The sequence below is a fragment of the Silene latifolia genome, chromosome 3, assembly GCF_048544455.1.
Source record: "Silene latifolia isolate original U9 population chromosome 3, ASM4854445v1, whole genome shotgun sequence".
In the NCBI taxonomy this organism is placed as follows: Eukaryota; Viridiplantae; Streptophyta; class Magnoliopsida; order Caryophyllales; family Caryophyllaceae; genus Silene; species Silene latifolia.
Genome location: NC_133528.1, coordinates 150368832 through 150513010, shown reverse-complemented (window position 1 = coordinate 150513010; position 144179 = coordinate 150368832). Strand labels below are relative to the sequence as shown.

Genomic DNA, 144179 nt, shown 5'->3' with positions numbered 1-144179 from the left:
AGCAGCCACGCAAAGTTTGGACACCAACGGAAGACATTTGGGGGTGCCGGTGTGCCACAAACCAGCGTTCGCCGAAACTCGGATTATCGTGAAAAATATGTTAAAGCTCGTTATTTGAGGCTGAAATCTCTGAGGTTAATTCCTAAAATGAGCTCGGACGCGTGATCAAAAACAGGAGAAAAAGAAACAGGGTCCGATACGACCTTCCGAACGCTGAAATTGAAGTGTATAATACACGGTTTTTCGGGATTCCGGGGTCCTGGATCAAAATTCTCCGGAAATCACATAGAAAGTTCCTCGGGTCAGATAAAGCGGCCACGCAAAGTTTGAGCACCAACGGAAGACATTTGGGGGTGCCGGTGTGCCTGAAACCAAATTCGCGAAACTCGGATTATCGTGAAAAATGTGTTAAAGCTCGTTATTTGAGGCTGAAATCGAACAGGTTAATTCCTGAAATGAGCTCGGACGCGTGATTGAAAAACAGGGACAAAAAGAAACGGGTCCGGTACGACCTTCCGAACGTCTGAAATTGAAGTGTATAATACACGGTTTTTCGGGATTCCGGTCCCTAACAAAATTCTCCGGAAATCACATAGAAAGTTCCTCGGGTCAGATAAAGCGGCCACGCAAAATTTGAGCACCAACGGAAGATATTTGGGGGCGCCGGTATGCCACAAACCAGCATCCGCCGAAACTCGGATTATCGTGAAATATGTGTTAAAGCTCGTTATTTGAGGTTTGAAATTGAAAACGTTAATTTACAAATGAGTTCGGACGCGTGATTGAAAAACAGGAGAAAAAGAAACAGGGTCCTAGTCGACCTTCCGAACGGCCGAAATTGAAGTGTATAATACACGGTTTTTCGGGATTCCGGTCCCGAACAAAGTTCTCCTAAATCACATAGAATGTTCCTCGGGTCAAATAAAGCGGCCACGCAAAGTTTGAGCACCAACGGAAGACATTTGGGGTTGCCGGTGTGCCACAAACCAGCATTCGCCGAAACTCGGATTATCGTGAAAAATATGTTAAAGCTCGTTATTTGAGGCTGAAATCTCTGAGGTTAATTCCTAAAATGAGCTCGGACGCGTGATTGAAAAACAGGGAGAAAAAGAAACAGGGTCCGATACGACCCTCCGAACGCTGAAATTGAAGTGTATAATACACGGTCTTTCGGGATTCCGGGGTCCCAGATCAAAATTCTCCGGAAATCACATAGAAAGTTCCTCGGGTCAGATAAAGCGGCCACGCAAAGTTTGAGCACCAACGGAAGACATTTGGGGGTGCCGGTGTGCCAAACCAAAGATTCGCGAAACTCGGATTATCGTGAAAAATGTGTTAAAGCTCGTTATTTGAGGCTGAAATCGAACAGGTTAATTCCTGAAATGAGCTCGGACGCGTGATTGAAAAACAGGGATAAAAAGAAACGGGTCCGGTACGGCCTTCCGAACGTCTGAAATTGAAGTGTATAATACACGGTTTTTCGGGATTCCGGGGTCCCAGATCAAAATTCTCCGGAAATCACATAGAAAGTTCCTCGGGTCAGATAAAGCGGTCACGCAAAATTTGAGCACCAACTAGAGACATTTGGGGGCGCCGGTATGCCACAAACCAGCATCCGCCGAAACTCGGATTATCGTGAAAAATGTGTTAAAGCTCGTTATTTGAGGCTGAAATCTCTGAGGTTAATTCCTAAAATGAGCTCGGACGCGTGATTCAAAAACAGGGAGAAAAAGAAACATGGTCCGGTACGACCCTCCGAACGCTGAAATTGAAGTGTATAATACACGGTTTTTCGGGATTCCGGAGTCCCAGAACAAAATTCTCCGGAAATCACATAGAAAGTTCCTCGGGTAAGATAAAGCGGCCACGCAAGTTTGAGCACCAACGGAACACATTTGGGGGTGCCGGTGTGCCACAAACCAGCATTCGCCGAAACTCGGATTATCGTGAAATATGTGTTAAAGGTCGTTATTTGAGGCTGAAATTGAACAGATTAATTCCTTAAATGAGCTCGGACGCGTGATTGAAAAACAGGGAGAAAAAGAAACAGGGTCCGTTACGACCTTCCGAACGGCTGAAATTGAAGTGTATAATACACGGTTTTTCGGGATTCCGGGGTCCCGGAACAAAATTCTCCGGAAATCACATAGAATGTTACTCGGGTCAAATAAAGAGGCCACGCAATGTTTGAACACCAACGGAAGACATTTGGGGGAGCCGGTGTGCCACAAACCAGCATTCGCCGAAACTCGGATTATCGTGAAAAATGTGTTAAAGCACGTTATTTGAGGCTGAAATCTCTGAGGTTAATTCCTTAAATGAGCTCGGACGCGTGATTGAAAAACAGTGAGAAAAAGAAACAGGGTCCGGTACGACCCTCCGAACGCTGAAATTGAAGTGTATAATACACGGTTTTTCGGGATTCCGGAGTCCCGGAACAAAATTCTCCGGAAATCACATAGAAAGTTCCTCGGGTCCAGATAAAGCGGCCACGCAAAGTTTGAACACTGCGGAAGACATTTGGGGGTGCTTGGTGTGCCACAAACCAAGATTCGCCGAAACTCGGATTATCGTGAAAAATGTGTTAAAGCTCGTTATTTGAGGTCAAAATCGAAATCGAACAGTTAATTCTGAAATGAGCTCGGACGCGTGATTGAAAAACAGGGACAAAAAGAAACAGGTCCGATCGACCTTCCGAACGTCCCGAAATTGAAGTGTATAATACACGGTTTTTCGGGATTCCGGTCCCGAACAAAATTCTCCTAAATCACATAGAAAGTTCCTCGGGTCAGATAAAGCGGCCACGCAAAATTTGATCACCAACGGAAGACATTTGGGGGCGCCGGTATGCCACAAACCAGCATCCGCCGAAACTCGGATTATCGTGAAATATGTTTTAAAGCTCGTTATTTGAGGCTGAAATTGAAAACGTTAATTTCTGAAATGAGTTCGGACGCGTGATTGAAAAACAGGGAGAAAAAGAAACAGGGTCCGGTACGACCTTCCGAACGGCTGAAATTGAAGTGTATAATACACGGTTTTTCGGGATTCCGGGGTCCCGGAACAAAGTTCTCCGGAAATCACATAGAATGTTCCTCGGGTCAAATAAAGTGGCCACGCAAAGTTTGAACACCAACGGAAGACATTTGGGGGTGCCGGTGTGCCACAAACCAGCATTCGCCGAAACTCGGATTATCGTGAAAAATGTGTTAAAGCTCGTTATTTGAGGCTGAAATCTCTGAGGTTATTTCCTAAAATGAGCTCCGACGCGTGATTGAAAAACAGGGAGAAAAAGAAACAGGGTCCGGTACGACCCTCCGAACGCTGAAATTGAAGTGTATAATACACGGTTTTTCGGGATTCCGGTGTCCCGGAACAAAATTCTCCGGAAATCACATAGAAAGTTCCTCGGGTCAGATAAAGCGGCCACGCAAAGTTTGAGCACCAACGGAAGACATTTGGGGGTGCCGGTGTGCCACAAACCAGCATTCGCCGAAACTCGGATTATCGTGAAATATGTGTTAAAGCTCGTTATTTGAGGCTGAAATTGAACAGCTTAATTCCTGAAATGAGCTTGGACGCGTGATTGAAAAACAGGGAGAAAAAGAAACAGGGTCCGTTACGACCTTCCGAACGGCTGAAATTGAAGTGTATAATACACGGTTTTTCGGGATTCCGGGGTTCCGGAACAAAATTCTCCGGAAATCACATAGAATGTTACTCGGGTCAAATAAAGCGGCCACGCAAAGTTTGAACACAAACGGAAGACATTTGGGGGCGCCGGTGTGCCACAAACCAGCATTCTCCGAAACTCGGATTATCGTGAAAAATGTGTTAAAGCTCGTTATTTGAGGCTGAAATCTCTGAGATTAATTCCTAAAATGAGCTCGGACGCGTGATTAAAAAACAGGGAGAAAAAGAAACAAGGTCCGGTACAATCCTCCGAACGCTGAAATTGAAGTGTATAATACACGGTTTTTCGGGATTCCGGGGTCCCGGAACAAAATTCTCCGGAAATCACATAGAAAGTTCCTCGGGTCAGATAAAGCGGCCACGCAAAGTTTGAGCACCAGGCGAAGACATTTGGGGGTGCCGGTGTGCCAAAACCAAAGATTCGCCGAAACTCGGATTATCGTGAAAAATGTGTTAAAGCTCGTTATTTGAGGGTGAAATCGAACAGGTTAATTCCTGAAATGAGCTCGGACGCGTGATTGAAAAACAGGGACAAAAAGAAACAGGTCCGAGTTACCTTCCGAACGTCCCGAAATTGAAGTGTATAATACACGGTTTTTCGGGATTCCGGAGTCCCGGATCAAAATTCTCCGGAAATCACATAGAATGTTCCTCGGGTCAGATAAAGCGGCCACGCAAAGTTTGAGCACCAACGGAAGACATTTGGGGGTGTCGGTGTGCCACAAACCAGCATTCGCCGAAACTCGGATTATCGTGAAATATGTGTTAAAGCTCGTTATTTGAGGCTGAAATTGAACAAATTAATTCCTGAAATGAGCTCGGACGCGTGATTGAAAAACAGGGAGAAAAAGAAACAGGGTCCGGTACGACCTTCCGAACGGCTGAAATTGAAGTGTATAATACACGGTTTTTCGGGATTCCGGAACAAAATTCTCCGGAAATCACATAGAATGTTACTCGGGTCAAATTAAGCGGCCACGCAAAGTTTGAACACCAACGGAAGACATTTGGGGGAGCCGGTGTGCCACAAACCAGCATTCTCCGAAACTCGGATTATCGTGAAAAATGTGTTAAAGCTCGTTATTTGAGGCTGAAATCTCTGAGGTTAATTCCTAAAATGAGCTCGGACGCGTGATTGAAAAACAGGGAGAAAAAGAAACAGGGTCCGGTACAACCCTCCGAACGCTGAAATTGAAGTGTATAATACACGGTTTTTCGGGATTCCGAGATCCCGGAACAAAATTCTCCGGAAATCACATAGAAAGTTCCTCGGGTCAGATAAAGCGGCCACGCAAAGTTTGAGCACCAGCGGAAGACATTTGGGGTGCCGGTGTGCCCTAAAACCAAAGATTCGCCGAAACTCGGATTATCGTGAAAAATGTGTTAAAGCTCGTTATTTGAGGCTGAAATCGAACAGGTTAATTCCTGAAATGAGCTCGGACGCGTGATTGAAAAACAGGGAGATAAAGAAACAGGGTCCGTTACGACCTTCCGAACGGCTGAAATTGAAGTGTATAATACACGGTTTTTCGGGATTCCGGAGTCCCGGATCAAAATTCTCCGGAAATCACATAGAAAGTTCCTCGGGTCAGATAAAGCGGCCACGCAAAGTTTGAGCACCAACGGAAGACATTTGGGGGTGCCTGTGTGCCACAAACCAGCATTCGCCGATATTCGGATTATCGTGAAATATGTGTTAAAGCTCGTTATTTGAGGCTGAAATTGAACAGGATAATTCCTGAAATGAGCTCGGACGCGTGATTGAAAAACAGGGAGAAAAAGAAACAGGGTCCGTTACGACCTTCCGAACGGCTGAAATTGAAGTTTATAATACACGGTTTTTCGGGATTCCGGGGTCCCGGAACAAAGTTCTCCGGAAATCACATAGAATGTTCCTCGGGTCAAATAAAGTGGCCACGCAAAGTTTGAACACCAACGGAAGACATTTGGGGGTGCCGGTGTGCCACAAACCAGCATTCGCCGAAACTCGGATTATCGTGAAAAATGTGTTAAAGCTCGTTATTTGAGGCTGAAATCTCTGAGGTTAATTCCTAAAATGAGCTCGGACGCGTGATTGAAAAACAGGAGAAAAAGAAACAGGTCCGTGCGACCCTCCGAACGCTGAAATTGAAGTGTATAATACACGGTTTTTCGGGATTCCGGGGTCCCGGAACAAAATTCTCCGGAAATCACATAGAAAGTTCCTCGGGTCAGATAAAGCGGCCACGCAAAGTTTGAGCACCAACGGAAGACATTTGGGGGTACCGGTGTGCCACAAACCAGCATTCGCCGAAACTCGGATTATCGTGAAATATGTGTTAAAGCTCGTTATTTGAGGTTGAAATTGAACAGGTTAATTCCTGAAATGAGCTCGGACGCGTGATTGAAAAACATGGAGAAAAAGAAACAGGGTCCGTTACGACCTTCCGAACGGCTGAAATTGAAGTGTATAATACACGGTTTTTCGGGATTCCGGTCCCTAACAAAATTCTCCTAAATCACATAGAATGTAACTCGGGTCAAATAAAGCGGCCACGCAAAGGTTGAACACCAACGGAAGACATTTGGGGGCGCCGGTGTGCCACAAACCAGCATTCGCCGAAACTCGGATTATCGTGAAAAATGTGTTAAAGCTCGTTATTTGAGGCTGAAATCTCTGAGGTTAATTCCTAAAATGAGCTCGGACGCGTGATTGAAAAACAGGAGAAAAAGAAACAGGTCCGACGACCCTCCGAACGCCGAAATTGAAGTGTATAATACACGGTTTTTCGGGATTCGGGTCCCGGATCAAAATTCTCCGAAATCACATAGAAAGTTCCTCGGGTCAGATAAAGCGGCCACGCAAAGTTTGAGCACCAACGGAAGACATTTGGGGGTGCGGTGTGCCACAAACCAGCATTCGCCGAAACTCGGATTATCGTGAAAAATGTGTTAAAGCTCGTTATTTGAGGCTGAAATCGAACAGGTTAATTCCTGAAATAAGCTCGGACGCGTGATTGAAAAACAGGGAAAAAAAGAAACAGGGTCCGGTACGACCTTCCGAACGTCTGAAATTGAAGTGTATAATACACGGTTTTTTGGGATTCCGGGGTCCCGGATCAAAATTCTCCGGAAATCACATAGAAAGTTTCTCGGGTCAGATAAAGCGGCCACGCAAAGTTTGAGTACCAACGGAAGACATTTGGGGGTGCTGTGTGTACAAAACCAAAGATTCGCCGAAACTCGCATTATCGTGAAAAATGTGTTAAAACTCGTTATTTGAGGCTGAAATCGAACAGGTTAATTCCTGAAATGAGCTCGGACGCGTGATTGAAAAACAGAGACAAAAAGAAACAGGGTCCGGTACAACCTTCCGAACGTGTGAAATTGAAGTGTATAATACACGGTTTTTCGGGATTCTGGGGTCCCGGAACAAAATTCTCCGGAAATCACATAGAAAGTTCCTCGGGTCAAATAAAGCGGCCACGCAAAGTTTGAGCACCAACGGAAGAAATTTGGGGGTGCCGGTATGCCACAAACCAGCATCCGCCGAAACTCGGATTATCGTGAAAAATTTGTTAAAGCTCGTTATTTGAGGCTGAAATCTCTGAGGTTAATTCCTAAAATGAGCTCGGACGCGTGATTGAAAAACAGGGAAAAAAAGAAACAGGGTCTGGTTCGACCCTCCGAACGCTGAAATTGAAGTGTATAATACACGGTTTTTCGGGATTCCGGGGTCCTGGAACAAAATTCTCCGGAAATCACATAGAAAGTTCCTCGGGTAAGATAAAGCTGCCACGCAAAGTTTGAGCACCAACGGAAGACATTTAGGGGTGCCGGTGTGCCACAAACCAGCATTCGCCGAAACTCGGATTATCGTGAAATATGTGTTAAAGCTCGTTATTTGAGGCTGAAATCTCTGAGGTTAATTCCTAAAATGAGCTCGGACGCGTGGTTGAAAAACAGGGAGAAAAAGAAAATGGGTCCGGTACGACCCTCCGAACGGCTGAAATTGAAATGTATAATACACGGTTTTTCGGGATTGCGGGGTCCCGGAACAAAATTCTCCGGAAATCACATAGAATGTTACTCGGGTCAAATAAAGAGGCCACGCAAAGTTTGAACACCAACGGAAGACATTTGGGGGCGCCGGTGTGCCACAAACCAGCATTCGCCGTAACTCGGATTATCGTGAAAAATGTGTTAAAGCTCGTTATTTGAGGCGAAATCTCTGAGGTTAATTCCTAAAATGAGCTCGGACGCGTGATTGAAAAACAGGGAGAAAAAGAAACAGAGTCCGGTACGACCCTCCGAACGCTGAAATTGAAGTGTATAATACACGGTTTTTCGGGATTCCGGGGTCCCGGAACAAAATTCTCCGGAAATCACATAGAAAGTTCCTCGGGTCAGATAAAGCGGCCACGCAAAGTTTGAGCACCAACGGAAGATATTTGGGGGTGCCGGTGTGCAACAAACCAGCATTCGCCGATACTCGGAATATCGTGAAATATGTGTTAAAGCTCGTTATTTGAGGCTGAAATTGAACAGGTTAATTCCTGAAATTAGCTCGGGCGTGTGATTGAAAAACAGGGAGAAAAAGAAACAGGGTCCGTTACGACCTTCCGAACGGTTGAAATTGAAGTTTATAATACACGGTTTTTCGGGATTCCGGGGTCCCGAAACAAAATTCTCTGGAAATCACATAGAATGTTACTCGGGTCAAATAAAGCGGCCACGCAAAGTTTGAATACCAACGGAAGACATTTGGAGGTGCCGGTGTGCCACAAACCAGCATTTGCCGAAACACGGATTATCGTGAAAAATGTGTTAAAGCTCGTTATTTGAGGCTGAAATCTCTGAGGTTAATTCCTAAAATGAGCTCGGACGCGTGATTGAAAAATAGGGAGAAAAAGAAACAGGTCCTAAGACGACCCTTGAACGCCGAAATTGAAGTGTATAATACACGGTTTTCGGGATTAGGTCCCTAACAAAATTCTCTGGAAATCACATAGAAAGTTCCTCAGGTCAGATAAAGCGGCCACGCAAAGTTTGAGCACCAACGGAAGACATTTGGGAGTGCCGGTGTGCCACAAACCAACATTCGCCGAAACTCGGAATATCGAGAAAAATGTGTTAAAGCTCGTTATTTGAGGCTGAAATCGAACAGGTTAATTCCTGAAATGAGCTCGGACGCGTGATTGAAAAACAGGGACAAAAAGAAAGGGTCCTGTTTACCTTCCGAACGTCTCAAATTGAAGTGTATAATACACGGTTTTTCGGGATTCCGGTCCCGGAACAAAATTCTCCGGAAATCACATAGAAAGTTCCTCAGGTGAGATAAAGCGGCCACGCAAAGTTTGAGCACCAACGGAGGACATTTGGGGGTGCCGGTGTGCCAAAACCAAAGATTCGCCGAAACTCGGATTATCGTGAAAAATGTGTTAAAGCTCGTTATTTGAGGCTGAAATCGAACAAGTTAATTCTTGAAATGAGCTCGGACGCGTGATTGAAAAACAGGAGAGAAAAAGAAACAGGTCCTGTCGACCTTCCGAATGGCTCAAATTGAAGTGTATAATACACGGTTTTTCGGGGTTCCGGGGTCCCTAACAAAATTCATTCGAAATCACATAGAAAGTTCCTCGGGTCAGATAAAGCGACCACGCAAAGTTTGAGCACCAACGGAAGATATTTGGGGTGCTTGGGGTGTGCCACAAACCAAAGATTCGCCGAAACTCGGATTATCGTGAAATATGTGTTAAAGCTCGTTATTTGAGGCTGAAATTGAACAGGTTAATTCCTGAAATGAGCTCGGACGCGTGATTGAAAAACAGGAGAAAAAGAAACAGGTCCGTTACGACCCTCCGAACGGTGAAAATTGAAGTTTATAATACACGGTTTTTCGGGATTCCGGTCCCGAACAAAGTTCTCCGGAAATCACATAGAATGTTCCTCGGGTCAAATAAAGCGGCCTCGCAAAGTTTGAACACCAACGGAAGACATTTGGGGGTGCCGGTGTGCCAAACCAAAGATTCGCCGAAACTCGGATTATCTTGAAAAATGTGTTAAAGCTCGTTATTTGAGGCTGAAATCTCTGAGGTTAATTCCTAAAATGAGCTCGGACGCGTGATTGAAAAACAGGAGAAAAAGAAACAGGTCCTCAGATGACCCTCCGAACGCCGAAATTGAAGTGTATAATACACGGTTTTTCGGGATTCCGGGGTCCCGAACAAAATTCTCCGGAAATCACATAGAAAGTTCCTCGGGTCGATAAAGCGGCCACGCAAAGTTTGAGCACCAACGGAGGACATTTGGGGTGCCGGTGTGCCACAAACCAAAGATTCGCCAAACTCGGATTATCGTGAAAAATGTGTTAAAGCTCGTTATTTGAGGCTGAAATCGAACAGGTTAATTCCTGAAATGAGCTCGGACGCGTGATTGAAAAACAGGGACAAAAAGAAACAGGTCCTCGACGACCTTCCGAACGTCTCAAATTGAAGTGTATAATACACGGTTTTTCGGGATTCCGGTCCCGGATGAAAATTCGAAATCACATAGAAAGTTCCTCGGGTCGAGATAAAGCGGCCACGCAAAGTTTGAGCACCAACGGAAGACATTTGGGGGTGCCGGTGTGCCTGACAAACCAAAGATTCGCCGAAACTGGATTATCGTGAAAAATGTGTTAAAGCTCGTTATTTGAGCCTGAAATCGAACAGGTTAATTCCTGAAATGAACTCCGACGCGTGATTGAAAAACAGGGAGAAAAAGAAACAGGGTCCGGTACGACCTTCCTAACGTCTGAAATTGAAGTGTATAATACACGGTTTTTCGGGATTCTGGGGTCCCGGAACAAAATTCTCCGGAAATCACATAGAAAGTTCCTCGGGTCAGATAAAGCGGCCACGCAAAGTTTGAGCACCAACGGAAGACATTTGGGGGTGCCGGTATGCCACAAACCAGCATCCGCCGAAACTCGGATTATCGTGAAAAATGTGTTAAAGCTCGTTATTTGAGGCTGAAATCTCTGAGATTAATTCCTAAAATGAGCTCGGACGCGTGATTGAAAAACAGGGAAAAAAAGAAACAGGGTCTGGTACGACCCTCCGAACGCTGAAATTGAAGTGTATAATACACGGTTTTTCGGGATTCCGGGGTCCCGGAACAAAAATCTCCGGAAATCACATAGAAAGTTCCTCGGGTAAGATAAAGCTGCCACGCAAAGTTTGAGCACCAACGGAAGACATTTAGGGTGCCGGTGTGCCACAAACCAGCATTCGCCGAAACTCGGATTATCGTGAAATATGTGTTAAAGCTCGTTATTTGAGGCTGAAATCTCTGAGGTTAATTCCTAAAATGAGCTTGGACGCGTGGTTGAAAAACAGGGAGAAAAAGAAACTGGGTCCGGTACGACCCTCTGAACGGCTGAAATTGAAGTGTATAATACACGGTTTTTCGGGATTGCGGGGTCCCGGAACAAAATTCTCCGGAAATCACATAGAATGTTACTCGGGTCAAATAAAGAGGCCACGCAAAGTTTGAACACCAACGGAAGACATTTGGGGGCGCCGGTGTGCCACAAACCAACATTCGCCGAAACTCGGATTATCGTGAAAAATGTGTTAAAGCTCGTTATTTGAGGCGAAATCTCTGAGGTTAATTCCTAAAATGAGCTCGGACGCGTGATTGAAAAACAGGAGAAAAGGAAACAGTCCCAGTCGACCCTCCGAACGCCGAAATTGAAGTGTATAATACACGGTTTTTCGGGATTCCGGGGTCCCGGATCAAAATTCTCCGGAAATCACATAGAATGTTCCTCGGGTCAGATAAAGCGGCCACGCAAAGTTTGAGCACCAACGGAAGATATTTGGGGGTGCCGGTGTGCCAAAAACCAAAGATTCGCCAAGATTCGGAATATCGTGAAAAATGTGTTAAAGCTCGTTATTTGAGGCTGAAATCGAACTAGTTAATTCCTGAAATGAGCTCGGACGCGTGATTGAAAAACAGGGGACAAAAAGAAACAGGTCCGTACGACCTTCGAACGTCCGAAATTGAAGTGTATAATACACGGTTTTTGGGATTCCGGTCCCTAACAAAATTCTCCGGAAATCACATAGAAAGTTCCTCGGGTCTGATAAAGCGGCCACGCAAAGTTTGAGCACCAACGGAAGACATTTGGGGTGCCGGTGTGCCTGAGCCAAGATTCGCCGAAACTCGGATTATCGTGAAAAATGTGTTAAAGCTCGTTATTTGAGGTCAAAATCGAACAGGTTAATTCACGAAATGAGTTCGGACGCGTGATTGAAAAACAGGAGAAAAAGAAAAAGGGCCCGATGACGACCTTCCGAACGGCTGAAATTGAAGTGTATAATACACGGTTTTTCGGGATTCTGGGGTCCCGGAACAAAATTCTCCGGAAATCACATAGAAATTTCCTCGGGTCAGATAAAGCGACCACGCAAAGTTTGAGCACCAACGGAAGACATTTGGGGGTGCCGGTGTGCCTGAAAACCAAAGATTCGCCGAAACTCGAATTATCGTGAAAAATGTGTTAAAGCTCGTTATTTGAGGTCAAATCGAACAGTTAATTCACTGAAATGAGTTCGGACGCGTGATTGAAAAACAGGAGAAAAAGAAACAGGGTCCTATCGACCTTCCGAACGGTAAATTGAAGTGTATAATACACGGTTTTTGGGGATTTCCGGGTCCCTGAACAAAATTCTCCGGAAATCACATAGAAAGTTCCTTGCGTCAGATAAAGCAGCCACGCAAAGTTTGAGCATCAACGGAAGACATTTGGGGGTGCCGGTGTGCCACAAACCAGCATTCGCCGAAACTCGGTTATCGTAAAAAATGTGTTAAACCTCGTTATTTGAGGTTGAAATCTCTGAGGCCAAATCCTATAATGAGCTCGGACGCCTGATTGAAAAACAGGGAGAAAAAGAAACAGGGTCCGGTACGACCCTCCGAACACTGAAATTGAAGTGTATAATACACGGTTTTTCGGGATTCCGGGGTCCCGGAACAAAATTCTCCGCAAATCACATAGAAAGTTCATCGAGTCAGATAAAGCGGCCACGCAAAGTTTGAGCACCAACGGAAGACATGTGGGGGTGCCGGTGTGCCTCAAACCAGCATTCTGCGAAACTCGGATTATCATGAAAACTGTGTTAAAGCTCGTTATTTGAGGTTGAAATCGAACAGGTTAATTTCTGAAATGAGTTCGGACGCGTGATTGAAAAACAGGGAGAAAAAGAAACAGGGTCCAATACGACCTTCCGAACGGCTGAAATTGAAGTGTATAATACACGGTTTTTCGGGATTCAAAGTCCCGAACAAAATTCTCCGAAATTCGTAGAAAGTTCATCGGGTAAGATAAAGCGGCCACGCAAAGTTTGAGCACCAACGGAAGACATTTGGGGGTGCCGGTGTGCCTGAAACCAAAGATTCGCCAAAACTCGGATTATCGTGAAAAATGTGTTAAAGCTCGTTCTTTGAGGCTGAAATCTCTGAGGTTAATTCCTAAAAAGAGCTCGGACGCGTGATTGAAAAACAGGGAAAAAAAGAAACAGGGTCCGGTACGACCTTCCGAACGGCTGAAATTGAAGTGTATAATACACGGTTTTTCGGGATTCCGGGGTCCCGGAACAAAATTCCTCGGAAATCACATAGAAAGTTCCTCGGGTCGGATAAAGCGGCCACGCAAAGTTTGAGCACCAACGGAAGACATTTGGGGGTGCCGTGTGCCTGAAAACCAAAGATTCGCCGAAACTCGGATTATCGTGAAAAATGTGTTAAAGCTCGTTATTTGAGGCTGAAATTGAATAGGTTAACTTGAAATGAGCTCGGCCGCGTGATTGAAAAACAGGGAGAAAAAGAAACAGGGTCTGGTACGACCTTCCGAACGGCTGAAATTGAAATGTATAATACACGGTTTTTCGGGATTCCGGGGTCCAGGAACAAAATTCTCCGGAAATCAGATAGAAAGTTCCTCGGGTCAGATAAAGCGGCCACGCAAAATTTGAACACCAATGGAAGACATTTGGGGGTGCCGGTGTGCCACAAACCAGCATTCGCCGAAACTCGAGTTATCGTGAAAAATGTGTTAAAGCTCGTTATTTGAGGATGAAATCTCTGAGGTTAATTCCTAAAATGAGCTCGGACGCGTGATTGAAAAACAGGGAGAAAAAGAAACAGGGTCCGGTCCGACCCTCCGAACGCTGAAATTGAAGTGTATAATACACGGTTTTTCGGGATTCCGGGGACCCAGAACAAAATTCTCCGGAAATCACATAGAAAGTTCCTCGGGTCAGATAAAGCGGCCACGCAAAGTTTGAGCACCAACGAAAGACATTTGGGGGTGGCGGTGTGCCACAAACCAGCATTCGCCGAATCTCGGATTATCGTGAAAAATGTGTTAAAGCTCGTTATTTGAGACTGAAATCGAACAGGTTAATTCCTGAAATGAGCTCGGACGCGTGATTGAAAAACAGGACAAAAGAAACAGGTCCGTCATTTACATTCCGAACGTCTGAAATTGAAGTGTATAATACACGGTTTTTCGGGATTCCGTGGTCCCGGAACAAATTTCTCCGGAAATCACATAGAAAGTTCCTCGGGTCAGATAAAGCGGCCATGCAAAGTTTGAGCACCAACGGAAGACATTTGGGGGTGCCGGTGTGCCCTAAACCAGCATTCGCCGAAACTCGAATTATCGTGAAAAATGTGTTAAAGCTCGTTATTTGAGGCTGAAATCTCTGAGGTAAAATTTTTAAATGAGCTCGGACGCGTGATTGAAAAACAGGGAGAAAAAGAAACAGGGTCCGGTACGACCTTCCGAACGGCTGAAATTAAAGTGTATAATACACGGTTTTTCGGGATTCCGGGGTCCCGGAACAAAATTCTCCGGAAATCACATAGAAAGTTCCTCGGGTCAGATAAAGCGGCCACGCAAAGTTTGAGCACCAACGGAAGACATTTGGGGTTGTCGTTGTGCCACAAACCAGCATTCGCCGAAACTCGGATTATCGTGAAAAATGTGTTAAAGCGCGTTATTTGAGGCTGAAATCGAACAGGTTAATTCCTGAAATGAACTCGGATGCGTGATTGAAAAACAGGGAGAAAAAGAAACAGGGTTCGGTACGACCTTCCGAACGGCTGAAATTGAAGTGTATAACACACGGTTTTTCGGGATTGTGGGGTCCCGGAACAAAATTCTCAGGAAATCACATAGAAAGTTCCTCGGGTCAGATAAAGCGGCCACACAAAGTTTGAGCACAAACGGAAGACATTTGGGGGTGTCGGTGTGCCACAAACCAGCATTCGCCGAAACTTGGATTATCGTGAAAAATGTGTCAAAGCTCGTTATTTATGGCTGAAATCTCAGAGGTTAATTCCTGAAATGAGCTCGGACGCGTGATTGAAAAACAGGGATAAAAAGAAACAGGGTCCGGTACGACCTTCAGAACGGCTGAAATTGAAGTGTATAATACACGGTTTTTCGGGATTCCGAGGTCCCGGAATAAAATTCTCCGGAAATTACATAGAAAGTTCCTCGGGTCAGATAAAGCAGCCACGCAAAGTTTGAGCACCAACGGAAGACATTTGGGGGTGCCGATGTGCCACAAACTAGCATTCGCCGAAACTCGGATTATAGTGAAAAATGTGTTAAAGCTCGTTATTTGAGGCTGAAATCGAACAAGTTAATTCCTGAAATGAGCTCGGACGCGTGATTGAAAAATAGGGAGAAAAAGAAACAGGGTCCGGTACGACCTTCCGAACGGCTGGAATTGAAGTTGTATAATACACGGTTTTTCGGGATTCCGGGGTCCGGAACAAAATTCTCCGAAAATCACATAGAAAGTTCCTCGGGTCAGATAAAGCGGCCACGCAAAGTTTGAGCACCAACGGAAGACATTTGGGGATGCCGGTGTGCCAATAACGAGCATTCGCCGAAACTCGGATTATCGTGAAATTGTGTTAAAGCTCGTTATTTGAGGCTGAAATCGAACAGGTTAATTCCTGAAATGAGCTCGCACGCGTGATTGAAAGACCGGGAGAAAAAGAAACAGGGTCCGGTACGACCTTCCGAACGGCTGAAATTGAAGTGTATAATAATACACGGTTTTTCAGGATTCCGGGGTCCCGGAACAAAATTATCCAGAAATCACATAGAAAGTTCCTCGGGTCAGATAAAGCGGCCACGCAAAGTTTGAGCACTAATGGAAGACATTTGGGGATGCCGGTGTGCCACAAACCAGCATTCGCCGAAACTCGGGTTATCGTGAAAAGTGTTTTAAACCTCGTTATTTGAGGCTGAAATTGAACAGGTTAATTCCTGAAATGAGCGAGGACGCGTGATTGAAAAACAGGGAGAAAAAGAAACAGGGTCCGGTACGACCTTCCGTACGGCGGGAATTGAAGTGTATAATACACGGTTTTTCGGGACTCCGGGGTCCCGGAACAAAATTCTCCGGAAATCACATAGAAAGTTCCTCGGGTCAGATAAAGCGGCCACGCAAAGTTTGAGCATCAACGGAAGACATTTGGGGGTGCCGATGTGCCACAAACCAGCATTCACCGAAACTCGGATTATCTTGAAAAATGTGTTAAAACTCGTTATTTGAGGCTGAAATCGAACAGGTAAATTCCTGAAATGAGCTCGGACGCGCGATTGAAAAACAGGGATAAAAGGAAACAGGTGTAATACCCGCCCTTTTAGAGACCCTTTGACCAGCGTTGACTGACCTTGGGAACGGGAATAGTCTTAGAAGTGAGTGCCAAAGCCATCTTGGGTTGCGTGTTAAGAGTGGTACTCGATAGAGTAGAGGCTACTCGATCGAGTAGCTAGGTTACTCGATCGAGTAGGGGGCCACTCGATCGAGTATGATGGATACTCGATCGAGTACCGAGTTTTCAGCGAGGGTTTTATATCGCGTTTTGTTAAATCCGCAAATAACTTCCGCCACTTTCCTCCTATCCTTCAGTCGCCTCTTTCCCTTCCCTTCACCTCAAAACCTCCATGGAAGCCTTTTGAAGTTCTTTGTGCCTTAGGAGTGCGTCACTTGAGTCGGGTAGCGGTCTTTTGCCGAGTTTCTCCTCATAGGTATGTCATAATCATCATCCGTGTCCTTGTTCTTTATAGTTAGGGTTTGCTTGTTAGTAATAGATAATTGTATTGTGATTATAGGCTTTGCTTGGTCGCTGGATATGTTGTTTGTCGGCATGAATTGGGTGCGGTTGCTTAAAGGTAGGTTCGCCTACTCAGTTTCTGTAGATGGTCTAGTGTGTCGGTCGTTGTGGTTGTATTGTGATTATTTAATATAGTAATTGTATTGTGACGGCTGTGATTGTGATTGTGATTGTGGTTGATTGTTCTCTGGTTCTCGAGATACGTTTTGGTGAGTGCGATCACTTGGGGAGTGGCTTCACGCCCTAGTTTCGCCCTTCGTGGAACCCGCCACGAAAGGGGATGTGCACATTAATGGACGGGGTTATCGCTCGATATGATGAGCGGGGCTTAGGTGGGAACGGCTGCGGTCCCCCATCGCGTAGTCCGGTCCAAAGGACGATCGATGACGAGGTTGGTTGAATTATTGTGATTGTACATGAGATTGGTAGCGTATATTGTGTTGATAATTATAGTTGCGATTGTTGTATCTTATCTCGATCATCGACCTTGTGTGGTTGTTTGTTTGTTATGTGTCTCGCCGTGATCCCTTATGGTGAGCAAATCGGTCTTAGTAGGTGTTGATGTTGTTGATAGTGGAGTTTGGGCGGGGATGAGTCTTCACGGGATATGATGGTCATAGCGAGTAGTCTTTGAGTTGTATCTTTTATATCGTTTGTTGGTTTAAATCACTTGTAATATAACGTAATAGTTCTCTTATCGACGTTTGATAATTACTATCCTCGGGCAACCGAGATGGTAACGCCCTTATATGCTAAGGAAGGCCTAGTTAAGGCTCCTCTGAATATGGGGGTGTTACAAAGTGGTATCAGAGCGACGATTTTGGAACCTGTAACAAATGAAAATAATGAACGTAGTGAGTCTAATAAAATGAACCTGGTGTATGTGTAATGGGAGCCCCAGCTGATGCTAGGTTTTGGTTGAGTAGGCGCCCTCATTTCAAAATCTTGGCCCCATGATACTTAAGCCAGTCACATGGTACGGGAATGTGGAGTCCGTGTGTATATGTGTGACGTGTATGCTAATTGTGTCGGAGTTACTTGTAGTTGAGCCTTGGTTAGAGTTAATAAGGATATGATAGTTGTAATTGGGCCGTGCTTAGTGAAGTTTTGGGCATGCTTAGTGAGCTTGTATGATGATTGTGAGATATGTGACAAAAGTCTATTCGATAGAAATGCGTGGGAATGCGAACGGGTGTGCTATAATGGAAGGATGAACATGTTGGTGTTTGCTGTAAGTTGATGGTGACGGTAGTCATGTACGAGTTTATAAACCCTACCTTGAGTACAATGATGATAGTTATAGAATTGTTGAGTTATAATTTGAAACATAGCATATAGTAATGCGTTCATACCTTGTTTATAGGTTGAAATTTTTCCGCTGCGTAATAATTGATTTGCGTAAGATGATTTGCTTATGATTGAGTGTAGAACATGATAGATTAATTTGTTATGAGAATATGCAAATATATGTTATATGAAAGAAGAATTGATGTTAATTACATGCTTCAAATTGAAGTGAATACGAGTTGGTAGTAATATGTAAGGTAAGTTCGAGTGTAATATGATGACGTAATTATGTTTATGAATGATTCGGTAGCAGGTAAACCGAGTTGGGTAATTTGTGTAGCGTAATGTGACATACACCTTGTTAGTTGAGGCGATACGTTATGCGTGATTAATGATAGTAATACGTGATCGAGTGTGATAATTAGTGCCGAATTCCGAGCTTAGTTTGGAATCGACACGCGGTGTTGTTTTGCAGGTATCTTCAATTTACTTCGTATTTCTGACCGAGTACTTAACTATACTTGACCGAGTGCGAGTGCTTACTAGACCGAGTAGACTTCACTCGATCTAGTTAGGAAGCTATGACGTCGGGATGTGGAAAGATTTCCTGCAGATACTCGACGAAATGGCTCCTACTCGATCGAGTAGGGTGGTACTCGATCGAGTACCCTAGGCACTCAATCGAGTAGGTTACTGTACAGTGAGACTTACGGGTTTCTTAAAACCCCTATTCTTTCTATTCTTCCCATTCATCTCCTATATTTCGAAAACCTAAGTCTACATTCCTCTCAAAACCTCTCATACTCTTGGGTTAGTGGTGATTCTTGGGGTTGATTTCTTTGTTTAATTTCGTTTCTTTACTTTGCTATTCAATCAAGGTATGCTTTTCTTCCTAATTTACATGATTTATTGATTTGAATGTGTTAGAATAAGGATAAAATCTGAAATTTTCGATTCATATGGATATATTGTTGCTTTTAATAGTTGCAATATGATTCACATGCCTTCATTCCATGTTTGTTGGTGACTAATTGCTGTAAATTAGACTAGAAATTGCAAAATTTAACACCGAAATTTCTAGGGTTTACAAAATTGAAATTGATTTTTGATTGTTTTACTTGGATTAGATGATGGAGTTGAGTATTCTACATTGTTTATATCATGTTGAAGGATGGATTTTGATGATTTTCACCTTAGAAAGTTGCCTTAAAACTCCGTCTTAAAAGTGCCTCAAGTGGAAATTCGTGACCTATAATTGGAATTTGGTGTGGTATATGACTGTTTAGGTGAAGGTTGAACTTTAATATGATAGTAGTGATGAAAATTGATGAAAAATATGCCAAAATTGTTACAGCTGTAGAGAACATCTGAAAAGTTTAATTGAGTTATTTGTTTCTAATATAGAAGATGATGATGATATGTTCTAAGTTATTTTTCCATGAGCTAGTAAGAATGCCTCACATGTGATTAGGAATGTGTTTGGAACAACCTGAGAATCATGCTAGGATATTCGAATTTGTTGAGCATGTGTATTCATCATGATAAATCGTTCACAACTGTGGCTCATGAGTAGCTGTAAACTGAGTTTATATATATCAAATTTGGGAGACTGCTGGTGAATGTGTGTACCTAGCTGAGTATTTAAAGTTAATGGCATGAATTATGTGCTTCACATGTCGAATTTGTTGGTGAATTTGAGTGCCTAACTGAGTATGTAAAGTCCAAATTATATGAAGTATATGCTTTACGTGTTTGTGCAAGTTGTTTAAGTCATATGCTGAAACAGATGCCGAGACTGAACATAGGAACTCGTCAAAGTAAACGGGGGAGGGGTAATCCGCCTGAGATTGGGGAAGGGAGTGGACCTGTGGTACTCGCAGTTCCGGAGTACCCTTCTGTTGTTTTTGTTGATTTCAAACAACGAGAGCGTTTTGTAGTTTTACAAAAACGCAAGATGAGACCAACGAGGTGTATAGATACTACACTGTTGGAGGAATTGGAGATAGAGACGGATGTCCGTCACATATTTGAGACCTTGGGCTTTATGGGTTTGTATAGGCTGAGGAAACACTCTTATCCTTTTCTTACCTTGGAGTTTATGAGCTCCTTTATCTATGACCCCGCTGCCCAGACCGTTGAGTTTCGGTTGATGAACACTAGTTTCTTGCTTTCTATGGACCAATTTGCTTCTCACCTTGGGTTGGCCAAGCCTCCCAAGGACTCCATCACTGATATCCCTGCTGAGTGCGGTGTCTGCCGCCTAATGCCTTGTCTGACCGGGAAACCAGCTCCCACCTCAAGTAACATGCTGATTAATGATGTTCAGCATGTCACATTGAGGATCTTTCTTCGTTCTCTCTCGAACCTCCTTTATGATCGACCGGATATCAGTAAGCTGAACAATCATGAGGTGTTGCTTTTGATGTCGTACCTCAACCCGGAGCGGACTAGGAAAGTGGTCTTTAATGCTCCTTCCATGGTTTGTGCTGCCCTTGCCCTGATGGCCACTGCCTCTTCCCGGTACTTGAGTTGTGGCGCTATCGCCACTCGGTTAGCTGAAAAACTAACCTCTTTTGAGGCTTCTTCGAGTACGTGCCTCTAGCTACCCCAAAGGCCCACTATGGACCGTGACTACTATCTCGACCTGAAATGGTTGAGGACTTTGGTTGACGGTAGCCTAGCTTGGAGGGTGTGGGGCGTGAGTTGGATGAAGATTCCAGCTCCCGAGCACCTCCCACCGACGGAGCCCTTAGAGCCGCGGTAGTGATCTGTGGACTCGATGATGAGGAGGAGGAGGAGGATGTTGATAGACCCCGCCAGCTGCAGACCTACCTCATCGACGACATAATTCTCGAGGTGATGCCAGAGCCGAAGAAGGGCGAGAATGCGTCGGTCGTGGCGGTGAAGAGACCTAGGTTGGGGAGAGGACCTCGTCGTGTGAGGGAGAGGACCTCGGAGACTAGGCCACGGCCGGTAGCACCACAGCAGCAGCAGCATCCTTTTCCATGCTACCCTTACCTCGACACCCCGGAGACGCGATCCAGCTACTTGGCGGAGAGAGTGTCATCTACTTTGACACTCAGGAACATGCACGAGATGGCATACACTCAGGGGATAAGGACTGAGGGACCGCATCCGGTTTGGTGGAGTGGAGTTGGGGACTACACAGGGGTTTTCCATTCCTACGGGGTGGATCAGTCGACGTGGGGGACACCTCAGTCCTTTGCCTACGGTGGCTTGACCCCATGGTACGTGAGCCCAAGAGCCGGAGCAGGAGTGGATGCGAGGATTGGGTCATCAGGAGCGGGTACTTCCGGAGGTGGTGGTGATGATGAGGTGATGGTTGAGCAGCAGCAGCAGGAGGAGTGATACTCCTTGTTTTTATCGTTGTTTATGGTAGTTGGCATTAGATGTTGGTAGTATTGTTAGACGTTAGTAGTTGTTTTCGTTGAGACTTGGTTTATGAACTTGTATTGTTGGCCATAAGGCCGGATTTGATATTTGACTTATTGCAGGATGTTAGAAGTCGGGGAGTCGTCCCAACTCGATTTATATGATGACTATGTGCATGTATGTTGGCTTATGACAAGTTGTATAGGGCAACTTGGCCTGTAGGTACTCGACAGAGTACCCCGTACTCTATCGAGTAGCTGCAGGAAAGGGGGATAAAAAGTATTCTGATCTTTGGGCTACTCGATCGAGTACCCAAGACACTCGATCGAGTAGCATGGCACTCGATCGAGTACCGCTACATACTCGATCGAGTAGCACTGTTACAGGAGGTTTTCGAAAATTAAAAGTGTTCAATTGTTTTATAATTGCAAGTTTGATATTTAATGTGGTTATTAGTGCATAGTAACACCTTTGAACCGTTAATCTCATTTGTTGGAAGTCAAGTTTCGGTTTTATATGCATGTTTGTAACAATTAGTGAAGTGGCGACGGTTTCTTGTTGTTTTAATATTACATATGCCATATTACGATTAATCCATTAAAGTTACATCTCTTCATACGTTTGTGCGTACAATATTAACATGCTTTATCGACGACGGCTAGTTATTCTGGGGGTTTGTGTATGATTTATAATTTAACGAGTTTATGCTTAGCGAGTAATGTCCACAATCAATAATATGTTTCTAATTTACGTTATAAATCAAGTAATAAGTAATAAGTGTTGTAATTTTGGTGGTGAACTTCGGGGACGAAGTTCCTTTTAGAGGGGAAGAGTAATGTCGCAAAATAAAAAGGCTGATTTTGAAGTTATGCTGTTATTCGTTTACAAGGTTTTGTTGTTTAATTACTAAATTCTTCTAGTACGTTGGTCACATTGCTTATATGAGGTGTAAGTAGTTACTTTAGTTCATTGAAATGAATGTGATAGTATGTTTTAAAGGACCGTCATAAAGAGCTAGTTGTGGTGCGATGGGTCGTAATAGAATGAATTAGTGAGTAACACAGTGGTGTTAGTTGTGCAGTATGAAGTTGATGTGAGATATGTCTCGGGTTGATAATGGTTAACGTGTGATGGGTGATCGCTGTTGATGTTGATTCGTACTGCGAGATTAATGTTTTGTATACAATAGTTTGTAAGAGTAGAGGTATACATATAGAGTGACAATTGATGATGATAATGTTTGTGTGATAGTTGCAAGAGTTGATATATATATATATATATATATATATATATATATATATATATATATATATATATATATATATATATATATATATGTATGAATAGAGCGTTAGACGGTTATGATGATGACATGGGGGGTGGTATTTCCGGGGAGTAATGATTTGAGCAGGAAGATTGGTGAGGTCGTGTTGTTTCCGTGTCTTGTGCGGGAGATAGGTGAGTTGAACTTCGGGGACGAAGTTCTTTTAAGGGGGGAAGACTGTAATACCCGCCCTTTTAGAGACCCTTTGACCAGCGTTGACTGCCTTGGGAATGGGAATAGTCTTAGAAGTGAGTGCCAAAGCCATCTTGGGTTGCGTGTTAAGAGTGGTACTCGATAGAGTAGAGGCTACTCGATCGAGTAGCTAGGTTACTTGATCGAGTAGGGGGCCACTCGATCGAGTATGATGGGTACTCGATCGAGTATCGAGTTTTCAGCGAGGGTTTTATATCGCGTTTTGTTAAATCCGCAAATCACTTCCGCCACTTTCCTCCTATCCTTCAGTCGCCTCTTTCCCTTCCCTTCACCTCAAAACCTCCATGGAAGCCTTTTGAAGTTCCTTGTGCCTTAGGAGTGCGTCACTTGAGTCGGGTAGCGGTCTTTTGCCGAGTTTCTCCTCATAGGTATGTCATAATCATCATCCGTGTCCTTGTTCTTTATAGTTAGGGTTTGCTTGTTAGTAATAGATAATTGTATTGTGGTTATAGGCTTTGCTTGGTCGCTGGATATGTTGTTTGTCGGCATGAATTGGGTGCGGTTGCTTAAAGGTAGGTTCGCCTACTCAGTTTCTGTAGATGGTCTAGTGTGTCGGTCGTTGTGGTTGTATTGTGATTATTTAATATAGTAATTGTATTGTGACGGCTGTGATTGTGATTGTGATTGTGGTTGATTGTTTGCTGGTTCTCGAGATGCGTTCTCGGCTGAGTGGAGTCACTTGCGGGAGTGGCTTCACGCCCTAGTTTCGCCCTTCGTGGAACCCGCCACGAGAGGGGGTGTGCACATTAATGGACAGGGTTATCGCTCGATATGATGAGCGGGGCTTAGGTGGGAACGGCTGCGGTCCCCCACTGGCAGGGCTGGTCCAGTGGACAGTCAGTGACGGAGGTTGGTTGAATTATTGTGATTGTACATGAGATTGGTAGCGTATATTGTGTTGATAATTATAGTTGCGATTGTTGTATCTTATCTCAGTACTGACCTTGTGTGGTTGTTTGTTTGTTATGTGTCTGCCGTGATCCCTTATGGTGAGCAGTCGGTCTTAGCAGGTGTTGATGTTGTTGATAGCTGGAGTTTGGGCAGGGATGAGTCTTCACGGGATATGATGGTCATAGCGAGTAGTCTTTGAGTTGTATCTTTTATATCGTTTGTTGGTTTAAATCACTTGTAATATAACGTAATAGTTCTCTTATCGACGTTTGATAATTACTATCCTCGGGCAACCGAGATGGTAACGCCCTTATATGCTAAGGAAGGCCTAGTTAAGGCTCCTCTGAATATGGGGGTGTTACAACAGGGCCCGGTACGACCTTCCGAACGGCTGAAATTGAAGTGTATATAATACACGGTTTTTCCGGATTCCGGGGTCCCGGAACAAAATTCTCCGGAAATCACATAGAAAGTTCCTCGGGTCAGATAAAGCGGCCACGCAAATTTTGAGCATCAACGGAAGACATTTGGGGGTGCCGATGTGCCACAAACCAGCATTCACCGAAACTCGGATTATCTTGAAAAATGTGTTAAAACTCGTTATATGAGGCTGAAATCGAACAGGTTAATTCCTGAAATGAGCTCGGACGTGCGATTGAAAAACAGGGATGAAAGGAAACAGGGCCCGGTACGACCTTCCAAACGGCTGAAATTGAAGTGTATAATAATACACGGTTTTTCAGAATTCCGGGGTCCCAGAACAAAATTATCCGGAAATCACATAGAAAGTTCCTCGGGTCAGATAAAGCGGCCACGCAAAGTTTGAGCACTAATGGAAGACATTTGGGGGTGCTGGTGTGCCACAAACCAGCATTCGCCGAAACTCGGATTATCGTGAAAAATGTGTTAAAGCTCGTTATTTGAGGCTGAAATCGAACAGGTTAATTCCTGAAATGAGCTCGGACGCGTGATTGAAAAACAGGGACAAAAAGAAACAGGGTCCGGTACGACCTTCCGAACGTCTGGAATTGAAGTGTATAATACACGGTTTTTCGGGATTCCGGGGTCCCGGATCAAAATTCTCCGGAAATCACATAGAAAGTTCCTCGGGTCAGATAAAGCGGCCACGCAAAGTTTGAGCATCAACGGAAGACATTTGGGGGTGCCGGTGTGCCACAAACCAGCATTCACCGAAACTCGGATTATCTTGAAAAATGTGTTAAAACTCGTTATTTGAGGCTGAAATCGAACAGGTTAATTCCTGAAATGAGCTCGGACGCGCGATTGAAAAACATGGATAAAAGGAAACAGGGCCCGGTACGACCTTCCGAACGGCTGAAATTGAAGTGTTATATAATACACGGTTTTTCGAGATTCCGGGGTCCCGGAACAAAATTCTCTGGAAATCACATAGAAAGTTCCTCGGGTCAGATAAAGCGGCCACGCAAAGTTTGAGCACCAACGGAAGACATTTGGGGGTGTCTGTGTGCCACAAACCAGCATTCGCCGAAACTCGGATTATCGTGAAAAATGTGTTAAAGCTCGTTATTTGAGGCTGAAATCGAACAGGTTAATTTCTGAAATGAGCTCGGACGCGTGGTTGAAAAACAGGGAGAAAAAGATACAGGGTCCGGTACGACTTTCCGAACGGGTGAAATTGAAGTGTGTAATACACGGTTTTTCGGGATTTCGAGGTCCCGGAACAAAATTCTCCGGAAATCACATAGAAAGTTCCTCGGGTCAGATAAAGCGGCCACGCAAAGTTTGAGCACCAACGGAAGACATTTGGGGGTGCCGGTGTGCCACAAACCAGCATTCGCCGAAACTCGGATTATCGTGAAAAATGTGTTAAAGCTCGTTATTTGAGGCTGAAATCGAACAGGTTAATTCTGAAATGAGCTCGGACGCGTGATTGAAAAATAGGGAGAAAAAGAAACAGGGTCCTGATACGACCTTCCGAACGGTACGAAATTGAAATTGAAGTGTATATAATACACAGTTTTTCGGGATTCCGGGGTCTCGGAACAAAATTCTCCGGAAATCACATAGAAAATTCCTCGGGTCAGATAAAGCGGCCACGCAAAGTTTGAGCACCAACGGAAGACATTTGGGGGTGCCGGTGTGCCACAAACCAGCATTCGCCGAAACTCGGATTATCGTGAAAAATGTGTTAAAGCTCGTTATTTGAGGCTGAAATCGAACAGGTTAATTCCTGAAATGAGCTCGGACGCGTGATTGAGAAACAGGGAGAAAAAGAAAGAGGGTCCGGTACGACCTTCCGAACGGCTGAAATTGAAGTGTATGATTAACTAAGGACATAGTACTAACATATTTTTGATAAAATATTTTTTTTTTTGGTAAAAATTCTTGATAAAATATTTAATTTCTCTCCGGCTGAGTGTTTCATATGTATAGCAAGTAATTTTCACATTACGGGATAACGGCTTTTCTCCATAAACGAAAATTGCCAAGTGAAATTATTGTCATAATAGTAACACTATCTTAATGTCACAAGATAATGAGAACAGACTGTAAAAAAAAAAAAAAAAAAAAAAAAAATTGAGAACGACTGAATGGATATAAACAAGTTTACAGACCTACTACCAACAAGGCTATATTTTAACTCAATGGGAATTGAATGAACCCCTGACTTCATGATCATAAGGTGGACTCTTTACTACTTGGGTCAGCCCTTGTTGGTTGTGCTAAACCCGCCACAAGGCTACTCCTAAATGACCCGTAATGAAATTACGAATATTTATTCAAACGATTGTCACTCAATAACATAAGAAACTTGAGCAAAAACACACTCATGTGTGCAAAGGTATTGCGACAAGCCGACAATAAATCACTGGTTTGAATCTCCTTCCCACTTAAATTTGCACTAAATTGTAGTAGCCTTGCGCTCATTTGAACCAAAAAAAAAACGCGTACAGACGGAGTAACAAAGTCAGAACTAAGAAACCTTGCACTTTTTTCATTACAATCAGAGATCTCAATTTCAGGGAAACAACTACAATGTGGAAAGAACAAGCAATGTGTCATCAAAACAAAACCATTTATGTGGTTATAAGTTAAAAAAACTATATATAGATATCTAAAAGTCGAAAATTTTCAAATTAGGGAAGTCCTTAAATTAATCCACCCATACGATCTCCTCCTCGTGGTTGGCGGTGAGAAGCTAAGCCCGAACATCCCTTTGATCGCTCGCCCCTGGTCAGAGAACTTGACTAACTTGGCCACAATTCCGGCACTCTCTTCAATATGGTCCATGTTATCGGTCTCTGTCCACAATTTCGAGATGAGTTGAAGTCGCCTACGCTTTGAGTCCAATTTGATACCCCATTTCTGGTATAGTCTCTTCCTTTCTCCGTCTGAGAACCTTTTGCTGACCAGCTTGCTCAATGTCTCTCGCTCTCTTCGGATTGCTTTATTGCTGTTTCATCGAGATTTTTATATTACACATTTTAAAAGACGATACTTTTATCACACTTGCAGAACAATCACTAGCATCTGAAAAGAGGGAAGTAGAAGAAAAACGAGAGAAATGTAAGAAAAAGGAGAGAACCTGGAGGTCAATGTTTTAGCACGAACACTGTCTACTGAATCGCTACCATGAGAAAATGCATCTTTGAGGAAAGTTAGCCTCCTCAACTCTACCTCTAGGTAAATGGAATCAGAACGGTCGCCGTTAAAGAGAAGGAAGAAATAGGTCCTGTGAACCAAAGGAACATTGCAGGTTTGCCAGAGCTCGATTATATCTTTTTGAAGCTTGTCAAATTGCAAAATCCAATCTAAGGCACTGTCGGCCATAGGATCCAACCCCACGTCTCTCGAGGTCTTTCTCAAATCATCAGGCACCTGGCAATCATTCAAAAAAGGTCAGTATCGACTTATCAAGCTAACAATTCATCAAGAATTTCATTCATGCGAATAAAAGGGCCCTCGGGCCTATTATTACTAGTTATGTTACTTCGACTATTCATACGTCCAACAATAGACACTCCGACTTGGGTATTGACACTAGAGCACTTCACTTTAAACCAAAAAATATGGGACCTCTTCATAGGAAGTTGTGCCCATTATAACTAGTTATGTTACTTCGACTATTCATGCGTCCAGCACTCGACACTCCGACTTGGGTATTGACACTTGAATACTTTAATTTAAACCGATAAACATGAGACCTTTTCATAGAAAGGTGTGCCTGAGACTTGGACATACACCCATGTCAAAAATTTCAAACCGGGTGTGACGACGACAACTACAACCACAGCCACAACATTCATGCTGTTAATGGAATACGGTGTTATGAAACATTGAAATCAATTAACAGGTAAATGCTCATGCCCGATGTTCAGCATGACTTGTTTTAAGAATTATCTGCTCACCTGGCCATCTCCCAAATGTTTTTCATACTGAAGCTTAGCATTATTGAGACCAGCAACAAATGCCTGCACACTAGGGATCTCCACATCTGTGCTATTGTTGCCGCTCTGTGATGGTGAGTCATCAACAAGATCCGTCCCAATAGATGAATGAGAACCATCGCGTGATAACTTTGCAACATTAACACCATAATCCGAGGAAGTAGACTTTCTCAACCCTTTGGGTCTGCTTGTTTTGTATGTCTCTATTCCACTAGGCGGAGTTCTCGTAGAATGGCTGTTTCCAGAGGAGCCGTTCATATATTCTGATATATACCTTCGAGTGAAATTGGCGCTCCTGCTGGAACTTGATGTATCATCCCATGAGGATGGGTTGTCGGGGTTGCTGACAAGGGAATCAATGGACCTCTGCACATCAGAGATTCTTTGCCCAACAGCACCATATATGGAACCATTTTGACGAGTGTTTCTTCCTGAGCTACCACGATCAGGTAAATGCCCATTTCCAAACACAGTTGGCGATGAATGGAATTGGAATCTCTGGTCAGTCCCAAATCCTTCATTCTCAATACATCGAACTTCTTTACAATGATCATCGAGATGGCCCACATCAAACTCAAACTCAAACTCATCATCGTGCTCTACTGCCCGTAAAGAATGATCCTCATCAGAAATTTCCCCATTTCCATCTCGAACACCATTTGGAGAGTGACGACTGTTTACACTTGACCCAGATACCGAGCTTTCATCTTCCCATTTTCCCAGGGTTTTCCACTGGAGACGGTTTTTGCGTCTTTCCTGAAATACCCCAATAAGCCATTCAGAGAAAGCTACTGGTAATTAGTAATTGGTGGAGTGGAAAATATTCCTTTCTTGATACCTGTTTCTTAGGTGTTTGATCACTTCCAATTATTTGCAGCAAATCTTCAACCCGAGATTGAGCATGATCTCGTTGTTTAGCGAGTTCTCTGATCTCCTTCTCCATCTGTACATGAGGAATACATTTATAGCAGTTTCATAATGTACTTCGGTATGACAATGGCATAAAAAAGTTGAAAGTATATCAGATTGTCAAGAATATTGCTTAGATTACTACTAATCAACCTATTATCCAATACCGACAAAATTATATCAATCTCAAGCCAAATAGCAAACTGCACGGTAGGCTGGTACCACCATGAGTACAAGCGGCCTCCGACAAACTTTAATCAATACCTTCTCAATCTGCAGATCTTTCTTCTTAATTGTCACAGAACAGTTGCAAGATGACGATGTGGGAGCTGGACTTCTTAACTCGCTCTCCAGTCTGGCCAATTCTTTTTGCAAGTGTTTTACCAAGGCTTTGTCAGACATGACAACATTCACTCGTGCATTTGTAGTCACCTCTTTTGCACAGCTAGCAAATAACAGTGTGTTCCTTGACTGCTCCACATGACTACGTGCAGGGCTCAACGTACAGATGATGGTAGTTCTAGCATTACCTCCCAAGCACGGTTGCAGGATGCGAGTTAGCTTAGAATCCCTATAATTTATGTGTCCTTGTTTGCCTTTGCTGCAACAAGCCAAGTAAACATTTACATTAGCGCTAGCATTTCATCTACACATAACTGTAATCCAACATTTTTTTACTGTACACGCTAAAACATACTCCCCCTTTCTAAGAATAAGGTTCACACTTTCCTTTATGGGTCGTCATAGAATTTAGTAGTAAGGTTCACACTATCTTCTCTTTACTTTTAAAGTATATTTCTTCTCGTGGCCAGAGAAGTGTGAGCACATTATTCTGACACAGGGATTATAGTAAATTCACCCACAAACATACGACAGCGGAAAAGATTCAGTCACAGACAGCAAGATGAAGGAAGAACCTTAGTTTACGGATGACATTTCCAAGAGTCAGCAGACTTCGATTTATATGACAACCTTCCTTTAACCGTGTCCCAGCTGAGTTTGCTTGAGATGCACGCTCACTTCCGGCTAGATCAATAAAAAACTGTAGGCCAAAAATGAATGTGCCATCACTTCAGTCAGGAGATTATAAATAAGACTGCCAAAATCAAAGTGTTTACATACTGATAATTTGATATGGCCGTATAGAGAGCGGAAAAAAATAAAATTGAAATACATACCACGCTAGCTGAAAGAGTACTTGAGTTACCCTTGCCTATGAACTCACGGGCTGAACTTTCAATTGTCTGTGGATCGTCAAAAAATCATCAAGTTCAATGTTCAATGTTCAACGTTCAAACTTCCATGTTTAAGAAAAGGAGAGAAAAGGTTCCTATAAAATGTTAACAATAAGTTTGACTCGATATGCATACCAGTTTAAGGATCTGATGAGATCTTGAACTTTGTTCATTCAGGGACGTCTCCCCTATTTTCCTTTGAGCTGCAATGTTATGATAGTAAATGCACAATAGATCAGCATATGATTATATAAAAGGCTACAATATAAACAGCAGAATGTATTTTAAGTGAAAACCTTTTTTATCTTTTACCTTCGCAAATCGATATAAGCTTTCTTAAGTGGTTCCGGTCATTTAGTTTCTCCTCAGTCAATTTTTCCACAATAGTGCCTCTCTGGTGAAGTATAGCACATTAGGAACTATGTAAATCCCATGCTAACCTTCTAAATAGTTCACTTTTTCTTCATCTAATCAGGTTAAAGTTAGATTTACCTCAGGATCGTCCATTAGCCGGAGAGGGGTGCTGTCATTGCTGAGAAGGTCCCTCACGTTTTCGTTGTAGATCTCCATGGCAGAGAATTTTAGAGCAAACGCTCTCTCTTCATGCTACAAAAATCAACATGAGCTTACTTAGAAACTGCATTTTTCACTTAGCAACCCAACATACAAGGTATTAAAAATTCAAATTTCATTACCCTTTGTATATAGTCGTATACATCCCCAACAGTATACTCAGTTATTGCGTTCATGGTGTATGTTTTTCCACTGCTTGTTTGCCCGTAAGCAAAAATGCTAGCTGAGAACAAAATTTGTTGAGTGAGCAACCATACTCGGAGGTCTCAAGTTTGAGAAAAGATGTAAATACTATAAATTCTACTACCTACACCCCAAATTTATCGTCCCATTAATTTTACCAAATATCCGTAGAGATACAATGTAAAATTTGTTTATGTTTAATTCATCAAAATAAATATATTTGTTTTTATCATTTTTATATTGTGAGAAGATATCAGTCAAAGTCAACACTGCTTGAATAACAAAGTCAAATGGCGACAATATAATTAGGATGTAGCGATAAGAGGCAAAAAAGAATGGACATTGTACTTACAATTGATGCCACTTAGAGCAGAAAGAGCGATTTCTTTAGTACCCTCATCATACACTTGTTTGGAGGAACAGTCACCCGAAAAGACTCTGTCTAACACCACAAAGATCAGAAGGAAGCAAAAGATAAGTCTTTGCAATTCATCTGAATCTTCCGTATATAATTGTTCATGAACTAATGCAGTCATTCAAAACCATTTAGAAATAAGTAGTCCATAGTATCTGTAGCCTTCTGAAGCCGGAACAGACCTGATAAAGGGACGCTTGTCGCTTGGGATGATCGCCCCCATAGTTTTCGGGAAAAATTGGCGATTCCACTTTTAAACTATAAAAATAATACTCCCTCTGGCCCAAACATTTGTTTACCTTTGATTAAAATACTCATCACAAAGAATAAAAAAGGTAAACAAATGAATGGGACGGAAGGAGTAATTGGTATACATTTTTGTTCATCATAGTACGTTCCTTAGGCCCGTCATTTCTCCAATCATATATCATTCTCTTGCTCTATAGAAAATTATTTATAAAAAAAAAAATAAACATATCCAACATTCTTCAAGGGCAAGACGCTGTAAAACTCGACTTTCAGAAATACTCGGAGAACAAATCATGTAAATATAGAATTGAAATGACATAATGCTTGAATTTCACTTACCATACGAGTAGGCCGTGGGGAGTCCAGACCGTTCCTGAAGACTATTTCGGTACAAGATGGTGCTCTCATTAATACATTCCCAATCGGCGACTTCACTCTTAGAAATCTCCTTCTCATTCAAAGGCCTCAACCTCACCAAAACCAAGATCTTCTCCTCTCGTCCAGCCATCGAAGCTTGACTCTTCAATTCTCCCTCAGCAATTGCCCCCATTCAACAGTTAAACCTCTATATATTCCCCAATAACACACACATACACTGCAACATACCAATGCAACAACCTTACAAACCCAAAAAATGTGCTAAATTACAACAATTAATCACTGTGATTTCCCTAATACCCGAATCATATTTGTCACTTAATGATTCAGCAAATACATTCCATCTAACACTAAAAAAAGAACAATATCCCCCATTAAGGCAAACAACTCACAAAAGCAAATATCTAATATATTTCCCTGTAAACATCAAAAAATAGTCTAAATATAGCTCATTAGTCCCTTTTCCTTAATAAATGTCATTAACAAAACAAATCCCACCAATCACGCGATTACACGACACACAACTACACAAGGGTTTATTAGTTTATAATCATTTTTTTTTTAATTAGTGATCAAATATATTTTTTGTTGCTAGATTTTCGCTTTCGAGCTTCCGTGTAAGAATACAATTAAGTACCAATGATAAAGCCTTTCCCTTTTGTCTACCAGCCTATGCTTTCATGTCAAGTAAATTAGAGTAAAGCAACCCCCTTCTCCACAAAGCTGCATCAATCAATATCACCCTCCTTTTTCTTTTTCTTTTCTTTATTATTTTAAATATTCTACGAGATTTGGTAAGCGAACCCATGAGCTCTATGGTTTCGCTACCATCTTCCACATCTCGTGTTGGAGCGAGGGGCTAACCGGGATAATCGCCCCCAAACATCCTTAATAAGGGTCACTAACAAAATTGAATTCTTTTGCAAATGTCAACCAGCTTAGCTGGTAAAGTCGTGGTAATAATCACAAATCATGACCTGGAATCAAATTCCGTCAATATAATTTAAAATTTGACCTTATGACTCCCTTTACCTAAAAAAAAACACAAAGGGTCACTAACAAAATTGAATTCTTTAGCAAATGTCAATCAGCTTAGCTGGTAAACTCGTGATAATAATCACAAATCATGACCTGGAATCAAATTCCGTCAATATAAATTTGACCTTATCGCTCCCTTTACCTAAAAAAAAACACAAAAATTGAATTTTCGGCTAAAATTTTTTATTTGCAAATTGTTACTATTAGCTCCGAAATTCAAATCCTGACTCCGTCACTATCGGCAACAACAATATAAATTCAAGTTGTAGAATACGACTTGAAATTCAAAATGACTTTACCAGCTAAGCTAACTAACGCGCGGAAAATGCAACACTCCTGAATATACGAATTACATTACATGTACTACAGTATTAAATTTCAAAAGGCCAATAAAACAGGAACAAAATCATCAAATAATCAACAAAAAAACAAAATTCAGAGCAAACAGTAAATTAAATAGTAACATAACAACAAAAAAATGCAGTTAATTTTCAAGAAATGGAAAGTGTAATTATTTACCTCGTCAAATAACTCCAAAAATAGCATAAACTTCTTCCAAAAATTGCAACAAAAATCAGATCGTACAAAATATAATAATTAGCTTTCCTTAATTAAATCCCACATTTTTTTCGAATAATTTGAAAATTAAATCAACATTTTTCAGATTTTTGGATTTTTTAAGATTTTCTCTCTCATCACTCGCCAAACTCCAAACCCCCGTATGTTTGAAAATTCCGAGTTTTTTTTGTATTGGTTTTGTGTGTTTTATGAAATTGAATTTGTACCTTTTGTTGGTCCAAAAGTAGATTATAATATTAGACAAAAATTGGTAAAAACGGTCTCTCACTTCGTTATTAAAATTGGGATTTTTTTGTCAAAAACTACCTTATATGTAGGGTCATTTGTAAAAATATTACCTTATATTTTTTGTTTTTTTTCAACTACCTTTATTTTCTTTATTTTTGGTCAATAACTACCTACGGTAAGAGTCTAGACATATTTGGTCTATTTTACGGCTTTAACCTATCTCACATGACTCTTTTATGTTGTAATCTTACTTAGGCCCGATTTTGGGAAGTCATGATGTACTTACACTTAACTTTAATAGATGTTTGTGGTTATTATTGAAATGTGAAATCCATAAATTTTGCTTATCTGAAGTTAAATTGTGGTTTGGACGCAGTTGATCATTGTTGTTTGATGTTAACAAAGTTATGTAAGATAGGTTAATGTCACTAAAACAACCAAATCGCACCATACTTTCTGCATAGGTAGTTTTTGACCAAAAAATGAGAAAACAAAGGTAGTCTAAAACAAAAATAATAATATAAGGTATTATTTTTACAAATACCCCTAAATATAAGGTAGTTTTCGACAAAAAAACCCTTAGAATTGGGTAGAACTGATAAATAAATTAAGAGTTCGAGTCAATTTAGGTCACTTTGGTCTGGGTTTGGGAATTATCACATTATTTAGGATTAACGACCAATTTGTAATAATAAATATTTGGATCAGGAATATATTGCTTCATTTAATTCGGGTTCTCAGTTTAGGTGTTGGGATCGAGTACAAGTCAGGTTATTCATGTTGAGTCAGTTTTGTGAGATCTATTATTGAGAAATTATTCTTTCTATACGCTTTTATGAGCTTTCCATCGTACTAAGTTTAGAAATGTAATTGAATTGCCAATAAATTTATTTAAAAAACCGTCTCTTAGAGCATCTCCAATGGTTAAGCGAAAGACTTTGCTTTGCAATAAAAGTTTTATTTTTACTTGCTTAACCATCGAGATCTTTTATACGTATCTTAAACTTAAATTGAAATTTAGTAGCTCCAAATGGAATAGTAGCTCAAATGGGCCCACAAGAAAAAATCTACCAATTAAAATAACATTTAAATATTTTTAATTTTTATTTTTTAGGTAAAATAAGTAAATGTATTCATTAAAAGAGTGTTGTGGAAGGTAGTTGACATATGGTGCATTTAAGCCACAACGCTAAGCTAGTAGCTTACCATTGTAGTAGTTTGTAGCTTAAAAATATTATAAAGAAAATCTTATGTGCGAAAGGTAAAGGTAAGAAAGAACTAAATTTTACTGGTGTGGATCTTTCTTAATAAGCAAGCTAGTCAGTCAACTACTCATAATAATATTAGTATATATTAATATAATTTCGGTTATTTTAACACGTACTAGGGGTATTTTGGGAAAGATGCACCGAAAACCAACCACCATGAAGTGCATGTCCCACTGATTCATGAGTGTTTAGAGTTCGCTTTCTTGTTGTTGATGGGCCACGTTCAATTTCAAATTCCTGTTTTGCCACTTGTCTTTTTTTGGGTGCTACCCTCTATTTCACGTCAATATGTCAATTAACTTAAAACAAACGAAGAATCAGAATGGTATAAATACGGCCACAGTTTCAAATAATTAATACTCCCTCCATTCAACTCCACAAGGCCATTATGCTTTATCACGTTTGCCAACGCGGTTTTTATTCGGCAAATATCTTTAGTTACGTATTTGCAAAAATTATAAAAGTTAGATATTTTTAATGTACTCTTAAAGACGAATCAAATAAGATCTCACATGAATATATTTTCACTTATGTATCGAGAGAAAATTGAAGTTGAATGTCGGCTTGTGAATAGTGTGCAAAAGAGATAATGACCTTGTGGAGTTGAATGGAGGGAGTACAAATTTTACCCCACAATGTTTTTTCGAAGATCGGACCGAAAAATACGGATTCGGTTTGGTCCAAGACCGAATTTTAGGTATGTTCTTCGGTTCAGTTAGATTTTTTTTTTTCGAAAATGCACGCATGTCCTTGAGGTTTGACATTCTGCTCAAAATATCTAATTTTTTTATCTGGAAAACTTTAAGATATCATAACTCGTGTTTGCAAGCTCAGAAACCGACGGTTTTTTTTTTTTTCAAATTGATCATATTTCCGAGAATTACAATTTGAAAAAGAAAATTGTCGAGTTTGAAATTCGTGACCAAGAGATATGACTACTCAAAGTTAGTTCAGTCCAAAAAAAATTTTGACATACAAAAACTCCTAGCCACGGGATCCAAATACGAAATTTTCTTTTTGAAATCATAATTCTCGGAAAGACAATGATCGATTTGAAAAAAAAAAAAAAAAGTACCACTTTCTGAACTCTTAAACACGAGTTATGACTTCTTAAAGTTTTCTGGATCAAAAAATAGGATATTTCGGACAAAATATCACATCTCCAGAACACCGCGTGCATTTTCATATTATTTTCGGTTACAATCTGGTCCAACTCGGTCCGATTTTAGACTGATGTTCACCCTAACTACTAACTAGAGATATCTCTAGTTTAATTTGGTGGTTGTAGTTGTTTTATTGCTGAAGAGTGGGTTGCATCCACTCTAACCTACTAAAGAAAATGAAGCGAAAAGTGCATGAGCTTATGTTGGAACGACATGCAGATTATCTGATTCGATTGGTGTGAGGAGTATATATTTTAATTTTATTTTAGAAATATTTTAATCAAATGTAAATAAAGATGGAGTAGTTTAATAACCTCGTTATATGTTTTTTTGTTCCTTATTTATTAAAAACGTAATGGTTATAGATCTTGTATCATAAAATCGTTTAAAATGAATCTAGTTCAACTGGAAAACACATTATTTAATGATAATATTAGCTTAAATTTTTTACATTATGAAAAAATATTTTGATTTATGCAAAAAAAAAAATGATATTAAGCTAATTAATACGAGTATACTAATATACTATATACAATAAACACATTGCTACAACAATATATGTTTGTATGATACGGAATATATAACAATGCTTTAGCTAGGCATATTAATGATTTCGGTTTTGAACAAACATGCAAAAATTAAACTTTTAACAAAGTGAAAATTGAAAAGCAGACAATTTACCAGTGAATAATTATTGTTAGATAAAATTTATTAGGGTAACAGAATAAAGAGTGTAACTTTGTGGAGATAAAGAACGCTTCTTTTAAGTAAATGTTTACAGATATAGTATGGACGTAATAATTATGAAGAGCGTTATTGCAATTTACAAATGTTTCACTTGCTTAAAGCGTATAAATAAACACCAATAACTTAACCTGACACTATGATAAATTAATTATTTGGTAACACAAGTACACAACTTAATTAATTTTAGCTGCAGTTTAACCACTTTAATGCTTAATGCATTTAGTTTGTTCGAGTTGATGTACGTAACACTTTGATAATTTGATTTACGGATAAAGTCGTACGATATCTACAGAATATGTTAAATTTAACCGGATAAAAATATATATAAATCATAGAAGTATAAAATAAATTCTCAATGAAATAAAAATTTCTAAACTTAATTTGCTCCGCTTCTGCGCATTCTTTGCAATATAATTGTTTCATGATACAGTCTTTCAAAAGAGGGTCTTCGAATCTTGCAAAGTTTTGATGAGAATCAATTTTATTTAACCTGATAGAATATACCGGATAACCTAACAACATTAGTAGTACTATATAACAAATCATTATGGTACAGATCTTCTACATTTTTGACAATGATAACATGAAAATTAACATTGTTTATTGAAAGGAACAAACCCATTATCCATTAATTGATAGAGGCCAATATTCTGTTAAAGAGAGGACATAATAATAAAACAGGTTATATGCATACGACATTTTCAGTTGACCTAGTAAATTGGAGAAAGAATTTAAAAAAATGAAAAGAAACGCTACTAATGAGATTTGAACCCATGTTCCTCGCAAATTAATCCTCCTCTATACAAGCAAGTACGGATTATTACTAAAACTTGAACTTCCATTTAAGAAATATTAAATACTTTTCCATTCCCATTATTTTTAAACAATTGTTGAATATATATATCAGTTACTCCATTCAATTCACACCAAACTATCCATTTGACTTTTACGGTCTACGAGACAACATTCTGACCACATTTTTCTTCATTTATATATTATTATACTATTATTTTTCCGTGTCGAAATTATATTTTCTCAAAACCTCTTTTTATAACAAAAGTAGATATGTCAAATTTATATATAAATTTTTGAAATTTGATTAAATATAATTAAGGTTAATATTTCGCAAGTTTAACTTTAAAAAAGGTGAATGGATAGTCTGATGCGGATTTGTAGATAGTATATTTTACCTTCAAAAACCACTTTGGGTTTAACTGCATAGGCTTATATAGGTCCATGGACTAAATCAGGTGTCAAGTCCATTCGTTTTTAAGCAATTAAATCAGGCAGGTGTAAAAATGTGAAATGTAGCTTGAATTTTGAACTAAATTTTAATTTGGATTTGGATGAGAACCTTTAAGTCAAAAGTTTACTTTAGTAATTCCACTACAAAAGTCATTAGTTAAATTTTTTACAACCAATGAACAAATTAACAACACGGTGGATGATAAGAGATTTTAAATATATTAGGAGTAAAAAAAACATCTTAAATGTTTTTGAGGCTTCGTGCCAAGGAGTTTAAATGAGCCCTAAAATCTAAATTGTTGCGAATTACGTAGTATTTTCTATTTCTCTCATACTTGATGGGCTTCGTTCCATCCTTAGGGAAGACTTGTTGGGAGCAGTGAGGATCCTCTGTCCCACTTTTGTATCCTATTCCGTGACTCACTCCATATATATTTTGACACATCAACATATTACCACATTTATTGTGTATTTTTTATTTACAATCAGTGATGTGTCAAGATGTGTATCAGTGTATGGAGTGGGACACGGAATGGGACACAAAAATGGGACAGGTGATCCTCACTGTGTTGGGAGTTGCTTTCCCTCGTTTAGTCGCTATTTAATTTTGTGTTTTTACTCTGGGCTTAGCCCCTCTTGCGCAAAAAAAAAAAAAGTATTTCTCTCATAAATTAGTTATCATATGTCGCTATTTTCCTCACACATAATAATACGAAAATGAGGTAAATGAGTAATGAGGGTAGTGGATTATTCTCAACACTGAACAATCAAAATTTTACCCGTTTACAGAACACTTACCCCTTATAAGATGTGATCATGGTAAACTCTTAATCTCTTACTTTGTTTAGTAAATAGGATTTTACTAATCGTAATACCTTAATTAGTTTTACAACACGATGATGCGATTATGGCAAACTCTTCCCAAGTTTAATATATAGGATTTCACTAATCGTAATAACTCGTTCTTAAGTTTTACACTGCGATCTAATAACTACGTCACCATACCATTGACAAGTCACAAGTGCATTTGGAATATTTACAAGTCTCTAATACAAAATTTCCAAGATTAAAAGTGGAATAATGCTTGATAGGCCCCTAAAATGCATAATCACAATATACCATCATTGTTTTTTGAGTGATAGAGTTAGTTTCTACTAAATCTTTCAAAATTGACCCGATCTATATCTGAATTTGACCTAAGTTTTGACTTCACCAGAATCTCAATCTGACTATTTATTATCGCGAACTAACTTTTATCCTCAAATAACTTGAGAACAACCCACCTGAAATAACCCAACCCAAATTCTTGCAAACCCAAATTGACCCGACCCGATTGATCCTGGGTCTTATTTCTATAAGGTAGAGAAATAGTAAGTTTTCCTTAAAAAATACATGACTTGTCTTAAGTTTAAAACGGATAATAGTGTCTTAGATGAGAGCTTGTGGCAGAGAAAATAAGAAAGGAACTAGTGTTTGTGGTGTAGACGGAGGTTCGTGGGTCAGTCTAGTAATACTCCAATAGTTAGTGGCTATAATTGCACAAAAGAGCTTTCACTCACGGCCCAACATTGAACATTCTTTGCTTTCTTAGCTTAGTTCGTGGCCACTATTTATGTGACAAGCACACGGATCCTTTATTAGTCCATTTATATAAAATCCATGATTTATAAGTCGAGTTGTTATGTAAATGTCAGCTAATTTAGTTAGAAGTTGAAATAATACGGAGTATTTATAATTAGAGTTAAATTTCGTCAATAATCTATTTATCTTTGTGCCTTTTTTAATTATTATGAATTACCTAGTCTTAATTATTAATCTAAAATATTTTCGATAAATACAAATAGTAGTATTTCGGAGAAAAAGAATTGTACATCAGATGTACTAAATCATATTTAATGACTTTTTGAGTTTTTGTGTATTTTTTCGAGTACTATAGAGTTTATAAATTACATTTTTGTTTTATGATGTCAAAAATCAAAATTTTTGAGCTTATATATAATTTTTTTGAGTTATAATGTAACTCTTTGATATTAAAGTAGTAAACTCAAAAACTTTATAATAAAACTCAAAAATTTTAGATTAAAACTCAAAAACTTTATCTTAATGCTCAAAAACTATACCATCTAATGTACATTGACCGGGACGACCCGGGAAAAGTGGTCAATAGCCAAATACTGCTCCTACCTTCCGGAAAAGAAAGTAGAAACCCAAGGAGAGCACACAAGAGGCAGACAGTAACCAGAAAAATATGATCATGTACCAACTTTACTATTTTTATTGTACACACTATTTAATCATATAATAATAACTTCATCCAAACTCAAAAACCCAGTAATCTTATGCAAAAATCCATTACAAAATTACAACCATGAATTGGTAACAAAACGACGTAGTTTTTGTCAAATGAAGTAGAAACATTAAGGAAAAAAAGGAAGAAATGAGGACCCTTTGTGATGTTTGTGAGAGCGCTGCTGCCATTTTCTTTTGTGCTGCTGATGAGGCTGCTTTGTGCCGTGCTTGTGATCAAAAGGTACCATCTTTCTTACTATTTTATTGGATTGATTAATGTTGTATATTTAGTAGCGGAACTGGGAATTGTAGCTAGAAGAAAAAAGTTACTGGCAATGCAAAAGGTACCATCTTTCTTAGTACTGTGGATTGATTAATGATTTATTCAGTAGCGGAACCGGGATTTGTAGTTAGTGGGGCGGACTAGTAATGCAATAATGTAAATTAGAAAAAAGTTACCAGCAATGCAAAAGTTACCATCTTTCTTATTCTGTTGTAATTGATTAATGATTTTTCTGTAGCGGAACCAGGATTTATAGTTAGTGGGCCAAACTAGTAATGCAATAAATAAATTAGAAAAAAGTTACTAGCAATGCAAAAGTTGCCATCTTTCTTATTTTGTTGGGATTGATTAATGATTTTTCTGTAGCGGCGCCAGGATTTGAAATTAGTGGGGCGAACTAGTAATGCAATAATGTAAATTAGAAAAAAACTTAGGAAATTTTTACTGGCAATTCAAAAGGCACCCTCTTTCTTAGTACTTTTTTTTTGGATTGATTAATGTTGTATTTTAGTAGGGGAATCAGGATTTGTAGTTAGCGGGGTTGAACTAGTAATGCAATAACATAATTAATTTTTTTTTGCAAATTTTGAGTAAAAGTTTACAAAAATTTCATGTTTAGGAAGGGCGACCCCTCCTGCTAGCCTCCCTTAGGCACCCCTCCTGGAACGAATTTGCTTAACGAGTGGCGAAGCTAGGATTTAACAGTGAATACAAAGATGAAAAGTTACATGGAGCGAAGTAAAGATGAAATTTTTTTAACTACAATTCCAAATTTTTATTTCGAGGGATAGTCTCTGCTAGTCCCCTCAGTCAGCTAGTGCAGTTGTACCAATTTCTTATGGACAATAGTCAATAAGGTAGCAAGCTGAAGAACTAACTGCATAAGATGTTCAAGTAGATGCCTGATTGCTGCTAATTTGTACTGTAATTTATTTTGTTCAAAGTTATTTCGATATTGACTTCTATTTCAAAATTCGTTTTTTTTTTGGAGTGTGGAGGGTAAATTTTGATAAACATGCATGAATTGACTACTAGAGGGAGTGAAGCAATGTTCTTATGAATTTAGGTTGTGCCATATTGGTGTTGCTTTGTGGATGTGACATGCTGTTGGTTAAGTAAGCTTTGATACAAAGTTGGTTAGGTATCCGTACCTAAATTTAGTTAGATGCAAGTTACTCGTCCCCCAAAATTGCACGAGGTAATTTTTATGGCTATGATGCCAATGACTGGTCCATTTTCTCGTGGTAGTTTTAGGTAGGAAATGGCACGAGGTCATGGTGCAGAATTGCAGATAGGATGGTTTGGCTCCAATGGTTCTTGCTATGTTTACCTTCTCGTTGGAAATCTGTGTGGGGTTTTTGCCATGATGATCACCCGTCTCCTGCTGGTTTTGCCTAATATTTCTATGAAAGCTACATCCTGTATTTCTATGAGATATAACCGATGAGGTCTTGTCACAGTGGTAAAATTAAGAGTTTGTTTGGATGGTGTAATTTGGAGGGAAAAGGAGGGGAGGTAGATGGAGTTCCTTGTTTGGTGAGCAAATAGAGATGGAATGAAATGGAGGGAAAGGATTCGTTGCTGCTCATTAAACCGAATGTTTCTTAGGTTAAGGAGTTGCAACTTTCTGCTTGTTAATGATCAGACCGTGTAATCCGTCAAATAATCATGGATCCTATATTCCCATTCACAGAGACATTTTCCGACTTTTTTTTTTTTACTTGCTGGCTTGTTTTTCAAGTTTGTTTGATGGTTGTGGCAGGTGCATGAGTGTAACAGGCTTGCTAGTAGACATATCCGCGTTGGACTAGATGCCCCTAACGCTGTACCAAAATGCGACATTTGTGAAAATGCTCCAGGTTGGCGGGTTTCGACATTCAAAGAAGGCTATCTGTCTGTTTTTTTCCTGTTCGCAGTTGATGTATATATGAAACTTTAATGCAGCCTTCTTCTACTGTGAAATTGATGGGAGTTCTCTTTGCCTACAATGTGATATGGCGGTACATGTTGGTGGCAAACGAACACACAAACGATATCTTTTGCTAAGGCAGAGAGCGGAGGTTTGAGACTTAAATGCTCTAAACGGTTCTTGTTGGTTGATTAATCTTATTTTTCTGTAGAATGTGTAGCTCCGGTCATTGATGGTTGTTTGTCTGTAGTTTCCAGCGGATATATCTGGACAAATTGGAGATGGGAGCTCTCAACAGGCTGATCGAACTGAAGTTAGGAGGGAACCAAATCAAACATCAGGTCCTACAATGAGCGAGAGAGAGCAAAACCACATTGTTCCAATTATAAATGGTAATGTTGACACTGAATCCCAAATGGACGCCACAATGATCGATCTTAATGCCAGACCTCAAAGAACTGGTAGACGATCCCCAACCAACCAGGTACTGTTCTAAATATGTCATCTTCTTCCGATCACACAAGTCTTTTGTAAAACCACATGTTGTTTAGCCAAATACCTTTTAAACGGATTTTTTTAGTAATTATTGAAAACATATCCTGACTGACAGGGAAACAGTATACGTACATGAGCCCTTGATTTCACAATTTGCCTCCTTTCTTTGTTGACATGAAAACGGGGCCTGATTGCTGGTACACTGCTATGTCACATGAATCAGGGAATGGATACTGAACCCGGGACTAATGATGATTCAGCAAATTAAAGAGCGAGTGAGCGACCCTGGAAAATAAGCCAGGTATTAGATTTATTACTCGCGTGTGTTATCTAGCTACTATCGTGCCTAGTTTCTATTAATTTTATCATGAAATGGTTAAGGTGGTATTAGTTTAGAAAAACACAGAAACATTCATAACTGAGATTCTGAGAACGACATTGGTTAAACATTCAGGTCCGTTTTTCTTTGCTAAAGCACGACCATCTTGCCTCTTGTCTCAACATGTAGAATAGTGCAACACTGCAACTTTCATGCCTCAAAATAATGTCATGTAGCTTATATGCCTCAAAAGTTTGTGAAAATAATCTGATAGGTAATATTCCCCTGTGATTGCAGCATTCGAGTTTGAGGCAAAATGTACCTGTTTGCCCTGCTGATTCTATCCCGATATATTTCACAGCTTTCGGATTTGAAGCTTCTCTCCAATGACACACCGAGTTACTTGTTTCAAAGTGTATAATAATAATAATAGAAATTTAGATTATAGGATGGGAGATTGTAAATACAGTCATTTCCGGCCATAAAAAAGACCGAAGCAAACCAAAAATCAACAATTGTACATGGAAAAGGAAAATGAAGTATCCCTTTGAGATTGATCATGTTCCAATTATTATTGTTCAAAATTTATATGTTAATCTTGGTAATTTTCAGTTTCCCACATCTTCGAAAAATTGTTCAGCTTTCATGTGTAATGTTTGATCTAGTTATTTGAGATGATGGCCATGCATTTTGCAAGACTAGATGAGTCTGGTGATAGAAATTATATTACAAAGTACTCCATCTAATGTTATCTTTCTAACATGTTTACAAATAAATAATTATTTTTTCGGAAGGAAAGGGAGCCACAAGCGTAATTTTGATACTGACTGTTTTCAATCCTATAATATTAGTTGTAGAAAAATTGTTGAAGACAATAAAGCTTTGTTTGAATTGGAATTCTTATTTATTTGTATCTGCTGGAATTTTCATTGAAGGGTTAAAGTTAAGGTCCTCTTTATCTAAAGTTTATTTTTGTTTGCGATTGCTGTATTTTATGAACGAGAGTTCTTTGGGAAAGAATGGAGTTATTTTTCGATCACAATTCCGATATGTTTCTTTGTGTCAAGGTTTTTGCCGGAGTATTGTGGCTTTGGTCTTGTGTGACTTTGGTTCTCAGTGACTATGCTGTTCATTGAATTTCACAAATTTTATGTGAAACCCGAGCTACTGCAAGGGTTAGCGTTTAGGAAGGCAATCAAACTCGACGAATCCACTCCTGTTCTGCTGTCATTGTCAAGGTTTACTTTATTTCCTTCCTTATCAATTACTTCGTTTTGTCTTTAATTCAACCATTCATGAAAAGTCATCAGGTGTTTGAAAAGGTCAAATTTCTGATGAGTGTGATGACTGTCCTGTCTGGTCAAGTTATCGAATGCTTTGTGAACTATGTGAATTTCTCGATGAATTTGCAGGAAACAAAGAGAGATTTCTCAGGCAGAACATTGCATTCGCAACCAAAGGATCGAACTGATGTTATGTCTCAGCTCAGCCTTAAACAACTCATCGCCTCATCGGTGAGCCATCTACTGTCAAAGCATTTCAGTAAGGTAAACTTGGTAATGTTGGTGTGAAAATGATAAGAATTTACTGAAACGACCTAGAAATTAAAATTTTTAGTGTTCAGAAATGACAGAAGTTGGTATTGTATATGATGTAGGTTCCAACCAAATCCCGATGGCCAAGCATCAGCCAAATAATCAAGAGAAATGGCCGATGCCAATCGACATTTCCTCTACTAGGGGCGAGTCTTCTCGAGACATATCCAAGGATTCAAGCTTTAACACAACATCAGCAACTCATGATGATATGAAGAGCCTTCGTGTTGTGGTCACTTTTTAAACTTAAAGCAGCACAGGGGTTGATGCAGCCTGTAACTCCAAGTTTGATGGGGAAAAAGGATTTTCACCTTATACAGGTCGATCCTCGCTCAATTCTTTTGCAGCAATTGGATATCTCAGGGACAAGTGCCAAGGTAAAACCGTGTTTCTGAGATGGAGCTTAACCTGAGTCTCGGTTAAGTGGAATGTGATTCCCATTCGGAACGCTGAAGTATCCTGAGACAAGTTGGAAAGAGTTGGTGTTTTAACAGCTCAAAAAGATTACTTTCAATGCAAGTCACCTGTCCTGAAATGTAAAAACTCACCCCTCGCGATGAATATAAAATGTAAAAATACTCTATTTACTGATTAATAGAGGTAAAGACAGTAAGAAATTAAGATGACCCTGAAGCGCGTAGTTCTTTCTTTTCTTTTTTTATTGAGTCAAGAGAATTAACATATTTTAAGCTAATACTGAACCCGGGTCGTCGAAAAAATAATAAAAGAACAAGATTGTTGGAGTGTTAGGTGAAATAATGTAACACAAAGTCCTTAAGACGCACAAGAAATGTAATGTGATGTAATATTGTAATGTAATGCACATTTTCTGAACTTCCTGTGTATTACTCTGTATACAAAATTGGCAAAACTCAGATATACATTATTCTTCCATATAAATTGATGGGTGTCACTGAATTTGCTGTTGTTGCTGTTTTCACGCTCGTTGGCAAGCGTGCCAAACCGAAGGATCAATGTGAGCTAAGGCGGTCTGGTTGGTGCCTTAAACAACATGCCTGTGAAGTGTGAACCACCTGATGGCACAGAGCATTCAGCAAGGAAGCTTAATATATATACAACCTTGGCAGATATAAATGAGCTGAGTCCGCCTCTCGACGAGCCCTCATACATGCCTGTCAACCACCAGATGGCACAACCGCACAAAGCATTTCAGCAAGGAAGTTTAATGTAGCCGTAAATTTGGTGCAAACTCGGTCAAATGAATCTCGCATTTGAGCCCTGTTAAGTTTCATTATCAGGTCTAGTCCGCACCCGTACGGGAGAAGAGAGAATCCGGTTTATAAGTTCAGGAAGGTTTCATCTCAAAACCAATTAGAAATGGGAGAGAAGTTGCTCGTTGGTTTATATATTCTTTATTTATTTATTTTTAAATAAAATTTGAAAGGTGGGAAAAATGAAAATTTGAACCTTTCGCCCGAGTTCCAACTTTTGTAGCACGGGGCGTTCGAACAATAGACCAATTTCAGAGCGGAACTCCGCCCATCTATACTCGAGCTCAAGATCACCTCGGTTACACCTCTACAATATACAAATCAGGTTTCGAACCCAAGTAATGGGAGTATTTTTATGGGCTCGTCTACTTAGCTGGGCTATTATTATGTCCATATTATGTGGACTTCATTTCATGGGCTTTTATACTTCAATCATTTTATTTTTTAAAAAAAATATCTCAGCCCAAATGATCATTTGTTTGGGTAGGGTCACGTGAGTTGGCCCATGACTCTAGGGTTTTAGGGCATGAAATTACATTTTTGCCCTCCTTATGTTTCAAACCTTGGGTGTTAGGATGCCCATGATCATTTTGCATAGTTTCACCACTTGTCACAAACTCAAGTCTCTTGCTCTTCTCAAATATTATTATCTTCCAAATAGATAAATTATTTCAAGAAGTATGAGCTTCATTCATCATATATTTATAATTATCCAACAAATTTCAAGAATTATGAGCTTCATTCGTAATTGTGATATTATGGCCACTTTTTTTGGGAATTCTTCTCCTCATGAAGTGATCAACATTGAGGTTAGCATCCATCACAATTTTTGTATTATTTTTTTTTTCCAAATTTCGAGCTTATATCTTGTTCCTTCCTATTCACGGTTTTCTTCCCGGTTTACATTTTTGGTTTAATTATCTTTTCTTCTCTCTTTCTTTTTTAGAAACTTTGTGTGGTGCAAATTTAATTATAAGCGGAGTGTACTGTGTTTTGTTTATCTTATTTCTTGTGCCAAAAAGTAAGTGGAAAATACCTTAAATAATCAAGTAGGGTTTTGCTACAATTGAGTTGTATTTTTCTTATTTTCATAGATTCATCATTCATGAACTAAGGCGATAAATATGTTACTCCCTCCATTTATTTTATTTTCATAGCTAGGTTTCCTGAATAATTTAACCACATAATGATGATGGACTGGGACGGAGGGAGTAGTTTCACGGTATTGACTGAGACAGAGGGAGTAGTCGAGTACTATATATCAATATATGGAGAGTGATGATGGACTTTGGTAATGGTGCTAGGGTGGTTCAAGATGGTCGTGAGTGGTGACTTGGTGTCTGTAACTTCGGTTAGAAGGAAGTTAATATTATAATATTACAAAATACGAAGTAAATAAATAAATAAAGTCGGATATTTTTATATACATATAATTATAATGTCTTAATATTAGGTTTATCAAGTGCGTGCCGTTGCCTCGGCATTTTGTTATCAAGGTCCTTGTATAGAGGAAGTTTCAACAAGGGAAAGTGATTAAGGAAGTTTCAACAAGGAAAAGTGGTATATATGAATATGATTATTATATGAAGGTAATGAGAGTCCAATAAATAACTTCTTACTCCCTCCGTCCCGGTCATTTGTTGTCCTTTGGTTTTGGCACAAAGACCAAGGAAAGAGGAGAGGGTCAGTAGCTAAATGACAAGTGGAACAAATTGAGTTTGAATGATCAAATTACTCATCAAGTTCATTCTTAAAATAGAAAGGACAACAAATGACTGAGACACTCAAAAATGGAAAAGGAGAACAAATGACCGGGACAGAGCGAGTATTACTTATTAGTATGCAAGTAATGATAGAAGAAAAAGAGTTTGTTACTCCTTCGATCCCGCTGATTTGTTTACCTATCTATTTTAGGATTTTTCATTTATTTGTTAACCTTTTTATATTGAAAAAGGTCTTTTTATAATTGGTGACATATTAACCACTTGTCATCCATTAACTATATCCACAAAAACGCTATAGTACACAAATGACCTAGACAGAGTGAGTATAAATGTAGATGAATATGTATGTTCATGATAATAAGCTAAGAAGCAAAGAGCTGAAAGGTGAAGATAGACCCGTGGATACCATGTGTGAAGATCACATTATTCGAGAAGAGGTCACCAAATGCGGTTATGCCCTATGATGATCTATTAATCGTTCGCTCTCTCTGAAATTTGAAAAATCAGAAGTTTTTAGTTAAATATTTCAAAAAAATTCAAATCTACCTTATGAAATTAATCGTTTGCTCCCTTTAAAATTTTTCGCCATCCCTAATAAGGAATCTTAGCTCCGCCACTGGTTGATGTTAATATGAAGTATATAGTTAGGTGCATCAAACTTCCTTTCTATATATATACACGCTTTCATATACACTATTGACATAGAGGATGTAGTAAAAGTTAACGTTCATTCATCCATGAAAAACGAATAGTATATATGTTGATGATCTTCTTGTCAAAGATACAAGAATGAATGTGCTTAGTGAACATGATTGTATTATTTAGAGTATTCCGATCCTCCCTGCTAGTTTTTGTCAAGGGCGTCTTAAAGTAATACTCGTATAAATGGAGGCCCGGTGCACCGCAAAAAAAATGAGGCCCTATATATAAATGTACAAGTGTACTATAGGTCGCGGTTTGTATAGAATCTCGTCAATAAAGCTTGGAAATTCGGTAGCTAATCAGAAGCCCGGTTTCACTGCCCATGGTTGCCCGTGGCCTTAGACGCCCCTGGTTTTTGTACTGATAGTTATGTACGTCATTTGAGAACCTAGTTCCGTAATCTTGAAAAAAAAAAACACATAATTATGGAATGAATTTCTCATCAAATGAGTTATTATTACAGGAAGTTGATCATGATGAAGATTTCCCACAGCAGAGGGAAAATACTAATAACATGCTGCCTACTAGGGCTGCGTTTCATCAACTAGGTAAATTTTAACGTAATAAGTAAATATTGGAGTATTAAAATGAATCGTATATAAGCAAAAATGCAATGTTTCGTATGAACTATGTAATTTGTAGTTATAATATGAATTATTGCAGCTTCAAGTACTCCTTTAGAAACATTATTACATAGTCTATCCATTGAAAGAGGAGTTACATATGAGGTGAATCTAAAAATAAAATTTTGGGCGGGGTATTAGCGGAGTTTCCTCATGTTATTTTATACTCATGTTAAGGTGCATATTTAAAACTTTAGGATAGCAAAAATCGACAATCTTAACCATTTTCTGCATATTTAAAAACTTTAGGATAGCGCCCTAAAAAAAACGTTAAGATAGCAAAAATCGATAAACTTAATCATTTTTTGAAAATTTGGAGATAACGAGCATTACCCTTTACTAATATCTAAGTTCTCTCTAGGTGCATTTCATGAGTAGAGAATTATATGGAGTAATTAGTTAGTGGATGGACTTTTATTACTTGCTTTTCACGCAACTTATGGTTTTTTCTTTTGAATGGTTATGGTATCATTTAAATAATGCTGTTTATTAGTGCTTACTAGGGAGTGTACACGTTTTTAGGGTTTCCTTAATAGTTTTGCAAATTTGTTGTTTTGAGGTGTGATCATTAGATTTTCTTTGATGCATTGCAAATTTATTTGTTTATCTATGATTTGATTTAAGGGTAGTTGATAGTTGATATGGATATATACTGGATAATTTATACTTTTAATTAAATACCTGTTAGCTTATTAAGTTTTTGTTTTTAGGATTTTTCTTAATAATTTTGTTGAAATTTTGTTTCAAGGTGTAATAATTAAATTTTCCGTGATACTTGGTTATATATTTTGCTTTCTTTGTTTTTTTCTTTGCTGTAAGGGAGCTTGATATGGATATATTTAATTTAGACCTAAGGCTGTGTTTTGAAGGTTTTTCTTAATAATTTTGTAAAATTTGTTGTTGTTTTCCTCTTTTGATTTATTTAAGGGTGCTTCATATGAAAAAATTAGACCTAACTTATTAAAGTTGCAATTTTTGGGTTTTTCTTTATAATTTTGTTAAATTTGTTGTTTTGAGGTGTAATCAATGATTAAATTTATTTATTTTTTCGAATAGAACATATTATAAATAAAGAAACACAAGAGTCAAATACAAAAGAAGAGGTAGAGACGACTACATTATTTCACCTTTTAATAATCCCCACTTTGTGTCTTCATTTTTCCTTTCATTGTTTGACATGGACATAACTCATACTCCATCTGTTCCCGCTCAATTGTTATCCTTTGATTTTGGTACAAAGATTAATAAAAAAAGAGGGGTTCAATTATTAAATGAAAAGTTGAACAAATTGAATGTCAATGATCAAATTGGTCATTAAACTTATTATCCTTAAAATAGAAAAATCACCAATTAACTGAGACATCCAAAATAGAAAAGGAAAATAAACAACTGGAAATTTTTTTTTAGAGTTCAATAACATTTCATTTCTTATGCTTTATAACAAAAAGTAGGGCATTGACAAAAATACCCCTCCTCACTTATCTCCTTCCTCACCAGACTACCCTCTATTCCTCTAAGCAGTGGGTGGAGCGAGGGAGGGGTAGCATGGGCGCTCGTCTCCGCTGACGTTTGAAAATTTCGAAATCTTTAGTTAAAATTTTCGATCTCGAATTTTTTCGAGGTCCCCTTATAATATTACCCTTACGTCACTGCTAAAAATTTTCGCCCGACTTAAAATCCTGCCTCCGGCACTGCCTCTAAGCTTCCTCACCACCCAACAAGGCAACAACTGGCCCTCAACCACCACCTACCATCTTCGTCGTCCCACCACCGAAACCACCCGACTACGTCACCGCCACTATGCCACCCATGAAATTAAAGTATGAAACCACCACCACAACATTATTATTCCATACGTAAGTCCATGCATGCATGCCTTTGAATTGTACTCCGTAATTTTTTTACTCCAATAAAGTTGTTGCACACTTGCACTATCACACTAAATTGAACACGTACACTTTATTGTTTAATTATCATAATAATACATATGTTGACTTCCTGGATTAGTATCTACACTCCCACCCTTGAGTTTTATCAAGCAACACCTCTATTCTAGTGAATAGTTTAAATTTGTTTTATTTTATGAAAAAAAATAAAGTAAATGTAAATGTTCCGGGTATAATTCCAGAGCAAGTATCGTTACCACCCGTGGCTTGTAGAATAATGTCTTGGATTAGACCCTTCGTGCTTCTATCGTCTCCCTCGGCCTCCCCTGCAACAATGAACGAACTGAGGGCTTGGCTTTGTGCCAAGCGTACCCACTCCGACGCCCAAGTCAGTGAACTTAGAGGTATAAGTTGTATGCTAAATGGCTAGGAATGTATTGTAGAGAGATAAGAGAGATGTTACCAGATGAATAGTGTATTTAGGTTTAGTTGTGAGATCCTTTCCTCAAAGAAGGTTGAGGAGTATTTATAGGCTTTCACCTTTTGTCACGTAGTGGCCAAGTGGCCAAGTGGCTTATCAGGTGGAAAGACCGTTCTACCCTCGGCCGATGAACCTATGGCGGGCGGCGGAGGGTCTTGGATATGAGTACGCGGGTATGTGTCCCTACCGGCAAAGTTGTCGGAGACGACGTCTAGCTAGGGGGCCGATGGGATGCATCGGCTAGACGATCTAAGTCGTTGACTTGCTTTGTGGATATCTTTGACCTTGCTCGGTGTGTTGACTTTGGTCGGCGGTGCGAGAATATGCCCCATCAATTTGCCCCCGGCGTAGTCTATGCCGTGGTATGGGCTCCGATGTATCTTTGAGCATATATTCTGCACAAACTTCCGCAAATTTCCTGTATCGGTGTCTTCTTGTGTACCGGCGTGGCTCTTGTTAGGCCGCACCATATACCATATCCCCCCTCCACATGGATGCGTAAAGGGTATCCGATGTGGAAAAGGAACATGACGCCGGCCGAGACCAGGGTGAGAGTGCTTAGGTTGACTTTGATTGCCCCGTACGTGCTCCATTACTTGGTTGATCGGTGGCCGTGGAGAGAGTAGATACCCAGGAATTTGCTTGAAATGAACAGTCGCAGAGATGTGAATAGGCTTGTTGAAGACGCTTGGTCATCATTGCATTGATTGACATTCAACTGTTGCGACGATTGACATTCCGCGGTTGCATGCTTGACACGTGTGTGTTCGATTGGTTGACACTTCATGGGTCGTGCCCTGATTGGTCCCTCTTCATGGGCTTTTCTCTATAAATAGGGAAGTTATTCCGTGATTTTGGCCTCCATTTTATTTTCGAAAATTTTTCTCTAAAATCTTCATCTCTCCAAACTTTCAAGGGTTTTCTTCTTCTTAATCTTCGAGTATCCGATCCGTGAGTGTTTTTCTTTAAGGTAAACAAGCAAACTTTTATTTTTTTCTTGCTGGTAATTTGTTGTGAATCATGTCTTCCGACGGGATTGGTACTTACGCGCCGGGGTTCCCCGTCGCGTCTTGATGAGGAGGAGGTCTTTGGAGGCCATCCCGCTAAGGTTTGGGGGCCCTAAGTCTCCTTCCCCGTAGGCCGATCCGCCCCTCCCGGAGGAGTTGGAAGATGAGGATGATGATGAGGGGCTCCGGTGATGGCGGGAGGATTATCACTCCGGATCGTGGTGAGGGGCTTCCGTTGGTGGTGGGAGGAGGGCTATTCCGGACCATGGTGAGGCCTCGCACGACCGCCTCGACCGTTCTGGACAAATAAATTCGCAAGCAGCTCCGGGGAAACTCTTTTCGGAGATCACTTCTTCCTTGGTGAGGGGTATAAAATTGTTTTCCCTCGGGAGGGTCAGCGGTCTCGTTGTCCTCCCCGGTCATATCGGCGTGTACATCAGGCAATTGGAGTACGGGCTCCGGTTTCCTTTGAACGAACACCTCGTGCCCATCATCGAGCTATGAATCTTGCCGTGGCCCAACCGCATCCGTTGGTCGTGAGGACGATAATCGGCTTTGTGTGGCTCTGCCTCTTTAAAGGGGAGATCCCTACGGTCGACTTATTCCGCCGACTTCATAGTCTTCGGCCGTCATTTGCCAAAAGGGTGGGGTGGTACAGCGTGCGAGATGGAGCCGGATATGTCTCCGTAAACAAGCTTACTTCCGCAAAGACGGCAAGAGCGATGGGTGTATGTCAAAGTGCTTGGAGGACTATCCGTTGCCTCGGTCTTTTCAGGGCCCTGTTCACTTACGGTGTGAGACCCGGGCAGAGTATGAGAAATACGTCTCCCGGGGTAGCAAGGTTAAGATGGACGCTTCTTTTGTCCCTCTTTCGGAGGATGAGAAACGGGCAATGCAAATTATTTGACGCCGAGGAGGGATGGCTGCCCCGACTCGGATTATTCTTCGGACGAGTCGTTATGCCGCGTCGGCCTCATACCGCCCTCAATCGGGGTGAGTGGGGTCGGTGTGAGGCCCACCTTTGCTCGTTATGTTCCTTTTTCCGAGCTTTGTTTTTACTTCTTTTATGTAACTCTTGTTCGGTTTCTTGCGATCGATTTGGCCGGGATCTGCCTCGAGAGGGACTGAAAGAGGCCGGGGCTTGATAAGGACGGGAAGGTTCTCACCCGTCATCCTACGGGCCGAAACGAAAGATCGCCGGCTATCCCCTAACGAGCTCATGGAAAAGCAATCGAGGGCGTTGGATCGGAGACGGCTCGAGCACGGGTTCTTGACGGCGTGCCGAAGAGACCGAAGAAGGCGACGTCCAAGTCGGCGGTCAGATTATCACTGCGACTCCCTCTTCGACCCCCGCGGCCGAAAAGGCTCATGTGGAGGTGATCAACATTTCGAGGAGGAGGCAATCTGCCGCTAAGGTCCCTTCTCCGAGGAAGAGGAAAGACCCACCGCCCGCTTCCACCGTTGGGGAGGAGCTCCTGCCCACCACCCTCCAAATAAGAGGGTTCAGACTGGTACGGACTTAACATGTGGTTCGGATTTGGCCGGCTCGTTGGACATTCCCGGTGACAGCTTTCGACGTGCCAACACAAGGTGACATGGATGCTCGTGTCATTTTTTTGTAGATCAACCGTCGGCGGCCGCCGTTCTCACCGAACGGCGAGAAGGGGAAGCACCTGAGAAGGCAAACGAGAAGGCGGCCGAGAAGGCCGGGTGGCCAAAACGTCGTCGTGGACTCCTTTCCCCGAGAAGGTTACCCCGCCGAGCTCGTGGCGGAGGGCGAGAAGATATATAAGAGGTCGGGAGATGGAGTCGCCTGGCCGTGTCTCTTATCCAGGAGCAAGAAAGGGCCACGGCCCGGTCCCGGGACCGGTGATTGCACAGCTCAAGCTTGATCTCTCCGCTGCAAGGGAGGAAGCCGGGAAGGCTCAGTTGGATCTTCGTGTTTCTGTGGGGCGCGCGGAGGAGGCTGAGAGGCTGCTGAGGGCCGAGAGGGCCAAAGTTGAGAATGCTGATGGCGCCACGGCCAAGATGATGGAGGAGCGGGATAGGTACAAAGGTGCCTATGACGCTGTGGTTGCCAAGAGGGACGAGTGGGAGGAGCGATTCCACAAGCAGGCGGAGGTGCTTAGTGACGTGCGTGCTATCCTTGCTCAAAAAGAGAAGGATATTGAAATGCTCCAATGTGATCTCCTCCCTAAAATGTGCGCCCAATTCCGGGACCAGGCCGAGGAGGCGGCCAGGGAGGCGATCAGAAGGTCTGTCCCCGACGGCTCCTTCCCGTGGGAGAAATATGATCGCTCCCGGATGAGATAGCGAGGCATGCGAGACAAGCGGCTGCGAGAAGGCGGAGGCGGCGAAGGCGGCTCGGACAATGAGGCCAAGGAGTTGCCCGGGATGGTCAACCTTCCTCCAAGCCGCCACCGAGGATGTCTTTGTTGCTGCGATGGAGGGCAACAAAGCAGGCATAGGGAGACGGGCGGTCGTCACCGACTCACCCGGCGTCTCGGATAGCTTCAAATTGTTCGGGGCCAATTATTGAGCCTTCTCTCCCTGCCATTCTTTTGGCGCTTCAAATCCTAAGTCTGTAATCTTTTGCTTTCCTTTCGTTTCTTTGCTTTTGTAATGCTTTGGTAGGTAGAGTTTAGGCTACCCCTACGGGGACTACGGCGTCGTTTGTACTCTCCTTGTGATCCTTCTTAATAAAGTTATTTTGCCGGCCTTTGGCTTGGCCGGGGCTTTGATTACGGTTCTCTCGTTCGTTCTTCCACTTTACTAGTTGAGTGCGTTTGTTTTCACACATGACATGGCCGAGGCAGTTTGAATGCACGTCTCAACTGTGTCCAACGTCTTTAGCGTCCGTAACCGTGTAGGCATATTGACCGCTAGATTGGCGTCTCAATTGCGCTGAGTATACGTTTTTCTTTTAGCGTATCGGCCGTCGTGTTCCCCGTCGCTCTCGGCTTTGACCGAGGTAATCGGGGTTGCGGCTTCGATAGTGTTCGTAACTGTGTAGGCATATTGACCGCTAGATTGGCGTCTCAATTGCGCTGAGTATACGTTTTTCTTTTAGCGTATCGGCCGTCGTGTTCCCCGTCGCTCTCGGCTTTGACCGAGGTAATCGGGGTTGCGGCTTCGATAGCGTCCGTAACTGTGTAGGCATATTGACCGCTAGATTGGCGTCTCAATGCGCGAGTATATTTTTCTTTTAGCGTATCGGCCGTCGTGTTCCCCGTCGCTCTCGGCTTTGACCGAGGTAATCGGGGTTGCGGCTTCGATAGTGTTCGTAACTGTGTAGGCATATTGACCGCTAGATTGGCGTCTCAATTGCGCTGAGTATACGTTTTTCTTTTGGCGTATCGGCCGTCGTGTTCCCCGTCGCTCTCGGCTTTGACCGAGGTAATCGGGGTTGCGGCTTCGATAAGCGTCCGTAAATCGCTTGTGTAGGCATATTGACCGCTAGATTGGCGTCTCAATTGCGGCGAGTATACGTTTTTCTTTTAGCGTATCGGCCGTCGTGTTCCCCGTCGCTCTCGGCTTTGACCGAGGTAATCGGGGTTGCGGCTTCGATAAGCGTCCGAATCGTGTAGGCATATTGACCGCTAGATTGGCGTCTCAATTGCGCTGAGTATACGTTTTTCTTTTGGCGTATCGGCCGTCGTGTTCCCCGTCGCTCTCGGCTTTGACCGAGGTAATCGGGGTTGCGGCTTCGATAAGCGTCGTAATCGTGTAGGCATATTGACCGCTAGATTGGCGTCTCAATTGCGCTGAGTATACGTTTTTCTTTTAGCGTATCGGCCGTCGTGTTCCCCGTCGCTCTCGGTTTTGACCGAGGTAATCGGGGTTGCGGCTTCGACAGCGTTTCTTTCCTCGTCTGGTGGCAAATCTTGGAGGGGAAAGACACTTTGATGGAGAACCTGGGCGTTTCATTCATATGTTATGATTGTGCGTTGGGGTGTCCACAATGGGTTTGGATACCTCCGCCGCTATACAAAGTATTTTCTCAAGTTGTCGGTGTTCCAATGGCTCATCAAAGGCACGCCTCCCATGTCATTCACCGGTGCGTGCACCGGCCTCATCTCTTCGACCACCCCAGTAGGGACCTTCCCGATTGGCCGTCGGTTTGCCATGAATATTTCCTTTGTTGGTGGCAACCGACTTCCTTAGGACTAGGTCTCCTATTTTTAAGTCCCTTTTGTGGACTCTTCGGTTGTAGGCTCTCTTCATTCGGTTCGATATACGGCCGAGGTTCGCGTGCCGTGTCTCGGCTTTCTTCGACCAGTCTAGGGAAACCCTTAGGCCCTCCTCGTTTTCAACCGGGTCAAAAGTGGTTGTTCGAATGTTGGCACCGTCGCTTCGATCGGCAGGATCGCCGGAGCCGTAGACTAGATGGAAGGGGTGTATCCCGTTGCTTCTTTCTCCGTGGTTCGAAGGGACCACAGACGCGGTAGTTCGTCGGCCCACCTTCCTTTAAGGTCTTCAACCGTCTTCTTCAAGCCGTTGAGGATGGTTTTGTTGGCGCCTCCGCTTTGACCGTTACTCGCGGGTGGCGGACGGAGGAATACGCGAACTTGATGCCAAGCTCCTCTAGCCGCTTCATTATCGTCGCTCCAAAATTCTCGGCCGTGGTCAAATACCATAACTTGGGGCAATCCGAAGCGGGTTATGACGTTTTCCCAGATCACCTTTCTGACGGCTGCTGTGGTCTTTGCTGGTACTGCTACGGCTTCAACCCATTTGGTGAAGTAGTCAACGGCGACGATTAAGAACTTCCTTCCTCCGGAGGCCGTTGGGAATGGCCCTAGCATGTCCATCCCCCATTGCGCGAAGGGAAGGGGACTAAGCACCGGTTGTAGGTCTCGGAGGGAGCATGAATCACCGGGCGTGCATCCGACGCCCGTGCACTTCTTGGTCTTCGTTCTAGAGTCTTGAAGCATGGTGGGCCAGAAGTAGCCAGCTCGGAGAGCTTTGTGGGCTAGTGTTCTTGCCCCCATGTGGTGCCCACAGATGCCTTCGTGAATTTCTCACAAGATCGATTCTCCTTCGTCGGCGGGACCGACACACTTCAAGAGCGGTCTTATTACGGATCTTCCGTACGCTTCCCCTTCGAACACCAAGTACCTGCGGCGATCCTTTTTATTTTGGCGGAGGGTTGCGGCCCTCCCATTCACCCGTAAGTTTATATCTCATTATCGGAGTCATCCACGTTGTCTCGGTCTCTATGTTACCTATCATGCCGACGGTCTCGGCGATGCTTTTCGCATTCCTCGATATCTACCAAAGACGGTCCTCCGACATTCTTGATGGTTGAGCTGGCCAGTTTAGAGAGAGCGTCGGCTCGGTTGTTCTCGGATCTGGGAACGCACTGGATTTGGAAGGATTTCAATTTTGCTACATCGGCTTTTACCCTTTCCAGGTACCTTACCATTCCGTCGTCCCGAGCCTCATACTCCCCTCTGATTTGGTTGGTAACCAACAGCGAGTCAGTTTTCAGCACAATGTGTTCTGCTCCGGCAGCCCTAGCTAACTCGACTCCGGTTATCACCGCCTCGTATTCGGACTCATTGTTCGAGGCCGAGAAGGTGAATTTCAGGGCGTACTCAAACTCGTCCCCGTTTGGGCTGATGATAAGGATGCCGGCTCCTGAGCTATTCGTCGTGGAGGAGCCGTCGGTGTAGACCTCCCATATTCCCGGGTTTGGCTCTTCCTGATATGTGCATTCGGCCAGGAAATCTGCAAGCGCTTGCCCCTTTATCGAAGGCCTTGGCTTGTATTGAATGCCGAAACCAGAAAGTTCCACTGCCCATTTGATGAGCCTGCCGGATTGCTCGAATTTTTCCAAGGCTTTCTCCAACGGCTGATCGGTCAGGACCGTCACGGGGTGTGCATCGAAGTAGGGTTTTAACTTCCTTGTGGCAATGACAACGGCGAAGGCTGCTTTTTCAATTAGTGGGTAATTTCTCTCGGCAGGCAACAGTGTATGGCTGACGAAGTAGATTGGGTGTTGCTGTTTGTCTTCTTCCCTGATGATCACGGCGCTGACCGTGGCCGAGGTAACTGCTATGTATAGGTATAGCGTCTCCCCCAATATCGGCCTGGACAGAGTCGGGAGGGTCTGAAGGTGAGCTTTTAGTTGTTTGAAAGCCGTGCTCTGTTCCTCCCCCCAGCTGAAGTCTTTATTTCCTTTCAACACTTTGAAGAATGGGGTGCTCTTGTCGGCTGACCGGGAGATGAAACGGGCGAGAGCCGCCATCCTCCCGGTCAGTATCATAACCTCTTTTCGATTCCTTGGTTCCGGCAGGTCTAGGATTGCTCGGACTTTGTCTGGATTGGCATCTATGCCTCTGGCGCTGACAAGTACACCAAGGAATTTACCTGCCCGGACACCGAAATTGCATTTCATTGGGTTGAGCTTCATCTTGTATTTCCTTAGTGAACAAAATGTCTCGTGTAAATCGGCCGATGCTCATTTGTCGGACTTGCTTTTTACAATAGCATCGTCGACGTAAGCCTCAATGTTTCGTCCTTTTTGGTTCTGGAACACTTTGTCCACCAGCCTTGTGTACGTTGCTCCGGCGTTCTTCAAACCAAACGGCATCATTTTGTACATGTACGTGCCGTTGGCGGTGATAAATGCACATTTAGGCATGTCTTCTTCGGCCATAAACACTTGGTGATATCCCGAGAAGGCGTCCGATGAGGCTCAAGATGGTGTAGCCCGCCGTGGCGTCGATCAAACTATCTATTCGAGGCAAGGGATAACAATCTTTGGGGCATGCTTTATTAAGGTTGGTAAAGTCTACACACATTCTCCATGCCCCCGATGACTTCTTCACCATTACAACATTGGCTAACCACTCAGGGTAGGTACAAGGCATGATAAAACCCGCCGCTAGTAGTTTATCTACTTCGGCTTTGATGGCGTCGTCCTTCTCGGCGGAGGAGTTCCTCATTCTCTGCTTGACTGGGCGAGCGGCGGGGAGTACGTTCAGCTTGTGAACAATCACCTCCCGGCTCACGCCCGCATCTCGGCCGCCGAGTATGCGAAAACATCTTTATTTCTCCTCAGCAGATCCAGGAGGTCGGCTCTGAATTTTGGTTCCAGGTTGACACCGACGGTTACGGTGCGGCCAGGGTCAATCTCTACCTCCTCGGTCTCTGCTCCTTCGACCATGCCAATGGTCCGGTCGCTCCCGATCCGGGGTGTCTTGTCCGGAAGGTTTTTAGTTCTCAAGCGATGGCTCTAACCCTCACCGATACACGATTGTCCCGTAGTCTTGGGCTTCGCACTCGCCTTTGATCTGGTTGGCCGCTAATAGTGAGTCCGTTGTCACCATGATACGCTCTGCTCCGGCGGCTTTAGCTAGCTCAACTCCGGTTATTACCGCCTCATATTTGGATTCATTGTTTGAGGCCAATGAGGTAAGCTTCAAGGCGTGCTCGAACACGTCTCCGTTTGGGCTGATAATAACGATGTCGGCCTTCGAGCTATTAGCGTAAACCTCCCATAAATCGGGGTCTTCGTCTTTCGAGGTGAGCTTCGCGCCTCCCCGGTCCGAGACATATATCGTTGTCGTCGGTCCTGATGGATACCACGGCGTCGATCTCGCTCAAAGTGACCCGGCCTACGAGAACGTTGTGGGCGGACACGCCGTCGATGACTATGAATTCGACATAACGCTTTTGTCAGTATTCCCCTCGCCGAACTTCACCGGCAATCTAACCGACCCTGGGGTACCAGGCCGTCCCAAAAAAGTCTGTACAACAATGGGTCGGTGCGGGGGTTCGATCTTCGATCTTCATCCGAGGCCGAGAAAGCATTCTCTGTACATAACGTTTGTGTAGGCGCCCGTGTCAATCGTGCATCGCTTCACCAAGTGGTTGGCTATGTCCGGGCGGATCGTAAGTGGGTCTGCTATGAAAAGCGACGACTCCATCGTAGTCTTCTTGTCCAATGGTCATGTCTGGGATGCTGGGAGCGGGGGTTGCTGTGTTGGGCACAAAGTTGATGGCCGGATGAGGCTCATCCTGGGGCCGTTTGTGCCCATGAGCGGACCCACTGCTTCTGTTGTCCCTGATGACGACATTGACTACTCCTAAACGCTCAGCGGCGGACTTGCTGTTCGGTCCGCCGGTATCTGGTTTTCGGCCCTTGGCAACATATTTGCCGAGGCTCCCCTTTCGGATTAGTTCCTCAATGGCATCCTTCAGGTGTCGGCAATCGTTGGTAAGGTGTCCGGTGTGGCCGTGGTACTTGCAGTACTGGCTCGTGTCACCGTCACTCCTCGGCCTAGGGGGTCTTTCCCATTTCTGGCCCTCGTTCTTGCTTAAAGCGAAAACTTCGGCTGATATAACCGGGGGTGTGATTTTCGTCTTTTTTTTTGTAGTACGTTCCCGAGCTCCCCCGGGTATCCGCCGGGCTTTGTTTCCAGGCAGGCTTGTCTGACCGCGACCTATCATTCTTACGGCGTCTTTCGTCGGACCGTGACCTGTTGTCGCCACGGCGTCCTTCCCCTGGGTGCTCGGCTTCGCTGGGGCCTACCCAGGCCTTGTGATAGTCTTCTACCTTGATGGCTTGGTCGGCCAACCGCACGCGGCGTCCATGCTCGAGCCTCCGCACTTGATGAGCTCATTTTTCAAATCTCCCTTCGGGAGGCCCCTCATCAGCGCGAAGGCCGCCAGCTCGGGATTAATTTCTCGAATCTGCTGGACCTTTTCATCAAACCTCTTCACGTAGCTCCGGAGAGACTCGCCCCCCACCTGTCTGACGGTCAGGAGGTCAGATGTCTCTACGGCCCTTCTCTTATTGCAGGAGTATTGGGCTAGGAAAGCGCCCTTTAGGTCGGCGTAATAATACACCGAGCCGTCAGGAAGTCCTTTGTACCAGCTCTGAGCCATCCCATGCAAAGTTGTTGGGAAAATTCGGCACCAGACCTCATCGGGCTGCTCCCATACCGACATGTAAGACTCGAAAGCCTCAGCGTGGTCGACTGGATCACCATCTCCCTTGTACGACAGAGGTGGTAGCTTGAGCTTGTTCGGCACCGGGACTTCTAAGACGTAGGCGTTGAGGGGCTGCCTAACCATGTGTCGAACGACACGCGGCGATCGGCTTCTTGCGTCCCTAACCTGGCTCCTTCCTCCGTGACGGGAGGGGCTCCTTCTTCGACTCGGGCTTCTTCTCCAACTCTGCTGAGTCGGACTCCTCTGGCTTCTTCGGGGTGAGCCTCGTTCGTGTGGCGGGGACGCTGTCCTCCCCCGAGTGCGGGAAGGACTTAGGTCTACCACGCCCACTTTGGGCTCCCCTGGCGTCTTGATTGGGCCGGCTTCTCCTAGTGCTCCGTTCAAATTTCTCGGAGTCATATTTTGGGCCCTGGTCTCCCGGACGCTTTCCGCCGCTCTTGTCGACGTGACAGTGTGAGCGGGCGTATTACTAATTAGGTCTAGGAGCATCTTCGACCTTGCCACGTCAACCACATGTCCCATGATGGTGACCTGGTTATCGGCAGCGGCGTGTCGGGTATTGATGGCATCCCGAACTCCGGTTGGATTACACCGCCGGTGGAGGGTCACATGCGACTCGAGAATTGTGGAAAGTATCATCTTGGTAAAATGCGGTTTCGTCGATTCTGACCGCATCTTGTTGTTTCGACATTTTCTTAGCTTTTTGGGTGGGTTTTTGTTTTGTGTTTTTGTTTGGGAATGAATGTGACTAGCTTCTAGTGTCTTTTCCCACGAGACGGCGCCAATTGTTCCTGGTATAATTCCGAGCAAGTATCGTTACCACCCGTGGCTTGTAGAATAATGTCTTGGATTAGACCCTTCGTGCTTCTATCGTCTCCCTCGGCCTCCCCTGCAACAATGAACGAAGGCGAGGGCTTGGCTTTGTGCCAAGCGTACCCACTCCGACGCCCAAGTCAGTGAACTTAGAGGTATAAGTTGTATGCTAAATGGCTAGGAATGTATTGTAGAGAGATAAGAGAGATGTTACCAGATGAATAGTGTATTTAGGTTTAGTTGTGAGATCCTTTCCTCAAAGAAGGTTGAGGAGTATTTATAGGCTTTCACCTTTTGTCACGTAGTGGCCAAGTGGCCAAGTGGCTTATCAGGTGGAAAGACCGTTCTACCCTCGGCCGATGAACCTATGGCGGCCTACAGAGGGTCTTGGATATGAGTACGCGGTATGTGTCCCTACCGGCGGTTGTCGCCGAGACGTCAGCTAGGCGGCCGATGGGATGCATCGGCTAGACAGTCTAAGTCGTTGACTTGCTGTGGATATCTTTGACCTTGCTCAGTGTGTTGACTTTGGTCAGCGGTGCAGAATATGCCCCATCAGTAAACTATTCACTTGAACAAAGAAATTAAATAATGACAGTGGATTAAATAAAAAGTAAAAGATGTCATGCATGCAATTCATCGAGGGACCAAATTAGGGAATATATAAATTGAAGAAGTCCATAAGATATACTTTTTGATAAGATATACTTTTTATGCATGTCTTATTTACCTTTTTTTTTTTATTCTTTATAAGAAATTTTTAATCAGAAGTAATAAATAAATGATTAGGACAAGTTAATAAAAAAAAATGGTTGGGACGAACTGAGGGCATTAGCAATAGATGAACCTCTAAGAGGTTTGTTCTCATGCCACATAAGCTAATTTACAAACTCATTTATCTACAAACCTCATACCAACAACAAATAAACATTTTCAAGGTTCATATCATGGCCCACTATACTTTTTCTCCTCTCACATTCTCTCTCCACAAACCTGGTTACTAATTCGTAACCCCTCTCATCCATGAACCTCAACACTCATCACCAACAATAGAAGGTTTGTTGACAAACCTCTAAAATGATGGACATGTCATCATACAAACCTCTTGATGAACCTCTATTGCTAATGCCCTGAGTAACTATAATGATAAAATTAAAGTAATAAAGTAAATACTACAAACATGATTCATCTTGAAACTAATATTTTGACCTTGGGCTCATAAGAAATAATGTATGCATGCATGATTCATATCAAATTAGCAACCATGCATCATAAGGTTCACTGTTTTGGTGGGGGCAGTTACCAAATGATATCTAGGAATGTTATTGTAAGTACACTTTTGCAAACAGTACATAGTTCATCCACTACACAAATTCTTGTTTGTGACGGCACAGGTTACATTTCATGATTTCATGGGGCTTCAGGACTTGTAATCTTAGGACATTTTGTCAAACGACGAATTTTACTTGCTTTGCACTTTCTTGGTTGGTTATGGAATTACTCTCTTCATTTAATAATTGAGTATTTTGTGTTGGTAATTTGAGTATAATTACCTGTTTATTTTAGCGTATTTAGGTTTATTTATAAATGTGTAAGTTTGTTAATTATAATATAATGTAAGTTCGGAAAGTACGAAATGTACGCTTACATAATTAATTAGTTATTTAAAAGTTTACGGTATAGTTTCGTTTGAATGACTATGACGGTCAGCGAGTCTGGGTCCGGGGGAAGCACCCAAATTTAGGGGTTCAGAGACGCAACGTGGTCTCCGACGAGGTTCGGGGACAAGTGGACAACGCTCAGAAATAAATAGGGGTTTGCTAACGAATATAAATAAATTATTATTTTTTTTGTTTATTTTTTACAGAAAAATAACATCTTCATATTGAACAATATACCGTAAAAAATAACATATAAAACTTCAAAAGTTATATATGTGTCTTTGTACCAAAAACAGAACACGCCGTTTTATGTCAATAGAAAATTCAAAAGAACTCAAACACTAAAAATCAAAATAAGGGTTAAATTGTTCTATTAGAAAAACGAAGTTAATTTGATGTGATAATATTATCGTCAATTCTATTCGTGTATATTTATTTTTCCTAACAATCCATATATATATTTATATCTTACTCGTATAAAACATCAATTGATTATAAAATACTATAATGTCCTCACCTAAACATTGAGTAAATTTCCTGTGTTACGGCAACACCACCTCATACCTGTGATGTGGTGTTACCAACAAATGAAAAATGGACACGTCATTCATTAGACTTAAAAGGCAAATCATTAAAACTGTATTCTTTTTTATGGAGCAACTTAAGTTTAATGCACCCTACCTTCGTTCCTTCCTCAAGGCCTCAATTGAAGACCAAGCGACCAATACGGTTATAGCACCCAAACTACCGCAGACTGGCCGGGAACAATGGCTAAATTCAGTGCCCTTGCCCACTCCCAATAACCCAGCAACAAGGCTATATTCATCATTCAACCACCATTATTCACTACCTTTAGGTCCGAGTCGTCCGACGCCGATAATCTTATGTGTTCCCGAAATAGATTATGTGATTCAAATTTCTGGCGTTTGATTTACGAATACCATTACTGTGTCAGAACTTGTTCTCTCGACACGACCTTGTCCAAAAAATTCAGCCCTTTTTATGAGATTAAAAATTAAAAATTAGGGGAAACGAATTAAATTGGATGAAATTTAGGAAATGTAAAAGTAGATATTCCATATATTGCATCTCCATTTTTGGATTGACTAACCCGATGGAAAGAGCCCAAAAGAAAACAATTTACTGAAGAACGGAATAAATTGATTGGAAGTAACGAATTGTTATGAGAAAAATATTAATTTAATTGAAAGAAATAAATTGTTAGGGATAAATCGTTTTGACGATGGACATTAACGGTGGTGCCATTGTTGTTTGTCGGCTTGTATAGTGAGGAAGGCAGTATGGAGCACTTGTCGTTGAAGATGCGTAAAATTATTTTTGATTATTTGTGTAGACAGGTGTGTTGTTGTGAATGGAAGGGTAACACCACGTCACTATGTGAGGTGGTGTTGCGGTAACACATGAAATTTTCTCCTATCTAGATTGGTAGTTGATGAATCATGAATGGGCGACAACCTTTTTGTGAACGAGCCTACCAAACTCAAAAGTAAATGTTGAAACTTGAAAACTATGCCAACTCTAATTTTTTATTTCAATATATTACATCGCGTAATTTAATTTCATGCCTTGACTTGGCAGTTGTACATACATGATAGATTTTGAACACGTACTACGGTACTATACTTTGTCTTACACATATAGACTTCCTATATTAGCCCACTCACACCTAGAGCTGCTGTTAAATGGTGCGGGCCAAACCTCTACCTGGGCCGGGCCGGGCCGGGCCAGGGCGAAAGATTTCCCACCCAACCCAGTAAAAATGAAAAAAATACTGAATAACTACATGAACCAGGTCCGACCCAGATAATATGGAACCAAGCCCACCCATTTTTTAGTGTCGGATCTGGGCCACAAACCGACAGCCCAGCCTGCACCAGCCCAACCTAGCGTTCAGCCCTACTCCCACCCTTGAGCTTTACGTTATGTGTAGAGTTGCCAATCGGTCAAGTCAAGTCGGGTTCGGGTAAGGTACAGACATATCGGGTCATGACTACATACAAGTTGGGTTTGGGCCGCTTATGCATGCGTTGGGTCAGCCGAGTCAATTCTTAGCTGAGGTTCGACTCGGGTCGGGTATGAGAACTACATCAATGAAGTGCCTTAATTATGTCGAGAGGGAGCGCCGCTAATTTTTCATATTATAGTGTTAAATTTAATTTAATATCCTGGAGTCAATTGATTAAACCTTAATCTCATTATTCTTTACTCAAATCCGCGCTAGTGGTTACATGTTCTGAAATATTTCTCTTGATACTTCTCGTTATATATACTCCACAGTAATTGAGTGAGACGATTATATCGTGAGAGTGTGAGACGTACTAGCGGTCCCTTTGGGTAAAATAGACAACTTCTTTATTAACATTTGATGAATAGTTTTCTTCTAAAAATAAACCGTTTTACCGTATAATTTATGTTGACATTATCTTCTCATTGTTGAGCAGATGGACCTAGGGTGCAGGGGCGGAGCCAGGATTTGAATTTACATAGGGCTAAATTTTACTAAAAACCGACAAGCTTTTTTTTTTTTTTTTTTAGTTCCTACGCGGAGCAATTTTTTACATAAATATAAGGTATTTTCAGCTTATGAGCATGTTTTGTATCGTACATACGATCACTTATACGGAGTATATGCTACTTACAAAATATAAAATACCAAGAAAAACTAACTTCCCAACTTAACGATATATATTTCGGTTACTGTGAAATAGAGTTTTACTTTAACATGTTTAAGATTCACTAAAATATGATTCAAAATTTATTATAAAGCGTGAAAATAAAATATTAGCAGCCCAATGTCACCATACTTGCATTGTTACGCATTTAGGTCCAAATAACACCTTTACTACAATACAAAATATGGAGTATAAAAAAATTACAAAAATGTTGTAAGGGAGGTTTGAACCCACGCCCTCCAGAATTAACATACTCATTAAAACTTCCATCTGACCACCTGTGACACTCTAGAAAACTGATGTTTCAACAAAGTAAATTCTACTTAACCAAAATTTATGTAGGGCTGAAGCCCATATAGCCCATTGCCTAGATCCGCCCCTGCTAGGGTGGCTATGGAAGTGGATGCTAATATTGTTCAGGGCTTGGAAGTGGATGCTGATATTGGTCAGAACACTAACACATCTGGTCAACAAACTATCGGACCTGTCGCATATGGAAATGACAATGTTGGCCTTCAAATCAATATTACCAATAATACCCTTCAAGTCAACATTGACTACACGTATATTGGAGCAATGTTATTGATCCTATGGGCCTTCAAATCTAGTTCTTGATAAATACACAGCCTGCTCCATCCATTTATGGCAATTCTCATTTTTGAATTATGACGGTCGTAAAGTACGACGAGATAAATATGATTATTTATAATAAAAAGTGATAAATTGGTGATCACTTTTATCATAAATTGAGCATTTTTTTTCTCGTCGTAGCTTAGCTTACGAGCGTCGCAAAGAAGACCAACTGTTTTTTTATTGAGTTGTGTCGGATTTTTAAAACTAGATGATGATGATAAGCGTCATCAAATTGATATCGAGTCTCAAGTCCATCATATTGCGGACTACCATACAACATATACATGGGAATTTTGTATTACACTTTTGTTTTATATACTCCGTATATATACACACAACCACACGTCTATTTTGAGTGTTGTAAACTTGTAATAAAGGATAAATTCAGTCCACAATAATACAATATCATTAATAATACATTTGTCGTTGTATTATCTCTTTTTTTTTTCCATTTTTTTTCATAGTTTGCATTTCTAGAATGTTTATTGTAACAAGCGGACTATTATCTCTAAAGGGCTTGAAATAACATATTTGACAATTGACTTGAATCTGAAATGACCTTCCGACCCGTATTCTTGCAAACTCAAACTAACCTGTCCCGATTGAGTCGTTTGCCAGGTCTAGTTGCATTATACATGTATTGCGTTACTTTTAAGTAGGGGTGGGCAAAACGTGAAATCGTATCAGATATCCGGTTTTCAAAATCTCAATTTGTAGTATCCTTATCGTCCAATACGGAATTTCTGTATATACAGTTTCCGTATATCCAAAAACCGTATATACGGTATACGGTTTAGAGCTCAATTTATGTAATTTATGCCTTATTTTAATTTTTATTGAAAATTTTATGATTTTTCTTAATAAATTAAAAGAGTATTAAATTAAATAGTATAAAAGTGTTGAATGATAGGATGGGTAAATCATTTGTTACTATTCTCATTAATCATAAGAGTATTTATACAATATGTGACGGGACAAAGCCCAATCCGAGACAAGGCCTAAACCGGCCCTAATACCCCCCCTCAAACTGGAGCATGGAGATCAAGAATGCCCAGTTTGCGGAGGAGAAAATCAAACTGTGACGAAGCTAAGGCTTTAGTGAAAATGTCAGCAAGCTGCAAATGACTAGCAACATGGAACGGCTGAATCAGACCCTCTGTGATCGCGTCGCGAATAAAATGACAATCCACTTCGATGTGCTTGGTCCGCTCATGAAAAACCGGATTCTGAGCAAGACCGAGCGCAGACTTACTATCGGAGTGAACAGTCAACGGCCGAGGTATAGAGATGCCGAGTCCAGAAAACAAGCCAACCAGCCACTTAAGCTCACATAAGACAGCTGTCATAGATCGGTATTCAGCTTCAGCAGAGGAAAGTGACACAGTAGGTTGTTTTTTGGTCTTCCAAGAAAGGGGCGAGTCGCCAAGAAAGACAATCCACCCAGATACAGAGCGACGGGTCAACGGACAACTGGCATAATCAGAGTCGCACCATCCAGAAATTTTAAGAGCACTATCTGATCGTAACAAAATGCCCTGACCCGGGCGTCCCTTAAGGTACCGTACCACGCGGAGTGCTGCATCCATATGTTCCTTACGTGGTTGATGAAGAAACTGGGACAAAACATGAACAGTATAGGAAAGGTCGGGGCGAGTGACCGAAAGATAGACCAGACGACCCACAAGACGCCGATAAGGCTCGAAATCATCAAGTAAAGCACCCGTAGCTAATCCAAGCTGATGATTTTGCTCAAGAGGAGTAGCTACGGGTTTAGCACCCAAAAGCCCAGTTTCAGAGACGATATCGAGAGCATACTTGCGCTGACATAAATAAATACCCTGAGAGCTACGGGCAACCTCGATTCCCAAAAAGTATTTCAAAGAACCAAGGTCTTTCATATGGAAGCAAGTACCCATGTATGTTTTGAAAGAATTAATGGCAGCTGAATTATTCCCAGCAATAACGAGGTCATCCACATAAACGAGAACATGAAGACATACCTCATCTTTGGAATAACTGAAAAGAGAATAATCGGAATATGACTGAACAAAACCATAGTCCCGTAAAGCCGCGCCCAATTTTGCAAACCAACAACGCGGAGCCTGACGAAGACCATATAATGACTTTCGTAGCCGACACACCTTACCTTCCTTACCATTGCTGAAACCCGGTGGTAATTTCATATAAACTTCTTCAGATAAATCACCGTGCAAGAAAGCATTATGCACATCCATCTGATGAAGTTCCCAATTCCGAATAGCAGCAACAGCAAGCAGAGTTCGAACCGTCACCATTTTTACCACAGGTGCAAAAGTGTCGCCATAGTCAATACCAGCAACCTGATGGTTACCAAAAATGACCAATCGTGCTTTAAAGCGCTCAACAGTGCCATCAGATTTGTACTTGATTTTGTAAACCCAACGGCAACCAAGGGCTTTCTTGTCAGAGGGAAGGTCAGTAAGCTCCCAAGTGCCATTATTTTCAAGAGCGGTAATCTCATCTTGCATAGCACGTCGCCAGTTAGGATCAGCCATGGCAACACGAAAATTGGGAGGCTCAACGCCTTCGGTTATGGCTGCAAGAAACTGCCGATGATTCGAAGAAAAATTACGACAAGTAATATAATTAGCAATAGCATAGGGAGTACCTGAGGACGAGGAGGAAGGTGAGCGTGGTGAGTCGGGATGCGTGGAGGCAGAGGTAGTGGTAGTATCCAGAACATAATCATTAAGATGCGGAGGTGGTCGTTTAGCTCGTTTACCACGGCCAAGCTCAGAAGTAGTGGTAGTGGAGCCGTCTTGGTCACGACCCAGCTGCGAATCACCCTCGACGTTGCTAGCATTAACCTCCCCCTCGGTTTCAGGCATAGGACCCGCGGCATTATTGGGCTCGTGGACAGGACCCGTGTCAAGGGAGGATGAAGGTTCCTCGGATGGGCTGACTGTGGGGCCCACGGCATTGTCAACAGCCGAGTCCTCCAGTACACCCCCCTCATCAGCATATGGGAAAGAGTTCTCATGAAAATGAACATCCCGAGAAACAAGAAAATCCCCAGTAGCAATATCATAAACCTTCCACCCTTTCTTATTATGCGGATACCCAACAAAGACACATTTACGGCTTCGTTTTTCAAATTTGTCACCCCGAGTATGTTGATTGTGAACGTAACAAAGGCAACCAAAAACGCGTAAATTAACATAAGACGGAGCAACACCATAAAGAATTTCAAAGGGAGTCTTATTGTGAAGTAATGGAGAAGGGGTTCGATTAATTAAATGGGCGGAAGTCAGGATACACTCGCCCCAAAAAAATTTGGGTAGGTGACCTTGAAACATAAGGGCTCGAGCAATGTTTAAAATATGACGGTGCTTGCGTTCAACACGACCGTTTTGTTGAGGTGTGCCAACGCAAGATTTTTGAAATATTATACCATTTTTGAAAAAATAACCCGCCAAGGCATTAAATTCCGTTCCGTTATCCGACTGAACAATTTTTACTTGCTTGGAAAATTGCCGGTCAACCATTGCCAAAAAATTCATAAACATGTCTGTGACTTCCTTTTTATCGAGTAACAGATAAACCCACACCGCGCGAGAGCAGTCATCGACAATAGTTAAAAAATATTGTGCTCCGCAAGAGGAACGAATACGATAGGGGCCCCATAAATCACAGTGAACTAAATCAAAAATCGCGGAAGCCTTATTATCATTCAAACTGAAACTGTTCCGACTGTGTTTAGCGAGTTCACAAATATCACAAACGTGATTAACAGGGGAAGAGAAATTACTAGCAGGAGGAATTAATTTAACTACTTTATTTGACGGATGTCCAAGCCGTCGATGCCATAAGTCAAAATTATCAGCAGCGCTCACCCGATGTACCACCGACCTCGCCTCTGCACGCAAAAAATATAGACCGTCTCGCAGCTCACCGACTCCAATCCTCGTCCTCAAAGAAGGGTCCTGAATATGACAAGAGTGATTAGTAAAGCTCACGATACAAGCAGTAGCAGCGACTAATTGTGAGACGGAAATCAAATTGCAAGTAAGACTAGAAATAAATAAAACATCTCGAATAATTAAGGATGGAGTCAAGTGCACTGTTCCAGCAACCGTGGCTGTAACCGAGTGCCCATTAGGGAGATTAACCGGGCGCGGCGATATGGAATAAGGTTCGGTCAGCCACCGAATGTCACCGGTAACATGGTGTGAAGCTCCCGTATCTATAATCCAATCGGGAGACATACCACTTAGACGATCAGACTCGGAAATAAGAGCATTCACACGAGCAGCGGGTGTACGGGAAGCACGGGCAGCAGCACGAGTCTTCATCTCCTCCAAGGTCCGGGGACGGTCACCCCACCAGTCCGGAAATTTCCCGGACTTGATAAAACAGGAGGAAACCTCATGCCCAGGCGCACCACAATGAGAACACGACAACTTTCGGCGCTCTTGTCTTTCTTGGTCACGAAGGGCACGCCAGTCCGGAGTAGAGGAAGAGGACCCCGTGTCACGGCGAAGAGCATAAGCCATGACATCAGTCGGGTCAACCGCAGCAGCAGAAGAACCGGTCTGAAATCGTTCTTCCTGAAGAACGAGATGGTAAGCACGATTGAGAGTCGGAAGCGGATCGAGGGAAAGCTGATGGGAGCGAATTGCACCATACAGGGATGCATCTAAGCCCATAAAAAATTGGTGCAACCGTTCCGAGTCTTGACGTGCTAAAGCTTCCTTTGCAATACCACAAGTACACCGGCCACATTTGCAGGCAAACGGAGGTTCGTGGGTTGCAATGGCGTCCCATAAAACCTTCAGATTACCGTAATAAGTGGTGACGGGCATTCCCTTTGTTTGTCGGCAGTCATGGAGTTGGGTTTTGAGAGCTTGAATTTTCGACCCATCCACGACAGAGAAACGTTCCTGCAATTCGGCCCACAGTAGCGACGCATCCTCACAATACGAGATACTATCTTTAATAGAAGGGTCGATAGAGTGCATGATCCACTGCACAACAGTGCAATGGACGACCTCCCATTGATCAAGAAGGTAGTCTTCAGTCGGTTTTTTAAGTGTACCATCGCAAAAAACGAATTTACGTCTCGATTTAAGAGACATACGCATAGAGCGACTCCATTCTTCGTAATTGTCGCTGCGGAGTTTTATGTGAGTGATAGTTTGTCCGGGTCCCTCTTGATTGACAAGGGAGTAGGGAGATAAAGGATCAATTTTCGGAGGTGAAGCGGAAGCGGTAGCGGCAGTCCCCTGCGTCATTGGTGATGGATACAGATGACGACGTAGGGTTAGGGTTTGTAAAGTAGGATCACTGATACCATGTTGAATGATAGGATGGGTAAATCATTTGTTACTATTCTCATTAATCATAAGAGTATTTATACAATATGTGACGGGACAAAGCCCAATCCGAGACAAGGCCTAAACCGGCCCTAATAAAAAGTAAATTACTTAAAAATGTATAAGTGTATAATAAGAATGAATCACGGATATACTCAATGTTTGGTGGTTTAATGATTACTCTAATCACAAATTTTCATATGTGACGGACAATCCGTCACAAGCTTGTGTCATGAAACAAAGGGGCTAGTGGGAGGAGTAAGTGGGAAGGCAAGTGAGAGAGGGTTGTGAGTAGGGGTGTTAACGAGTCGAGTCGAGCCCGAGCGTGGCCTTGCTTGGCTTGTGTTCAAGAACCAAAACTCGAGCTCGAGCTTGAAAAAAATGCACTCGTTATCAAGTTTACGATCTTTAATGCGAGTTCGAGCCAAACTCGAACTCAAATCAAGCCTATATATAATAGCTCATTTTTTGATTTTTTTTTCCCGATATTTTCAATGAGAAGGCTCGAAGGTTATATGTAAAAATATTTGACAAATCAGTGTGACATTTGATATGTGTGATACAAATATATAATCATGATAAAATATTTTTATAACATATGACTTATGAGCAATATCTTATCTAATTCCACAAGTTCCAGCCGCTCGCGAGCTTTTCGAGTCGAGCTAGCATTTGCTCGGCTTGACTCGTTAAGCTCTCGAGTCGAGCCCAACCCCGAACTCGAGTCGAGCTCGCACGAGCTAAGCTTTAACCGAGCTAATCTCGAGTTGCTCGCGAACTGTCTTGTCTCATTAACAGTCCTAATTGTAGGAGATTATAAGTTTGTCACCTCACAAGCAAGACGAGTTGCATAGATAATAATTTATTTTGTTTATAAAAAGTTGTACTACGTATTTAAGAATAAAAATTTTATTTGATATCTTCCTCCCAGGATCCTACCCGTAAAAGAAGAGATTGTGCCCAATTTAATCGTGAAGACCAACTGTGAGTCTCTGACAAACACTATCATCTTTCAATCAGGTTATATTTGCTCAAAGCTCTTGACTTTGGCAATTTTTTTTTTTAAGACGAGTATATTTATCTTAACTTTAAGACGAGTCAAATAATAAATTTGTTTATATATCTAATTGGGGTAATATTTAACTCGTTTTATTATTAAGACAATACATTCGTCTTGAGCAGTTAACCGAACTAAATTTAGGTTTGATTTCACCCTTTTGTTTACGATTCTCAATTTTATTCACCCATATGTATACTTTCTTAGTTTAAAGAATAGCAAATCTATGTATTATTTGATTGTCTATGGAGTAATTGTATTGTATTGAATTTTGTTTTAATGGTTGAATGAATGACATTCATGTTTCTCTGATTGCACTCTTTTGATTATTTTTTGGGACAATTATAAAGTTTAGGGTAAATTGTTGATTACAGCCTTTTATAAACCTCATTTTGAAAATTACAGCCTTATATAATTTTTTTTGAAAATTACATCCAAAATATTACTTTTCTTCTAAAATTGCACCAACTTGAGGATTTCGGTGAATTTTTATGATGTTTTTATGATGTTTGGGGTGATTAATTGGTTTGTGTTAAGGAGAGTTAAGAAATCTGGGTAAGTAGGCTCTCAAATAATAAAGGATACATCATAAAAACATCATCAAAAATCACCAAAAACCTCAAGTTGGTGCAATTTTAGAAGAAAAGTAATATTTTGGATGTAATTTTCAAAAAAAATTATATAAGGCTGTAATTTTCAAAATGAGGTTTATAAAAGGCTGTAATCAACAATTTTCTCTAAAGTTTAATCCTTTTGTAGTTTCTAATTAAATTATGAATTTGACATTTCATGTTAATGGAAATAGCTAATTAAAGTTCATTTCTGGGTTTCTGGCCGTAGCCTATGTTGCTCGGTCTCGGTTAAAAATATCCGACACAGGTGTACGTCCTAGTGTTGGATTCCTGCTATTTTGTTAAAAATATCCGACACAGGTGTACGTCCTAGTCCGAGCTATAACAGTGACTTTCAGGTTTCAGCTGTATAAATGACCACACTGATAAGGGATAAGGGGTTTCATGTTAGATTATTGTACTCCCTCTATCCCGTTCATTTGTTGTCTTTTTCCATTTTAGGGTGTCTCAGTCAATTGTTGTCCTTTCTATTTTAAGAAGGAACTTGATGAGTAATTTGATCATTCACACTCAATTTATTCCATTTGTCATTTAGTAATTGGCTCCCTTCCCTTTCCTTGGTCTTTGTGCCAAAATCAAAGGACAACAAATGACCGGGACGGAGGGAGTATTTATTTGGTTGATTTCCGAAAGTTTGAAGCTTTCATGTTAGCACTAATTAAATGTCTAGGGTATACTGTTATTTTACTGACCTTTCTGCAAATTCGACGTAGTTGGCTCATATTTAATCAAATTTGGTGGATTTTTCTTACTTTGATGAACTGATGACTTTATAGTTGTATGTGAATTAATGAACTATAGTCTCGCCCCCGGGAAAAAGGTTAGATGTGACTAATTGAATGTTATAGATGGAGTAATTATATCATGTTATTTGGATTGGTGATTTATTAGTGCTTGTATCACTGTGTCGGAATGGTTGAATGATTCGATTTAATCACTTAGTGATATGTTTATACTGACATTATTCGTATTGAAAATCTTGCTACTAGCTATAGGTTGATTTTCATCTGAATGAAGAGTGTAGACGAGATGGACAACGACAAACTCTTTGAGGAGGGTTTGCATCCTCCTGTTCCTTCTCTTGTTGCTAACAACGAGGGAGATGAGGAGGAAGGCGAGGATGAGGAGGAGGAGGAAGGAGAGGATGAGAAGGGGAAGATGGAGGACGAGAACGAGGAAGATGGAGATAGCAGCGAGGAAAATGAAGAGGAGGAAGGAGAGGATGAAATGGAGGAAGGGGAAGACACATCTGTTGTGCTATTTGATGGAGGGATGGACCTTTTGGATTTTGTTGAGGGCAATGTTGGTGATGTCCAACTATATCAACATTTCAAACGGATCGATTATGAAGCCAAGAAACAGAAGAAACGGAAATCCATTGAGTTTGATGATCAAGGGTAATCCTCTCTGCTTGTTCGTGCATGTCTTTTCTGTAACCTTATCACATGTTTTACTGTTGATGTATGTTTTAAGTGAAAAATAATACTCCTCCAGAAAGATTTTAGAGCTATGGCGTAATTTGATTTAGTATTAGCAGTAAATTTGAAGATCCTCATCTGATCTATCGTTTCAGCTATTTTACCGAAATGCATATTGTTGTGTGTGTATGCTCGTGCTAAGATTTTAGTGTCGGCCCGTGGGTGCTGCTGTTTCTGTTGCAAAATATGCAATGTTTACTACCGTCTTTCATTTATTCTTGGCTCTTGCATCTGGTGTATATTGTTGTGATAGATATCCTGATTTGGTTATTTGACAGACATGGGTTAGTTAAGAAGCCGCGACAGATTATTGGAGCAACACAAGAGGAAGTAGCAGAATTTTTAAATCTTGGTTCCCGGAGAAGACAACAGAAGGTATTATTTCATGTATTAGGAAGAGTCACTTTAGAGCTTATATATATTACCACTAAGGCATTAGGAGCCAAACAGTGTGAAAACAGAAAAGGAACTAGGACGTGAATGTGAATTACTCATTGTAAAAGCAAATATTTCGTGGTAGAGATTTTGACAATGAATATAAATATTGTAAAAGAAATCCAGCTACCTATCTATAGTAGTGTTTGACCCTCTAGCAATTGTTTTCGCGGGGCTTTATCTATTCCTTGCTCCACTTCACCATTTCTGTATTGGAAATTTTATTCAACTCAAAATTAAAATAAAAGTTTACAAGAAATGTCTCTAATCGTTATAGGTTGTGGTTGTTGTTTATGTCTGTTCACGGTAACACTTCTGGTTTAAGACGCTACGTAATAATAAAATCAATGATTTAGATTGTTAATGAAGCCCTTCTGAGTCATTTATAAATCCCTTAGATAGTTTCCGACTAAAATACTAAAATCGGATGAGTTAGAATAGATTTACCTGTACACTGTTATTATTACGTAGTTAGCAATGCATACTCTACAGTGTCATTGTGGCAGACTTGCTTTCTGTTATTTCTTCAGGTTAAGAAGAGAGGGAGGCCTAAAGGTTTACAAAATAATCTTAGCCCTGAAATTACAAAGATGCTTGGCGATGCCGTTATTCACTATGCTCTTGGCCGTTATGAAGCTGTATGTCTTGATTCATACTAAATATGAACAAATTTTGATTAGTATTTTTACTTATTATACATGTCGCGCGCTATTGTCAAATTGAAATGGTGCCCCCTCTCTTCCCATCTTTTATTTGCATTCCTGTTACTTAGTAGTTTGGTAAGTATCTATGTGACATTGTTACTGTATATGATATCTTGACCAGTATACGGAGTTTAATCACTTTATCACATCGATGTGATGTGAGTGATAATTAGTGCAAGGCCAACTTTCTTTTCTTCGGGCATAGTGCTAAATAGCTATAAGTAGTCCCAAAATCAATGTAACTATGCCGATCCTTCTATTTACGGTGCTTGTTGAATTGGTGACAGCAGAGGAAGTATGTTTGACAAAGCTGGCTAAGTTTTATTGTACAATTTGTGGCTTTATATCCGGTTTGAGTGGTCTTCTTGCAAGGTGTGAAATACGAACCCCTGCCATCAAAGGTAGAAGGGGACCTCCTAAATAGTGTTTCTCCCCCTGAATCTCAAGTGTAGTGTCTTTTTTTTTTTTTCTGGTGTAATAGGGGTTCACTTCACATTTGCCTTCGACTAATACTCAGCATCCATTTTCTTTTTTTACGACACAGGCAATTAGCGTGTCGAAGGAGGTTGTTCTGCTAGCGTCAAATCTGCCTGATGGATATCACACACTTAGTCATGTATATAACTTAAAGGGCGATATGAAGAAAGCGACAGATTTCTTGTTGTGTGCTGCATATCTTAGTCCAAAAGATTCACCTATTTGGAAACGTCTTATTCCTTTATCCATGTAAGCATCTTTAACATTTTATTTTCTTGAAATGTTTCCTATATGAAGTATTTTTCAAACTGTGCTATGTGTCCACGAACATATTGTCATACCTTGTAATAACTTTCTTAGGATTTATTTAAGTTAGAGCCTTAAGAGTGCCCGGTGAGTTTTAAAACACTGAATGTTTTGAAGGAAGATGTCTTTTTTGCCAACTGATTTTGAAGGAAAATGTGATTTATCTCTATTTTCATAATTTTGTTTATACAGAGAGCAGGGGAATATTGGCCTAACTAAGTTTTGCCTTAAAAAAGCAATAAAAGCGGATCCATCTGATGTTACCCTTAGATACCACAAAGCTTCACTTTTTATGGAGGCAGGAGATTACTTAAAAGCTGCTGATATGTATGTTAAGATAGTTCAAGTGAGTCATGATGATTTTGAAGCTCTCAAGAAGGCGACAATGGTTTCTTCCTGCTCCCTTTGTAGTATACGGTTAGAATATCTGTTGTGTGATATATAAAGACATACCCATGTGGCCATGTCTGCTGATCTTCTTCTACTATGCCGAGTCCTTAAATCAAGCAACTGCAAGATGCACTTAACAAAGCTTCTGGTTACCAGTTTTATTACTCCCAGCTAAAGGAACTGCCTAAATCCCACCACATCTTGAGAAAATTTTGTGAGATGTTCTGGCAATTCATGTTAATTTTTGTTTTTGTTTTGATCAATTTTCTTTACTCTCTTTCTTTTGCAGTTGTATAACCAATGTGGCCAATATGAGAAATCTATAGCTATGTTGGAGGACTATGTTAAAGATGATCCTGATGCTGACAATGCGGTGATCGATTTATTGGCTTCCTCATACATGGCACAAAATGACTACAGTAGAGCTCTTCAGCACATTGAAAGTGCTGTGAGGGTTTGCGGAACTGGAGAAATCGGAACTGGTGAAATTCCACTGCATCTTACAATTAAAAGAGGGATTTGCCATTTGCATCTTGCAGATGTGGACAAGGCAGAGGTATTCCATTTGTTATTCCCTCTATCCCAAATTATTGCCAATATTTTGCTTGGTGGTCAACCAGGTGGACCTTGAAAATAAACAACTTATTGTTTATGGCCTGAAAACCATTATCATTATTGTATTTGACTCCTTTCAAGTTGCTTATTACAGAGTATATTTGCGTATTTGGGACTTGAGAGTAAAACAAGTACACCACCAATATGAATTTATAAAGTAATGGAAGTTGGAAGTATTTTAAGACAAAGCAAAATGTACAGATGCTCAATCTTTTTACTTCATAAAATAAAAGATTTATACTAAGTGATGGTGTGTTGGCCGGTGGGTAGTGGAGTCCGGCAACAGGTGAGGCTGTCGTGGTGGTGTTTTCGAGGTGGTGTGTGGTGAGTGACGGTGGTGGGGGACGAGAATGATTGCTTTATTCAAACAAATACAAACAAAGGGAATCATTAATTTTGATTCCCTTACCCTTTCCTGAACACTCCAACCAAACAGCCCTTAAGAGCTTCTACTTTATGTACCATTGTTAAGTTTTCTTTTTCGGAGATAACGGAGGTTATCTACTGAGATATGTTTACATTCACTAAAGCTTCTCTATTGTACAGACTTGTTTCCGGGTTCTGGAAAGGGGATTTGCTGAGCAGCAGACTGACCTCGTGATATTAGTGGCAAACACATTCGTAGAGCTACAGCAATTTCAATCTGCATTGAAGTACTATCTGATGCTCGAAGGGAGTCCCTCATATAATGTATGGTTACATGCTGCAACTCACACATTTTTTAATTTCTTAGCTTATTTCGTGATATATTACTTGCACAGTAGCTTTTTAGACCAAGGTGTTAAGTGATGCACTGATGCTTCATTTTGAATCTGTGCATGGCGTTCTATTACTACGATAATTAATCTTCAACTTCTGCTGGCTCTGTTGATTTCTGTTTTTGGCTGTAGTAGTAATTTAGCTGTGAACTTTACTAGTGAAGATTTTTTCTGTTGATGGACTTCCTTACCTATGGTGACACCTCCAATAACATCAAATGGACATGATATATTTTTTTTAGATGATCCATCAAACACTAATTTTTCAATCGTTTCAGGGAGTTGTATGTTTAAAAATTGCCAACTGTTACTCGGCTTTAAAAGAAGCAGCTTCAGCTATTCAGTTCTTCTACAAAGGTTTGCTCTTTTCTGAAGCTTTAATCTTCCTAAAATCCAAAATATTCTGTGCCCTATTGGTCATGATGTGCCCTATTGGTCATGGATTGTGAAATTTATTCGGTTCTCTTATCTGACACTGCTGTTCATCATAGCCTAAGTGCGTAAATGTAAATGTAAATATAAACTTGAGACTTCTAAGCTAAACTATAGGCCTATCCATCTACAATAGGTGGGTAGCGTTATAACCAAGATTATCATGACTTTCTTAGCTAAACTATAGGCCTATTTAAGTAACTTCCATAAGCATGTTTTTTACGCTATAATACTATATGCTTCTCAATTTTCGTTCTCTTTTTTTTTGTGCCCTGCTATTTACTAGTATGTCATTTCAGCTTTAGGAGCACATGAAGATGATGTTGGTATTCGCTTAACTTTGGCATCACTTCTTTTTGAGGAAAATAGAGAAGATGAAGCAATAAGTCTGCTTTCTCCTCCAATTAATTCAGGTTGTGAACTGGTGTATTTTTTGTGCCCTATTTCGTCTTTGGTGGAATCTTTTCTGTCAATTTTTTTTTATTTGAATGTCTTCTAGCAGGATCATCAGAAGACGGGGATACAGATAATTCTGAACAATGGTGGTGTAATGTGAAAGTAAAACTGAAGCTGTCTCAATTTTATAAACGTCGAGGGATGCTTGAGGCCTTTGTTGAAGTGATCTATCCTCTTGTCCATGACTCACTGAAATATGATTCCGTGCATCAGAATGTACGTTAAGTGTATTAAAGATTGTTATGCCTATAAGGCTATAAGTCTCTGTTGTGCTCTCACATACACACCTACTTGTAAGTACGTGCAGATGCGCATGTGTCTGACTTGCATGCTTGCACCATAGGCCATATATGGAAAGAAAATATTGCGGTCCATTCTCCCTCCCCTCCCTCTCCCTGCTATTATTGTACCCGAACCATCTATATTTTGCTGTCACAGTGAGAGGTACTAGTTGGGGCGGTATTGAAGATTGTTTTTTCTTCTGCACAACTGCTGTCCACATATTAAGAATTATTTCTTGCATTTGATGTATAGCCATTATCGTGAACTTGAATCTAATAACCTCTTTCCTTTTCATCTGTTTTTTTTTTTTTTAAATAAAACTAGGTAAAACGGAGAAAATCGCTATCTAGGCTTGAGCTCTTGAAGAGAGTCAAAGTTTTAGGCGACCCTCAAACAGATTCGGTCTTTGGACATTTCAGAAGACCAGTTCCGAAGAACGATGTGTGAGTCTGCAAATCTTTACTCATAGTACTGTTCAGTAATGTTCCTGTCCCTTTCAAATGATCTGAATTTCTGCGTGTTGGGTTGGTCATCTATTTGAAAGAATGAAAAAAATTCGAGAATTTGTAGATTTGATAGTGCATAGCCATTCTTGTTTCAGAACGATTCGGGAATTAAACCATGCTTGTACTTCACTTCTTAGTGAAGTGTAGACATTCTTGTTACTATGATTTGGCTGTTCCCATTCCCAATCAAACCTGAGAGTTTGAACCTGTAAAATTGATTGCTGAACACGTCTTATTTTTTTGCGCTGAAATATCACTTATGCTTCTGTTCACTTGCGTAGTTTAAAGGCCAACCGAGCGAAGAAAAAGTTGCTTGAGATGAGAGCATTAGCAAATGAAGACGAGACTTTAGCTGCAATGGACGACGATGATGAGGTGTTGAATCTCTTTTTTCCTATGAGAAATGTTGTACTCCTTCCATTTTTTAACTATTGTTATTGTACTAGACTATTCTTGTAGATTCTAGAATAGTCTAGAAGAGTCATGTATGTTCTAGGTTTGAATGACCCGAATGACCCTATTGACATCTCTAGAACCACGTAGAATCTCATTACACAAATACGGGATGATTTTCTCTAACCACCCTTAATTGTTTGAATTGTTTTTGACGTTCTCAGCAACAACCATTGAAGGCACCTCCATGGCCTGATTTCTTCAAGGATGAGGAGAGTTATAATCTCATTTCAGATGTCAGTCTTCTTGTCTTTCTTTTTGTGCCAATATCATTTGCTTAAATCTTTGATGTAAAATTACCACGAGTTTTACCAAATTGATGTACCCATGTCCCTCCTGTATCAACATATACCCATGTCCCTCTTGTATCAATCTTGCGGAATAATTTTACACTTAAAAAGTTAACATTGTTCCATTGTCTTGTAAACTTAAATTGTGTGCAATACATCCTGCTAATTTTGTATGGAGTACTCCCTCTGTCCCGGTCATTTGTTGTCCTATTTCATTTTGAGGTGTCTCAGTCAATTCTTGTTCTTTCTATTTTAAGAATGAATTTGATGAGCAATTTGATCCTTCACACTCAATTTGTTTCACTTGTCATTTAGTAATTGACCCATTCCCCTTTCCTTGGTCTTTGTGCCAAAACCAAAGGACAACAATTAACCAGAACGGAGGGAGTAATACTTATAGTTGAATATAACAATATCTTGACCTGCTGAATTTTTTAGTACTAGTACTCCATATAACAACAAGCTTGAGACACTATTGGACACGGATTTGTTATGTTTGGTATGCTGTTGACGGAGTAAATTAATTTTCGTCCCACATATTGTTGTTTACCTGAAGTTAGTTTATTTGTACTTGTATAGTTATGTAAAGGACTGATCTCACTGAGAAGATATAGTGAGGCACTGGAATTGATAACACTCGGTTTGAAAATAACTTACAAGAAGATGCCTACCGAGAAGAAGGAAAAATTCCGCTCCCTTGGTGCTGGTGAGTGATCAGGATGCACATAAATTTTTATTCTTAACCTATTATTACTTCCCCTTTCTGGTCCATTTCACTACATTTATCAAAATATGCGACGGAGATTTTAAAAAATGTAATGAAATGGATGGAACAGAGGGAGTGACATGTTTTACGCAGCAACTTTGTGCATTAATCGATTCAAAATTGTAATTTTTTGCCTGCAGAAATAGCAATGAACATTACTGATCCTTCTGATGGGATCGATTACGTACGTTACCTAGTTCAGCAGCGCCCACAAAGTAAAGCAGCCTGGAACTGCTATTATAAGTTAGTCTTAAGGTAATCAACCAAAGTCTTGCTCAATCCAGCATTCGGATACGTTTTTTTATTTTATTTTTGATGTCTGTATCACTGTATGTATGATGGGGTAACTTGGGACAAAATATCCACTTGGTTTCCGACATGGTACAACCCAAAGTCATAGTCCTTTCAACCAGTGGCGGACCCAGGGTTGCGTACACCACTCCGCTTGCGCACCCTTGGTAGCTGTTTTTTTTTTATTTTTAAAAGAAATCAAAATCAAATATGTATCTATTTTCCGCGATAAACGCATAAGAAATGCAGTGGTTCAGTGGATAGAGCTAGTAGCAACAAGGCAAGAGGTTGCGTGTTCGATCCTTTCAACCTCTAATTTCTAATTCTTTCATATTTATTTATGAATTTTGATTATTTTTTATTTTGGTGAAAAAGCAGCGGGATTAAAATGATTCCCTGTGTTTTGACCTTTTGGGACAGGGTAAGCTACTTTAGCAGCCATTCTCAAAGAATTTGAATGTTTTCCTTAAAATTCTTTATTTTCTGATTTTCTTTGCTTCTTTATACCGCGAGTCGGTGACTGTTATGGTGTTATCAACTGATTTTTAATTGCTTCTATGCGATTCACAGCTAATTTGTTGCTCGCTTTGTTTGCTCTTATTGTTGTCCATATTTCTTCAGATTAGAGAACCGACTTTCCAAGCATAACAAATTCCTTTATCATATGCGAGCGGTGCACAAGGATTTAATACCACCCATGATCATCTCCGGGAATCAATTTACGCAGATTAGCCAACACCAAGTAGCTGCAAGAGAATATCTAGAAGCTTACAAACAAATGCCGGACTCCCCTTTAATCAATCTTTGTGCAGGTCTGGTATTTTTAAATTTTAATGCTGTCTGAACTGATAATTCCGCTGTTATAAATACTTTATCGACTTACTCATTGTTTGCGATAAACAGAAATGTAGTAACCCGTGAATCTGACAAAAAATTTCGTTACAATTCTCAGGGACTGCCTTGATCAATTTAGCCCTCGGATATAGACTGCAAAACAAGCATCAATGTGTTGCACAAGGCTTAGCGTTTCTCTACAACAATTTACGAATTTCTGAAAATAGTCAGGTATTTTTTATGTTTCTGCGTTCTTTTGCCGTGCTGAGCAGATAAAATAAGTTACTCCGTGCTTTACTTTCCCTAACTTCGAAAATTGTCTGATATTTTCTTTTAAAATTATAATTTTTCAGGAAGCGCTATATAATGTAGCTAGAGCGTGTCACCATGTGGGTCTCGTTTCATTAGCTGCATCGTACTATGAGAAGGTACTTGCCATTCGGCAAGAAGACCTGCCCATGCCGGAGATTATGAAGATGGATAAAGATGCGGCAAGGGCTCTGAAGCCCGGGTATTGTGACCTGAGAAGAGAAGCGGCATTTAACTTGCACTTGATTTACAAGAATAGCGGAGCGATTGATCTTGCTAGGCAGATCCTAAGGAATTACTGCACCTTTTGACCATTAGGGGTGTAAATATGTTTCAAATTTACTTCAAAAAAATGTATATTAATTTATTAAAAAAAAAATCAAGGTAGATAACTTAACTATGTGCATAAAAATATTAGAATAATTGAATATTTTAGATCTTAAAAATGTATTAAATATGCATAATTTAAAAAAAAAACAAATTAATAATATCGGTGAATAGATGACTGTTGAGCCATGTAGACTGTATCCATAAGGGTTTCTTCGAGCAAGGCTCATTGATGTCAAGTACAAGGAACTAATATGTACTACTCGCCTACTCGGTATGATACAAGGAAATAATTAGCAATCATCTTTTAAAGATTTATTGAATTTTATTTTTCTATTATTTTCTACCGTACAAAATGTGAAGTGTTGAAACTTTCTCGTCTGTTCGCTAATTATAAAGACATTTTTTGGGGTAAAATACCGTTTATCAGGCCTTAAGAACGATTTTGAGATGACTGGAAATGGTGGAGTATTGAAATGGGACGATCAGAAACGGATTATCATCAGGCCAAGTACTACCCATGTCGAGACGGTCTAATGTTCAACACCAGTCCTACCCAACCTACTCCAGCACTGAGTCCAGAGACCTTGGATTAAACAATGAAAATGCGTAGTTATTTCTTTTTCTTTTTCTTTTTTTTTTTCGAGTCAAGAGGAAAACATATTTTAAGCTGATAATCAGTCCGTTTTTCTTAAGACCATTGCTTTTGGTCTGAAATAAGACGGATAACATGTCATCATTTTACAATAAAATGTTGTTATTTTCTGATAACATGTTACCATTATTGTTCACATCATTTTCAGGGTAAAAAATGACATCTCTAGTCATAACATTTTGTGAATTAATTGGTTACATTTTCTTAAAAAATGACAACATTTTATCCGTCTGACAAATAAGACCAAAAGTGTCCGTCTGAAATAAGAATTTGTGGCTGATTATATACTCAACTCAGTCATTTAGAAATAATAAAAACTGGTAGGTGAAATAGTGAAAACACATACAGAGTACTACAAGAAAAGAATGAAGTAATCAGTAATGTAATGCACAATATATACTGAATTTTTAGGATATTCATTCTTGCTGATATTCTATTGTTATCATCAATGATGGGTGTTACCGTGCTCATCCGCGAGGGCGCCAAACCGAAATATCAAAGTGAGCTTAGCCGGTCTCATCAGAGCATTTCAACAAGGAGGTTAGTAACAAGCTGGTATGTAAATGAGCTAAGTCCTCAATATCGATGCAAGCTCGGTCAAATTAATATCAAAGTCCAGCCTTATCTGAGCTTGATCAAAACCGAGCCGAGTTTGAGCTAAAGTAAGTCTAAGATCAATAGATTGATTTTTCTTTTTTTTTTTTTTTTTTAAAAAAAAAAAAAATTGATTTTAGTAATTATGTATTTTGATTTTGTAATATTTTTGTTTTTATTTAAATTTGGGAAAGTGGTTAGAAAATTTGGAACTTTTTTACCCATCGGTCAAAATGACGGGTCGTGACACTATTAAAACAGATCGGGTTTACAAGCCGGTTCAAATTTTGACAGGTCCAATATTAGTCCAACTTGGGTCTTGGACTAGACCCGACAAAATTGATCCCGGGCCGAATGATCCAACCCGACACCCGAACTGGAGCTGAACCTGGATTAACCCGGTCCTAATTATGCTAAACCCGAAAATTACCCGACTCGAACAGACCCGATCCAATTTAACCCATTTGCCATGTCTTTAATCAAAATGGCATAATTAAATGGGCCTTGGACTTCCTTGTATGGGCTATCATGATAGAAAAATCAACCCAATTGATCATTTGTTAGAATGGATTGTATGCGTTGTACTTTAGGGCAGTATACTTGGAATCCTGGCCGTGTAATGTTGTTCACATTTTGGAATAAAGGGGAATCTTTATTCCACTTACTAGCGGTCTATATTAACCAACAATTTTCCTTTAATTATTCAGTTCTCAACTCAATATATAATATAGGTACAGCCGACCCCAAATCATTTTGGGATTAAGGCTCTGATGTTGTTGTTGTTGTTGTTGTATTCAGTTCTCAACTCAATATATAATATAGGTATATCCAAATTCCAAACAATTGGTTGATTAAAATTTAATTGATTAATTATGAATTTTTTTAGAAATTTTCTTCGGATTATTGGCAACATGAACACCAATGAGGTAAGTATTCATTTGAGTAATAACAACTAATTTAAGTATTATTTCACCATTGTATGTTTAGCTAAGAAATTAGGGCATCCCGTCCTCAAAATCGATGGTAATTGTTTGTAATTGCAACATTTGATATATTCAAGCATCTAATTGCTATATTTATGCTATGGTCATGTTTTGTAGGTAAAATGACTATTTTATTGAGTGTGATCATCTTAATATTTGTTTCATAATTTTCAATTATGGAGTACTCCATATATTATATTTTCCTCTTTAATAACTTCGAATTCTGATTTTATAATTATTGTACATGGTGAAACACAAAAACCTAGATTCTTTAAAAATGAAAAAAACATTTAAAATCTTAAATTTGGGGTTTTTTGTAAGATATAATGACTACATGGTAGCTTGAGATTGTTAGTACATGAACTCATGGTAATCATTGTTTATGGTTAGTGACGTAGCCAGAATTTAAGTTACGGGATTTAAGAACTCCAGCCGGGAAGGAGGGAGTAATATTTAATTTACCTTCACTCTCAAGTCTCCACTAAATCTCTCATATTTTAATTTCACAACCATAGGCCTTACTTATCTATCCACTTCAAACCCTAACTAATTAAATAGAGAATCTCTCAAATCAGCAAAAGATTTAACCTTAAATACTCCCTTTGTTTCATAATATAAGTCGTTTTAGATTATTTCAATCACAAGAAATAAGAAAGTATTGGGAAATATTGTATTATTAGTTATATGTTATAAATACTCTTTGAAAATTTGAAGGTTGAGTTTTTCGACCAATAAAATTGCTTAAATTAACTCTTTTTTGAAATTTTTGGTGCTTTGGAAAATGAAAATAACATTTAATACATATATAGAAAAATGTAAAACGACTTATATTATGGAACGGAGGGAGTACAATGTTAATGATGAGTTAATATTGCAGGAATTCCATGAAGCTTTATCTGCTCCAAGTCAAGAAAACACCCAGCAAAGGGATGATAATGAGGTGAGGCTTCCTGGCTTCAACATTGATGATGATGATGATGATGATCCACACACCAACATTCTGCCTACAACCTCAACCATCCATCAAATAGGTAATAAAACGTATAGACGAACTCATTTGATCTCCTGAAAGATGGTCTCACACTATTTTATGGACTCATATATATATTTTTTTTTTTTTATGACGAGGGGGTTGAATCCCCCCGGGCCCATGCATTCCCGCACCACCACATGGACCATGTAAGCCACCCCTTCGGGGGCTGCAGTGGCGATCTGATGTGATTGAAGTTGTGTTTTTAGGGTTTTCATTATAGGTTTTATCTATTTTTTTTGTTTTTTGTTTTGAGGTGTCAGAATTAGATTTTCACTGATGCATGCATGGCTATGTTTTCTTTGGCTTTAAGGGTGCTTGATAAGGACTTTGTGTTAGTTTGTTTGTGAGTTGGCAATGGCGTTTTTGGTTTACATATGAGACCTTATCCTTTGTGTGATTGTGAGGGACGGAAAGGCCGATGAAGTGAGAGTGTGAGACAATTTTCTTTGTCTGGTTACGTAAGAAGATCATTTCAACCAAAATTGTAACTGTAAGGTGATGGTTGAGGTCCAATCAATGATCTTATACTCTAACACGCTCCCTGGTACAAATGTCCTGTAGGCCTCCCCATATATACCTACAGGGCTACAGGTGCTAATATAGGTATAGGTAATATACCTCTGATATATACCATGTGGAAAGACTTTAAGGTGATACTTGAGACTCAATCAATGATCTTATATCCTACCAGGTTAACAATGTAAGAATAGTTAAAATGTCCTTGTTAGGTCTCGATAGAGCTGGCCATAGCATGGGCTGACCCGACCCGGCCCAGACTCGACCCGTCTTAGCCCGTTATTTTATGCAACTTGGGTTGGCCTGGCCCAGCCTGGCCTTGGCCTACAATTGGCTCGAGCCCGAAAATTCCAGCTCGACCAGCCTTGGCCCGCCATTTTTAGCAAAAATATAAAAAATGATAAGGCCCGTCAGCCCGACCCGCCTTTGGCTCGCCCCGGGCCCTGACCCGATCAAGCATATCCCAGCCCAGCCCGGGTCTAATCAGGAGAGCCCGGCCCATCTCTTGGCCAGCCCGGCCCGAATACAGGTCTAGGTCTCGATAGTTCTTTTCCCGATAATTAGTCATGTAAAGCATATGACATGCTAAATAATACGGACTATAAGTATAATGTATGTATTATTATTGCATGATGCTAGCTGGAGTAGCTGCATATGACGAGAGCAGTTCTGATGATGAGCAATGGGTGTTCATCCCGGCCGGTCACAACGATTTAGAAAGCATCATCAGTACAGACGAGTCTTGGGATAGAGATACGGATTATTACAGCTATTCATCAGACGATGACGACTTTGTGCATGTTGAATATCAGCTTCATCGGCCCTGGAACGAACCAGAGGGACAATCCCCGCGACTTCCTTTTTTATCGCGGGTTTGGTATAATTGCTTATCGTATCTATTCTCATTGAGCCTAAGAATGATCGAGCATGAGATAGCTTTATCCATTGCCGGGTTTCCTGAGCAAAACATGGAGGGGCGACAAGAAGCAAGAAGACCTTATGCTCGTCAACAGAATGTGATTATAAACTATGTTAACACGGACGACTCTGAACGTCGTCGTGTTGGTGAAGCGGCTACTGTTACAGTTCAGCGTTCTTTTAATGTTAATATCGGTCACAACACCAATAATGATGGTGAACAAAATGCTGGAGATGTTGTATATCGCGATCATGGTGGCAATGTGCGCGTTGAACTCAATGGTGTCCGGGATGTTTTCTTCAATGGACAATTATCTTAATGGGATGAGCCAAACACCATGAAATTAAATTAACCTCCATCTATCTTCTTTGATTATTAGGGTAATGCTATGTATGTATTGTCGAATTTTTGTTAATATCATCGCACTTTGGTTTTAGCCTCTTTTTTTTCACCTGAACTTTTTGTAATAGAAATTGTATATATGTAACTACGACAAATAGCAAAGGAAACTAACGATGATAAATTCATACCAACAACAAAAAGAAAAATACAAAATCGCAGCTCGCAAACGACTGAAATACTAAGGCCTTGTTTTTTCTGACATTTTAGAGCTGAATGGAACTCAACTCAACTGAACTGAATAGAGTTGAGCTAAATTGAATTGAATAGACCTGAACTGAACTAAGCTGTTTGGAGCTGAACTGAACTGAAATAATAATAATATTAAATATAGTAATACTCCCTCCGTCCCGATCAATTGTTGTCCTTTCATTTTGGCACAAAGACCAAGGAATGAGAAAAATGCCAGTAATTAAATGATAAGTGGAACAAATTGAATGAGAATAATCAAATTACTCATCAAGTTCATTCTTAAAATAGAAAGGACAACAATTGACTAAGACACCCAAAAATGAAAAAGGACAACAAATGACCGGGACAGAGGGAGTAATAATTAATAATAATTGTAATATTAATACTAGCAATTATTTATTATTATTATTAAAAATAATGACCTTTGACAACAGTTATGGGTAAAAAAACGTAACCGTTGTTAAAAGTTTTAACAACGGCCCGAACAACAACACCCGCTTTTTTCTATAACAACGGTTATTAGCCGTTGTTGTCCACTATATCTATAGTAATGAGTGGTTGTACAATGCTTATTACAACTTATTCGCTAATTTTGTTACACTTTGAATTTTTCTTATTCTACGTTTACTTATTCTATACAAAGTGTAGTTTTTGTATATTCTGATATTTTATTCCATTTTACTTATTCCCTAAATCTTGTATATTCTGAATCTAGAATGTTCTTATTGCCTTATTCCATGGTTACTTATTCTCTAAAAAAATTAACAATTCGTCTCATTAAGGACGGACACTATCCATCTATAATTATAGACAGATAGTGGTACTCTCACAAAATTAAAGTAAGAGTATCCATTGCCCACCCACTTGCATTTGTGAGAGGGACACTATCTGTCTATTGCTATAAACGGATACTATCCCTCTATAACGAGAATTTGTGGAAAATTAATTAGTCTCGTATAAGATAAAACATTGTAGAATCATCTTACTTGCAAATACATGGTAATTAATGAGAGTTATTTTTTATTTTTTTTTATTTAAATAAGCGTATCATATATTATGGGTAAGAATTAAATCTCAACCTTATAATTGGGTTAAAAATTAAAAGCTATTATCATTTAAGCTAAAACTCTTATTTTTATAAAAATTTAAATTACTAACAAGTAACAACTCTTACTCGTTCCGTGTTTACTTAGTCCGACTTTAATTCTCTCTCTATATATAGCTTCATCAAATTCAACTTCCTTTACGGCTTTACCCCAACAAACAGCAACGACATGCAACAACAAAACTTTTGTTAGTTAGTCCCAAATTAACCTGGGGTTAACTAACGTGAATTATCCTTTAAAACGTGTTTATGCATGAGAATTTGTATGCGCTAGAATTCTGTCGTGTATCCTCATCGATTTAGTTTCCTTTACTCCAAAAAAAGAAAAAGAAAAGAAAAACTCCCAAAAGTTTTTCCTTTAAAAAAAGTTTTGAAGCTAAGATGATGAGGTCCTCAGGGAGTCGTGAGGAGGATGACATCAATCGGAACTTTGTTGCCGGCTATAACTCAAACTATGGATTGGGTCAACAGACGATTGGAGATGTCAATAATAATAATATTACTATTAATATTACTATTAATTTTAATATTTATAATAATTAAGACTTGTAAATTGTGGTGCTGGTTCACTCTCATATATTCTGTGGCGAGCGTTACTATTATTACCTAGTTGAGTAGTAGAGGCTATTAAATACATTAAAAATAATAATAATAATAATATTATTATTAATATTAATATTAATTTTAATATACTTATAATAATTAAAACTTGTAAATTGTGTGCATCTTTCTCGTTTCGTAATTGTGTTCTTGATCATCCTCTTGTTATCCAAAGTTTGTATTATTATCGTACCAAAAAAAAAAAAAATATTATTGTTAACTTGTAAATTGTGTATCTTTCTAGTTTCCTAATTGTGGTCCTGATCATGAGCTTGTTATCCAATGTTTGTATCTTTAGAAAAATTCTTTTGTCATCCGAAAGGACGGTGCTCCATACACTCAAAGACAATCCATCAAATGGAATGTTATAATGACTTAGGTGTAAGGAGTACCGTATTCCCGAAGGACACAAGATTCGTGTCTTTGGTTTTTTTTTTGTACAACTATATATAACTTGTACTATACCTTTTAAACGGGTAAGGCAGACGGGTTACGGGTTCAGTTTATTTCGGGTTCGGGTCAATTTCGGGTTTTTAAAATAGGGGTTTATACAGGTTCAGGTCGAATTACGAGTTTAATTAACGCATTTTTACAAATGTTTATTTTATCTAATATTAATAATAAACATATAATTATACTTAATTTTTATTACCTGCTAGTTTAATGTATCTTGTTAGTAAGAATATGCATTTTTTGTTTGATATATTCAATAACAAAACATCATACAAAGTATTGGATTGAGCAACTCTTACATGTACGTCACAAATAGTAACTATGTAACACCCCCTTCTTATCCGGGCAAGGTAATTAGGGAATGTTACCATCTCGGTTTTCCGAGGCGGTAAATCGGAGATACAATCAAGAAACATTTATATAAATAAAGTATTTAGTGTCTTACATAACCATAAATGAATAAATGACATAAAAGGTACAACTCATGACTACTATACTCCGTCTAATGAAGTGTCACTCGGCTCCAAGTTTAAGGCTCGTCCTGTCTCCCACGCGACACCGAAACAACTTGTACTTAACCTGCTCTCCATATGATCGGAAATATCATATGGATCGACACAGGTCACCCCGAGAAATAGGTGACAATTACACAAACACACAACACGTCATTTTCAATAAATAAACCTACGGCACAACATGATAAGTAAATATTCAATATGCCAATAATATGAATGAGACACGATTATACCATCACCACGTCGGTGCCAGGGACACGCCCACGACACCACACCTCACAACAAGGTACCGGGACACGTCCAGACGTACCGGGTCCGGAAGCCAACCGGATCTCTTGCCAGACGTCGTGCCTCAACCATACGAGTCCCTCCGTACTCAAGTCATTAATGTGCACATCCCTTTTGGAGTGAGAAGCTCCAAGAGGCGACCCAAGCGGAAGGCGGTCTCCCAACCACCTTCCGTCTCCTCAAAAAACTAGTTTAATATATGATATTAGTAAGATTAAACATTTTTTGCTTAATATATTCAATATGACACCGTTATGCGAACGGGTCGATACGGGTTTTGGGTTAAAAAACGGGTCGATCAACATCTTTTTCTGTCATTTTTTAAAACTTCTTTTATATTGTAATTCCTACCATTTATACGTTTTGTCTCCTCTTGCTTGTCTTAGTCAACTTAATTGTCACCATTCTCGCCATCACCACCTCGTATCATCATCATCATTACCCTCAGTAACTCGCTAACTACGACAGTGAGACTCAAATAAGATGAAAATGTTGACATGGCACGTGATCCGAGGTGATGAGGTGGTAGTCCTAACGTGGACTGCGGTTCCACGTAATACGATGAAAGTGACGGTGTGGCACACACTTCAAAGTGATGACGTGGCATGTGATTGAGGTGATGACGTGTCAGTGCCGACATGGAATGCGGTTCGATGTAACACGGTGAAAGTAATGGTGTGGCACACACTTCAAGGTGATGATGTGGCATGCCGTAAGGATCGACGTAATATGGTGAAAGTGACGGTGTGGCACAACCTTTGATGTGATGACGTGACATATGGTTCGTGGTGATGACGTGGCATTCCGTATATATACATATCTTTCCTTAAAATTTTATAAGTCAATATCTATTTGACATTATCAATTTTAAGGCATATATATTGCCTTGATCCAACGGTCAACCCGTTACGGGTCGGGTTTCCACGCGCTATTTACGAGTCAAAACGGGTTCGGGTATTTTTTGGGTTCAGGTTGACAAAACCGGGTTACTTGCGGGTCGGGTTACGGTCGGTTTTCGGGTCAGGTCAATTTTTGACAGGTCTAATTGTAATGTTTATTTACTCTACTTTGGCTATGTTTGGTAAAAGTAACTGAAAATGTAGCTGCAACCTGAAAAGATACCTGAAACTGAAAAGCTAACTGAAACCTGAAAATGCAGTTGATAAAGTAGCTGAAAATTAAGAGCTGATAAGATAACTGATTATATTTGTTCTAACAACACGTCCTAGATGTCGCTATCTAAATCTTGCAAATTAACAATTTATAACCTTACCTAGTGTTAATCTACAAACAAGAGTACAACGGTAAGCAAGGATCGAACCTAAGAAAACGAACGTTTGCTAATGGATTTAAATGTGAAATTAAACTAGTTGTGAAGTGTGCACAAAAGAAACAATAAAAAGGGGATTTTGAAATGATTCAAAGTAAAGAAATTCAAACAAGACTTACAAGAGTGTCAAGCAAATAAATGAACACAAATAGAAGATTTATCAAGTTTTAAAAGAGGTCTTGACCCAATCCACTCGGTTTTCATCTAACAATCGATCCTAGACAAAAATACGATCTTTTCTTACCCATCTATTTCATTTAACTTTTTCTTCAAAATGCTTCATTCTTTGATGTCTTCATGCTTTGACTTGTCTTCCTCCACCTGATTGGATTATTTGGATCATGGTTGACATTAGGAGAAGTTTTCACTTCTGAAATCAGAGGCGGTTCTAGGATTTACAAAGGTGCATAAAATTTTTTAATAAAGAAAATATCGAGTTATACGAAATAAAAAACGGTGATATAACATTCTAGTACAAGGATAGAACTCATGACGTGTAACTAAGAAATAGTCTTAATAACCGCTAGACCTGCATAATTAATGTGCTCCTTTACTAAACAATATTGTAATTATTTTTCGGAAACACAAATTCTCATTTGTGACGGACAATATGGGTCAAAGAAAACTCATTTACATAGAAAAAGACAAGCCTTTTGTAATTCCCAAGGCACCTTTACTTTTGTCTTTTCTAACAAAGTGAGTGGTACTTGACTCGTCACAAGTTTGTGACGGATATATCCGTCACAAGAGAAACTTATTGTTTCGAAAAAGGGGTACAGATGAACCCCTGACGCTCCCGTCTAAAAGCCGCTTGTTAACTGAATACTTGAAAATCTGGCAATTGGAATGTTTAGCATGTAAAACCCCATCCAAATACCGATTTATTCAACTAAATGGACATAATAATAAACTACTACTACTAATATGAGCTTATCAAGTAGCTTATGAAGAAGCAGTCCACTGATTTACTGCTATCCTAGCATATCCTGTATTACCATCTTACAGGACACATTTAAACATTATTCTACTAATCGAATTGTGCTTGAGATATATCGAGATATTGCTCCACTCGGAATTTACCTATCTCTGTATATCTTCATTATCTCGCTTGACTCTTGGTATGTACTCCGTATATCATTTTATGAGACAGGAAACTTCAACAATCTTGTCAACTTGTCAAGACATTGTTAGAGCTTTAGCTCGAAAAATGATGGCCATGCCATGATTCCAGGAATAGAAGGTATAATATGTACAGAGCAAAGTATATATTACTGAAAGATTGTGTACCAATTAGCAAAGCGAGCACCCTGCTTGTAGTAAGCAGCAGAACGAGAAGCAAGGCCATCGAGGCCTTGGTAACATAACTCGTTGTTTGAACCACGAATTAGCACGAAACCCTGTTGCACACAGTCACGCACCACACGACATGAGCACATCTTAAATCGAAGAAAATACAAACTGCTCACATGTACCAAGATTAGACCAGCTACGTATGTGGATTATGGGCAACATATCAGGTATATTATGGATTTATGGGTGATAAGGTACTGATCTAGGTCGTCGACTTTGATACCAGGAACAATACCTTGCTCGTTGAGGACATCAACCGTCTTCTTCCCTTCAGTAGCATGAGCGATGTACTGACCAAGCCCAGTGGCGGAAGGCAAGTCAGGAAAAAAAAAGTAAAAAATTTCCGTTGCCGGGACTTGAACCCGGGTCTCTTGGGTGAGAGCCGAGTATCCTAACCAACTAGACTACAACGGATTGTTGGTAACAAGTTATACAAGAGTGATTTTATCTTTTAGGGGCGACATAGTGCGCTCATTTAAATAGATTGTTAATAACAAAATGTCATTGCGACCCATCTTCCGCTTCTTTAGATCTTCCATAACCAACTCACAATCTCCTTCGACCTCTGTCCAATGCTTCTTGTAGCCCATGTAGAACCGCAATTGCTTTCGCCATAGTCGGGCTCATCATCTCCTTCACCTCGACCATCACCCCCCACTCTATTCGCCCCTCCTCATCTCTACATGCTATACCCCAGCCCACACCCACTTCGTCCACCACTCGAGCATCAACATTGATCTTCTTTAACCCCCGCAGCGGCCTCCGCCATCGAGCTACGCATTCCTCTTGTCCACCCTCCGCCACCAGACCCTCATCTTGATGTGAATAGGCTGATGACCCATAAAAACAACAAAAACTTCTTGTTGTGGATGCTCTTGGATAACAAATGCACAAACTGACGCACGCCCAAAGCTTTAGTTAAAATGTCTGCAACTTGTTCAGACGTATGAACATATGTCGGAGAAATAAGGCCTTCTTGTATCGCATCCCTCACAAAATGACAATCGAGCTCAATATGTTTAGCTCGCTCGTGAAAAATGGGGTTACGTGCGAGATGTGGGGCCGCACTGTTATCACAATGAAGACTAGCGGGAGAATTGACAAAAACATGAAGAAAACTCAATATCCCTCTCAACCATTTGACTTCACACGTGGCTGCTCGCATAGCACAATATTCAGCTTCGCGGAAGGAAGTGAAACCGTGGGCTGTTTCTCGGTTTTCCAAGAAACAGGTGCACCACCCGACAATACAAAATAGGCAGTAATAGATCGTCGCGTTAATGGACAACTAGCCCAATCAGCATCGCAATAAACAGACATATCAAGAGAGGACCCAGACCGAAATAACAAGCCTTGACCAGGATGACTCTTTAGGTAACGAACTACGCGTAATGCAGCATGCCAATGTGTCTCCCGCGATGCGTGAATAAACTGGAACAAAATGTGAACACTGTAAGTCAAGTCGGGTCGAGTGTTGGTCAAATAAATCAGTCGGCCAACCAACCGACGATATGGGTCCGTGATGAGTAAGGCATCATTAGCCACGACCAACTTGTGATTTTGCTCAATAGGGACATTATCCGAACGACCTCAAGATGGCGATTGGGCGGGCTGTTTTGGGAGAAGGCTATATTCTTCAATATCGTTAAGGACACAAGCTCCCCCTGTCATATACTCATCTTCGCTATACTTAAACCATGGTATATGAGGTCACTTCCCTCGCCCCAACTCCGTGTCAAGTGAATCAACTGGCCTTAACGCTTCATCACTTGTGCCTGCAACATTGCATGTCACGGTCACCCATCAGACCTGGTTCTACAACTGTGGTGTAACACCCCCTCATACCAAGGTACCTTAACAAGAACTACCCTAGCATGAAAGACTGTTACCATCTCGGTTGCCCGAGGTTAGTATATCAAAGTTACTAATCCAAAACACATTTATTAAAGTGCAACTGAGTTTAACGATTACATGTTTCCAAACCAAACCAAAGTACAACTGTGAAATGTCTAACAACTACAAAGAATGCAAGCTAAGTCTCTTGACGACGGAAACTAGACTCGAGTGATGACTCCCCATAACTATCCCATAGCTAAAGAACTGCATCACGTGTCACAATCTGCTCACCATCCCCGAATGGATCACCACAGATTTTATAAAACAACAACGGGGTCAGTTACTGAATAATCAAAGTAAGACAAGTACAAAAGGCAACCAGTTGATCATCATCCTCCCCCGGTCTCCCGATCTCACACGGTAACCGACTACACACCGAAGTGTTTAACTCTGCCAGATTACCCATCGCAACAGGTAATCCTCGCCGCCAGTGAGGGACCGCAGCCAATCCCCACCTAATCCCCGCTCATCAACGAGCGATATCCCTGTCCCTTAATGTGCACACCCCCTCCCGTGGCGGGTTCCACGGAGGGCGAACTAGGGTGTGAAGCCACTCCTGCAAGTGACTCCACCACAATCATCACAACACCAACACCACACCAACACTCCCACAACGATCAGCAGACAATCAATCAAACACAAAACAATACAATCTCAAATCAATTAAACAGAAACTGAGTAGGGAAACCCTACCTTAGCACAACTGCAAGAGACACAAGCAAGGCAATCTAGAACGACTCCTCTACGAAGTCCCCACCTAACACAATCACATACACAACAATCACCATATGCAAAACCCCCTTTTCCCCAATTCACAATTCAACGATCACACACAATAGGGAGAGATTTGGAGAGGATTAAAGCGTCGTTGAGTGTTTAGGTTTTGTAAAAATGTAATTAGAAACTGATTAACGCGTTTTATATAACTCTAATCATCTCCAAATCAAACCGCGGAAATAACACTCGTCAGAGCGGATACTCGGTCGAGTAGAGAGTATACTCGGCGGAGTACCCTCTACTCGGTCGAGTATTCCATATACTCGGCCGAGTATTCCTGGGCAGTAGTCATTCCAGGATACACGACACTCCTTACTCGACCGAGTAGGCCATATTCTGCCGAGTACGGGTTTAGGAAATCCGTAGTATTACATGTGGCATCGTCCAGCCCCTCAACAACACCATTCACATCACCATTAATTCACACTACCCATACCATTCGACACATCTCCCAATATGACCTCGCCATCCACAAACGAATCACAAGGCATAGGATCACCTCCTTCGTTCGTATCATCAGGATGGACATAATTCCCTTCACGAGAATTAACAAGATATGGAAACACATATTCATCAAAAATCACATCGCGAGATATAAAATCTGCCAGGCAAGGGAGTCGAAGCCCGACCACCAGCTATTTTGAATACCATTAACTTCCTCCTTCACCAATGCATCACACAAGGTTTAACACCCAATTAGCGCATTAATTAATATTAATCCCCTTAGTCCAGAGGAGGCCCCTAGCTGGCTTGGGCCCCGGTGCGGCGAGCCAAATGAACGAGCTCATGGCCGCCTCTGTTTACGAACTCAGAAAGTAAAGATTTTTTTTAAATCGATCATCTTTACGAATCACAAGGCATATACGAGTTTGACAAAAAAAATTGTCGAGTTTCGAACTTGTGATCAAGAGATATGGTCACTCAAATTTTGTTCGTTCAAAAAAACTTTGACGTACAAAAACTCCTAGCCACGGGATTTTCAAATGCAACAATTTTTTTTTCTAATCATATTTCTCGGAAAGATAATCGATTTGAAAGAAAATCGTCGCTTTCTGAACTCGTAAACATGAACTATTGCCTCTTAAAAATTTTCAGATAAAAAAACTGAGTATTTCGAACAAAATGTCAAATCTAAGGGAAAAAAAACCTGAAAAAGTGGTGAAAAAAAATAGACAACCCCGGTAAAGTTACCCACCAACTCCCATAACCAACCCATGTCTACCTTCTTACTCTCTCACTAGTCACTAATCAAACTCGAGATTTGCATCTTCCATACTATCAAAAATAAGAAAAAATGTGTTCTACGCAGTTTTCGGGTAACCACTACAATCAACGATTGTATTATCCCGTTATCCAAATTTATTTTCCAAATCGGAATACTAATTTCCAAGCAGCAGATCTTGAGATCATCCGAACTCAAGCTCAGATCGACTCGTGTTTATGCAGCAAAAGCAACCTACACACGATGTCACCAAGGTTGGCAAGGTAATAAATATGAGCTACTATTTGGCTTTGCTTAATATCTTACGTCTGGTCAATGCAGTAATGCAGTCTAGTCAGTGTTTGTGTAGATTTGGTGTTCAGCACAACTGTTTTCTTTTTGTTTTTATTTGCAATTGGTCTCCCTTGTGACGGGTTACCATTTGTGACGGATATTTTGTGAGATAAAATGGTAACAAAATGGGTTAGTGGAGAAAGGGGACCACATGAATAGTGTTGCAGAGAGAGAAAAAGTGGGTACATTGTGAGGTAAAATGGTATCCGTCTTCAGCTTGTGACGGATATGTCATGTCTTCAATGAGAATTTGTGTTTTATTTGAGAGACAGATTAGCTGACTACCTAGGTACTTCTGCTTAGTGGTGTATTTAGACCTGGCAAAACGGGTCAATAGGTCGGATTTAGGTCGGGCTAATTCGGGTCAGGTTAGTTCGGGCCTTTATGATTTTGGGTTAATTTGGGTTGGGACGAGTCATTTCGGGTTTGTTCTTCGGGTATGTTTCGGGTCAAGCGGGTCGAATTGTTTCGGATTGGGTCATTTTTGGGTCAATGAATAATAAGGAAATAGTCATTTTAAGTTTTTTCGGTTCAATTAGAGTTATATTTTGTCGGGTCATTTTCGGGTTTGGTAGTTTCGAATCGGGTCATTTTCGGGTCTGGTCAGCTCGGGTCGAGTCGATTCGGGTTTTCGGATTTCATTAGGGTGATGTAGTTCGGGTCACTTCAGGTCTCGGGTCAGGTTGCTTTTGTCAGGTCTAGTACTGGTTGAGTTAGGGGGTTAGTAGGAGTCCTTGCCTCCCTTGCGGACAAGATTTTCGGAATTTTTAGATAAATTTTCTAGAATTTTTTCGGGTGTATTTTACATAATTAACCGTTTGCCTAGTTAAAAATTTGCATTCCTAAGCTTAATAATTTGGAAAGTGACCCAATTTGAAGTGACCCGAAAATGATTTATTCAAAGCAAAATGACCTGATCCGGATTAACCCAACCCAAAAATAACACGAATCGAAAAGTACGTGTTAATTGTTGACCGCAATTGAACCCAAACTGAATACGACCCATTTGGCAGGTCCACATGTGAGTCAAAAATAAGATTAGGTAGCTTAATGAGCAAAAATTAAGAATGTAGTGTAAATAGCAAGTGGGTTACTCATGTACTACTATTGGACTCGCGAATCCAAAAGATACTATAAATAGCATTTTTTTTTTTCTCTTTTTTTTTTTGAAGAATTTTTTTTTTTTTTTTTTTTTCTCTTTGGTTATACATTATTAAAAATTATAAAAATTTGATTTTCTTATAATATTTATTGCGATAAATTCAACCAGAGATCTCACATGACTATATTTTCTCTTAAATACTACAAATAATACCAAATATTCTTAACAGTCGTGAATAGTGCCAAAAAATCAAGGTAACCTTCGATAAATATACTATAAATAGGGAAGCACTAAATCCACGGGCAAATAAACTAATGCCACGAAATCTCCACTCTAGAAACAGTACCTGTATTTGAATATTGCTCTCAGAACTTCCGTGGAGGAATACATATTCATCGTGGCATTATCAGCCACCTATAAATACATCTTAACCCCAAAGCCAATGGCACTATTGCCTTTTTCGTTTTCGGTTTAATTCCATTTCGTGTAACCAAAAAAAAAAATTTAAAACTGATAAAACTAAATAACTAATCTTATTTTAAATTTCGACAAATTTATTACAATCATTTCTTTTTCCAAGTACTCCATAATCGGCTAATGATGAAGTTCCGTCTCCATTTTCCAGGTTTTTTTACCAGCATTTTTAGGGTTTTCGCCATTGAGGTAATCCGTCTGTATAAGTAATTATGTATCATGAATTTTCAACCAATCTTGTGTTTTTTTTTTTTTTGCGTGAAAAATTTTCCTTTACATGCTGAGCAGTTGAGATGATATAATTTGATTGTTTTGTGCTAATGTAGCATGAAATTTATTTATTTTGATTGTTATTTATACTTTTTCCGTGTCAGTCAATTTATTTACCTTTTATATTCAGTGTGAATAAATGATTGGGAGTTTGGGACGGATGGAGTATTATGTAATTGAGTTAGAATCGAGTTGGCAGATTACTGATCCATTTAAAGTTGACACGGGCGAAAATGCTGGTATTTATAGATAGACTGGTATTTATTGATGAGTTTTCATTGCAGGAAAACCAGGAAGCTTTATCGACTTCGGGTCAGGAATCAAACACCCCACAAAAGGATAATAATGATGAGGAGAGGCCTGCTGGTTTTAACATTCTGCCTACTGATCCAGCCTTCCGTCAACCAGGTAAAACTGCAAGACGGACTTCATTTAATGTGAAATCGTCTTTGGTGCATTTAAGGCTTTTAGCATAATTGTATCAGTCAATTTACTATTTTGGGTGTTCAGTAAATATGGAGTTAGTTTTACCATAATCCACTAAATTGTGCTTGATAATGAGTTTGTGCTTCTCTGTGAGTTGGATATGGTGTTGTGATTTGCAGATGGGATATACGAGAGATACGCTATGATAGGTGAGACCTTAAGATTCCAGAGTGTATCATACATTCATGCGCCTAATAAAATGTATGAATGCATGTTGCAGGTGCAGCTGGTCTGAGCGTGCTTGAATTGGACCATGAATCGCTCACAATTGTACCCAACAAGTTAAGAACAAGTCAGAACTCGCAATGTAATGAGAGCAGTTGCAGCGAGCAGTGGGAATTAATCCCTAATTGTGGTCACAGCGATTCAGAAAGCTCCAGCGGCGAGGAATGGGAGTTAATTCCTGATGATGGTCGCAGCAATTCAGAAAGCACCAGCGGCGAGCATTGGGAGTTAATCCCTGATTGTGGTCACAGCGATTCAGAAAGCACCAGCAGCGAGCAATGGGAGTTAATTCCTGATGATGGTCGCAGCAATTCAGAAAGCACCAGCGGCGAGCATTGCGAGTTAATCCCTGATCACGGTCACAGCGATTCAGAACGCAGCAGTGGCGAGTCATGGGAGTCACTCTCTGATTATCACAGCGCTTCAGACGACAGTGTATGTGACGACAGTGTATGTGTCGAGAACAATTGTGGGGATCCATGGCAGAAGCTCCAAGAGCCGCTTCAGGGGACCGGGACCCAACCTAAACAAGGAGCCGTCTCTAGATTCTTATTACTTGTTAACGAAAACCTCATTCTTTCCACTTTATTGGGGGTTATTTGGTATCTATGCTCGTATTTATTTTTATTGATCAAAGGAATTTTAAGTCTTGTGACTGGTAAAGGAATTAACCCTGGAAGCTGTGTCCTTTGTGGTGCCGTTGCTCGTTCTTTGCATCATAATGTTGGTCAGAACACCAACTGCGGCGGTGACCAGACAATTGGAGGTGTCAACCATGAAGAAGGCCATTCCCGTCTTGTAGTCAATGGTGCCGGAGATATTGTCATCAGCCACTTATATATTAATACTAGCGCTTCACACGGTCTGTTTTAATTAATACTTGTATTTAATGTTGGGTTGGCATGTGGTGCTTCTACCCAGTTTTATATATATATATATATAAAAGATACTTAGCCAAGCTCCATGAAGCCGTCTATCTCATTTGATTACATGGATGTTTACAATTAGTGTTGAGATATATCGAGATATTGTTGCAGTAGAGATTTACCTATTTTTGTATACTTCATTATTGCTGGACTATTCAAAATTAATACCTAAGACGACTCTTTTGTTAAACCTTAATACAAACATAGGATTGTTGGTGTTTTTGGGTAGTAGATCATGCGTGATCTTAGACCCTTAATAGCAAAAAACTTGAGGGGCTACTAGTGGTGGGGGAGTTTTCAATTTCCTGGCTGTCTTTAGTTGTGTGAATGGACCCTAAGAAATTCAAAGCATAATCACTATGCTTTTACTTTTCCTTTCCTTTTCTAACCCTAGGAAATCCAAAGCATCCCTTTTTCTATACAATTGAATCATGTGTCAAAGTGGAATCCATATTTTGTGATTTTGTGGAGTAATTATCTTTGTATTTTTGTTAATTATTTTGTTATCAAATTATTATTTTCCCTAATAATTAATATGTAATTTTTTTTTAAAAATAATTACACCAAAATTCCTAATTTTTTCTTCTCTACAAATAGATAGTAATATTGACACACACTTTCCTTCTTTAATTTTCCTTACTCTCTTAGTTATCATGTTTTTTTAAAGAAAATAAAACGTCTTTAATTTTTTTCTTGTAGCTTCAACCATGAATTTTTCTCTTCCTCATCCCACTATTTCTTATCACTTCTTAGTTCTTACTCATCAATCCTCAACTTTTCAATTTACAACCAAAACACTCGTCTAACCATAATTTACCCTTATTCATCATCCCGCTCTCTTTCAACATTTATCTTTCTTACTTTAAAGTATCTCACACATTTTTTATATTAAAAATCTATTTTCATAATTTGTACGGGATTTTAACTCGATAATTTATCGACTTCGGTTTTATTATAAGAAAAAAATTCAGACGTTTTTTCGTTAAACAAAAACATACTTTCTAAGACAATTTCTAAAACATAAAAGACATAACATTTAAAACATTAATTTATAAAGCTACATTAACACAATAAACCAAGAGTTTCCAAGGTTTGATATTGAAACGTAGATGTCTGTCTTTATGTTTGTTCCGGGTGTAATTCCAGAGCAAGTATCGTTACCACCCGTGGCTTGTAGAATAATGTCTTTGGTGGGATTCTTCTTGTCCTTATCGCTCCTCTCGGCCTCTCCTGCAACAATGAACGAACTGAGGGCTTGGCTTTGTGCCAAGCGTACTCACTCCGACGCTCAAGTCAGTAAACTCAAAGGATTAAGTTGTGTTACTTGGCTAGATATGTATTGTAGAGAGATAAGGGAGATATTACCAGATGAATAGTGTATTTAGGTTAAGTTTTTTAGAGATCCTTTCCTCAATGAAGGTTGAGGAGTATTTATAGGCTTTCACCTTTTGTCACGTAGTGGCCAAGTGGCCAAGTGGCTTATCAGGTGGAAAGACCGTTCTACCCTCGGCCGATTGTCCTACGGCAGGCCGGCCGAGGGTCTTGGATGTGAGTACGCGGATATGTGCCCCTTGGGCGGGTTGCCATGCCGATACCCTAGCTAGCAGCCGATGGGTCAGACGGCTAAGCGATCTAAGTCGTTGACTTCTTTGTGGATATCTTTGACCTTGCTCAGTTGTGTTGACTTGGTCAGCGGTGCAGAATATGCCCCATCAATTTGCCCCCAGCGTAGTCTATGCCGTGGTATGGGCTCCGATGTGTGTTGAGCGTATATTCTGCGCAAGTAAAAATTTTCTGCCCCGGCTTCTTCTACCTCGGTTTGGTTCTGCTTAGGCCGTACCCTATCCCCCCTCCACATGGATGTGTAATGGACATCCGATGTGGAAAAGAGAGAGACGTTGGCCGAGACCAGGGTTGAGAGTGGACCGTTTGGCAAGTAGATACCAAGGAGCGTGTTGAAGAAGATACGTCGATCGGCATTCTCTCAAGGAGCGTGTCCCAACCGCCGCCGTAAACATGTTAGCGTATCGGTCGTTGTGGCCCACGCTTCCCGGCCTTGGCCGAGGGAATCGGGGTTACTGGCGCGACAAATGGCGTCGTATCTATAGACCATTATTGATTGCGTCCTCGTTCACGCTCGGTCTTAATTCGCCGAGGTGTCAGATTTGCGTCTCAACGGTACTTATACATTCTTAAGCTCGGTCTTAATTAGCCGAGGGCAAGTCGTGGTTCCCTCGTCACTCTCGGTCTTAGTTAGCCGAGGTGATCGAGTTTACGTTCGACCGCCGTTGTAAATACCTAGGCATATCGGCTCGTTCCCCCGTCGCCCTCGGTTTTAATTAGCCGAGGTGATCGAGGTTTTGGCTTGATTGCATTTACCGGCTCGTTCCCCCGTCACTCCCGGCTTCGGCCGAAGTGATCGAGGTTTTGGCTCGACCGCATTTACGCTCGTTCCCCGTCACTCCCGGCTTCGGCCGAAGTGATCGAGGTTTTGGCTCGATTGCATCTTTCGCTCGTTCCCCGTCACTCCCGGCTTCGGCCGAGGTGATCGAGGTTTTGGCTCGATTGCATCTTTCGGCTCGTTCCCCCGTCACTCCCGGCTTTAGCCGAGGTGATCGAGGTTTTGGCTCGATTGCATTTACTGGCTCGTTCCCCTCACTCCGGCCGGCCGAGGTGATCGAGGTTTTGGCTCGACCGCATTTACTGCTCGTTCCCCGTCACTCCCGGCTTCGGCCGAAGTGATCGAGGTTTTGCTCGATTGCATTTACGGCTCGTTCCCCGTCACTCCTGGCTTCGGCCGAAGTGATCGAGGTTTTGGCTCGATTGCATTTACGCTCGTTCCCCGTCACTCCGGCTTTGGCCGATGTGATCGAGGTTTTGGCTCGATTGCATTTACCGCTCGTTCCCCGTCACTCCGGCTTTGGCCGAAGTGATCGAGGTTTTGGCTCGATTGCATCTTTCGGCTCGTTCCCCGTCACTCACCCCGGCTTCGGCCGAAGTGATCGAGGTTTTGGCTCGACTGCATTTACCGGCTCGTTCCCCGTCACTCCCGGCTTTGGCCGAGGTGATCGAGGTTTTGCTCGATTGCATTTAGCTCCCCCGCGTCTTGACAGGTCGCTTCTCCTAGTGCTCCGTTCAAGCTTCTCCTAGTGCTCCGTTCAAGTTTCTCGGAGTCACATTTTGGGCCCTGGTCTCCTGGGCGGGTTCCGCCGCTCTTGTCGGTGTGACAAAGTGTGAGTCGGCGTACTACCAATTAGGTCCAGGGGGTAGCTTCGGTTTTGCCGCATTTACCACATGTCCCATGATGGTGACCTGGTCGGCAGGCAGCGGTGTATCTTGTTCCTTTGGCATCCCGTTCGTCGTATCGGACACGGGGTGGGGACTGCCGATTTCCGAGTTGTGGAATGTGTCGTCTTGGTAGAATTCATTTTCCACAAGCACCTTCTCTGGTTGTTTCGACATCTTCTTAGCTTTTTGGGTGGGTTTTTGTTTTGTGTTGTGAATGTGACTAGCTTCTAGTATCCACCTCCCCACAGACGGCGCCAATTGTTCCGGGTGTAATTCCAGAGCAAGTATCGTTACCACCCGTGGCTTGTAGAATAATGTCTTTGGTGGGATTCTTCTTGTCCTTATCGCTCCTCTCGGCCTCTCCTGCAACAATGAACGAACTGAGGGCTTGGCTTTGTGCCAAGCGTACTCACTCCGACGCTCAAGTCAGTAAACTCAAAGGATTAAGTTGTGTTACTTGGCTAGATATGTATTGTAGAGAGATAAGGGAGATATTACCAGATGAATAGTGTATTTAGGTTAAGTTTTTTAGAGATCCTTTCCTCAATGAAGGTTGAGGAGTATTTATAGGCTTTCACCTTTTGTCACGTAGTGGCCAAGTGGCCAAGTGGCTTATCAGGTGGAAAGACCGTTCTACCCTCGGCCGATTGTCCTACGGCAGGCCGGCCGAGGGTCTTGGATGTGAGTACGCGGATATGTGCCCCGGCTGGCGGGTTGCCATGCCGATACCCTGCAGCTAGCGGCCGATGGGTCCGATCGGCTAGGGCGATCTAAGTCGTTGACTTGCTGTGGATATCTTTGACCTTGCTCAGTTGTGTTGACTTGGTCAGCGGTGCAGAATATGCCCCATCAATGTTAATTATGCGTTTGGTTTACTTGTTTTATTTAGTTATTATAATGCACTATCTTATCTTTATTTAAATAAGAAAATATTCGTGTTTGGTCAAAATTTGTGAAATCTTAAATGTCCATTAAAAAACGATATGTAAGAGAGTAAAGAAAATCAAAGAAGGAAAATAAGGAAAAGTATGTGGATATCTATATCTATCTATATTAATAAAGGAAGCTTTTTCCGAGTGATTACAGAGTCTCCAGCTTTTTTAAACTTCTCAAATTTAAAATAAATAATTTAACAAAAGATATAGATTCAAATAGTTTTATTAGTATGTTAGACATACAATTGAACTAAAACTCCAACTTCTATTCCAATGCTATTATAATCCTCTCATTATATATACCTTACATTATGGCATATTGTTATTTGTTACTCCGTCATATCGTTATTTGTTATTCCGTATTTAGTTAGGCAGTATTATATGTTCATTATAATTTTATTCATAGCTATTGTATTAATATACACTGCATGTTATATTATACTTTACGTAATGAGTATTCTCATAATTTGTTGTTTGATTACAGGTTCTTATGATGATGCTAAAAGAAAGTTACGTCGTCATTAAGGTTGGATTTTCTATTATTATCTCAGATTTTGATTTGGTTTGTATTTGTTAGATTTTGATTTGGTTAGTTTTGATTCTTAGTCATATTGTATAACTCTTATATTAATGAATATATTTTACTTTTGAAAAAAAAATTAGTGTTTTGTCGTATATCGATTTTTGATGCAATTATTTCTGATTTTTAGAGCATGAAGAGGTGGAGAAAGAAGCGTTAACAAGGGCACTTGCTCCCATTAGAGTGAGAAAAATTCGAGATTTTAAGTTGAAGATTTGAACCTTTTTCTCGATTTATCTTATTCCGTTAATTGTAAGCATAAATTTTAACTCCGCTACTAAGCTCATCTAATTCTTATAAACGGAACTATTTCCGTACTTTTGCTTAACTTTGATTAAAATACTCTTCATAACTATGAAAAACAAATAAAGTTTGGATTTTATATTGGAGTGTATTGTTTTTTTTTTAAAGAAATAAAGATAAATTTTATTGTTGACAGAATTCAAGACATTCAAATCAACAAAAATTATATACTTTGTTCTTATCTAAAAATAGATTATACTCTCACTAATATTACTGAGAGACCGTCTCTTAAAAATTTGTGTTATACTATGGTTGCATATATTTTGACTATGAATCCGTAACAATATTTGGTACATACCCAAGGAAATAACCGGAAGAAGTAAACAAATACAAGAATATTGTATTGATATTAGAGTTTGGCTAGGATGAAACCGCGACAATGTCATCGCAGGATCGCAAGTCACAAGCATATAAGAGGTCTATCACCTCTTCTTTTTTTACAGATTATATTATCATATCATTGCCCATTACTTTAAATGACTATATACTTGCATGTTTTATTTTGCCAATATCTATTTGTTCGATTGATTTGTCACCTAGCATTATTTCTTTGAACTAATATTAATCTTCGACGAAGTGCGTTAACGTTACTTTCTCGTGTGTTTAGATTGATTTATCGCGTACATTGCATGATGGTAGAGTCAACTTATTGACTTTTAGTTTTTGTGGGGTGATTTATTCAAGATCAGATTCTATACTCATATATAGAGATTAACATACTACTTCTTACCTCAAAAAAATTAGTTTCACGTTTATTGATTTTATTTTGTTTATTAGATGTATGTTCACCACTAAATTATCTCCATCGTTATTCCACGAATATATAGAGCTTAGCTTCGACAGCCTGCCAATTCAAGATGATCAAAATCGGGTTCTTTAAGTTTCAAAATATCATTTCGCTTTCGTTGTCGAATTTGTCGGTTTGCTGTGTAGACACCAAAAAGTGTAAGTCTTTAAATATACTCCGATAAAATATATCAAAACTATGATATATAGGTTGTTCAATTTTGTTGTAATATTGGTGTTAATTTCTAATGGAAGGAATTCATGGTTATGGTGGTGCTAATGACTAATGACTATCAAAAGAAATATTTTTACGTCAATGCTAGAGAATATTCATGGTTGGAGATATGGTGGTGTTGAATAGAAATGTATGCGATTTATAAACTAAACAATATTTATAAGTTGGGTTACCACATCTACTTCATGCCTACCACCTCTAGAAATTTATTTACAATGGAATTCTATTGAACATACTACTCATTCATGTTAGGTCCACCGAGTAGCTCTCCTGAGAGACGCTCTTTCAATAAGTTTACTGAGAGACTATTTTAAAATTTTAAGAAAAAGTGGTACTAAAGGTAATTAAATAGGTATAAATCCGGTAATTAAATAGGTACAAGTCCTGATTAAAGATAAAATTGGTACATTTATTATGTAAATAGGTACGAAATTACAATGTCACGATCATCAACAAAAGGGTCACGAAATACAAATAAAAGAGTACGAAAAACTGATCTCTCAATAACTTATTGAAATACCGTCTCTCCAAAGTTTTAGTGAGTCCAATAAAGGAAGGATGAATTGGGTATGGCCTATGACGATTGAATGAAAAATTATGTGTACTATTACCTCATATTAACTACGTATTAATTTCGTTGGTGAATTAGAAATGTACGAGTATTAGGGTGAGTATTTAGTTAATTTGGTGATGGAGTTCGAGCCTCTTTATTGACATGACTTGAAATTTGTACTCCCTCCAATCAACTCCACTTTACAAGTTTTTTTTATCACGTTTGCCAACGCAGCTTTTACACGATAAATATCATTAGCTGCGTATTTGCAAAAATAGTTATTGGTGATTTATAAGACAGAATATTACACGTGGCCCGTGCATCGCACGGGCATTAAATCTAGTATCTATATAAAAGAGAGTTTTTTCGAGCGATTCTAGAGCGTCCACATCATCAAAAATTAATTTAGGAAAGTTTCATAAATAATATTTTCCACATAAAAAATAAAGTGGAGAATTTTTTAATTACTATAATATCTATATTTCCTATTTTATATTCATGAGAAGTTTCTAATTTTTATATAAAAACTTTGACATTTCATTTGGCAAAAAAATATTGTTATAAAAATTATGAAGATAATATAATTAGATTCGTTGTAAAAAATGCTTTCATTAGAGTATAAATTTCATATGATTTGCACATACGAGTATTAAAGATGGTGTACTTCTTTTAAGATGTTATATGTCCCACATTGAAAAACAATGTTAGTGTGGTGATTATAATACGTATAAATTATAGAATTGTCCCACATCGAAAGATTAACATAAGGTGGGTGATCTTATGATTATAAATAGGAGTCATCATTGGAACCTATATACCAACCAAAAATCTTTTGAGTCTCTTAAGTATTGTTTTGGAGAGCTCTTAAGAGTTTATATCATTATCTTCACAGTATGATATAAAAACTATATAAAAACTTATACATCTCATTTGCCAAAAAAGTATTATAAAAAAAATGTACCAATATTAATAAATAGTACTCCCTTCATTCAAGACCAAATACAACATTTTCATTTACACACTTGCCAAGACACAAATTACAACGTAAATATCTTTATATTTACATTATAAAAAATTAAAAAATTGATATTTTCATTGTACTTTATAGGTGAATCAAATAAGATCCCACATGACCATATTTTGTCTTACATATTGTAAGGAATCGTAAAGATTCTATTCGTTCATGAATAATGTAAAAAAAGGAATGTTGTATTTGGTCTTGAATCGAGGAAGTATAGTATTTGCTCATTATTATTAACCCAGGTTAAATGTCGAATTATGTGCGAAAAAGATGGTGTATTTCTAAGTATGTTATTTGTCCCACATTGAAAAATATGTTGGTGTGGTGAATATATTACATATAAATAATAGAATTGTCCCACATCGAAAGTTTTGTATAAGGTGGGTGATCATATGATTATAAATAGAAGGCATCCTTAGAACCTAAATACCAACCCAAAACCTTCTGAATCTCTCAAGCATTGTCTTAGAGAGTTCTTAAGAGTTTATATCATTATCTCCACGATATGATATATATATTTTTTATATTATGTCCAAGTGATGTTTATAATTTTTACATAAAAACTTAACTTTAAAAAATGTACTGTACGAATATTAATAAATAGTATAATATTTACTTATTATTATTAAACTGGGTTAGATGTCGAATTAGGTGCGAAAAAGATGGTGTATTTCTAAGTATAATGTTGTCCGACATTGAAAAATAATGTAGGTGTGGTAAATATAATACATATAAATAGTTGAATTGTCCCACATTAGAAGATTATCATGAGGTGAGGTATCAGATGATTATAAATATGAGTCATATTTGAAACTTAGGGGTATCAACCCAAATCTTTGGAATCGCTTAAAAATTACTCCCTCTGGCTTTTAATTTTCTTCCCGTTTATTTAATATATGTGAGGAGTATTATAATGAAATGGGAAGAAAACAGCAAGCCGGAGGGAGTATCTTAGAGAGTTCTTATAAGAGTTTGTTTTAACGGCAAACCTTAGTTAAAACAATACCATAAAAATATTAATCACGTACATATTTATAAAAGCGATTATATATTACTATATTAGTGATATTATAATGTTTATTTTAAGACAATCGATAGTATAATAACTTTATTTAAGACAAAATCATAATTAAAAAAAATAAAATGGGTGTTAAATATACATAAATTGGTTACTAATGTGTCATATAATGATAATCTCTGCACTAAAATAGAAAATTTATGAATTATAATACAATCAGGTGTTGCATAAAAAGATCTTGAATCCACAAACAAATCAGTAATGAGCTATTTAACTTTGATAAATAGTAGAATTATTTTTAACTTTCAAATATAGGTAATTATTATGTCTCATTACATTTGAGTAACTAAAACACATCATAACTTTTAACCATTAATCAAAATCGCACCAGAAAAAGAAAATATTTTGCATTTATTTATACATTTTATTGCTCCCTCAATTACATCTTAAAAGTCGTGTTAGGAAAAAAAATGTAATTTAAATCATATCATTTGTACATATTTTAATTATGACAAAAATGGAAAAAAACGTACGAATATAAATAGATAGTATAATATTTTCTCATTATTAAATCGGGTTGGATATCGAAATAGGTGCAAAAAAGATGGTGTACTTTTTCGTGTGTTATTTGTCCCACATTTAAAAATAATGTAGGTGTGGTAAATATACTACATATAAATAGTTGAATTGTCCCACATCAGAAAATTAGCATAAGGTGGAGTGATCTTAAAAATTAATTTAGGAAAGTATCATAAAGTGGAGAATCTTTTAATTATTATAATATTTATTTCCTATATTATATTCAACTGATGTTTCTAATTTTTATATAAAAAATTTTACATCTCATTTGGCAAAAAATATCGTTAAGGAAATTATGAAAATAACATAATTTCATTCGTGGTAAAAATGATATCATTAACGTATAGATTTCATATAATTTGTACATATATAAAATTGTGTACTTCTTAGTATATTATATGTCGCACATTGAAAAATAATGTAGGATTATATAAAAATAATATAATTGTCCCACATCGAAAGATTAATATAAGATGCAGTGGTCTTATGAATATAAATATGAGGCATCCTTGGAACTTAGGTATCAACCTAACATCTTTTGCGTCTCTCAAATAAGATGTTTTGACTTTTCATCATATCTAAATAAATGATTAGACATAAGATGTAAATATTAATACCTTATAACCAATTTTTTTAATAAGTTAATCACCCCGTTGCAACGCACGGGCATCCAAACTAGTATATTAATATTACTACCTATCTGTAGAGAAAAAAAAGATAGAAATTATGATGTAATTTTTCTTTTTGAAAAAATTAATTAGATGTTAAGTATTAGGGAAAATAATATTTTGATAACAAAATAATTAACAAAAATTTAAAGATGATTACTCCACAAAATGTGGGTCCAACTTTGACACATTGTGACATTAACTTGTGTAGAAATGGTGATATTCTACAAATCGGAATGCAAAAGCTTGTCCCTTTTATGCGGTGTTCTTTCGTCCACTAAAAATCGGAATGCCTTTGAAACCCCAAAAGTAAAGAAACAAAAAGTACATTAAAAAAAAAAAGCTAAGAATATGCAAGAATGAAGACGACCAAATAAACCAAATCTCCATTCTCTTGCCAATTGTCACTAATAAAAAATGCACAACTTTTCCATAATCTCAAATTTTCACTTCAAATAACACTCAAAACGAAGAAACATAAAAAAAATAAAAATAAAAATTAAATACTCTCTGCACAATTGTTAGTTGTGTTTTGTTAGAACCAAATTATGAGAATAAACCTCATAACAATTTATCTGTTTAAATTCTTGTTTTTTTTTGTTAGAATCAAATTATGATATTAAACCTCACATTAGGCAGTTAATGTATTATACAACTGGTTGTATATACAACCTATTTAATGTAATTGAGATTTATTATAAAGTTATCGAGTTCTATTGACGAAATTATCGAGGTATGATACAAAGTTATTGAGCTTAACAGAAAAATTATTAAGTTCAATAACTTAGTAAAAAAGCTCAATAACTTGTAAAATAGTTCAATAAGTTTGTGTAAGAGCTCAACAACTTTGAGGTGGTTGTACAATGCTAGCATACAACTAAATCGAGCTTATCAAGTACATTATTCTACTAATCGAATTGTGTTTGATAATGGCATGTTGCAGGTGCAGGTGCAGGTACAAATGCAGATGCAGATGCAGGTGCAGGTGGTTTGAAAGTGCTTTCTTATACATTGCATCAATATCGATTTCTATTAAAAGTACTTTTATTCGACCATGAATCGCACAGAATTTTACCCAACAAGTTCAGAACAAGTCAAGTAATAAATAACTCGCAATGTGATGAGAGCACCAGTTATGCTTTGTCAATCTCTGGTTATGATCACAGTCGTTCAGAAAGCAGTGATGAGGAGATACTCGCTGATTATGGAAACAATTCAGACAGTAACTACACCTGTGTCGAGAGCATCTCCCGATTCTTATTACTACCTTACAAAAACCTCATTCTCTCCAGTTTTTTGTGGATCAGAGGAATTTTGAGTCGTCGTGGCTCAAACGCTTGTCATGTGCCTTCCATGGAAGGACTTGAAGCCGGAAAATTTTGCGCTTCCCAAAGAAATGTCATTACAAACTACTGTACAAAGGACTCTAGAAGCAGTGTCCATGGTGGTGGTATCGCTGCTCAACTTTTGCATGTTAATATTGGTCAGAACACCAGCTCCGGTCTAATTGGAGGTGTCAGCTATGAAGAAGGCCATGTCCATCTGATCTTGCAGTCAATGGTGCCCGAGATGTTTTATTGCTGGACTATCATTATATATATAAAAGAATAATGTAAAATCGCTGACGTGGCACAATCTCCTTTGAGAATTAAGGTAATGCAGCCCTCACATTCAACCTCACAAAATCAGTTTTGTTTGAGCCAATCACGGTTTTGCAATATGGCCACATCAAAAAAAAAAAAAAAAAAAAAAAAAAAAAAAAAAAAAAAAAAATACAAAGTCCAATTAATTCTAACGTTACATTAACTTTAGAGATTCCCAATAGAAGAATGATTTATTGCTCTGTTTCATACTCCAATGATCATAATACGGAGTACAATTTTCTAGATAGAAGCATGCTTGACGAGTTTACGATTCACAAAAAGACTCTTAAACTTCTACCCACCCTCTCACCATTATTATCTTAGCAATTCAATTATCTCCAACTTCCAGATCCCCAACAACTTTCAAATTCATTGGACATTCAAAAACCCTAAAAAAATCTCATATTATAACAAGCCGAAAAAATTCAGCAAGTGTGTGTTGATGAGATAGAAATCCAAGAGAAAATGGAGATTGAACAAGAAACATCGATTGAAACCATCAATGGAGAAACTTGGAATCAAACCCCAAAAGTTAGTATTGAACTATTGCTTTCCCTTGATAATTTTGTCTTCGAAATTCTGTTTTATTGCAGTTTTGTTGTATTATAGTTTTGTATTTTCTAAGTATACGGAATTTTTGCTTCTCCATTACTACTCTTTGTGATTATTAGTTTAATAGAATATGGCCAAGTTTACAAATGTTGGAATGAGTCATTTTTGTCAATTTTATTTGAAAATAAGGCTCTAAATGCAATAGTTGTTTATGAGTAGATTTTGTGAATTATGTGACTGACTTTGATTTGAATGTTGGAGGAAGAACACAAGACGGGATTACATAAGGCAGGGAAGGAAGATTGGCGAAGTTTCCGCAAAACTTTCTTCGTCGGAGTAATTTTAATCGCCGTCGTAGACGAATTAATAGTGTGATTTATGCTCTAACAATAGGGCAGGAACATTTTGTTAAGCATCACATTCAATCATTATCCCCCTCTCAACTTTCATTCTTCCATGTACCTTTTATTCTGTCTTCTTTACTTCTTCTTGAATAGTCGTAAATTTTACTTCTTTTTAATCTACCTTGCAGTTCTATGAACATTACATTACTTTTGTAAACATAATTAAAAAGTTGATCTTTGTTTAGTTTTTCTTACTGTTATTCCTCCATTAATTAAAAAACACAAAAGCCATGATCTGTAATTCTAATTAAGAGTGAACCCTGTTTAGTTTTTCATATTTATCTAACAATACAAATAAAACCCATAATTTGTATTTTTAATGAAGAGTTTGCGTTTAATTTTCAGAAACGAGGGTCAGGGTTATGTACATCCGGCCCTACCTACTTTGCAATTTGAAAATTTCGAAATTTAGTTAAAATTTTCGAAATTTTTCAAGGTCCCCGTATAATAATATTACCCTTCTGCTCCCGCTGAAATTTTTTGCCCTCGCTTATTTAAAATCCTAGCTCTACCATGATTAGTTGATTGTGACGATGGGCGAGGACTTCGTTAATTGCTTTAGAAATGGGTGTAAAATGACATCAAGTGTCATCCATTAATCACAATAGAAAACACGATGGTGGGCAACAATGCTATGTTTAGCAATACACTTTAGTTTGTTAATTTAATAGGTTGATTTATACTTTAGTATTACAGTAATTATTGCGTGAGACGGTTTTACATTATAAATCTATCCATTTGTATAAAAACTACTCTTTTATCGATAACAATAAATGAATGAACTTTTCTAAAAACGAACCATATCACGGTGTAAGACCGTTTTATTTTAGCTATATGAAATACATCGATGAACAAAAATTATAAATCATCAACCATAAACTTTGTATTGTGACACAAGTTCAAATTCATAACCCATGTTCAAAATCCGTACGATTTGAATATATGTCCGTGATGAATGTAACTAATCAACAACGCGAGTCACAAAGTAACAAAATACCAACGAGTAATATTAGTAGTAGTCTCAAAGAGACCGTCTCTTCAAAGTTTCAGTGCTAAAAAAAATAATAGTAGTACCATCAACAGGTATAATAAAGGTGATAACAATATTAATCGTATTAATCAGAATAACATAGTAACAAAGAGATCCGTAAATGTATCTCATGATCAGATTGATAAATTTTATCTTAACAATTTATTTAAATTATACATCGTAGATGATAAATTTATGAATTAGTAATTTCAACACATATCTATTTTATAAAAAGTAACATAGGTACACCGAGGAGTCGAGGACATATTTAGGATGATTAAATATACCGAGTAATATTTATTTTCAAATTTAATAAATAGATTTAATTTCTAAAGTAAAAAACAATCCCGTGAATTTTCACGGGTGTTACACTAGTTGGTATATATTACAGCTTATATCTATGTAATGAATTGAACCTAGGTTATGTTAGAGCTTTAGCTCGAAATAGAAATATGATGGCCTTACCATGATTGGTAAAGCTGTAAAGAGTTTCCTCAAAGAGGGTACCATGGGCGATGTACTGACCAAGCACAGGGCGGAGGGCGAAAGTCAGGAAAAAAAATTAAAAAATTCCGTTGCCGGGACTTGAACCCGGGTCTCTCGGGTGAGAGCCGAGTATCCTAACCAACTAGACTACAACGGATTGTTGATAATATATTACAGAAGAGTAATTTATCATTACAGGAACATAATGAAGTGAGGTCTGCTGGTTTCAACATTGCTCCACACACCAACATACTGCCTACTAAGTACTAACACAACCTTTGATCAAGCAGGTACGTAAAACTGAAAGACGGACTAATTTGATCTCCTAAAAGACGGTCTCACACCTTATACAATAAGCAGTAAATTAAGATCGATCAGACTTCTTGTTAGGTCGTCTCAATAGTTCCTTTCCAATATTTAGTCACCTAGAGGCTAGTGCATATACTCCCTCTGTCCCAATTATTTGTTTACCTTTGATTAAATTAAAATACTCGTCACAGTGAATATAAATGGTAAACAAATGACTGTGACGGCAAGAGTATGATAATGCTTAATAATGCATCAGTACAATGTACTACTGCATGTTGCATGTGTCAACCCAATACCGGAAATTATGGTTTATCCTGTCGTGCCCAGCGAGTTACAACCAAATCTAGAAGTATTATGCGGCGAGCAATGGGAGTGAATCTCTAATTCCGGTCACAGCGATATAGAAAGCAGCAGTGACGCTGTGACGAGTCATGGGAGATACTCAGTACTGATTATTACAGCAATTCAGACAATGACTGTATGTGTGTCGTCGAGAGCATCTGTGGTGATTCATGGCTGATGATCGAAGAGCAGCTTCATGGGCCCTGGACTCAACCAGAGGGCCCCATCTTCGGTTTCTCATTGCCCGTTAATCATACCTTAATTCTTCCCTGTTTATTACGGGCTTGGAATCACTGCTTGCATGCCATTTCCTTGAGCCAAAGACAGTTTAATCATCTTGTGACTAGTAAAGGTATTAGCCATGGTTCAGACACGGAAGGATTAGAAGCTGCAAGTCTCTTTTATTTACACCTTTATTTTAATCGGGCATGAGGACGGTCTTTATGTTAAACAGTCTTAAATAAGAATTGGTGTGACAAACAAGCCCGTTTGATCATATCACCCGGAAAAAAAAAAGTTAAGAAGGAAAATTCCGTTGCCGGGACTTGAACCCGGGTCTCTCGGGTGAGAGCCGAGTATCCTAACCAACTAGACTACAACGGATTTTTGTTAAACGATTATACAAGAGATATTTTATCGTTTGCTTTATTTTGGCTAACAATACAAAGAAATTTTGTGGCTATTATGATTAATTTAAACACTCCGTCAATATATTTTCTTGGACAATAACATTCTTTGATTCTTACCAATAAATAATTTGAATAATTACAATTTAATTGGATCATTTTAAATACTTCCTCGTTCCTCCATGACTTTTCCACGACTATATCAATAGAATTACAAACAAAGATAAACCATTAATTAATTAGGACATAGGAACTCAAGATCATGTACTCGATACATATTTTATATCATAGTGAGTGTTAGTGACCCAGTCTATTATCGAGTCACGTAATAAAAACATAATGCTTCTAAACAATTTAAACAAAAAATTAAGGACTAGCTACTGGTGCCACAACAGGAGCATAACCAAAACACAATCTCGCACCTAGCGCTTCTCCATTAGCGTAACGGCTTGGGGCCGAGTGGTGCCCAAACTGTCCCTTCGGTAGACAATCATCTAACGCCTTGCTTGTAAATCCACTTGAAGACGACGGCCCTACAACCATATTAACACTTTCGGAATTTGGCCCTAACATCCTCGCCTCAGCCACAAACACTAAGGGTAGTGGTGAAAAAGAAGACGATAATAGAAAAAGTAGAATTATTAACAATAATGTTGTTATCGCCATAAGAGTGAAATCGTGTTTAATAATAATGAACTATTATGATTATGGAGTGAATATGGATTATTTCAAATGTAGGTTATATTTAAGAAGGAAAGGAAGGAGGAAGGTGGATTAAAAAGAAAGACTTGTGAAAATACAGCAAAAAAACAGCTCATAACGTACGTTGCATGGATATTCACAATGTTAACGAAGTGGTACTACGTACTAGTGGAACATCATCTTTGCCCGTGCTTCTCATTAGTATGTATGTCTATTTCCCATATTCTACGTCAACAAAGTTCTATCAATTAGTTTGCATATAGGCAAGGTCAGAGGTGTACAATATAACGGGCCAGTCCGACCTAGCCCGACTTTGTGGGCCAATATCTAGTAGCCCGACCAGTATGAAGCCCAGTCTGTATATCTCCTCTGGCTGAGCTAGTGTCACAACTTACTCGGCCCGACCCGGTCCAAACACAAATAAAAAAAATTATGAAAGCTCAGCCCGACACTGGCCGCTACTCATCAGTGGGTCGGGCTTGTGCTAGATAAAATTGGCCCACCACGAGCTCGCTCCAGTCCGGTCCTCATTTAGTGTAGTGCTTGGGCTGCTGGCACTCAATCCGGCCCGCTCCTTAGACCGACTCAGCCCGCACCGGCCAGGCCCAACGTACACATCTAGGCTAGGTCAACACTCAACTAAAGGCTTCATCTGAGTAAGTGTTGATGATGATGTCATAAATTTATAATGCAATTACAATTTTTTTTAAGACAGATGTATCCATCTTAATTTTAAAACGAATTAAATAGGATAGATTTTTTTTTTTCGTAAAAATAAATAATACTTCAGTGGTGTTAATGCCAAAATGTCATGTACCTAGGAAGGTTTTGAAAGTCGAGACCATAAGTCTTTGTAATGTCCTTTATAAAATAGTACTATCCAAAGTTATGGCTAATCGATTTAAAGGCTTTTTGAATGAGGTTAATTCAGAGAATCAGAGCGCCTTTATCCCGTATTGCTCATTACAGAATACAGATAATAATGCTCTGATTGCACTTGAAATATTTCGTGCTATGAAAAGAAAGGGAGATGGTAGGGCCAAAAATACCGTGCTCAAACCTGGTATGAGCAATTGAGCATCGCCCACATACGACACGACTTGAGTGGAATTTTCTTGGTCCTTTCATGAGGCGTATGAGATTTTTAGGCCGATGTATGGATAGGTTCATGAAATGTGTAACCTTAATGTCATTCTCGTAATCTCGTTCCTCATCAATGGAAAGCCTTCAAAGGCGCTCTTAACGAGTCGTGGTCTTAGATAAAGGGATCTTATCTTATCTCTTCTTTTGGCTAATCAGCTATGATCCGTCGAGCTCCTGATGAGGGCAAGCTTCATGGTATTCATGGTTGTCGTGATTCGCCGAGGAGGGCAAGCTCCGGCCATACTCCTCCTATTATTACTCAACCGATCTTTCCGAGAGTCAAAACTAAATCGAGTAACCTTCCCTCAAAAAAAAAAAAAAAAAAACTAAATCGAGTAACCCGATTACCAGCTCATCTAATGTAAACCCGGCTCGCTCATCGACTCTAAAACTCACACAGATTCATAAACCCTGAAAGATTTATCCCCTTTCTCCAAAACCCTAGAAAATAGAAGAACAATACTTGTATAGATTACCAGAAAACAGATTCAATTGCAGGTATTTCCTTAATCTTTCTACTACTAACAACTTCGATTGCATTGTTTCTACCAATTTTGTGGAATTAATACGATGATGATGCATTTTAATTTATCCCGATTTTTTTTGCATAGAATCCCAATAATTCTGGAAAACTGATACATATACTGCTGATTTTGATTCCCGAATTGTGTGATTTTGTTGAATTATTTCCAAATTTTGAATTAATAATGCAATTTTCAGAAGAATGGAAATCATTGTTTCCAATTTCATTAGTAAATTGCCCACCTCTGCTTGTATCAGATACTTCATTGGGTCCACTGTTTTTCAACCCCGTCCCCGTCCCCGAAACCGTAACCACTCTACTGTCTTCCCCCTCTCAGTTCTGTCCTATGCTCCTTCCCCCGCCCCATGTTTCGCTCTCTCGATTCATTGAGACTACCACCATGAATGACTCTGGTGGTGCTGTCCTACGCACGACTTCCAATGCTATTGCTTCCTCATTCGGGACTCAGCATTGCAGTAATGCCTCGTGTTGGCTCAGTCAAAACCATCTTCACCCTCTTCGCTGTCCCAATGATTGGGTTATTGTTTTTTTTTTTCCATCCGGGTCTAATTCGAATACTGTTGGTTTTGTAGTTTTGACAGTCAAGGATTCCAATGTGGGTATAGTTGATTTTGGTGAGAGACAGACTGTTTTTACTTCTTCAGTTAAATTTGATCATCAGATTGTTAGATTGGCAGCTTGTCGTTTGGATGATTTTGATGTTGGTGAATTGGATAGTATGGGTTGTATTGGGTTTTTGGTTGCTTGTAATATGTACGCTGCTCATTGGTTTAGTGTTAGAATTAATGGACGCGGTCCCAATTTTAAAAAGCCGGTGTTGGAGTATATTGGTGGTAGGTTGTTTAAGAGTTGTACAGTGGTTCATGTTTGTTGGAACCCACATTTGCCGACCGAGTCTTCTTGTTTTAATGGGAAAAGGATGAGTATTGAATGGAGTGATCTGGGTGAGTCTGCAGGGGATGGGTGGTTTAGCTGTGAATTTAGTTGGCACCCTCGGATTTTGATTGTCGCTAATTTAATGGCTGTTTTCCTGATAGATTTTAGATTTGGTAAGGGTCAGCCTTGCTGCTTGTTGAGAACTGGGATGCTGGGGATGTATGACGTGAGGAGGAGCGACTAGTTGCGTTTTCAATAGCTGGGAATGAGGGTTTCTATTTTATGGTTGCTTCAACGCATTGGCTTCTTTTATGCGATGTTCGTAAGCCCCTAATGCCCATTTTGAGGTGGGGTCATAATCTTCACAAGCCATGTTATATTAGTGTTTTACCGCTCTCTGAACTTAGATCACACCCACTTAATGAGACATATGCAGGGGCATCTGAAATGGGTTCTGCGATAATCTTAGGATCATTTTGGTATATGAGTTTAGCCTTTTCTGTTATGGACGCCCTACTTCAGCCGCTACACAGTCTTTTTCTTCTAAAATGTCAAAATTCTCTGATTCTTTTTATGCATGGGAGCATCCTTCGGAACTTCGATTGTCTGGTCATTGTTGTGGCTGCGGTAGTTGTCTACTAAAGGAAGAGTTTGTCAAGGATGATTTTCCTGAGTGGATTAAATGGCAACATAAGAAGGAAGTGGTTCTTGGTTTTTTCATGCTGGACAAGGATCTCTCGTCCTCATTCTTGGGCTCTGTAGAACACGGAGGCTTTACACTTGTCCGGTTAATGTCCTCTGGGACGATTGAAACCGAGAATTATTATGCCTCCTGGAATATGGTGAGGACAGCTTATCATGAAATTCCGCCACTTTCCAAAGATTCTCTGCTGTGCCACATGGGTGATGAGAAATATAAATTTACTAAGAGGTTTAGGTATGTCAAACTTGAGTATCTTTTTGGCCATTTGAATGGTAATCTTACCAGATTATTGTTTTCGAAATTCAAGAACAGTGCTGTGATTGAATGTGAAAACAAATGCTCCAATGACTTTCGTGAATTTATGAGTGAGAAATTGAAGTCGTTTGGATGTGCTCCTCCAATACTGCACCTTTCTACATCTGATATTTTTAGCGATGTTAATATGCCAACTAGGCCGACCCCAAATCATTTTGGAATTAAGGCTCTGATGTTGTTGTTGTTGTAATATGCCAACTAGCTTGTATGAGATTGCTAGTAGGTTAATGTGGATCAGCTTACCTATGAGTAGTTTAGAAATGGCTTTCTCCCCGTATAGAGATGGGGCTTTGGAATTCCCAAGCATTCCGGATCAAAGCCAGGCGCCTCCATTTTTCTTAAAATCGCCATCTCATCAATTTAATAAAAGGCGAAGGAAGATTACAGGTGGAGTTGAATTTGTTGGTCCAGCTGTTCCTCTTCATGCTTTACTTGTTCTGTATGAGATTTCAAGAAATGGTCATTCATTTATCACTCAACTGAATGACTATTCACCAGAAACATTGATTGCTCGTAAATTAAAACCAGTTATGTGTTTAGCCAAGGAACTGGGTATAAGCAAGGATCAGGATAAAGAACATACAGTCTCACTTGGGGACGACAAGGACGATGCCTGGGTTGACTCCTCAAATCCAGGCTCATTATATTTGTATGAGCCTTCAGCATTTTCTACCAATGATTCCCCTTCTTTGGATGGAGAAGACTCCCAAAATTTACTTCAAGAACATAAAACATTAATTTCAAAAGTCACCAAATTGGACTATCTGGAAGATTCAAAAGCTCCGAAACTATTTGACGGCCTGTGTCCAGTGGAATTGGAATTTCATTGTGATGATCAGGCTTTTGTAGGCGAGGAACTGAAAGCATACCAATTTTTAAAGAAACAGTTCTCAGACTGGCAACATGGCTTTCTTCCATGCCAAAAGATTTTCTGAGCATCAGGTTTGTGTGATGTTTCCGTATGGTCGTATGGTTGTGCAATTGTTGAATTTTGATTAATTAGACCATGGTATTGAATTGCATTATCAACCAGAAGTGTGGGTCATGGTAGCGCACTAATAAGCACGATGATGTCATGGTGTGTTCCATGGCATAATTTATTATGGCTTGTTATATCGGTTGTGTTGGTTATATACCAGCATAAGATCGGCTGTGTAACCCATGTTAGTCAAGAATTGACACATTGCTCAAAATGTTGGCTGTTGTGGACTTGTGGGTAAATATTTATCGTAATGCGGCTAGTTTTGGACGGGTGTTTGCGATTAAGAAATAGCAATTAGATTAACTGATTAATCTTCACCTGTTTGCCTATATTAGTATATTGAATGTCAACTAGTGTTGCAAGCTAGATTGTTGCAGTATTGTTGATACATGTTTAGCAGCAGAAATGTGTTAAGGAACTTATGGACTGAAAAGTTGGCATATGAAATAATGGTCGATGCTAAGTGTTCTAGATCCATCGAGAAATTTGTAAAGTAATTGTATATCGATCAAGTAGTGAACGACTGATCATCCTGTTATGAGTTTATGACACTTGCTAGGTGTTGAGGTTTTTGGTACAAATATATAAAATGCAAAGACAATATTTTTGTTATGGAATTAACCACAACCCAATTTTGTATTATTATCTAAACACTAACAATAATACAATCCCAATCCTCCAACACTTAGCTACTAGCTAAGATTTCAATCTATGCTTAATTCGGGATATTAAGCATACACCCACTCTTATCCAACATCATTTATGACCCTTATTTATATAAGCTCTAAGTCCTCATCTTGTAACATTAAGAAGTCAAGAACATATAACATCTAAAGTGTAAATACAAGTAACATAAAGCATATATAACTCTTTACATATTAAGGACTCTATATGTTACTATGTTTAATGTTGGGGTTACTTCCCAACCCTAGGCATAGTTTATTTTCCTTAAAACATTGAATTGGCACAATTACTCTCTGTGGCTTCACATAGGGAGAGGAATTCATACAACTGACATGGAGACACCCTTACTTAACCAAATGAATCAATCTTTGTGTCAGGTGGATAATGCTGTTTTTATAAATTTAGGTTTACCTGATATGGTGTTAATATTGTTCTCCTGATTGTCAGTAAGACCAGCCCAAGAGGGAAATTTTCTTTCTCAATGTTTTTTCCAATTTATTAGTTTTGATAGTCACAAAACTGTAAGATCTTGAGTTTTTGTGTGTGTGTGTAACTACTGTATTATGTTTTAGAAATTGCTTAATATAATTTGATTTGGAGACACCAAGGCTTAGGTTGTAAATTTAGATTGTTGCGATTAGGGTTCTAGATCAGGGAGAAAAAAAATCATTTTTGTAAAGTTTGGAATTCCAGGTTTTGCCATTGAGGCACTGGGTAGATGGGTTAATGGTCCTTCTTGTAAGCAGCAGTATACTTAATTTCTAAAAATGTCTGCTGAAATGAAGTATCTGAATGTGTTTGTGCCTCTACAGGTGATGATATGGGATGATCACCACATTCGATGTATTGGGGAGTTGTCCTTCCGGTCCAAGGTTCAAGGTGTTAGGCTTCGACGTGATCAAATTGGCGTAGTTCTTTATCAGAACGTGTGTGTGTATACTTTCGTGGTCTTGAAGCTGCTCATCAGATAGAGACTATTGCCAATCCTAAAGGGCTGTGTGAGGTATCTCAATCAGCTGGAAGTTAGTTTTGGTCTTTCCTGGGTTGCAGAAGGGGCAGGTTCGGATTGAGCATTATGCTTCAAAGAGGACTAAGCTTATCGTGGCCCCTGATTCGAGAATTTCATGCTTTGCCTTAAGTCAAGATGGAGGGTTATTGGCTACTGCTAGCTCTAAGGAGACTCTTGTTAGAGTGTTTAACACTTTTGACGGTACATTGCTCCAGGAGGTAAATTTGCTTTTGTTCTCCATTATGTTGTAATTTGTTAGATCATTATGATGTGTCATAAGAGGACAGATTTGAAAGTAACTCTGTTTAAAACATCGAAGGTTAAATGCTCTGTTTGTGTGCAAAACTAAAAATACTCTTATAGCTTGATAATTGATACTGGTTATTCTTTCGGAGTAATGATGTGATTGGTTAGGAGAAACATGGTAGTAAGACCATCCCCAAGCAAGGTCAATTGCTTGGTCATGACCTTGCTTGGTCATGGTTAATGAGCTAATTATGGTACTTAATTGGTGACCAAAGTTGTTAATTTGTGACCAAAGGTCAATTTGTGACCATACTTGAACAAATTGACCACTTTTGTGACCTCCTATATGTCCAAATTTGATTGGTAGAACAATTAAAAAATAATAAAAAAAAATGATTGAGAATGTTGTAAAGTGGATAATGATTGGGTTGATGACCTAGGTTGCGACCTTCTGCTTGGGAGGGTGAAAATGAGTCAAGGTTAATAAGGTGTGATTAAAAGTAAAATCGGGTCGCGACCTAGTTAGCGCGACCTTTGCTTGGGGATGGTCTAATGAACTAAAAGCTGGAGAAAGAGTAACTCATGCACAACAGATTTATGTATTCTTCTCCGGGCAAAGTAGACATCTTATGTACATGATGCAACTTGAGTACCAAGTTTGGAGAAATAACTCGTGAAGGATTGCTGTCGTTTTCTAAAGGAACATGTAGTGTGTCGTATAGACATTGATCCTGCTTGATTCTTCCTTTACTAATTGGTAGTTAGAAAGTGAATCTATGCTCCCTTCACTTTGTACTTGTTAGTTGGCAAATTTCTGTTAGGAGTTGGGTCGTTTAGAAGAATCATGATGTAAATGAATAATGAAGTGAAACCTGGACTGGGAACGATTCTCCGTGGAAAGTTCTTATTGCACTTTTGCAAGCTGTCCAATTGCATATTTGAGTCTTGAGATTTCTTTTTTTTTTTTTTTTTTTGCTGTACATTTGGTATACACTGTTACCACGCGACTGCATGATTGATATTGGTCCATTCACGGCTAACTTTAAAGTGCTGAAATTAAAAAAACACAACATAGTGCTATGATAGTATGATGTGCTGCTTGTAAATTTGTAATTCAAGTTTCATTGCTACATGTGCTTCCTGTGCCACATTGTTAAATTAGCCTGGTCAAGATGGCCATTAGTTGAAGCTATTGCAAGTAAAGATAACATTTCAGTCGGTAATAATCTAATTTGATATTGGTCATTTGATAATCTGTCTTCCCCTATTATTTTTGACCTAAACAATCGTTCCATCAGATAGTCTGGATTTGGTGGGTATATCCACTTGGTGAAATAAGTTAGATTTATAATTCGATCAATGTTAGCAATTTTTAAAGATGTGTAGCCGTGTAGCTTCTAGTATCACCAGTAGTCCGTTTGTGCTATACCATCTTTGTCAATCATTAAGATAATGTAATAAGCTATGGGGGTAATCATGCATATTTTGGCTGAATTCTAATTCTAATAGAAGCCATTTCAATACATTTTCAAAATCTCCCTCACATCTTCTGAGAAAGTAGTAAAATTGGCCAAACAGAAGTACTATGGAATATTATTAGCTACTTTTAACTGAAGAATGATGATGCGACATAAAAAAAAAAAAACTTCATAGATGAACTACCTGGAAGGCTGATTAGCAATCTGTGTAGGTGTTTCCTGTTCGCTTCGTATATTTATGACTTTTTTTCCTTGCTTGTCTTGGATATTTCTGTTTTGCAGGATCGGAGTTTTTACCTAGGTGTTTTAAAATCTGAATGCTTGAAGAGGCTCGGTACATTGTTGGCTTTGGGCATCAAAAGAATACACTGGTAATTCTTGGCACGGATGGAAGGTGAGTGTTGGGACATAATGAAAATGTTGTCATTTTGATCCTAAGAACTCAGTTTTCTTTCTTTCTTGTTTCCTAATTTATTTTCTTTTGCCATCTTTAACCTATTTCACACTACTTTTAATGATTGCTGATGACTGATCAGTATATACTCTTAGTCGAGGTGATGATTGTTGATGCTCTTTTAAATTTTAACCATTGTATGAAAACTCGTACAAGGCCACTGGATACAAAGAACTAAGGAGGCGTTTGGTTTGGATGAGGGAAAGGGAAAGGAAGGAAAAGGAAAGGAAATGAAAGGAATTCCCTTTGATTGTCTTCCTTATTTGTTATAAAATATATGGAATCAGTCCTAAAAATCAACCACTTATAATAAGCTTCTCTATTCATCACCCACAACCAACACCATCTTCCACCATTGCTGACAACTCACCTGAGGCAGTCGGCCGCCACAACACCGCCCGGCCACCCATGAGCCTGCCAACCCACCCAAAACCCGAAACCACTCCCCCACCCCTTGAAACACCAGATTGGTTTTCGGATTTTAGGTGTTGATTTGGTGGTGTTTTTTTATGGTGGTTGTGGGTGTGGTTTAGAGATTCCCAAGGGTTGGAGAGGGGGGTGGAGTTGTGGCTCCGGTAGGCTCCAGTGAGTTGGTGTAGGCTTCGGCGAAGGCAGTAGTTGTTCCAGCATAGACTCCGGTGAACAGCTATCCTTAGGTGGTAGTGAGAGTTGGCTTATACGATCATGGGAGTGTTGTTCATAGAGGGAATCAATCTCATACCTGTCAAAACATGGCCCGACCCGTAAAACCCGACCCCACCTCCGTAAAACTTGACCCGTGATCCAAAATGACCCGAGCCCGAAATGACCCATTATTTTAGGGGCGAAACCCGACCCAACTCATTCAACCCGTTGGGTCAAAGATAAATTAAGAATATTATTAAAATATTACTATTTTTATATTATATTTGAAATAATACAACAACATTAGAGCCTTATACCAAAATGATTGATTTGGGGTTGGCTATATTTGAAATAATAAATGTAAACAATATTATTTTAATATTTTTAAGAGTCCGTTTTTGAAATAATGTTGAAAAATAAAATAATTGTCGTTTTGGGTTGGTTTTGAAAATAATTGTCGAAATGGTGTCCACGTAGGCTTAGTTTCGAGCCTCTGTGGTGTTCGACCACGCCATACGTATTGGCGTGTATAAGCAAGAAAACACGCCATATCCAGTGACGTGTTTCATCAGGCCAATTTTTCATCTCCAATCCAGTAGCTGGGCTAGTGGAAACAAATTAAACACGCTATTAGGAATGGCGGGTCTTCTTCAGTGAACACGCCAATACCAATGGCGTATTTCTTCAGTGCGTTTTTTTAGTTCCAATCCAGTAGTTAGCCTAAGTGGTACAACCCAAACACGCCATTACGAGTGGCGTGTCTTCCCCATTAAACACGTCATTGGAGATGGCGTGTTTCTTTAGTGCATTATTACAACCAAACTACGAAAGTGGTTAAACACAGACACGCCAATACGTATGGCGTGCCTATGCAATATGGTTTTTTGTTTTACAAAGTTGCTCATTTTCACTTCATCCTCATTTAATTCCATTGTCAATCGGCACAACCAAACTCAACATTGCAAATTGGACACAAATCATAGTCTATTGAAAACTAAAATAGAGTTTACACATCACATAGTTTAGCACAAGGGGTTTAAATTCTAAGTTTTTCAACTAAAATGTCAATTACATTAACCGTCTAAAGTGCCAAATACATTAACCGTCTAACTACAGTATTACATTAAGTTTTTCAAATCTTCTTCTTGTTCTTTCCTCAAAGGCGACTCCAAAACCCTTTCCCCTGTGAAGGCTCCGGGGTACCTTGTTCATTAATGGGTGACATAGAAGGATTAGAGCGCCTAGCCCTCCTAGTGTATTGAACCAAAGGTGCATTGTCATCCACATCCATTAAGTAGAGTGATTCTTGAACCATAGGTGAACTTTCTTCCCTTGGTTGAAGAAGATGAGAATAGCCTACATGTTGAAAAGATTGAGAGGAGTAGTCCCGAATGTGTGAAACCATTGAGCGGAAATGAGGAGGCACCTCAAGAGGCATTTGTTGAAACTCTTTATCACATGTATCATGGACATTGACAAAACCATGCGCCTAAAACAAAATATGTAGTATCACAAATCACATTTTATGAAATATTGGTTAAGAATTAAAAGACAGGTATATTAAGTATACTTATAAGATATTGTATGGCTCCAAATGGTGCTTGATAAGTAACTTGTTGGGAGAAAGAGTTCATGCGAAGAATAGTGCGATCTCGGTACCAAACCATGTAAGGGTCGTAGTAGCTCATTTCATTATCACCCTCTCCACCACGATACCTAAAATCAGCCCTCCTAACCCAACTTGATATGTATGGTTGATGTCTTTCTATCCGATTTCGTGAAGGGGCGCCCCTTTTGTCAACTTTGTGCAACTTAGGTTCGGTATTAGAATTTAAAGGGATATCTTGTTTCCACCCAAATTGACGAGTTACCCTATTAGGAAAATGCCACTCAACAATGTCGAAACAAATCATAGGTGCCATCATTGCCCAATCGTTGGAGTCATCATAACAAAACCCGGGCAAAAAAGATAAAATCTGTTGGGTGTAAGGTTGTCATATAAACTGATCATGTCGCATTGTATCAAAAACATCCCTATACCCAATTAGTGTGGTAATACCTTCCGGTCTCTTATGATTCACACTTAGCCACTTACGACCCAATAAGTCAATCCTTATTTGATGTTGAGAACCTAATGGGTTCGGTCCATGATGAATAACATTAACGGGTCCCATGAGTGTAGATCGACCAATACTAATCCTCTCTCACGCCCACAATTGTAATAGAATAAGGGGACCTCTAATGTCTTTTGACTTGACGTTGCTTGCGCTATATAAATTACGATATAAAGTAGCAAGAACGACACATTCCCAAGAATAATTATCTAAGTTGGTCAAATTTCTGAACAAAGGCAAATAAACAACTTGAATGTCATTACCACTCTTATCCGGAAACCTGATAGTTGCCATTAAGATAAGTATGGTTACACAATTTCATACACCAAAGCTTGAAATGCAAAAGAAAAAACAATTAAGGAAATATTTGGAGATTGGGATAAATCATATGAGTTGCTACCTTGTTTCATGCATGGTTTAAAAAAATCTAATCCTGACACTATTGTCCAATTTCATACAACACGAACAACGAACCCAAATGTGCAAACACTAAGTGTGTTTTTTGGGCATTTAAACCATGTATTGGTGGCTTTGAATTTTGTCAACAAGTTTTAAGCATTGATGGAACTCTTATATGGAAAGTAAGGGAACTATTTTGACAGCTATGTCAATTGATACCATTAACCAAATTTTCCCCGTTGCTTTTGCTATTGTTGAAACCGAAAATACCGATACTTGGCCTTGATTTATGTCTTGCATAAGAGTATTTGTCATCAAAAGAAATGGGTTGTGTGTCATATCCGATAGACACAAGGGGATTATGAAAGCAATGAGTGAAGTTGGTAGTGGGTGGGAGGAGCAGTATGCTTATCATAGAGTTTGCATTCGTCATTTGGCTTCAAATGTTAATACAGATTTAGAAATAATGCACTGAAAGAAATGTTTGGGTCAACGGCAATGCAATTTCAAAACAAGAAGTTTGACATAGGATTTCATCGCCTAGGTGAGTTGAATAAAGAGGCACAACAATATGTTGTTGAAATTGGAATAGAGAAGTGGTCAATTTGTCATGATGATGGACATAGATATGGAATATTGACTACTAATTTGGCAGAGGCATTTAATAAATAATGTGCTTAAAGGAGCACGTTTTCTTCCCGTAATGGCACTCGTAAAGTGTGTATTTTTTAGAGTTAATGAGTACTTTGTTGAGCAACACGGTTGATTAAAAGGCTTCATTATAGTATGAAGATCACAACCTTGTTGGAGGAAAATTGCAAAAAGGAGCATACCATAAGGTTGTAGCTTCTCTAAGGATTGGTTGGTTGTTGGAACAATTTAGTGGTCTTCCAGAAGATGCAAATGAAGATGTTCTACATCAATATGTGAGAGCGTATTTGCTTATCTTAATGGCAACTATCAGGTTTCCGAATAAGAGTGGTAATGACATTCAAGTTGTTTATTTGCCTTTGTTCAGAGATTTGACCACTTAGATAATTATTCTTGGAGAAGTGTCGTTCTTGCTACTTTATATCGTAATTTATATAGCGCAAGCAACGTCAAGTCAAAAGACATTGGAGGTCCCTTATTCTATTGCAATTGTGGGCGTGGGAGAGGATTAGTATTGGTCGATCTACACTCATGGGACCCGTTAATGCTATTCATCATGGACCGAACCCATTAGGTTCTCAACATCAAATAAGGATTGACTTACAGATTTTATCTTTTTTGCCCGGGTTTTGTTATGATGACTCCAACGATTGGGCAATGATGGCACCTATGATTTGTTTCGACATTGTTGAGTGACATTTTCCTAATAGGGTAACTCGTCAATTTGGGTGGAAACAAGATATCCCTTTAAATTCTAATACCGAACCTAAGTTGCACAAAGTTGACAAAAGGGACGCCCCTTCACGAAATCGGATAGAAAGACATCAACCATACATATCAAGTTGGGTTAGTAGGGCTGATTTTAGGTATCGTGGTGTAGAGGGTGATAATGAAATGAGCTACTACGACCCTTACATGGTTTGGTACCGAGATCGCACTATTCTTCGCATGAACTCTTTCTCCCAACAAGTTACTTATCAAGCACCATTTGGAGCCATACAATATCTTATAAGTATACTTAATATACTTGTCTTTTAATTCTTAACCAATATTTCATAAAATGTGATTTGTGATACTACATATTTTGTTTTAGGCGCATGGTTTTGTCAATGTCCATGATACATGTGATAAAGAGTTTCAACAAATGCCTCTTGAGGTGCCTCATCATTTCCGCTCAATGGTTTCACACATTCGAGACTACTCCTCTCAATCTTTTCAACATGTAAGCTATTCTCATCTTCTTCAACCAAGGGAAGAAAGTTCACCTATGGTTAAGAATCACTCGACTCAATGGATGTAGATGACGATGCACATTTGGTTCAATACACTACGAGGGCTAAACGCTCTAATCCTTCTATGTCACCCATCAATGAACAAGGTACCCCGGAGCCTTCACAGGGAAAAGGGTTTTGGAGTCGCCTTCGAGGAAAGAAAAAGAAGTAGACTTGAAGAACTTACTGTAATAATTAGACGGTTAATGTATTTGACACTTTAGACGGTTAATGTAATTGACATTTTAGTTGGAAAACTTAGAATTTAAACCCCTTGTGCTAAACTATTTGGTGTGTAAACTCTATTTTAATTTTCAATAGACAATGGTTTGTGTCCAATTTGCATTGTTGAGTTTGGTTCTGCCGATTGACAATGGAATTAAATAAGGACGAAGTGAACATGGGCAGCTTTGTAAAAAAAAACCGTATTGCATAGGCACGCCATACGTATACGTATTGGCGTGTCTGTGTTTAACCACTTTCGCAGTTTGGTTGTAATAATGCACTGAAGAAACACGCCACCTCCAATGGCGTGTTTAATGGGAAAGACACGCCACTCGTAATGGCGTGTTTGGGTTGTACCACTTAGGCTAGCTACTGGATTGGAACTGAAAAACGCACTGAAGAAATACGCCATTGGTATTGGTGCGTTTACTGAAGAAGACCCGTCATTCCTAATGGCGTGTTTAATTTGTTTCCACTAGACCAGCTATTGGATTGGAGATGAAAAATTGGACTGATGAAACACGTCATTGGATATGGCGTGTTTTCTTGCTTATACTCGCCAATACGTATGACGTGTTTGAACACCACACAGTTCCGAGCCTACGCGGACACTATTTCGACAATTATTTTCAAAACTGATCCAAAACGACAATTATTTTATTTTTCAGCATTATTTCAAATTCGGACACTATTTTTAATTGAAAAGTTAATTTAAACGTCGATCTCTTATCTTGTATTATCCTCCTTCTTTGTTTTTATTTAATCATGTTTGGTCATGATCAAGGGCTTAGAATATGACTGAGGGGTTATAGTTTTGTATTTAAGTATTGCATTTATTTCAGGTGTTTTGTTGAACTTCATCTGTGTTGTTTATTTGTTACACTTATTTTTTGCAATTTGTTTCTATGCTCATACATTGGTAGAAGTAAATATTAGACTGTTCTTTCATCATGACGGTACGGTGTCCGTTGCTTGGAGCATTATTAGATTTGTTGCACGTTTTATGTTTTTTATGTATGTTTGTTATATACATTGTATTCTTTAGGAGATTCTCTAGTGAGAGTTGTTTTGTTCGTTGGATAATTGGTTTATTTTTGTTTTTTCTTGTTTACAAAACGATAGAGTAATTACTCTTTAGAAGGTCTTCATTGCCCGTTCTTCAGTCTTTTACAAAGTTTTGAACATGAATAAGCGAGCCTCTAACTTATCCATTACCCGTGTCGTAATGGATACCTATGAAAAGGACCAAAAAGTTTTCCTCATTTAAAAAAATGGTGTTGTTTGTGTGATATTTTTTTCTTATTTGCTTGGGTTGAAACCCGATGGCAAAGAAGTGGAAAAGAAAGTGGCTTGGAGTTTGGACAGACATACCGGATTTGTTGATCTTATGAAGAAAAAAAATTCTCTATAAAATTATTGACAAGAGGGTACTTTCGGAGGAAAACATAGATTTAATTCAGAAATTAATTTTTTTCTATGTTTTGAATTTCTTCATTCTTCAAGCTCTAAGTCTCAAGGATTTCTCTTATGATATTGATGAATTCGAAGATACCAATTGGGCCAACGGCATTCTTGAACGTGTGATAAGTGGTATTCATGCATAAATCTAAGAAGATGAAAGGCGAGAGGATAGAAATCGAGAAATCGAAAAGAGAGAAATTAAAAGGCGTTGAATAAATTAATTTATTTCTATGTATTGAATTTCTTCATTTACAATGTCTTTAGATTTCTCGATTTTCATCTTCTTAGATTTATATGCATGAATATCATTAATCACACGTTCAACAATGACCTTGGCCCTATCTTCGATTTTATCAATATCATAGGAAAAATATTTAAGACTTGCAAAGAAAATGAAGAAATTAAATACATAGAAATAAATTAATTTCTAAATTGAATCTTTGTTTGTTTTCTTCCGTAAGTACTGTCTTGTCAATAATTTTATAGAGAATTTTTTTCTTGATAAGATCGTCGTCGCTAGTTATATTCAAGTTCAACTTAGGAGTAAGGTCAATGACACATCCGGGCCAACTGCCTTCTCTTCTCCTTCTTTGTCATCGGGTTTCATCCCAAATAAATAAGCAACTTCCTTCTCACACAAACACCACCATTTTTTTCCAATGAGGAAAGCTTTTTTTGTCCTTGTCGTAGGTACCCATTACGGCATGGGTAATGGATACGTTAGAGGCTCGCTTATTCATGTTCAAAACTTTGTAGAGACTAAACTTTCCATAAGTTCAAGTTTCCTTGTCTTCAACATCGAACGAAGACCTTGTTCTAAACAGTAATTGCTCTATTGTTTTGTAAAAAAACTTGTAAACAAGAAAAACAAATACCACTTATCCAACGGAAGAAATAACCCTCGCAAGAGAATCTCCTAAAGAATATAATGGATATAAAAAACATGAAAGGTGCCACAAATCTAATAATGATCCAAGCATACTAGTGTGATACCGTCATGATGAAAGAACAATTTAACAAATAAACAACATAGGTAGAGTTTAACAGAACACCTGAAATAAAAGCATCAGCAATTCAATCCAAATACAAAACCATACCCATAAATCATATAAAGTTCTAACTTTAGTTTCTAGGTTGATGACTTAATAGATTTTGCAAGCTGAATTATCTTTAAATTGTATGATTTTAACTATATCAACTCTATTTTCCACCAATAAAAAACAAAAATAACACACGAATTCAAAACAATTAAAATGATATGAAGATTATAACTTTATTTACATTTTGTAAGTTCGGTTATCTCAGATTATTCCAACTGATTTTGATGGAAATATTGTATTTTGCTGCATTAATTTGATTCTTCACTAATTACATGTTTAATAAATCATTATTTAAACATAAATTATAACAAAACTGAAGATAGGTTAATTGGAGTATAACCTCAAACCAGATATATATAAAATCAAAATCTATTAAACCCTATAAATAAAACCAAAATCAGATATGAAACCCATTGCTTACTGGAGGGGCGAAGAAGACGTCCACTGAAGAGTCGGTGGGGGTGAAATATCGGTGGAGGTCCGCGACTCTAACAGATTAGTGAGTGAGTGATCTTTTTTTTTTTTTTTTTGAAAATGCTTCAAATCATGTCCATTTTTCGTAGAGGTGGTAATATTAAAGGAGTAAAGCTGTAAAGGTGGCAATCGGGTGGATTGAGTCGGATTCGAGTCATATTGTTTTGGGTTTGGGTTATCGTGATGTCGGATTTATTCGAGTCATGTGCATTTGTGGGTTAAGTCGGGTTTGGTCGGATTATCTCGGAATATGCCTTACTTCGGGTATCGGATTGGCATGAGGAGTACTTGGTCGGGTATCGCCTTAAAATTTGATTTTGATTGAAATGGTTAATGTAACATAAAACTTAATCATTATTGGGTTAAATTTACTGTCATCATCCTTGTTGGCTACGTAGCCGCATTCACTTCGAGCTTGTGTCATAATTCATAAAGCACGTGATGTGTTCTATGGTTAGGAAGATAATGCTTCAATTTCTATGCTTAGGAAGATGAGTGTTCTACTAATTTAAAAGTACAAGATTAAGTTACCTAGAAGAGTAAATTTTATATCATTAAATAATAAAATAATTATTAAAATAATGAAAATAATAATATTATTAATATTAAATATGATTTAATTTTATAAAGTATGTTTTTCGGCTAAAAAATGATAAAATAAAAAACATCATAAACTTTTATTTGACTCGTATTCTAACCCTAACCTGACCCGACCCGATCCGGGAATCGACCCGTTTGACATGTCTACTTGAGGGCCTAAGCCACTTTTGGGAATGAAGATAGAGGGATTTCGGGTCGTGGGAACCGGGAAGGAGTGGAAACGGGAAAGGGAAAGAAAAAAATAATAAAACAAACTTTTCTGCCAATTTTGCAAGTGTAACCCTCAATTATTTGGTCTTCGAAACTTTTTATAAGAGCTTTTCCTACGGTTGTTTGAATGATATGTCCCTACAATGGATAATTTTGTTGCACACTTTTGTTAGTAAAATTTCTATGGAAAAAAAATATATGGGACATTTAGTAAAAGTAAAGTAAACTTTCTTACCTCTTCATCCACCAATATTAGTATTAAAGAAAAATCTTCTTCAACAAAGTCTTCTTTTCTCTATTTTCGCACTACCCTAACTTTCACATAGATCACATTCCAGTTGACCGAGCCTAATTTTAATTGTTTTGTGCAGTATTTAGTATTTAAAATTTCTGGTCGTGGGATCAACCCTCTTTGCCTGCCCAAGTGCGCAACCTCATCACTACCGTTCGAGCCACTAAAGTTCCTGCTTCGCAAGAATCAGTCTTTCTTCATTTATCGAGAGAGCAGTCAAAGAATGAAAAAAAGGAAGGCCCCGACATTCTTTTATGAGGGAACAAATAGAAAATATTTTGATTGGAAAATTATCCATTTTTGCTTAACACGTGAGGGCATGTGTTGTTAGAACGACGTGCAAGTCTTGCTTTTTTTCTCTCAGATGAAGCAGCATACGACATAAGGGCAATGTAGCCGGCTAGACGGTAAGACCCCGTTCACCTTTACTATAGCTTCAAGGTTGTCGCCTGTTGTTCCTCTTATCAATTTAGATACACTGATTTGTTGTGGCTCTTGCATTGTTGGTATTGTTGTGAGGTGTAAAATGGTTGTTTATTATTTATAATGTGCAAGTCATGTTGCTTATCGTTTATGTAGTTAGTAGGCTGATTTTGTGCATAACTGAAGTCTTGTTTGATTGAAATGTCCCTCTTTTTCAGCATGTATTGTTAGTGGGGATGATTAATGTTTCATTTACATTTACTTTAATTCGTAATTGAAGTCTAATTTGATTGAAATGTCCCTTTTTTTAGCGTGTATTGTTAATGGGGGTAATTATTGTTACATTTAATTGTTATTGGGTTGCTTTATCTTAAGTAGAATTTAATTAATTAGTTTCATACATTTTGCCCTAATGAAAATTCAATGGTTAATGATTATGATTATGATTATGATTAATGATTAATTTCCAGGAAGAATAATAACAATTTTATTTGTTGTATAAACTTAGCCTGGTTTATATTTACTCTTTGGTATGTGACCTGTGTTTTCTTTATCCCCTTGAATAAAGAAATCGTGTACTCCATAGTTGGTCTATTAAGCCTAATTCAATTTAAGACACTTTAGGTCACACTTGTTTGCAAAATAACCTGACTATAACCTGACTATGAAAATTAAACTATGGCTTACAATGTTTATGATTTAAGACACTTTAGAATATCAAATTGAATTAAATTGCATTTAAATAAACAGTTCATAGACTATACATTTGAATTAGTACCTCTTATTGTTTATTTTCTGAGTTTTATTTTAAAAATTTTGAGTTTTGCTTAGTATAAAGTTTTTGAACACATTTACTAAAACATTACACTAAAAAAAATATAATATTGCTCAAAAACTATATTTACAAATGGTAATATGCTCAGTAAAAATGTGTATATGCTCAAAAATTATAAAGTCTAAGGTACTACCTCAGATGCGTAATTCTTTTTCTCTTTAAATAAATTGCATTTCGTTTATTTTGTTTATAGTTTGATATGAATTAAAATTAAAATATTAAATTTAATCGGGATAATGAAATGTTGGCGTTTCTTGTACGCTAATGTTATCGGAGTTCCGAAAATGGAAGAATAGTTTGTTGAGTTTTTACAAATATTAAGGTACATTTTTTTTTGTTAATGATGGTTATTGACAGCATAACTATTGTGCCACCCATTGTCCGTGGCTAAGGTGACCTTTAGTTAACGTTACCTGGTTTATCACATCTCGATGATGAATGATCAATAGTTTTATACTACATGAACCTGAGAGATTGTAATTTACATTTTATTTGGGTATGTAATATTGATCGGTAATTTATATTTTTTGGATTATTTTGATATGTAATTTTTTGTATTTTTTGAATTTGGACTGTAAATAATTTTAATATTCGGTTTTTTGGATATGTAATTTTTTGTTTTTGGACTGTAAATTTATATTTAGTTTGGTTACTTGGTTGCTAAAATTTCAATTTTGGGTATGTAATAGTGGACTATAATTTATATCTTTTTGATTTTTTGGATATGTAATTTTTTTTATATTTGGACTGTAATTAATTTAAATTTTAACTCGGTTTTTTGGGTATGTAATTATTTGCACAGTATTGGACTGTATTTAATTTTATTTTTAATTTGGTTATTTGGATACTAAGATATAATCATATCATTTAGGCAATATATAATCATAATCATATCATATCATATCATACATCATATAGTTCCTTAAATTAAATTTAAAAACGGGTTAAAAGAGGAGAGAGAGTAATTAAATACCAAATGAGGAGGATGTTGGGCATTGTGGGAAAGGCAAAATAAGTGGGTCTTTGAGGAGGATTTCCGTAGCTTAGATATGGTGGTGCGAAGGGTTGAGGAGTTACGGGAGGAATTAGCAGAGGGGATAGTAAGGAGTGGGGGAAGACAGCGAGAGGAAAGACAAATGAAAGGATGGATAAAGCCGGATAGAGGGAAGGTGAAAATAAATGTTTATGCGAGCGTTCGGAAGAATATGGGGATCGGACTAGGAAGTGTGAGTCGCGATGAGGAGGGAGCATTATCATGGGGTGTGACTACCCAAAGGAACGTTATAGTGGAGCCAAGAGAAGCCGAGGCGGAAGCACTGTTGATGGGAATGCGAGAAGCAATAAGGCATGGTAACAAGGATGTAATTTTAGAAAGTGATTGTCAGGTGTTGATTGAAGCGGTGAAGCACGGCATACACGGTGAAGTAATTTTAATCTTATTGTTAATGATATTTTTGCTTATAGTGGTTCTTTTAATTCTATTGTATGGTCCTTTACTAGAAGAGACTCCAATACGGTAGCTCATGAACTTGCTAGGTTAGCACCCTGGCAAGTCGGTAGACGAGAGTGGTCAAGTAGTTTTCCTATGAACATTGTAACTGCTGCTTCACGCGATTTAATAGTTAACTAGTTTAGATCCCGCGCAATGAATGCGCGGTATTTATAGAGTTTTATTTTTATATTACTTTAATCATGCTAAATTAACACCTCATTAATTTTTAATATTTCATGTCATTATATTTTGATATGAAAAAACGAAAATTGAACTTTAAAATTATTTAAGAAAACTGAGTAAAATTGAACTGTAAAATAATAGTGGTATCTCATTAATTGTTTATTTTTCTCGTTATTGTATTTTGTTTCAATTAAAAAAATGAAAATTAATCCAAGAAAATTAAGTAATGTGCTTAAATGTATTTTTTAAAATGTAATTTTTTATACTACTAAGCTAATGATTTCAATTTATAAACTCTCTAATTTTTTTTTTGTTATGAAAGTAATCAAAACGATAATTTTGTTTATAAATAATGTGAATAGTATGAGTCAAGTCATTCTCAAATAATAGCATCAATAAAAGATTTAATAGTTTATAGTTTTATATTATTGATACTTTTATTAAAAAATTATGGTTTAGTGTTTAGTGAAAATTATATAATTTGATGAAAAAAATTAATTTTAATGAAAATAATTATATAATGAAATACATCATAATTATTAATTTTCTTATTTAATGAATACAATTAAATTATCAATAGTTTCCTTATTTAAAAATATGCTTTTTGGAGGGAAAATTTGTGAGTTCGCCTATTCATTTAGTAAATAGGAGATTCTTAACCTTTTTTGGAGGTTTATTTCAAAAAAAAAATTCCAAATGAGGAGAGAGGGTAATTGAACAATTTGTGTAAAACGTGGGTTTATTTTTCCCTTAAATCTTGCAGCCAATAGGAAGCTTTTAAATGCTTCGACTTTTATAAATAGGGGATTTATCTTAATTACTAAAAATAATTCTGGAGTACAACACATTCTAAAAGCATTTTTCATTGTAAAAATACTCCGTATTATTTAAGGTCTCTGAATAGTATAATAAAGGGCCTCTAGATTTCATTGGACGCCCATATTAACAACATCAATTGGTCTTGCTTGTGACGGGTTACCATTTGTGACGGATATTTTGTGAGATAAAATGGTAACAAAATGGGTTAGTGGAGAAAGGGGACCACATGAATAGTGTTGCAGAGAGAGAAAAAGTGGGTACATTGTGAGGTAAAATGGTATCCGTCTTCAACTTGTGACGGATATGTCATGTCTTCAATGAGAATTTGTGTAACAACATATGTAATTATTTATAACAAGATTTTTTTTGTCAAACACAACCTTTAAAGATTGGCGAATTTTCAAACACCGCCTTTAAAAAAAAACTTGTGCAGCACAACTTTTAATATAATTGTTTTTGCCAAACACGATATTTGGCGGGAGTTTGACCAAGATTAAAAAAAAAAGGTGATGACTCGGCATTTTGGCCTGAGTTGACCACTTGCAAAGGGGTGACACTCTGGGTTTACAGTGGATGGTCGGGGGTTTCATGGGTCTTTTAACGGGGTTATAGTATTTTACTTGTTCTGAAATTTGGCATATAGGTACAAGGGAGTACAAGCTAGGTAGTAGTTGTGTTGTTTGTGATGGTTGTTGGTTGCAAGTGGTAATTCGAGAGGAGTGAATTGGAGGGAAAAAACAAGACAGAAAGGTCGCACTAGGTTCTCCTATACGAAACACTTAAGTGACCAGAAATGTTGTAAGTTGACGGAATCCGATCAGAATGTCGTGTTTGGCAAGAAATTTATATTAAAGGTTGTGTTTAACAATTTTTTTTTTAAAGGTGGTGTTTGGAATTCGATTTTTTTAAAGATTGTGTTTGACAAAATAAAAATAAAAAATAACTCTTACAACAATAATAGTAAAATCAAAATAACTTATTTAGATGAGTTAAAACGTGACAAGTTGTTAAATAACATGGTTAAAACGGAAATTGTTGTCTACAAAAGTCAAATAAATGTAATATATGTGATATAATTTCTTCGAACCTTCCAATATAAAATTTCAAAAATATAATACGCAAATTCTCAAATAAGTCTATAAGCATATCGGTTATTATTATCGCTAATTGAATAGTAGAAATTATTATGCGTGTTATAGCATACCAACTACTAAAAAATTATCTTGAAATAGCCTTTTACTTCGGGATTAGGATACTATACGTTTTATTCATTTTCTTAGGGAAAGGCTCGCCATCTAAGATATGTAAGGACAAGCAAACAAATCCTCCGAATTACCTATATTATCCACCTTGATCTTATCACAATCATCCAACCTAATTCATTGCCTTTTGCATCTCCATACTACTTAGCTAAGTCTCACAAAGAAGGCCATAAATGGTGTCTCTTCTTGGATAAGATATGGGGTCTGCCTATTACATCGGTTTTGCCTTGAGCCCAATAGTTAAGCCTTAAAAGTTTCATAACGCCTGAAAGGGTTGAACACCCTCAACCTCCGCCTCAATTGGAACACGCATCAATATTCAATTTACTTCTCTAAGTTATACCCCCACCCCCACCCCCCCTTCTTTCTGCTTTTGGGCTACCCGTTTTAACTTCTCCTACCATCGATTCTCGCCCAACATTCCTCGCCAACCTTTTACACTTCTTCGTCACTGTCCTCGTACCACGTGACTCTCCTCACCCATCATGCTAAACCCCATATACAATATCTTAGCCACTTCCATTCCACGGGTTATTACTCTTTCTCCATACTGCCTACCTTTTTGTTTTGTAGTACACTTATATCCACTCGTGTAACACCCCGGCCCAAACCGGGTCGGGAGCGGTTACTTATGATAGCTCACCAGGCTGTGTACATGGCCCACAGATCAACACGGGTCCTTTACAGCGCATTTTGTCCTCACTCATGCGCATCCCGAAAACCTTCCCAGGAGGTCACCCATCCTAAGACTACTCCCAGTCAAGCACGCTTAACTTTGGAGTTCTTTCGCATGGATGACCATAAAAGAAAGTGCACTTTGTTGATATGAGTAGTACTTCCAATCCCTTCAAGCACTTGTCATTTAAGCCTATCACTGGACCTCTTCAATTACCGTGGGGTGTTACAACTCGTATATTAACGACTCCTTCATACAATTATATTGTAAAACAAGTTTATTTAATTTACGTAATTTATTTTCGCAGTACATCTTTTACTCATTTTAGTACTTTTTGCCTAATACTTTCCATTCTATACCCTTGACTAAAAAAAAATACAAACCTAATTCTCTCTATTGCTCATCCAACGTCGTCATGTTGATATAACAATTTTTTTCAATTAATTGATGATTTGAATATAAATTAGATATTTAATTTGTTAATGCTTACTTATGAATCAAATTAATAACTTTACTTAGTTATTTTAGATTTTCTTTTAAAATTTAGGGTTTGTATTTGTGGTTGATTGGTGGTGCCGTGGTGGTAGGATGGTGGCTTTGGTGAATGGCGGCAAAGGAAGGGTGATTAAGGCATAGGGTGGCGTCGTAGAGTAGTGCCGTGGCTAGGGCGGCTCATGGGTTACGGGAAAAGGGTGGGTGGGTGGAGAGGGAGCGGGGCAGCTTGAACGTCGGAGAGGAAGAGGGAGTTAGCCGGTGAGGAGAGGCGGATGGTCGTCGGCCGTCGAATATCTGACGCCGAAACCAGGGGTGGGGGTGTATGGTGGTGGTTAACTTAACGGAGGGGACGGGTGGTGTGCACAGTGTACTGTAA

General features: G+C 39.2%; 5 protein-coding genes, 2 long non-coding RNA genes and 3 other non-coding genes across 19 annotated transcripts; 6 read left to right on the top strand and 4 right to left on the bottom strand.

Annotated features, from left to right (window-relative positions):
- Positions 1–26922: 26922 nt before the first annotated feature.
- LOC141648481 (kinesin-like protein KIN-7E) lies at positions 26923–34269 on the bottom strand. The gene is made up of 14 exons (XM_074457178.1): positions 33895–34269; positions 32299–32554; positions 31648–31737; positions 31235–31335; positions 31032–31145; positions 30852–30933; positions 30675–30742; positions 30483–30548; positions 30222–30346; positions 29569–29905; positions 29234–29338; positions 28357–29151; positions 27534–27826; positions 26923–27401 (listed from the first exon to the last, which is right to left on the bottom strand). Exons 2-14 carry the CDS (start codon positions 32507–32509, stop codon positions 27080–27082), a joined length of 2709 nt encoding a protein of 902 aa, XP_074313279.1. The 5' UTR covers positions 32510–32554; positions 33895–34269; the 3' UTR covers positions 26923–27079.
- A 6516-nt stretch (positions 34270–40785) lies between these two features.
- LOC141648480 (B-box zinc finger protein 19-like) lies at positions 40786–44468 on the top strand. 2 transcript variants are annotated; one of them, XR_012546029.1, is made up of 6 exons: positions 40786–41135; positions 42940–43036; positions 43122–43237; positions 43337–43570; positions 43697–43882; positions 44198–44468. XR_012546029.1 is itself a non-coding variant. In XM_074457177.1 (6 exons), exons 1-5 carry the CDS (start codon positions 41043–41045, stop codon positions 43847–43849), a joined length of 585 nt encoding a protein of 194 aa, XP_074313278.1. In that variant the 5' UTR covers positions 40791–41042; the 3' UTR covers positions 43850–43882; positions 44198–44468. The 2 variants fall into 2 exon arrangements, 1 of the variants encoding a protein (XP_074313278.1); XM_074457177.1 differs by having other exon boundaries at positions 40791–41135; positions 43805–43882.
- A 29689-nt stretch (positions 44469–74157) lies between these two features.
- Positions 74158–85226, top strand: LOC141648479 (uncharacterized). 8 transcript variants are annotated; one of them, XM_074457169.1, is made up of 19 exons: positions 74158–74246; positions 75941–76348; positions 76708–76804; positions 77395–77502; positions 78113–78294; positions 78544–78739; positions 79031–79297; positions 79903–80046; positions 80393–80471; positions 80846–80959; positions 81046–81218; positions 81609–81727; positions 82072–82165; positions 82408–82479; positions 83113–83239; positions 83440–83554; positions 84212–84402; positions 84543–84655; positions 84778–85153. In XM_074457169.1, exons 2-19 carry the CDS (start codon positions 75963–75965, stop codon positions 85042–85044), a joined length of 2844 nt encoding a protein of 947 aa, XP_074313270.1. In that variant the 5' UTR covers positions 74158–74246; positions 75941–75962; the 3' UTR covers positions 85045–85153. The 8 variants fall into 8 exon arrangements, with proteins under 8 accessions (XP_074313270.1, XP_074313276.1, XP_074313274.1 ...); XM_074457175.1 differs by having other exon boundaries at positions 74184–74282; positions 75947–76348; positions 81049–81218; XM_074457173.1 differs by having other exon boundaries at positions 74184–74282; positions 81049–81218.
- Positions 85227–96333: 11107 nt separating this feature from the next.
- On the bottom strand, positions 96334–96406 carry TRNAE-CUC (transfer RNA glutamic acid (anticodon CUC)). The gene has a single exon. It is a non-coding gene; the product is annotated as a tRNA-Glu (tRNA).
- A 3381-nt stretch (positions 96407–99787) lies between these two features.
- On the top strand, positions 99788–103866 carry LOC141649968 (uncharacterized). Its single transcript, XM_074458630.1, has 5 exons — positions 99788–99823; positions 99907–100150; positions 101948–101985; positions 102351–102474; positions 102773–103866. The coding sequence occupies exons 1-5, from the start codon at positions 99788–99790 to the stop codon at positions 103648–103650; spliced, it is 1320 nt and encodes a 439-aa protein (XP_074314731.1). The 3' UTR covers positions 103651–103866.
- A 4517-nt stretch (positions 103867–108383) lies between these two features.
- Positions 108384–108823, top strand: LOC141646468 (uncharacterized). Its single transcript, XR_012545566.1, has 2 exons — positions 108384–108452; positions 108637–108823. It is a non-coding gene; the product is annotated as an uncharacterized LOC141646468 (long non-coding RNA).
- Positions 108824–115498: 6675 nt separating this feature from the next.
- On the top strand, positions 115499–116458 carry LOC141646467 (uncharacterized). Its single transcript, XR_012545565.1, has 2 exons — positions 115499–115843; positions 116130–116458. It is a non-coding gene; the product is annotated as an uncharacterized LOC141646467 (long non-coding RNA).
- Positions 116459–117868: 1410 nt separating this feature from the next.
- Positions 117869–117941, bottom strand: TRNAE-CUC (transfer RNA glutamic acid (anticodon CUC)). The gene has a single exon. It is a non-coding gene; the product is annotated as a tRNA-Glu (tRNA).
- Positions 117942–118965: 1024 nt separating this feature from the next.
- On the bottom strand, positions 118966–119038 carry TRNAE-CUC (transfer RNA glutamic acid (anticodon CUC)). Its single transcript has one exon. It is a non-coding gene; the product is annotated as a tRNA-Glu (tRNA).
- Positions 119039–121299: 2261 nt separating this feature from the next.
- LOC141648478 (uncharacterized) lies at positions 121300–138185 on the top strand. 2 transcript variants are annotated; one of them, XR_012546028.1, is made up of 4 exons: positions 121300–121404; positions 125823–126237; positions 128026–128137; positions 137698–138185. XR_012546028.1 is itself a non-coding variant. In XM_074457167.1 (3 exons), exons 1-2 carry the CDS (start codon positions 122875–122877, stop codon positions 124277–124279), a joined length of 1341 nt encoding a protein of 446 aa, XP_074313268.1. In that variant the 5' UTR covers positions 122693–122874; the 3' UTR covers positions 124280–124286; positions 125823–125910. The 2 variants fall into 2 exon arrangements, 1 of the variants encoding a protein (XP_074313268.1); XM_074457167.1 differs by lacking the exons at positions 121300–121404; positions 128026–128137; positions 137698–138185 and adding exons at positions 122693–123482; positions 123547–124286 and having other exon boundaries at positions 125823–125910.
- The last annotated feature ends 5994 nt before the right edge of the window (positions 138186–144179 follow it).

Excerpts from the sequence above, each read along its gene's own strand:
- LOC141648481 (XM_074457178.1), bottom strand. The coding sequence starts at position 32,509 with ATGGGGGCAATTGCTGAGGGAGAATTGAAGAGTCAAGCTTCGATGGCT. Across the intron at positions 30,743-30,851 it reads GCTTATATCGATTTGCGAAG|CTCAAAGGAAAATAGGGGAG; the intron begins GTAAAAGATAAA and ends ATAACATTGCAG. Across the intron at positions 29,152-29,233 it reads ATCAAACACCTAAGAAACAG|GAAAGACGCAAAAACCGTCT; the intron begins GTATCAAGAAAG and ends GGGGTATTTCAG.
- LOC141648480 (XM_074457177.1), top strand. The coding sequence starts at position 41,043 with ATGAGGACCCTTTGTGATGTTTGTGAGAGCGCTGCTGCCATTTTCTTT. Across the intron at positions 41,136-42,939 it reads GCCGTGCTTGTGATCAAAAG|GTGCATGAGTGTAACAGGCT; the intron begins GTACCATCTTTC and ends TGGTTGTGGCAG. Across the intron at positions 43,571-43,804 it reads GACGATCCCCAACCAACCAG|GGAATGGATACTGAACCCGG; the intron begins GTACTGTTCTAA and ends CACATGAATCAG.
- LOC141648479 (XM_074457169.1), top strand. The coding sequence starts at position 75,963 with ATGAAGAGTGTAGACGAGATGGACAACGACAAACTCTTTGAGGAGGGT. Across the intron at positions 81,219-81,608 it reads ATGATTCCGTGCATCAGAAT|GTAAAACGGAGAAAATCGCT; the intron begins GTACGTTAAGTG and ends AAATAAAACTAG. Across the intron at positions 82,480-83,112 it reads GTTATAATCTCATTTCAGAT|TTATGTAAAGGACTGATCTC; the intron begins GTCAGTCTTCTT and ends GTACTTGTATAG.
- LOC141649968 (XM_074458630.1), top strand. The coding sequence starts at position 99,788 with ATGTCAAATCTAAGGGAAAAAAAACCTGAAAAAGTG. Across the intron at positions 100,151-101,947 it reads ATGTCACCAAGGTTGGCAAG|GTTTTTTTACCAGCATTTTT; the intron begins GTAATAAATATG and ends TCCATTTTCCAG. Across the intron at positions 101,986-102,350 it reads TTAGGGTTTTCGCCATTGAG|GAAAACCAGGAAGCTTTATC; the intron begins GTAATCCGTCTG and ends TTTTCATTGCAG.
- LOC141648478 (XM_074457167.1), top strand. The coding sequence starts at position 122,875 with ATGTCAAAATTCTCTGATTCTTTTTATGCATGGGAGCATCCTTCGGAA. Across the intron at positions 123,483-123,546 it reads GATGTTAATATGCCAACTAG|CTTGTATGAGATTGCTAGTA; the intron begins GCCGACCCCAAA and ends TATGCCAACTAG.